This window comes from Copadichromis virginalis, linkage group LG6, assembly GCF_057382275.1.
Source record: "Copadichromis virginalis isolate Kocher_CV1m ecotype Utaka linkage group LG6, C_Virginalis_male_GT1.1, whole genome shotgun sequence".
NCBI classification, from domain to species: domain Eukaryota; kingdom Metazoa; phylum Chordata; class Actinopteri; order Cichliformes; family Cichlidae; genus Copadichromis; species Copadichromis virginalis.
The window spans coordinates 40,696,789-40,839,817 of NC_140623.1; the positions used below are offsets into that span (position 1 = coordinate 40,696,789).

The 143,029-nt window shown below is 41.9% G+C and overlaps 7 protein-coding genes across 13 annotated transcripts; 5 read left to right on the forward strand and 2 right to left on the reverse strand.

Annotated features, from left to right (window-relative positions):
• Window positions 1-1,030: 1,030 nt before the first annotated feature.
• Window positions 1,031-12,099, reverse strand: LOC146708517 (zinc finger protein Aiolos-like). Of its 2 annotated transcripts, none has more exons than XM_085460453.1 (8): window positions 11,835-12,099; window positions 10,966-11,033; window positions 10,562-10,660; window positions 6,574-6,993; window positions 4,752-4,919; window positions 4,268-4,384; window positions 3,328-3,438; window positions 1,031-2,257 (listed from the first exon to the last, which is right to left on the reverse strand). In XM_085460453.1, exons 2-8 carry the CDS (start codon window positions 11,015-11,017, stop codon window positions 1,623-1,625), a joined length of 1,602 nt encoding a protein of 533 aa, XP_085316579.1. In that variant the 5' UTR covers window positions 11,018-11,033; window positions 11,835-12,099; the 3' UTR covers window positions 1,031-1,622. The 2 variants fall into 2 exon arrangements, with proteins under 2 accessions (XP_085316579.1, XP_085316578.1); XM_085460452.1 differs by having other exon boundaries at window positions 10,966-11,115.
• Window positions 12,100-20,562: 8,463 nt separating this feature from the next.
• On the forward strand, window positions 20,563-37,569 carry LOC146708518 (insulin-like growth factor-binding protein 4). Its single transcript, XM_085460454.1, has 4 exons — window positions 20,563-21,618; window positions 29,647-29,810; window positions 31,266-31,391; window positions 32,559-37,569. Exons 1-4 carry the CDS (start codon window positions 21,261-21,263, stop codon window positions 32,691-32,693), a joined length of 783 nt encoding a protein of 260 aa, XP_085316580.1. The 5' UTR covers window positions 20,563-21,260; the 3' UTR covers window positions 32,694-37,569.
• A 3,783-nt stretch (window positions 37,570-41,352) lies between these two features.
• Window positions 41,353-55,163, forward strand: LOC146708519 (SWI/SNF-related matrix-associated actin-dependent regulator of chromatin subfamily E member 1-like). Of its 4 annotated transcripts, none has more exons than XM_085460455.1 (11): window positions 41,353-41,591; window positions 42,264-42,314; window positions 42,502-42,545; window positions 44,439-44,543; window positions 45,320-45,400; window positions 45,719-45,850; window positions 46,055-46,226; window positions 50,593-50,765; window positions 50,863-50,964; window positions 52,765-53,026; window positions 53,984-55,163. In XM_085460455.1, exons 2-11 carry the CDS (start codon window positions 42,308-42,310, stop codon window positions 54,187-54,189), a joined length of 1,284 nt encoding a protein of 427 aa, XP_085316581.1. In that variant the 5' UTR covers window positions 41,353-41,591; window positions 42,264-42,307; the 3' UTR covers window positions 54,190-55,163. The 4 variants fall into 4 exon arrangements, with proteins under 4 accessions (XP_085316581.1, XP_085316582.1, XP_085316584.1 ...); XM_085460456.1 differs by having other exon boundaries at window positions 44,439-44,537; XM_085460458.1 differs by lacking the exon at window positions 45,719-45,850.
• A 3,027-nt stretch (window positions 55,164-58,190) lies between these two features.
• On the forward strand, window positions 58,191-61,448 carry ccr7 (chemokine (C-C motif) receptor 7). The gene is made up of 3 exons (XM_085460968.1): window positions 58,191-58,296; window positions 59,726-59,775; window positions 60,002-61,448. The coding sequence occupies exons 1-3, from the start codon at window positions 58,281-58,283 to the stop codon at window positions 61,064-61,066; spliced, it is 1,131 nt and encodes a 376-aa protein (XP_085317094.1). The 5' UTR covers window positions 58,191-58,280; the 3' UTR covers window positions 61,067-61,448.
• An 11,552-nt stretch (window positions 61,449-73,000) lies between these two features.
• On the forward strand, window positions 73,001-88,741 carry LOC146708521 (tensin-4-like). The gene is made up of 12 exons (XM_085460459.1): window positions 73,001-73,052; window positions 75,221-75,474; window positions 77,643-77,979; window positions 80,092-80,489; window positions 80,816-80,947; window positions 82,827-82,919; window positions 83,403-83,480; window positions 85,315-85,377; window positions 87,065-87,236; window positions 87,344-87,412; window positions 87,524-87,553; window positions 87,932-88,741. Exons 2-12 carry the CDS (start codon window positions 75,252-75,254, stop codon window positions 88,062-88,064), a joined length of 1,728 nt encoding a protein of 575 aa, XP_085316585.1. The 5' UTR covers window positions 73,001-73,052; window positions 75,221-75,251; the 3' UTR covers window positions 88,065-88,741.
• An 80-nt stretch (window positions 88,742-88,821) lies between these two features.
• On the reverse strand, window positions 88,822-120,121 carry krt222 (keratin 222). Of its 3 annotated transcripts, none has more exons than XM_085460460.1 (10): window positions 119,635-120,121; window positions 117,132-117,335; window positions 111,073-111,155; window positions 106,570-106,723; window positions 105,128-105,424; window positions 101,370-101,495; window positions 99,454-99,674; window positions 96,481-96,701; window positions 95,424-95,526; window positions 88,822-91,674 (listed from the first exon to the last, which is right to left on the reverse strand). In XM_085460460.1, exons 1-10 carry the CDS (start codon window positions 119,638-119,640, stop codon window positions 91,461-91,463), a joined length of 1,629 nt encoding a protein of 542 aa, XP_085316586.1. In that variant the 5' UTR covers window positions 119,641-120,121; the 3' UTR covers window positions 88,822-91,460. The 3 variants fall into 3 exon arrangements, with proteins under 3 accessions (XP_085316586.1, XP_085316587.1, XP_085316588.1); XM_085460461.1 differs by lacking the exon at window positions 119,635-120,121 and adding an exon at window positions 117,558-118,376; XM_085460462.1 differs by lacking the exons at window positions 117,132-117,335; window positions 119,635-120,121 and adding an exon at window positions 112,059-112,198.
• Window positions 120,122-134,760: 14,639 nt separating this feature from the next.
• On the forward strand, window positions 134,761-139,695 carry LOC146708523 (keratin, type I cytoskeletal 19-like). Its single transcript, XM_085460463.1, has 8 exons — window positions 134,761-135,408; window positions 136,086-136,168; window positions 136,423-136,579; window positions 137,139-137,303; window positions 137,425-137,550; window positions 137,743-137,963; window positions 138,929-138,963; window positions 139,063-139,695. The coding sequence occupies exons 1-8, from the start codon at window positions 134,776-134,778 to the stop codon at window positions 139,167-139,169; spliced, it is 1,527 nt and encodes a 508-aa protein (XP_085316589.1). The 5' UTR covers window positions 134,761-134,775; the 3' UTR covers window positions 139,170-139,695.
• The last annotated feature ends 3,334 nt before the right edge of the window (window positions 139,696-143,029 follow it).

Sequence of the window (143,029 nt, forward strand, 5' to 3'; positions counted from 1 at the left end):
TTCAGTTAGAGGAGACGAGCAAAAGGGCGGCTTTGATGCATTTGTAGGTGTTTTTTTTAAGCGAACATCTACATTTGCTTAAAAGTCCTGATGTCATGTTTGCTTCTTTACGCTATGTTTTGATCGTGGCTGATTCTGCATCAATGCACCAGAATCTCTTTAATACATTTAGTGAAATGAGCAAAGGGTTTACTTCCCAAATGATCCTAAACAATACAAGGAGCTGGATTAGCTCAGACCGTCAGTTCTCTAGCTGTTCCTAACTGCAGACTCTGGTGTAGCTCTGGCATCCATCGTGAAAGAACATATAGAAATAAATGAGGACATAAACAGGAAGGCGAAAGAAAATATACAGAAATACTTTTAGAAATTATATTAAAAAAAACATTCAGAAGCAAATTAAAATAGAAATATTGGGTTGTGTTGTGCAGTCCCCAAAATAAGAAAGGCCTACATTTATTTTCAACACATTCACCACATTAATTGAGCCATTTACTTACATATGTATTTATTTTAACTTTGGCAGCTTCAGCCAGCCATACATTTCATCATTTTCAGAATCTGTCAACACGTACTGCATGGAACAAAGTGATCAGTCTCTTTTTCCCTCCTGATTTAATGGAACCTAGAAGATTTCATCTGCTGCCATACGCATTTTGAGGCCTTTAGCTTGACTTTATACTGAATTTTTATCCACCTTGTTCGATCTCCTTTACCTCTGTCCTCCATACATGTAGTGCAGTTTTGTACTTTCAAGGGTTAAATGTAATGATGGAACCTCTGTCTCACTGTACGGCCTTTTCTGCACAGTGTGAAGGGAACCGGTGCTGTATAAATCAAACAGAAGTGAGAAATGTAATTGAACACTGTGTGTTTTGTGTGACTAAAAGTCTTGTGAAAAACTGTGAAGCAACTTGTGGGGAGCGCTAAATGAGTACAATATCTGGAGTGAGAAGCAGAGTGATGTGTCCTTTGAAGCCGTGAACTACACTCAGAAAACCACAGCTGAGAAAAAAAGAGACATGTGACCTTCGAGATAATAGGATTTTTTTTTTCTGCAGTCTTGAATTGCCAAGTGTTTGTCAGAGAAGCTAAAAGTCTTTCGGCGTGGTGCAGCTTGTGTGTGACGAAGGAAGAGCTGTCTTTTATTACTTACATCTTTACACTGATAAAAAACAAAAGCATTTACACAATAAATGTAATAAGTGCTCATATTTTTGGAACAATTGAATTAACATATGGAACTGAGGATTAGGATATACACAGCGGCTACAGCAGGGACCATTAAGTACAAATATATGCATGAAAAAGGAGGTAGAAGTGCTCCTGCATTAACATTTTACAGGCCATCTTTTCAGATGACTACAGTATGACTAAAAACACCCTGAAACCCGTTACACTCGTATAACGTCTCCCTCTCCAACACACACACCCACACACACACACACACACACACACACACACACACACACACACACACACACACACACACACACACACACACACACACACACACACACACAGGCAGAAAGTGATAGCTACTTCATGAATTCATTTCTGACACTACTTATATGAGTTAATCTGCTGTTTTTCTCATGCAGTGCTGGTGTTGTGCCTGCAGTCTACTTCAACTCTAGGCGGTGCTCGCCACGGGCTATGTGGGAAGAAAACTCGTAACGGTCCCGACTGCGGTGGCCACACACGTTACACTCGAGCGGATCGCGGAAGCCGTGGCACCCCATGTGGATGGTGAACATGACATAGTCCAGGAAGATCACCCTGCAGTGGCCACAGGGGTACACGGCCCCGGGCACGGTCTCCCCGTCAGCTCGCATCACTCGCAAAGCCTCAAGAGGCGACAGGGGGATGGGCTGGGCGTGTGGGTGAGGCATGCCGTTCTGGGAATTCAGCCCCCCAAGCAGGTGGCCTAAGCTGTACATGACAGGCTGGGATATCTGGGTGTTGTCATTGTGGTAAGAGTCCATGCCAAGGGGAGGCTGGGAGGCGTGAGGGATTCCCAGGAGCGGCATGGCCATCTTGTGGCCATTGGTGAGGCCCATGGGAGTGATGTCGCCACGGGCTAACGAGATGGGGTAGGGCCTGTGGGAAGGCGGTTGGTCACCATTGGGGCCTGGGTGGATCGGTTGTTGCTGGTGATGGGCGTCTGGCCCCGGGGAGTCCGACGGAGGATCCTTGACATCAGTTCGGTGGACCAGATCCCTGTTAAAGCTCAGGTCCAGGCACACGCCGTTGTCGCCTAGACGACAAGAAAGAGCTCAGCACGAGGAGACTTTGCAAACCTCATCCAGCAGCACGGGCAGAGAAACAACACAGGAAGCAAGAAGCAGTTAAAACAGATGGAAAAGATTTAGACCCTTGCTGGGTTTCTCACTCCGCCGTGCAGTCCGAGGGCGGGAAAAAGCAAAAACCTGGAAAGCGCCAGGTCGACGGGACTAAAGCAGCTTTAAAGCCTGGCAGCATCCCGAGGCAGCAGTTAGGGACAGGGAGGAAGCATACGACGCAGATGAAGGCCTCTGTAGTGCAGCTGGTGTAATGACAGAGAGACACCTGCTCACGTTTCTCGCCTCGCGCCTTGTTTGCTCTCTGTGGTTACTTCTCTTTTTCCTCCTGTGGTTGTCATATTGAAAGATCTCACTTCATTTGTAAACCTGATGGAGATGTAGGAGGGTTTTTTTTTTTAATTGCCAAAACACTCATGCTTTTTGCGAGCAGCTCGAAGCTCGATTGCGAAACTACAACTCAGTGTTAGTCTTAACCAGAAAGGTGAGAGCAAGCTATTGAAAATCATTGTGCATGTGTGTGTATATATACGCCCATAAAGTTTGGGAAATCACTGTGGCAAGTCAGCCATTTACCGAAACTGATACTTCTGATAATTACCAGCTCAAATTATCTCAGATCGAATCAAAACACAAGCGGTTAGTAATGGAACTCAGAGGTTTCATGTGCATGACACTATTTTATTAACCGTGCAATAATTACCAATACCCACCGATGACACAATTCCTGCAGAGAATTTGGAGCAGTGGGGACCACTCTGTGGTGTGTGCAGGTATGAGGCAGGTGGTCTGCCCTGAAACCCCCTTTGGCGACAGATGAAGGCCAGCATAGACAGACAGACAAACAAGTAGCTCAGACAGACAACTTCAAATTCTGCATTGTGCAGCATAAAAGCGCAGCAAAAGGCAAAATGACAAACGATACGTATAAAAGCTGGAGCCACTAAATATTCCTTAAAGATATAAAAGCACATTTTTAAAGAGAAATCTGAGCGCTTTCATTGGCCTGAGGTGTTTATACCCTTACCTGTAAACTTCTGTGGCATTGAACTCTTCCGCTTGGCTACGTTGCTGGCGAGCCTGTCGAGCAGCAGCGCACGCTCAGTACCCATCTGAGTCCTGGATGTGTGACTGTCCTCTGCTTGGCAGCAGAAGAGCACAGAGAGAGAAAGAGAGAGAGATAAGGAAATGAAGACTCTCTTTTTGATCAGGCAGTGTCATGAGTGCACAGCTGTCCATCAGCCTTTGAAGTCACAGAGTTTTTTTAAAAAAAAGGAAGAAACTCAAAAAACACAGCAGCTGCGCAGAAGCGCAGTTACACCGGGAGGAACGAGATATTAATTTGAGAGCAGACGCTCCTTTGACCTCACTTCCTGGTTGCTTTTTTACTTCACCAGCACAGGAGAGGAGACCACAGGATGAGGATGTACTTCCTCACCACTACGGCACTATCAGGCATAAACTTACGACATTTGGTGACCACAGAAACAGAGCATTGTCTGTGTGTTGCAACCATGCTGTTGTCCTCTGAGTACATAAAGGCTTTTCTGTTTTTTTATTTGGAGGGAAGGGGGAGGTAAGGTGGTGTGCGTTTGTGTTCCTGCTTGTGTCGGGTGGCTGGGCTGAAGCATTTGCCCTACATTATTTAGCTTCCCCTTTGATGGTAGAGAGATGAGAAGTGGTCTTCTGCACGCTGAGCCTGTACGCCACAGCAGCCATAACCCGTTTAGCTGTAAGTGCGGGGTAGTAGCCATAAGCTTGTTATTTTTAATGGGGCTATAAAAACAGGATCTGTTAAGTGTGCACCTGCACGAGCGTGTGCATTTCTGCACGAGCTGCAGAAATGCATGCGTTCTTCATAACTTTAACACCTATATGTGCATGTGTGAACCGAGTGTCCCTCGGAGACATGTTGGAGTCTTCTTACAAGCGTGGTGGTGAGACAGTGTGTGCGCACCGCTGCTCACCTCTCTCGGCGGGACCTTTGCTCTGAATGTACACATGGCACCTCTCTCGGTGCTCCTCCAGCGAGCTGCGCTGCTTGTAGCTGCGACTGCAATGGTTGCACTTGAAGGGCTTCTCTACTGCGAGGCAGAGGTTTCAGTTAAACACTCAAACACATCAACGGCATGAAGCAAGCATTACTTCGTTAAGTACGCGGTTTCGTACAAAACTGATGATGGTGTGCATATTGGAGGCCGTGCAGGAGAAACACGTGAACTGAAAGTGAATGAGTAAGTTTCCAGAGGTGAATGAGTAAGCTAATCATATGTGATGTGTGTAACCATATGAGAATGCATGGCAAGGTGTTACTGGAAAAGCCATGTAGCCTCAGCAGACCTCAGATTCAAAAGGAGTGAGAAACCAACCAGCATGGTACTGTACGCAGGTGCATACAGTATCAGAGCTTATCAGTGTGAGTGCGTGTGTGTGTGTGTGGCTGCCTGGTACCAGAGTGGGTGCGCAGGTGCCCGCTCAGAGCGTCACGTCGCCGGCAGGCGTAGCTGCACATCGGGCATTTGAAAGGCTTCTCCCCGGAGTGCAGTTTGATGTGGCGAAGCAGGTTTCCCTTCTGGGTGAAGGAGGCCCCACACTGAGTGCAGTGGAATGGCCTCTCGCCTGAAAAAACACAGCGTTTGAAACAATCCTGCACATTCTCACACGACACCGGCTTCTTTAATCACACAACTTATTCTGATTTCGACCACCTGCCGCGAGGCTCCTGTAAGCAAAATAAAAAACCCCACTGTGGTATTCTTATGTTCTTGTTGGGTGGAAATTTTGCAATAGCTCAGATATTTGTTGGCTTCCATTTTTTTTGACTTTAGTTGTTTTCTTGTTCCTACGATGAATTGCAAAAAAACACAGAATCATTCACCATCTTTAAAAGGGGAAGAAAGTAACGTCCAAACCTAGAAAAGACTGTTCTCACGGACAACTCAGACCGCACAATTGCCAAGCAGATTGTGCATGACTTCCCATGTCAGAAACAAAGCCTCACGGGTGCCAAACGAAGACTAGCACTGCTCGGCTCTACTCAGTGAAATGCAGCTCTAATGTTTGTATGTTTTACAACAAAAGTCGCGATTAAATGTCACAGAGACACACGAGCCTTTCAAGTAAGCGAGTACTGCATCAGACGGTGGATCATGGTTGTTACAGGGAGTATGGTCGCCTCAGCGTCTTCACTTCTTAACCATCAGATTTCCTCGCGTCTAGCGGATTTTCCTCAATTTCTCTCCTCAGCTCGCCCACTGAGATCTAACAACAACTTGAAATTACAGTTTGTTCCACGCCCCCGCCCAAGGACACGAGGTGATCGAGCTTTTCGAGGCCACAGCAGGCGACCTGTGGAACGCTCTGCTTCACCTCTGAGGTTTTCCGATTCTGTCATCTCTTTTAAAAGTCAGCTAAAGTCACTTGAGCATTTAAGTAACGTGCTTGCCCCAGCTAAGGACATTTGCGCCTTTGAATCCATGTACTGCTCTAGACTCTGTTTTATTGGGGCAGTTGTGTGTGTTCTTAATCTATCTTCTTTTATCTGTGGGTAAAAAGTGCCATATAAATAAGTATAGCTTGCTTTCATGTTTAAGTACCCTATCTACTCCATCATAACCGTAAACCCAACACTATTTTTTTTTGCTAGAATATTCTTCTGACTAAGATTTGAGAGTTTCAGAAGCCTAAAATCACATAATCTCACAGCACAGGATTATAATAATTGTCTGTGATGACTTAAAGCTAAACTCTGCTTTGTTAGTCAGACTGATGGAAGACGGGACAAAAATAATCTTCGTGACTCATTTTGAAGACATTTAAAATGTAGCAACATGAGAATTTCTGACCTTCTTTCACGTTTTTGATATTTTTTGTGCGCCGCCGATAACTCGATATATCAGTTCTATGGATAAGCTGACAGAGTAATCCCATGAGTGGGATGAGTATTATTTTCCATACTATAACTCGGCTCTGAGCACGCTGGTTAGGTCATCACTTCAGAAAATCTGTCATTCATTTCAGGATTTTAGGGCAGAACGATAACTGCAGCTGCAGTCTGATGTGCTGACCTATCTGCTGCTGCGATCAAATCACACAGTTAGTGCATGCGTAGAATATATGAACAACAATAGAGGCTATTTCACAATCTGTCAGTTAGCACACGATTGTGTGTTCCTAATCGCTTTGACAGAGTCAATAAAAGGAGACCTCAGGGCCATCAACAGCGCGGCGATTGCACAACTGCGATCTTTGAGGTCAGCGTCCCTCTGCTTACCCGTGTGGCTGCGCTTGTGCACCAGCAGTACGTTAATGCTGATGCAGGACAAGCCGCAGATGTCACAGCTGAGCTTGCCTGTCGGTTGGATGCGAGGCGGCCCGGCTCCAGGTGCGTAAGCGCCTTCCGCGTTGGCGGCAGACGCCGCTGCGCTGGCGTCGGGGAGGGCCGCGCTGTTGTAACGCGAGTAGTCCACCAGCGACAGGTCCTGCGGCTCACTCAGGCCATCTCCCTCTTCATCCCCTTCCATGTCCCTCTCCTCATCATTCTCTTCCTCTGTCCTCTCCCCATCAAAACCTTCCTCCATCCCGTCCTCACTGCCTCCCTCTGCTTCCTCTTTAGGCACAATCTCTTGGTCTTTTTCAGCCTTGAGAAGCTGCTCGTTATCTTCCATCTCCTCAGCCTCGGACTTTATCACACCTGAGCAAAGTGGAAGGAGGGGACAACCAAAATATGCATTTGGAGAGACATTTCACAGGAATGTGTAGAGCATTTTCCAACAAAGGAGCTAGATAAGCTGTGAGCAGAATGTGGAACACAGTCACGTCTTTACTTCCACATTTGTATTTAAGGTCGATAGCAAGATATTAGTACTAGCACATCTCCAAAGTGTGGGTAGCCTAATTTGGGCCGATGCATAGTGTCACAGAGAGATTCAGAAGATGTGTGCTTGAGATAAGGCAAAGGCATTTCCTCTACACAGCGGCTAGAACCAGGGCAGGAGAGAGAGAGGGTGAGTGAGCCGGCGCCTCAGACAGACAACACTAATTCCTCATCTGCCTTTGAAGAGTCATTTCAGACTGACTGTTCATCACGTTGGTCACAAAGGCTTAAAAGCATCCAAATTTAAGGGTTAAAAGGTGTTAAAGTGCACCTAAAGTCCTCTCGGTGTCCCCTCAGCCAGCCGAGCACCAATTACATCACCTATACAAGCAAGATTTTCCCGCTTTTGGTTTTTTTTTTTCTGGTTTCTCAACCACACGCTCAGCTCAAACTACTTCTCCATGCAGGATTTAGCAATTTCATTTATTAACACCACATCTGCCTACACGCAGAGTCCTAAGGCCCAATGTACAGGACCTCTCACCTAGCCTCTTGCAAGCGTTAACCAGCCCCCCAGCTTATTCAGTTCCATCCAAAAACCACACTGTGGTCTTGGCGGTGACTGATGATGAGCTGAAGAGCAGCGCCTTGTATTGTGGAAAGCGCTCAGAGGTGCTATGGAAACTTTGCACACACAGAGCTCCGAGAGGCCCGATATAGAGTCCAGTGTCTCAAAGCAGTGAACCGCAGGCTGCGCATTAGACGCAGAGCAGGGCTTTAGGAAGTGCACCCAGTGGGGTAGATAGATGGGTGGCAGTCAGAAATAAAGAGGAGAGCTGTCTGTAACACCATGTTCTTTTTTTTTTAAGTGAGAAATTAGAGAGTTAGGGCTGAATGACAAAGTCAAAACAATTCAACATTAAAAATATCGTGTGAAACAGAGTTGTCACAGTTTCTGCCCGCTTGATGACAAGAAGAGAGCTTTTAAAATGCAGCTTTTATCACAGAAGCACGAACGTGCAGTGAGAACTAAAACCAGACCATGTCTACCACACGCTGGAGACAGCCTCTCATACCTACATACAGTGTGTGTTCAGTCAGTTTTAATCAAAGGGTCTCTACATGAAAGATTGAAACTAAATTTAATTCTGTATTATCTGTCATCGGGCTCCTAGTAGAAATTTACAAGAAGAACAAGGTTTGAGTAATGATGCAGAAACAGAAGGAGCTTTTCTGGTCACTCTGCTGTGACCAGAAAAAAGAAAGAGAGAAGAGACTGCAGAGTGTGGACACGACACTGGCTGAGAAAATGGAGACAGAGTCCCTGCTGGTTCTCATCAGTGTTCCTGTGACCAATGTTCACCATGTACAAGGAGTTAAAAAGGTCTGATTTTAGACGTCTCAGACTGAGTTTAATGACACCAAATGCTGGAGATGAGGACAGATTTAGGCTTCTGTGAAATGACTTCATCTACTTCCAGACTCAGAGTGCAAACCTTTGGTTTTTGGTGCAGCCCTCAAGTTTTCCTGTAACACTGTGATGCAGCAGGAACAGGACTCGGACCCAGGGACGTTTCTGTGCAGTTTCATCATATATGTTGTAGACATTATCGCAGACTAATAAGTCCTACCATGTCTAACACGCTGAGGTGTTGGTCTATATAACCGACTTTGCAGTGAATGTTGTTTTGATGTTACAGCTAAATAGACAAAGCAAAGGCTCGATGCCTCTCTTTCACAGGCGTTCTGCTGAATCTGTTTTTACTTCTTGCATCACTGCTTTGTTTGGGGTCTAAACCTGCCCAATAAAAACAGACCCAGTAGTCTCGTAAGAACAGGTCTGATGAGCCAGGCCAAGCTTTGGGTCAGCTATAACAGGAAGGGTCTCTGGAGGGCTCCTGTCATACTGGGCTGTCTGAACCAGCCACACCACAGGCAGATTGAGCTTTTGCTCGAAGGTTTCATCATCTCTTTCTCTCCTTTTCTGCATTCTGACTGCATTTTAGGAAGAATCCAGGATGGATGTTTCCATTTCATCCAATTACTTCTCTGGTTGGTGTCATATTAACTGCTGCCCAATAGGAACAGAAAGACTTCGGACACTCATCAACACTCATTTATTGACCGGAGCTCTGGGAGAACACGCAAACTCCACATAGCTACAGCCTCACAAGTCTGAACCCACTGTTCTTGTGAGGTGATGGTGCTAACCACTGAGGCATCATGCACCCATATACCATTGGTGTCAAGAAATGTCACCTCACTAACTGGTGAAAAACAACGTTTCCGAACATAAACCACCATCCACTGATCAGATACAGTATGAATGCATATTTGCAGGCCCCGCTCTCTTACTTTCTATATTGGCACGCGGTCAATGAAACTTTAATCAGCTAGATGACCTATCAAATCAATCAAGCACCTCTTCGTCACGTGCAACCTTGATGTAGTTCATGTCAAACCCTGGAAAATGAGAGACATGCAAATACCAGACACAGCTTGTTGCCGAGCTCTTCTCACAATGATTTGGTCCACAGAAAGCCCTCAGCTAGTACACAACAATATTTATTTGGCTTTATAGTATTCAGATAAGCATTTATGCATAAATTTGACAGCTACCGGCACGAACACTAGCTAATTAAACCCAGAAACCTCTGATGTAAAAGCAAAATAACAAATCTGCTTTTTTTGTGCAAGTTTTTGCAGAGACGAGCGTCACAACTGAAAGGTCGCGTGGGAAGTTTCATTTAAAACACAGTTAAAGATCTTTGCTGTTTCACCTGTTACACACATTCCAGTCACCTGCCACGAAACTGGCTGCGCATAAAAATGAAACTCGTCTTCACGTTTCCATCATTTTACGAGCGGGTTTGATAAAACATTTTGCGCTTGCAGCTGCGCTCCTCTTGTGAGCTCAGCGAAGCAGCAGTTCCCTGTCTTTCACTCCAAATGCCTGCTGGTTTGCTGATTCAAACGACAAAATTAAGCTGCAAATTATGCCGTTTGTTGCTTTCGGCGATAGCTAGCCTGTTAGCTCGCAGGTGCAGTGGAGGTGCATGGCCACAGCTACAAATAGGTGGATAAAAAATGATCAGGAACATAAAATAAGATACGGCCTGATTAAGATTTGCAAAGGGCCGGATTTGGCTCGATTTGGCCAAATGCTCTGGTTACAGGTGACCTTTCACATTTTAATCCCCCTCCTCTACTTTTTCTGCCACTCTAAATGGTTTCCTGTATTTCCTGTCCTCAACCAGTATAATCTATTTCATTGTATGAAAGTATTGTAGCACCATTCCTCAATTTTTTTCCTGAAACAGGCAAAAAAACCCAACAAAAGACGTGTAAAGAACAGCTGTAGCACCAATGCCACACACACACACATATATACATATATATATTTGTGTGTGTTTGAGAGTGTGAGTGTGTGTGTGGGTACACATACGTGGATCTGCGACACCTTCAGCGGACTGAATTCCATTTTCACTAAATGAGCTGTCCTCCTTCTCTTCTTCCTCCTCCTGCGACTTCACATCTGCAACATCTGAGAAAGTAACATGTTGAGTGGATGTGTTAAAACTGAGCGACGCTTTTCTTCTTAATTAAAAAAGTGTTTTCCGTAGCAACAAATGAACATTAAAACTCCAGATTAACAGTAAATATGCAGGAAGTCTTGCTCATGACCCTGACACTATGACCTGCTTTCAGCTGCAGCGTGCACAAATCCCTCCACGTACGTGGTGGAGTTTTTAGGCACGACTTCAGCCAGGATGGTGGCCGCTGTGGAGGAATGCGTGCATCCTCATCATCGAAAGTTTCACATTAAAGACAAGGAATGCCTATACTCACCCATCCCGTCTGCCTCTGAGGATGTGAATTCAGGATGCTTTTCTGTGCTCATGATGAAGGAAAACGTTCTGTGAGGGGGGGGGGGGATTTACAGTATTCGGTTAATGAGAGTCTAACCAGATTCTCCCCTTTGGCGCTTTAAAACCAGGTCTGCCAATAAAGATAGAGAAAAGGCGGGTTTGTTTCTTACATTCATTGTGTCACATTTTATCTGACCGTTTGTGAGACAATTTTAACTTTTTCAGATGCTCTCGATGCTAATAAAAGAGCCCCCCCAACCTCCCCTTTACTATTTCTACAAGGCCTGTGAAGAAATAGAAGCAAGACTTGCATCTCTTTGTTCCTGTTGGTTGGACAGTGTAAAAAAAAGAAGAGTGGGTAAAAAAGCCCACGGTTGATTGCTCGACCCTGTCTCTACATTTAGCCTTATGAGAAAGAGATGATGTTCACTGCTCATGTATTTCCTGCTGGGTTTGTACACAGGAGCAGGCGTAAAAGAGCACACACAGACACTCCAGCACAGTTTCAAAATTATTTAAGAAAAATCCAGACGTGCACTTTTTAAAGAAGCCCCCTGTCAGTTTCCACCGAGTTAACAAAGTATTTCATTATATTTTATATTGTTTCAACTATTTATTCGCATCAGCTCTAATAAATAATAAAACACCACACCGTTGATAGGGTTTTCATGATTAACTGAAGCTCTTGCGTTAAAATACATCAATAGGAAACTTTCTCACATGGTCAAAATGAAATTGAGAAGCACATGTCTACATTGCTGCTGTTAATTCCAGGAGACGTCTTTGGTTTTGTTTTTTGCTGGAAGTTAACAGTAAGTCTGAGGAGTAATGATGAGAATAAGATCTTACCTGCTTCTTGCTCAGCACCACAGAGGAGAAGTGCACTCACAGGAGGAGATTCCACACTCCGCCGCTGGACTTTCTCTGAATATGGAATATAAGCAACGTCACAGCCGTGAATTCCTTAAAGGAACAGGAACGCATTTTCAGCAAGGTGGAGCAACAAAGACCAGAGCGTGTGAATCCAGCAGAGCAGCACCGACGGCGAGACTCAGAACAAGTCTGATGATGTTTAAATCTTCAAACATTCCTTCTCTGAACCTAAACACGCACAGCCAACAACATTTATGAGCGAAACAAAGAACCGATTCGGGGTTTGATGTTACTTCAGGGCGTCCACATGGCTCCAGACTTGGCTTTTAAGGAGATCTAACTCCATCTTGTGGCCAGATGTGAAAGCTACTTCAAAGTCCAACTCGTCTGAAGCTGAAACTTCATTTACTTTTCTTTCTTTTAAGAATTCCCCTCATTTCAGGTGAATAAACAGCTGATATCTGCCCTTTATGGTCCGTACCTGCAGAAGTCAGACACTGGCTGTGGAAAATCTTACATCATGGCTCTGCATCTGTATGCTGCAGCTGCTGAGTGTCCCTCTCTTTATTCCCATCTCTGACGCAGAGTTGGAAGAGAATTAGGAAAAAAGCTTTTAAATACTTGTATCCCAATATTGTCTACAGATGAGCTTTAACAGTCGGGCTTGTTATTATAGGAGAGTTTAAGCAGTCTTAAAAGTGCATATGCAGTATCACTGAAATCAGTACCTATTTTATGATACAGCATATGATCTGAGCACAGCATTCACTTGTTTACAGTGAGTGAAGTTATATTTGTGTGATTTTTATGCCTATAGTTGCTAAATCATCTACCATCCCCCTCACGGGAAAAACAAGCGACTCTAATGCGTGTAAATAAAGGCAAATAAAAGCTCATGCTCTCTCCTGCTGATAAAAACAAGTTAAAAAATCCCTGAACACATGCGCAGCAGATCTCCAGGTGCATGTTTAGTTTGAATGCACTTGTTGCTTGAATGAGCAGCAGTTCTCTAAAACCGCCGTTCGAGTCATACTTAGGTTTTTCTTTAAAGGGGACGAGTGACGCAAACGGAGACAAAAACATGGGGGACAAAAGCGCGTGCGTGTGTGTTTATGTGTAAGAGAGGCGGAGGGGATACTGACGTATTTTCAGTGTTACGTCAACATTTTCACCGGATCCAGCTTTGACCACAACCTGTGGAGTTACCACAGGTAACAAAGGTCTTGTGGTACAGGAGCATGAAGTGACCCTCAGATATTTGTATCAGATTTAGTTTTTGGTTTCACCTTTAAAATTTACAAAATTTCAAGTGTGAGGTGAAATTTTAAGGGGGGAACAAATAATTCAGCTGAAACACTTTAAAAACTGCCAAAAACTATTTAATATAATCAAAACTTTTAAGTCTTGTGACATTTGAATGTTTTATGTTCATCCCTAAGGCGGGTCTGTTACAAAAGATTATCCACTATCTAACTCCACAGACGCCTAATTAGTAACACGCAGTAATGAAGGAGGTTGGAGCGACCATATGAGCAAAGCTGGTTTTCAGTGACGGGAGGACGTACCAGCATGTAGTGCCTTTAAAGATCCGAACGTAGTCTGAAAACTGAGGCAGAAAGAGGGTCACTGATGAAAATGTTTGTCTTTCACTGCTTCTAAAATTGCTGATGTATGCTCCTCACTTTATTTATATACTTCTTATTTATTTATTTTTTTCATCATTGTTTTTATTGCAGATTTTCCTTTAACACGACAGTGTCTCGACAGTAGACACAGAACAACAAAACAGTACAAACACAAAACGTACACAACAGCTCTTAAATAAGGCATAATACAAGATACAAAATACAAAATATAACATACAAGAGGTGGTGAGTCAGTCTTACAGCGCCCGGGTGGTGATCACGTGTGTAGTAGTCCTTTGAATAAGATAGCGGAAAGGTCCGGTCCAATATAGTCCAAAAAGGGGTGCCACATCCCATAGAACTGACCCACACTGTGGTGTATAACGTGTGTGAGGTATTCCAGAGGAATCAGTTCAAAAACTATTTTGCGCCAGCCACAGACAGTGGGAGTCCTATCGTTGATCCATTGTAAGAGGATATTTTTCCTGGCTGCAAATGTTAGAGTGTTATACAATCTTTTGTTGGCCGCCGCTTTTAGGCGGTCACTTGGAAGACCTAGAATCAGGGACAAAGGGTCCATCTCTATATCAACGTGGAAGATTTTCCCCAGTTCACCTGTAATGTCATCCCAGTATTCTTGAAGCTTATAACAGGACCAAAAACAGTGAGTTAAAGTCCCTACATCAGTTTTGCACTTAAGACACACAGGGGAAAGAGAGCGGCTGAAGAGGTGTCTGCGGTGAGGGGATACGTGTAATCTGTGTAAAATCTTAAATTGGATTGCTCTTGTCCGAGTACAAATTGAAATCCTTTTTGCAAGAGACCAAACGGTATCCCACTTATCTTCATCTATGGTTACCGACAGTTCCCTCTCCCACACACCTCTAATCCCCTGCGCATCAGTGGTAGTCAAAGCATTAAGCACATGGTAAAATGAACTCAGAGACACCGTCAGCTGTTGCCCAAACAAAACCCTCTCAACATCAGATACTTCAGGGTGCTCAGCAAGGGTTGTATTGTGAGTGATATAGTGTCGTATTTGCAAAAAACGAAAGAAATCCTGTCTAGGCAAGCCGTAACTGTTGGTAAGCTGTTCAAACGACATGAGTTCACCACCCGAGAAAAGGTCACCAAGAGACTTAATATTCTTATCAGACCATCGTTGAAAGCCGGGGTCCAAAGAACCTGGAGGGAAAGCAGGGTTATTCATTATAGGGGTAAAGGTTGATGTTATTCTCGATCTTCCCTCAAGACGGCGGACAATTCGCCACGCTTTTAGGGTGTTGATTGTTACAGGATTTGTACAAAGGGCCTTAATTCCGTTAAAATCATTACAAAATAATAGATCGCTCAGTTTGCATTGTGACAGAGCTGTCTCAATATCCGACCAGATTGAGGTTTTACCCCTAACCCAGTCGCTCACAAATCTTAAATGGGCAGAAAGCTGATACAATCTAATATTAGGTAGATCCAAGCCGCCCCTGGAGCTTGGCAGATGCAACACTGCCATCTTGAGTCTGGGTCTGCGCTTGTTCCAGATGAAAGAGGTGAGCCAACCATTTATGTCCTTCAGTACTCTCTTAGAGAACAAGACGGGGATCATTTGGATAGGATACAATAGCCTGGGCAGCACATTCATTTTGATCAGGGCAATGCGTCCTAGCCAGGAGACAGGAAGTGACGCCCACCGCTCTAGGTCCTGTTTGAGTTTGCCAAATAAGGGTGTGAAGTTGGCTTTGTACAATTGGTCAAGAGACGGGGTAATAAAGATCCCCAAATACACAAATCCATTAGGAGACCATTTAAAAGGAAAGGAAGGAACAGTAGCCGGCATTGTGAAAAGAGTACCGAGAGGCATGGCCTCTGACTTAGCCAAATTGATTCTATAGCCAGAGAAATGGCTAAACCTGTCAATCACCTCAATGAGACTGGGTACGGATGTTACAGGGTTAGTCAAAAGAATCAAGATGTCGTCCGCGTATAAGGTTATTTTATGACACAGCTGTCCAATCTCTAAACTACGTATTGTGGGCGTCGCCCTTATGACCTCAGCAAGAGGCTCTATGGCCAGAGCGAATAGAAGGGGCGATAAGGGGCAGCCCTGCATAACTCCCCTATGAGTGTTGAAGTAATCAGACCTAAGTCCATTAGTCAGGACTGCTGCCTGTGGATTATTGTAGATAACTTTGACCCATTTTATAAAATTCTCCCCTAAGCTGAATTTGCCCAGAGTATACAACAAATAAGACCACTCAATTCTGTCAAATGCTTTCTCCGCATCGAGAGAAAGCACCAGGCCGTCAATAGATTTTTGCTTGAAAGCTACAATAGCGTTCAGTAAGCGTCTAACATTGGTGGCTGAGTTTCGACCCTTTATAAAGCCTGTCTGGTCCTCCCTTATCAGCACAGGTAAAAAATTTTCTAAGCGGGTGGCCAGAATTTTAGAAAGCAGTTTCCTATCTACATTCAAGAGGGCTATAGGTCTATAGGATCCGCACAAATCAGGACACTTCCCTTTCTTTAGAATTAGGGAAATGTTGGCTTCCTTCAGTGTCTGCGGGAATTCACCCGTAATGAAGGAGTGGTTGGAGTGGTTGAACATATCAAGAAGCGGTTCCACAATAATATCCCGAAACTGTTTATAAAATTCACAACAGAAGCCATCAGGCCCTGGCGACTTTCCACTTCGCAGTGATTTAATAGCCTTAAACACTTCGGTCTTAGTTATAGGGCTGTTAAGGGCAGTCTTCTGTTCCTCTGACAAATTTGGTAAGTCGAATTGGGTGAAGAAATTATGCATCGGCTGCACCCCCTCCGGGACTTGTTGAGAAGAGTACAAGGCTTCGTAGAACTTCTTAACACAGTCATTTATCAGTTTGTTTTCATATATCTTGTGGCCACCTTCATCAGATATCGCTGCAATGGTATTCGATTCTGCGCGCTTCTTAACATAGTACGCCAGACATTTACCGGCCTTATCTCCATGCTCGTAGAACCTCTGTCTGGTGTATTTAAGTTTCTTCTCTGCATCTCTGGTAAGAAGGCAATTCAGCGCTGACCTGAGTGCGGTTATTTCTTGCCATAATGGTGGTGATGGGGAGGCAATATATGTTTTCTCCTTATCCATCAATTCGCTCTCTAAAGATTTTTGTTCCTCCATCCGTTGTCGCTTCTTTGTCGCAGAATACGAAATAATTAGGCCCCTCGCATAAGCTTTGCATGTTTCCCACAAAACAGAGGCAGTAGTAGCTGAGGGGGTGTTGATATCCAAAAACGCTTTAAATTCTGCAGAGAAGTGAGAGGTAAATTCCTCATCCTTAAGAATAATGGTATTAAGCCTCCAGTGGCGGGACCTATGAAGCGCAGCTTTAAGATCGAGATCCATGATTACCCTAGCGTGATCTGAGATGATTATACTTGTTATGTCGCACGATACTACTGAACCTAAGTCAGTTTTCGGGAGAAAAAAGTAATCAATTCTAGTTTGGGACCTATGCGGAGCCGAAAAAAATGTGTATTGCTTATCGGAGGGGTGAGTATATCTCCAAGCATCCACAAGTCCAAACTCGTCGCATAGAGCATGAAGCGCTTTGGCCTGAGGAGAAGGAGTTGCAATGCTGTGTGGAAATCTGTCCATAAGCGGATTTAACATTAAGTTGAAATCACCACCAATAATAACGGTAGAGTTAGGAAGAAATGGGGCTAATTCCAGAAACATTTTGGTAAGAAAGGTAGTTGGGTGGGCAGGTGGAAAATAAACATTCAGTAATAAGATATTTTGGCCTTGCAAAATCCCTTTGACTATCACGTAGCGGCCCTTCAGATCCTTAACGCAATCAGTTACTACAAAAGGTACATTTTTCCTAATCAACACTGCCACTCCTCTACTTCTTGTAGTGAAGGATGAAAAAAACACTTGTCCTCGGTGCTAGAGAGCGGTGAGCGCGGTCTAGTTTGATCTTCCCATTTTTAGTTGTGAGCTCGAGATAGGAGGGGAGCCATGACTCCATGAAGGCGACAACATCATTTCCCTCCGTGCCCTCGGGAAGCCCAACCAGGCGAAGGTTACATCTGCGGCTGCGGTTCTCTAAATCGTCCATGTGGTCTGCCATGTCAGTTACTTGTTTTTCGAGTCGAGCCACTTTCGCCTGCAATACACCTGCCGTGTCTTCCACGCCTGAAATCCGTATCTCGGCGTCTCCCACCCGTGTCGCCAGAGCCTGGATCCGAGACGTCTGTTCACGGATTGCGGCCAGCACAGTATCAACTTTAACATCCAATAAAGTTGTAATGCTGTCAGTTATCTTACTCAGAGCCGCAAGGATATTCGGGTCGATATCACTCCCAGTTTCCTCAGCGTCAGCGGAGATTTCTGTGTCGCTGGCGTTAGCTTCTTCAGGCTCAGCCGCCATAGGACCCACAATGTCGCTAGCTTGCACAACCGGAGCTGTCTTTTTCTTAGACCTGACGTTAGGCATTTTAGAAAAATAGTCGTCCAGACTCATTATAGAGTTACTCCCACGCACATTTGTAACGTTTCACCAGATGAACACGTATTTTAGACGGATAATCGGGGGACCTCACCGGAGCACAGCGAGACGGGTGTTCGCGCTACGACGCCATCTTGCCGTAATCCCACTTCTTATTTATTTAAATATGATGCTTTTAATGCGTCAGATGTGCCACAATTGTACGTTTTACTATTATCTGTGCATAACGAAGGGTCTCCACACAGTTTTTCCACAGTGTGCTTCAAAATCACAGGACCTATCACAGCCTCAGTGTTCTGGAGAGAGAAAAACATCTTTCTCATTTTAGTGAGGAACAACTGTTTCTGATTTCTCTTAGATCACATATCCTAAAAGCACAGGGTCGGGCTAAGGACTTCTACACTCACAGGTTTAAATATTTGATTGCAAAGAGCTCTGCTGGCAAAGACAGTATGCTTCAAATCAACATTTAAACAGCTTTTAGCTTCCTGTGGTCGTCCCTCCTCTTTGTAAAACTTGTGGACATGACTCAAACCTAAAGCAGTTTAATGTAGGTGAGAGAAAACGCACAGTTCTCCTTCCAGTTCTGCTCGTTTTCAGCTCCTTTCTCTCATTCTCCTTTAATAAGACAGCTTATTGGTTTCATCCTGCACCTTTGTGCAGTAAATATTCACTTCACTGAATCAACTTTGACTGTTTAAGCTTCATATTAGCACCAGACAAACAGAAATACCATATATCCTTATTTCTTTCACTGAAAGCACATAATAAAGGAAAGGTCAGTTTTCTCCTTTTATTTCTCCTTATGTGGCTTTAAAGTTGTGAAGATCTGCCAGGTTGTTCCATTTCGTAATTAAATCTATACCTTTCAGCTTTTATAGCCAATACTTTTGGAATTTGAGTATTGCACATGGTCTCTTTTTGATATTGAAAATATTCCAGGTGGCAAAGATTCTGCTTTTTTGGGGGGAAATCTTATGACATCTATTAGAAGCTGTTTATGTGCTTTTCATTTGTGAACTTCAACAGATCACAGCTTATTGTTAGAATGAACAGCAAGATAAAAAAATGTGATTTCCGCGAGGATATAAACTTTAACTTTTTTGTTGGGGGGAGGCGGCTTTGTTGTTCTTCTGCTTTTGTCTGCACCGTTTCTTTCAGGTTGTTTTGTTTCACACTGTTGAAAGATTCCCATCCATCGTTTCCCGTCTACGTCTGCCCTCCTTTTCCTGTCATCTCTGGCAAAATAATATTTGTTTAAAACGAGCCTAAAATACCGGAAGAAGAATTTACATGTTCCGCTTGTCTGCCGGTCTGTTGCACTGCTTTTCAAGTTACAACAAAAACACAGCTCACACACAACTCATTAGCTCAGCCAGCATCTACAAAATTGCGTCAATAACCACATTTAACCTTTGACTAACCACCCTGCACCCCCCAAAACACAAACACAGTCAAACACCTCATAAATGACACATAATAACGTTCCTATTCTTGCTGTGAGTTCAGAGACTGTTGAGCAATTCCAGAAACTGCAGCTTGATTTTTCCGTCTCTGTAAAAAAAGAACATAAAAGTAAGCGGGTGGCTCGTCTTTTAAATCGAGGCTCAGTAAAAATTTCTAACCTTACCACGGAGCCCTAAAGCAGACTTGTATTGGAGTGTGTTTAAAGTGCTTTGTGGACGTTTCAGATCAGTACCACCGATGTCTCGTAACTAACAACGCTCGCTGCAGCACCCACCTGAGCGGTGCACGGCCTTGAGAGGCTTGGCTGCTGCCCACGGCCTGCCGGTGGCAACCAGCCACCAGCGTGTAGAAAAAAGCTGAAAGAACGCACACTCACAAAGGCGTTACAATGCATGCTGGGTTTCCATGGCAAAATGGAGGCAAAGAAACACAGGGGGAGAAAAAAGAAAAGCAATAAAAGCCATGATCGAAAACCTTTTGGGCTGGGCGGAGGGCACACATGCACAGGCAAACAAGACGCAAGGAGCACGCTGATTTACAGAGTCTGATCAGAAACACACACGTGTGCAATAAACTGCAGCATTGGTAGAACATATCGTGCGATCCCACTGGTGGGAGGCGTTTTTAGGATTGGTGGGGGGAGGGCAGCAGCTGGGAATGGGCAGGGGGGGTCTGTGTTTGACTGTCCATTTGCCTTTTTATAGCTGCCCACTCTAGTTAGGAAAAAGGGAGAGAGAGAGATCTAGGAGCAGAGATAATGAGGAGGTGGGTGGGTGGGTGGGCGGGGGGGTTGACGGCACAGCCTGGACTGACCACTGGATGCAGGCACAAACACACGGCGAGACCCTGTTGAGGCTGCAGAGGTTGTTTTCTGCTGTGCATTTGGGGTTGATTAAAGCAGAGCAGCATTGACACGTTGCTTCTTTTTTCCTGGACGTAAATGGTTTTATCTTTTAAAAAAAAGGGAAAAAAAAATAAATCAATATTTGAGAGTGGCTGAGATAAGGGTGGGCTGCAGGGAGAGAGAACAGAGTGATATTCTCTGTGTGAACAAGTGAAAAGGCGATTGGGCTCTTTTTTCCCTCTCCTCTCAGGGCACTCAGGATTGAGAGAGGACAAGTAAATGAGGGAGAGTGTATATAAGTTTGTGTGCCTGAGTGCGAGAGGGAGACAGAGGGAGAGAGCTTTAGTCTGGCTTTTCTCTGCTCTGCCTTTCAGCTCCTCTCTCACTGTAGAAAGAGGCGTGTCCATGGGCCAGTATAAAGTCCAAGGAGAGCCACTCGTGTTGAGCCATTCTCAGGAGCGAGTCCTTTGCACTGCACACCAGCAAGAGGAGGAAACTGCAGCTGTTACCAAAAACACGGCCTTTCGCTGACTGGCTTTGCATTTGGACACTTGTAGACCAGATTTTTTGGTGTTTCGGCAGAGCGCGGGCGAGCATCGGGACTCGGACTCGAAGAGCAAGCCTCACCACGTGCCGGCGGATATCCTTCCCGCTCGTTCCACCTTAACAAAAAAGAAACCCCCCCAAAAACCCCAAAACTTGTTCTCATCACCCACGAGCTGAGCGCATCAAGAGCAGGCTCCAATTTCTGCGGTGTGAAATTGAATCAGAGCAACGGAGAAGCAGTACAGCAGAGGCATTGTGTGCCTGCATTTGAAACACTAACCAGCTGAAAATATCAAAGACCTTCCAGGACAAAGTGTTCCTCTCAAACCTCTTCTCAAAGTGATTATAAGCTGCACCACATTCAGAAGAGGAGGCGGCCAAAGTGACCATACACAAGGGCAAAGGATTGCGTGCAGGTGCCGGGACTGCCATGGTGCGTGGAGGTGGCGTGGCAGTAGCTCCGTCCTGCTGGGGCCTGTGGGTGTTTGGCGCCCTGTCGTTGGCGGCACTGTGCTTGTCAGACCAGGCCATTCGCTGCCCCGTTTGCTCAGAGGAGCGCCTGGCCAGCTGCCGTCTGCCTGAAGGCTGCGAGGAAACGGTGCGGGAGCCCGGCTGCGGCTGCTGCCCCACCTGTGCCCTGCCTAAAGGAGCCCACTGTGGCGTTTACTCACCCCGATGTGGCACGGGCCTCCGCTGCTACCCGCCGAGGGGCGTGGAGAGGCCGCTGCACTCACTGATGCATGGCCAGGGGATCTGCACTGATGAGAGGGAGGTGGAGGAGAACTCAGGTGAGAGTGAAACCGGGCTCTTCTTCTTCTTGTTTAGTTACGCTCAAAGCGGCAAAGGTCTTTCTCTCATTTGGTGCCAAAAGTGATCTGTCCCAAGCTGAAGCGGCGTCTCTGCAGACCAGAATGTTTTCTCTCTGTGCTCCCCGGACCTTTTTTACCTGATCCGGGCAGAGTTGGGGGGGTGACAATGTGCTGCTTGTTTACCCTAATCTCAGCTAAGCCCTGAAGCAGAGCATGCACACGCACCGGATCCTGATGGGAGAGCGCACACAGTCCCGCCGCTGTCCTGCGGCCGCTCGCTGTGAAAGGGAGCCCTGCTGAAAGATGCGGAGCACCAGGGTGTGCGTGTGCTGCACGCTGCACAAAGTTTACTGAAGGCATCCTGCAAATTTTCTTCTTGTCAGCAGAACTCGCGTATGCCATGTTTAAGTGAGGTCCTGCAGGTGAAGTGCAGGCAGTGAAATGGACTGTGGTGATGCTGGAAATGTGAGAGTCTCCGTGTGTGTGTGTCCCAGTGAATCTGTGTGTGTTTGTAATGGGAGGAGGTAATAAAAGCTGCTGTATGAAATGACTGTAATGGAGTGTGGCCAGTCTGGAGCTATTAGAGCTCTCTGCAATCAGTAATTTACGTGGTGCTCTTTCATGGATACCCCTGGTCCTCCTCCTCCTCCCGCTGCTGCTGCAAATCTCTAACTCTTCTTCTTCTGCTGCTGATGTCTCTATGACACTCTTCTGGCCCAGCTCTCCTTTTCTGTTATTGCATTCCTCTTCCAAAGTCTGTTTCCACTTTCACACAGTGGGATGTCTAATGCTGGATCTGCATATCCAGTTCCAGTTCACTGCACTAACATCAGCTTCTTCCTAACTAGACTAACTGCTTGTCTCCACAAAGGGAGTTGTCCATTGTCCATTTCCATTAAATCATTTAAGACAACTGTTATAAGGTGGCGGCTCTTTTATTTGTTCCAGATTATCTGCTGCACACATGCTCCCAGACATTTTCTGGTAATAGTAGTAGGATAGTCTTCCAAAGACCTGGACGGGCTTTAGTCGGTGTAAAACTCGCAGGACGCTCATTGTCATTGCAGCATCTGTTTCTCCTGGCCCTGGGAGCACCCCACCTCCTCTCTTGCCCGAACGAGCCCTCGAGCGCATCGCCCACCGTGTCCAGCTCCTTCGTGAGGATGAGCTCATCGGCACTGTTGCTGCCAGAGCTGAAATTAGAGCCTTCTGCTCTCTGCGCAGGGCCAGCATAGGTTAGCCCGGCACATAGCGTGACTGAACGGAATCAGAAAGAAGAGGAAAGCTGTGTTGAGCTTGATATAAAAGGAGAGCTGTTTGGGTCCACACCCGTTTATCTTGCAGAATGTTCTCCCTGAATCTCTCCGATGCTGCATTGTCCAGTTAGCTGAGCTGTAGCACACGGAGGGGACTTGGCGGGTTGGAACATTTTGGAAAAGTTTTGTTTTGGGGGTTTTCTGTAATCCGAGCGCTGGGTATCGTTTGCCTCGATGCTCTTTCTCACCCCCGAGGTCTGTCATAACAAAGCAGGGAAGCTCTGCCCGATAAATCTCACTGTAAATCAATTCTGCTGGCAGCAGCTCAGATCTACTGTATGAGAATGTTTAATGTAAACCGTGGCAGACGGGAGACGATCAGAGAGGCACCGGGGAGAGGCAAAAAAGCTCTAGATTTCCTTTGTGGTGCATTCACCGTACTTATGCATTATTAAACAAGGGGGTGCATCTCCTGAATACATGTCTGACACTGCCCCACTCCTAGCAACAGTGAACATGCCAGATAAAAATAGAAAGAGGGATTGTAAAAACCTAGAGAATTCGCAATAAAAGGACCCTGGGATGCAGGCACATCCTAACAGCGTACTGAAGTGAATTTAGGGTGTTCACGCTGGTAGTCACAGCCCTGCAGCTGCTGGCTGGTGCTGCCTCGTGTTTAGGAAAAGTAACATATTAAATCAGGCTGTGAAGAATTATGAGCTATCTGCCCGTTTCTCTCTTCCTGAACTGAATTTCCATAGCAACAACAGGCAGTATCCTGCGCCGCATGTCAAAGTCTAAGGCAGCTTTAGTGCTTCTTAATATTCCTTTCTCAGGATCCGTCTCAATCTTAATACTTAGAATAAATCATCAAGCGTGTGCTGGCATCTGTTCAGACGCTTCCCTCTCGCAGTGAAACGGATATTATTTACAAACTGATACAGATGTCAGATATGAAAAGTCTTACACCTACAGGCACAGAGGGAGTTGCATGAATGAAGCAGTCGGCGGAGCCAGACTCTGTTCGACTATGTCCAATTTACTGTGACGCACGTAGGCCTTTATGAAAGCAGCATGCTAACCTAGATTTTTTCTCCCAGCACAATTTGGGAGCTCCGAACTGGTTATTAAAGATGTGCTTTCTCAAAGTTGTCTCGGCAGATGTCATTTCATATTTGCTTTCTTTGGGTCGTGCGGTGCATTTGTACAGCTGGGGCTCTTGTGCAGCCGTAAATGCGATTAGCTAATTGCTGTTCTCTGTGGGGCAGGGACCCCCCTCCAGAGTTGGAGCCGAGAGATACACAAACAACCCAACTCTGTCCCGGCCACAACACATCCTTAATCTGAGGCGAGTGAATCCTCACGGGCTGGGATTTAAGTCTGAGCCAGAAGTTCAGTAAGAAAAATACTTTAGCTCCATCTCCCGAGAACAAATGGACATTTTACCTCCTTCAAGGAGGACATGTGACTGGCTTGGTTTGCCTGTTTGTTAGCAGAACTGCTCGAAGAGTTATGGATGGATCTGCATGAACATTTTTGCCCCAGGTGAGTCCCTGGGAGTCGATCCAGATTTGGATCCAGGAATTTTTGGAAAGATTTTCACCACTTCAAGGTAGAACAAAATTGGACATTTGGTTTTATAGCTTCATGAAAAAAAACACATATCAAACTGACACTGGGAATTATTGTCTTAAAGTTCTCAAGACAATATTACACTCTAATCTGGGCCCAGATGTTCTTCGGAATCCAGGAATTCAATAAATACACTAAATAAATCTTTAAATTTTAAATTTCAGTTGGCCTTGGTGTAGGTATGCACCGTTTGACTACATTTTCACCTCTTAACTTCCACTAGGTCACTTAGGAAGCACTGAGTTTAGGATTAAGGGCCCACATCCTGACCTGTAGATGTGAATCAAACTAAACGCCTCACCGGCAACAGTCTTGATATTAAGAGATTTTTAAAAAGTGCGATTCCTCAGCTGTAATCACCAATGTTTGATTTCATTTCCTGTCTTCGCACAGGGGAGCGAATCACTCTGAATGTAAGAATATTTAGCTTACAATCAATCTAATGGAGTAACCCAGAATAGTTTGACCTAGTTCACTATAGATGCAGGGTTCCCTCTATTCACCACAAAGCACCATTAATGCATAAACTCAGCAAGGATTACTGCTCTCTGTGACAGAATTTACTCACAAATCTGTAAGCAAATGAATCTGCAACACAAACAGCAACACGATCTGGCTCCAGAGATATCTTACTGACAGATCCACATCGGCTGAGTTTATATAACAGACATGAATTCAGATTCAGGTTCTGTCTTCATCTCGATTAAAAACAGAATTCCTTCCTGAAAACACGAGAAACTTAGAGGGGGGGGGGGGGGGGTGAGCCCCTGTTTCTGAAAAACAAGCTTCATTTTCATCGCCGAACAATGCTTTGATCCAAAAGTTTGACACAGGTTCAAGGATAATGTTTATCCTGATGATGATCCATCTGGAAAAGGTTCAGCCCTATCCTTTACCCATGTTTTTCTCTCTGATCCACACCTTTGTGTGTGTGTGTGTTTGTGTTACATCTGGCTTATAAGAGGTTTAGGCTGTAGAGTATTGGGCTGAAGGGGACCTATTATACTTTTCCTTGTTTTCTGTCATGTCTATATTGTTATAACGGAGGATTCTCACACTAAACACGGTTAAAGTTTCAAATAATGAGGTCAGCGTGTGTAAATGCAAACCATGTGGGTCAAAGCTCAGGCTTCATACTGCTCTAAACGTTCAGTTGCAGACAGTTTTTCTCGGATCGGTTTGCCGTCAGAGAGAGGGGATATCCTTACAAGGTAATCTCAGACGCAAACCTCTGGCTGTGAGAACAGAAGCTTCACGCCCCGCAGTTCAAATCTGTTGTCTGTGAGGGTCAGCCGATCAAGACATCTGCCATTAGGAGCCTAATCAGTGTGTTTGAGCCAGAAGATGAACTGAGGGCTGCATAAGTATACGATTTTGAATCATGAAAAGCTGCTTTGAACCTGTAAAGGAGCCTTATAGTTATAGTTTCTGAGTTCTGTTTCTAATTATGCACTTTTTTCTGCTAGCTCCTAAAGAGCAGCCAGTATATAATCAAGCAGGTATTTTTAATTTTACAGATTTATTGCTCCTGATTGGTTTCTAGAGACTGGGATGTCTGTTTTGACATCCGCTGAGCAGCAGCAGGCCGTGCAGTAGCAGCAGGTTTCTGCTTTTGTGATTTAGTGTTGATTTAACTTTCTTTCAACCTTTCCTTTGACAAATTACCCTATAGCACGGTCCAACATTTTCATTGGCCCCGACAGCAGCACTGGTGCTGCGTTAGATTCGAGCTGTTGATTAACAGATTCAAAGAAATCTTCTGCCTGGAAACCGAGCGTCTGATACTGATACTCTGGCAGTGTCCAGTGTTGACCAAAAAGAGCAGTCAGTTGGTAGTAAGCCTAGATGAGTTCAGTTTGCTGCCAGAATCGCTTGCAGGGAAGGGGGGGGAAAAAGCACATAAAAGTGTCACCAAACATTTGGGAAAAGAAGACTCCCCGAAGACCATTTGTTTCAAAAGACATTAGCTGTTGTCAGCGCAATATAAGCTATTCTATCAGGTGTCATTTTAAGTTTTGTGTTCAAATCAAACTAATCCTCAATGTTTGGACATAAATAAAACAATGTGTCAGAACAGGAAAGGCCTGAGCCTGATGAGCTGTGGCTCTCGCTGTAACTCGACAGAAGAGAAGAACTTCAAAAAGAACTTCACTGCTTTTCTGGATCAGAAGAAGCCAGTTGAGCAGGTTCGTGTGCCTCCTGGATGACTCTTAGGTGATTTGGTTTGGGCATGTCCAACTGGGAGGAGGTCCTGGGGCCGACCCAGAACATGTTGGAAAGATGATGTCTCTCAGCTGGCTTGGGAATGCCTCAGTATGACACCCACAAGCCTGCAAGAGCTGTTTGGGAAGAGGATGGTTTGTGCATGTCTGCTTAGACTGCTACTCCCATTAACCAGACTTGCCAGAAAAGTGTCAGAAATGGACAGATGCATTTAAGAGCATTGTTAAATACATTACTAGAATCATGAGAGCCGCTAACATGTCAATGGTGTTTCTGTACCATTCAATATAGAGAGTGATGTAGATCATTTGTGGCTAACTTAAGCATTTCTGTGATTAATTTCACACAGTTGAAAAATATATTGTCCAAGTACGGATCCAGTCAAAAGTTTGGACACAATGTTTTTTCCAAGAGCTTATTTTTTTTGCAATAATCCAATAAGCCTAAGTAAAAATCCCATTGGCTTTTTGTTTCAGCCACCAGCACAATGTGAACCTCTGGGTTGGCCTACAAAAGAACAGCAACCGTGTGGCACTCTATAAGTAGCAAATACATTTTATAGCTGCTCCTCTTCAGGGTGTGTCCACCAAAACATCTCATTTGTGAATATGCTGTCCTCCAAAGTGATCTCCATGCGCTTTCAGAAAAGTGCTTGATATGATGTTTTCAGCTTTTCAAACCTTTCTAGCCTCACCTTAAACATATTCACAGCATCTGTATCCAGTAGAGCACGAATGAATAATCTGTAAAAGGCTGCATGTCGTAATGGACGATCTGAGATCTGAGATCCAAGTTAGGAGAAGTATAAACCAGTGGGAAGCACTCTGAGCATAACCAAATATTTATTTGGGAAGAACATTTGTCTTTGGGCTTCACAGCCTTAGCCTTAAAAGCCACTAACAGTGGAATCTGTAATCTGATGACCCCTTCGTGTCACTGCTCTACAGTCTGCAGAGAGAAGGCAAATATATAAACAGACACATGTGGCCTGGACTTGTTATGATGTGGATTAAATAACGTACTGAGACGAACTTGTGTAAAGTGGGGTTTTTCTTTTCAAGCGATGAATGATGCCCCTCGGCACGTCACGCTCACTATGACGAAGACGTTGGCAGCAATGCGAAGACAAATATTTATGTAAAAGCTAGGTTGAGCAAGCAATGCAGTTTATTGTGTAAGAGCTTTTGAGTTTGTCTGCTAAATACTCCGAGTCAGAAGCTGCGTTATCGTTCTGCTAACTTATCACAATGACTAGTTGACGATGACCTAAATCTGCTGATTAACAAACAGGTGAGGGTGTCTGTTTGAACTGATTACAGTCTCAGCTTTGGTTAATTAAAATGTACCTGGTCCCTGATTCTGAGTGCGATTGTCTGCTCACTCCAGCACTTCCTTTATCTCTGCTGTGCACCTGTGACTAACAATGCGCCGCAAATGTGTCAGTGCAGGCCTGACAATGCCCTGAAGGAATGATATTTAGATGCCAAGAGCTGGCGATCCAAATCCGATGAAACCACACAGAGAAGTGGCGACTTCCTCCATGGAAAAACAGAAGTGGTAGCAAACAGGACATGCCACCCCTGACCCACTTTGGCTCGCTCTACGTGGAGTCGGAAAAAGTCTGAACCGGCAAAAGAGGAGAAAGAACAACTAGGAAACAGATGAAACCCCGATGGCTCTTGTGGAAGAAAGTGCTGATGAGCAAGGTTTAACAGCAAAGAGACTAAAAATATAAACAGCTGAGATATACTTCCACCCCAGACAAACAAAGCAACATGACCTTTCGTGAGGTTTAGAGAAACACGGTCACCGATCAAGTTGTAAAACCCTCTAATCATCCCCAGGAAGTGGCCCGGGATCCTTAAAGGGGCATTCCAGGACATGTTTAAGAGTCTGAACTACAAAGGAAAGGTTTCTGTATTTGAGCCTTTATGCACCTATGCTGCATGTTGCACAAGATTAAGGAGGCTACAAACCCTTGTTTCACTGTCTATGCCAGGAGCAGTTAGCTGGATGCCTGCCAGTGATCAGTGATATTAACCAGAGCTCAGATCTGGTTCAGTGATCAGAGAAAGACCAGTTTAAAAATTGTAAAACTACACTTTGAAGTCCTTTGATTCCAGTGCCAATTTGTAAGAAAGCCATGGATTATGAGCACAAAGTCCAAAGCGCTGCCAAGCCTTAAACGCCACAGGTGAAAGGCAAGATGCATGAGAACCGAGACTTCGCATTTTATTCTTTACTTCGCCCTTCTCGTGCCCCCAAAAGCTTGTGACAGTGCAAATACTCTCAAACAACCTCCATCTGGTGCGGACTGCGGTTGTTGTGGAGAGGTGGAGAATGACGAGGCAGGGGGGCATTTCCTCAGGAAGCAGCTGGTTGCCTGCTGGGCTCATACTGCAGGATGATGGAGATGCAAAGGTGGCACAGACTCCCCCCTTCATACAAACAGGCAGGAACAAGGCTGCGTGTCCTTGTAGTTAACCTGGCCTCGTTTTTAGCCTACATTCACCACACTGTTGGCTGACCGAGGAGGACTATTAGAACAAAACAGTTAGATGCTTCACTTCACACTTTTATCATTTAAATGACAAATTATTAGCTTTCACTGCCATTCCTGAAGTAAACTTTCACTAAAATACATTTTGGACTGTTGGTAAGACAAAATAAGGTATTTGAAGTCATCAAGGAACGCACTATTTAACTTTCTGGAGCTCCTTCTGTACAGTTAGGTTCATGCCCCCATAAAGGAACTGCCAGTAAATAAGAAGACTTCTAGAAAAGTATTTTATAAACCTGCTGTGAATAGCATTTTTTTTAAAACACATTTATTTCAAGGATTCATAAACCGCTTGTTTGAATTTGAAGATCTAAAGTTTTACTTCTTGTTGTTTAGCTATGGACAGGCAGGAAGAGATGACTCCCGAACACCCGAACAACAGCAATATCCGGTGCAGTCCACAGGACAAGCGGTGCATACAGAAGACCCTGGCCCGGCACCCTCCAAAATCCACAAACCTGAGAAGCAACAACGCCAGAGAAGACGCCAAAGCGATCCTGGTGAGAGAAATGATCCTCGGGCATTTCTTACGTTTCACAGAAAAAACAAGAAACCCAGACGATGTCCGCTGCAGCGAAATGCATGAATCCAGCAGGTGTTTTACATTACGGCTTTACAGTTCCAGAGTCACAAGCGTGTAACAGGCAGGTTATAAATTGAACAAATTAGTTATTTACAGGCTGGAACATTTGGTCTTGTGAATGAAAGTACACGTGCATATTTTCATTAGCGTGCCATTAGCTGTTCAAACCTGGATCCTAATCCGTCACAGGCACGTTATTCAGCGCATTCATTTCGCACAGACATGTGGAACATCGACGCACAGAAATAACACATTTAGAGCTCGAGTTCACATTTCTCAGGGTCAGATGCTGGGTACAAACACACCGGCTTACTTAAAAGCTGCTTTTTCATAATCAGTGTCTTCTGTGCACTCAGATATAACGCTGTGCGACTTCAACCGCAAAAAAAACGACAACATTTTAATCCTATCCCCTTCAAGGGTTTCTCCGTGAACACTTTAATCAGGTACCATCTTTAAATTGCTCCCTGTGAAAGCCTGCTCTGACGACTTCCTGCGCTGGACCCCAGACATGTTTTCTTAGTTTTCATTTTATTCTGGGAAAAGAGGAGGAAGAGGCAGGGCAGCCAGATCTGTCAGCAGGGTGGGTGGTTAGACTGTGCTGGTGTGGTCATTGCCACAGTTCGGATGAATACTCGGCACTGACAGTCTGACCCTGGGGAACAAACCAATGGTGCTCAACCCTCTGAATATTTAAGAAACACGCAGGCGTGCTCCTGATGGACCACCTTTGTGTTGGGACACCACTATTTGGATAAGTAATAGGTGGAGACCCATGATAATCTTTAACATGGGATTATTGATGCAGAATGGTAAATGGCCTGTATTTATATAGCACTTTACTAGTCCCTAAGGACCCCAAAGCGCTTTACACATCCAGTCATCCACCCATTCACCCACACATTCACACACTGGTGATGGTAAGCTACATTGTAGCCACAGCCGCCCTGGGGCGCACTGACAGAGGCCGATGTTCTACGAAGAACTCGCAAATGAGCACGTTTAAGAGGTCAGAACGGGACATCCACAGGTCGTTCAAAACGTAGGAGTCGACCTTAACAGGATAGCTGCCAAATCAGGGTTTTAGCTTTTTATGGGCTGAGTCACAAACTGCAGTTTGTGAGTAATCAAAATGTTTTTCACTGTGTTCTGAAATCGTGTTTTTGGCATTACTCATCACTTTTCATTACTGACTAGAATGGTAACTTAAGATGGGTGACGCTTTATAAAAGTAAATCTAAACTTGCTCGAGATTTTTCCATGATTTTAATGAGCAAAGAGAATAATTTTCTTCCGTTGTTTTAGTGCCTGTTTATTTGTGTGGTTGACAGCTGGTCTTTAAACGTCAAATCAAATCTTATTGCTCCTACAGGCCCCGTGTCGTGCCGAGCTCCAGAGAGCGTTGGACAGATTGGCATCGAATACTCGCACACACGATGACCTCTTCACGATCCCCATACCCAACTGTGACAAAAATGGAGATTTCCACCCTAAACAGGTCTGTACTTTCCAGCTTTCACTCAGCAGACCGCAATCTGACCATGTCAACTGGTGAACTGTGAATCTCAATCATGAAGCCGTTACCAATAAAAATGCCTATCTTTATAGTTCAAAGAGTTCCTTTCAAACTACATAAGCAATCTTCTCGCCAAGACACAAAACATGCCTGCAGCTGATGACATACAGTCTAAATCAACACAAAAGTGTCTCCAAGCAGACTGTCACGGTCATGCCAAGATCGTTATTGTTCTAAGCTCACATGGAAAGTGATTTACTCTCAGAAATCAAGACTGTGTGTAAAGCGGTTTCCCCTAAACTGTTGGACAGTAATCACTTTGTTGTTGCGATGGATGCAATTAGTTCTTGGATGAAGTTACCTGCTTTTTTTGGGGGGTTAGTTTATTTTTTTTGCCTTTGAGAGATTGGGCAAGCGTGCAGATAAGAGTGAGGGAGAATGAGAGGAGATAGGGCTGCTCTTGAGCTCTTGATAGAGCTGCACATGCAATCAAAGCAGCAGACGCAGAGTCAGTGATAAAAGGCGAGCTCTGCTAAGGCACCCGTCATCAAAAGTCTGAGCTGTGCAGATTGTGTAACACGGCTAAAGTATCTCTCTCTGCTCAGATTCGCAGGCATCTGTTTACTGTTTAACTAAAACTGCGCTGTGATAAAACGTATTGGGAAGTAAAGCACAGGTCATTGGGGACAACTGGGAATCATTTCATGGCAGGGTTGCTCTGAGATTGTTAACTCGTCTGTGTTGGTGATGGGAAAAGTGCAAACGCACACAATAAATTTAGTATTACAGTAACTGTTGAAAGCTCAAAAAAGGAATGCTTTAGCTAAATAATTCAACTGCTTTAAACACTTCTCACACTCTGTTTGGATCCACTGGGTATAATTTCTGCAATGTGTGATTGTGTTTTTAGCAAAGTAAGCAGCATTATCTCAATCTGGAGCTGCGATATTACATTTCGGTACAGTGGGAATGTCTTTAAATATCACAACGAAGGTCTTCTTTTCATTGATGAGTCTTGTTACACTCCTAGCAAGACTTGTAGAGTCCAAAAACAAAAATATGCAGGAACAGTTAGTCCAGAAAAACTCACAGTTAGTCTAGAAAAACTGTTACAGAACTAGAATAACGCCTTTGTCTTTATGCTTGCAGTGCCACCCTGCACGTGACGGCCAGCGGGGAAAATGCTGGTGTGTGGATCAGAAGACGGGCCTGAGGCTGCCGGGGCCGCTGGAACTGCGAGGGGATCTAGACTGCCACCAGTTAATTGCTAGCCTGAGGGACTGAAGACCAAGGGGGAAGCAGTGGGGGTGCAGGACCAGCTGAATTCTACTGGTGCTTATTAGTAGAACTATATGACTAAAGGACTTCATTCTTAAGCCTCACTCTACCTGAGGCCAACGGTACTTGAGCTTGTGCAACAAAAAGGAAAAAAGGAAACCATTGAATTGAGTTCTTTTGCTATCTTGTTTCTGTGTGTGCGGGTATGTGATACGAGTCTTTTGAGCACTTGTTCTGTTTTCTTTGTATCACGTGAACTTTAGGCCAATAGTCCTCAGACACATGTGCTTTAAAGTACCAGATGGCAGAAGAAAGGCACACATACACTTCCAGATAACAGTTGTGGTTGTGATCTTTGAGAAAGAGAGAATGCAGAGCGTGTCATTTTCTCTGGTTTAGTGTAGCATTCTGGGAAAAAAAGCAGTCACTCCACCCAACAATCAAACCTGAGATTAAACATTTGGTTCATTCTTTCTGGAGCACTTATTCACCTGAATTTCTGGACAATCCGGAAAGATTCTCAAAAGACTGTGCACCAGCTTCTTGTTTTTTAAGTAACTTGTGACTCTTAGTCTGCTATTCTTTCTTTTGTAAACCCCACTCATCTAATAAGCAAGTGAAATCAAACCATAAAATGCGTTTGCTTGCGTTTGATAAATACAAAGTTTACTTCAGCCACGGCATCAGAGTAGCAATAACAGATGGGACGAGAACGAGAGAAAGAAACAGGGAAGAAAAGGAATGCATCAACCCCTGTCTCGAATTACCAAAATGATAAGCCATAGCTTTTCACACCACAAAGACCAAAGTGAAAAGTGAGATTAGTCTGCAAATCTGTATCTCACAGAGCCCAGAATAGTTTTGCTTCATCACCCCGTGGTTAACTCTGCACCCCCTCCCTCTTTGAGCTCTCTCTAGCATAAAGGACTGGCAGCGTAGCTGGGTTAGAAACTCTGTGCACTGCTGATAGGATAATCTTGTTTCTCCAGCTGGTGCTAAGATGCCAGTAGGACTCGTGTTTGTATGAATATGCTCCGATGTAGGGGATTTATCTCCAAACAGACTGCATGGCAGAACTTTCGGTGGTGCTACATATTGATTGTGCCAAAATACAAAAGAAAGAAAAAAAAAAGGAAAATGTTTCTGCACTTTTTGGGTATTGTTTCAGATTGGAGTGACGAGGGGAGCAATTAGCATCAGCAAATGTGAGGATCACCTTTGTTTGAAAAAGGCTTTTCCTGCAGGTTTTCAGTGTTATTGTCAAATGATAAAAAAAAAAGAAAATCCCACGTTAGCTTTGCACTATCACTGCAGCTGCCTGGCTGAATGTTTCATTAGTCAGTTCTGTAAATATAGAAGCAGAGTGTAATAAAGTTTAATGATTAAACTCCTCGCAGCAAAGTAAACTTATAGCCAACATAAAATTGGGCTTGGATGACTGCGGCGAAGCAGTAAAGATAACGCAGCGATGATGTGGAAATAAAAATTCCTCAGCGTATCTGTTATCACGCATCTTTTGAGGATTACAATAATAATTAAAGGAGTTCATTATCAGTGCAAATGTCACGGTTTTCCATCATCGGCTGCATGGGCGACTTTGGTTGTTACTGACTCAAGAAAAGATTGTTGTTGCTGTCGTTGTTGTTGGTGTCCTGGCAGTTTGGGCCCAGGATTCACTAGAAAAGGTTCAAAAACCAAAGAACAGAACAGCATTAACATTAACCTAACAAAGCACTGGTGTGTGGCCTATAATTTTAAGATGTGTCGGAAACAAAAAGACACTTAATACAAAATTTTGGCTTTCTTTTTACTTTCTGTATGTCCACCAACTGATTTTACCTAAACAATATTTAAGTTTTAAATCACGGAGCGGTACGTTCAGCTCCAAACTGAATAATAAACGTGCCATGAAAATTCATTCATTTTTGCTTTTTACCTTCCCCACAGTGCATTGGGTTTTTACTTTATAAAAAGCAGGACAGATAAACAGAGACTGAGAAAAGAAAAATAATCTGAGCTTATCTCTCGTGCTTCCTGGGAAAGGTAGTAAAATATATAACCAGTGACAGCTGCTTTCAGCCCAGGTCCCTGTGGAAAACTGATATTCCCAATGTTAATGTGATCGTTTTCTCTTTATGCAACTCAGTCAAGAAATTGGATTTTATTGGACTTATTATGCTCATTGCCAACTCCATATCTTGATTCTTAGATTCTAGTAGAGCAGCTTCAAAACAGCTAAAATAGCTTAAAAGTAATGCTCATTTATCTTACACTGGGTCCTGGTGCTGCCTCCCTTTTTAGCTCCCTTTAAGCCAACTGTGCTGTCTGGCAAACAAACAATCAAGGGGTCTTCTGCCATAGACTGTATATTGAAGATAGATGCAATTTCTGAGTTTACGCTCATGTGGAAGAGTGCCTTAAACGTAAAGAACAGGCAGCAGAGGGCAGGCCTCTTAATTGTAAAAAGAAACCCAACTGTTTAAGTCTATGGGAAAATGGCCCTCAGCTCTCTGACTACTTCTGTATACATTATGATTTATATTCCATAAATTAAAGTTGCCATTAGTGTCCAGGATACCTTATGACTGAACCTTGTGACTAAATGAGTAAATGTGCTAGCGTGCACTGTCCAGGTTTTAAATCAGATCTGCTCCCATGTTCATGACATCTGGTTTGAAAACACTAAGACAGCGAGGTGAAGACCCTCATCACGATGGGTGTCCTCATCTTTTATATACAGTCTATACGTATAAAGCCAAGAGGGATGAGAAACAAACAAACAAACAAACAAAAAATCCCAAATAACAGAGCATTTAGAGCACTCTGCACATTGGACAGTGTACCTGTACACTCACTGATCTTATCTGAAACATTATAACAGACAAATGAAGGAAAAACATATTTTTTCTTTTCTTTCTTTCTTTTTCTTTTTCAAATGGAAAACTGTCAAAAAGGTTTATTATGATTAAACCCTGTAATGTTTAATCATAATAAACAATTTGAGCAACAATGACCAAACTCAGCATCTTTTCTTGTCTCTGTGTTAACCAAGTTTTGCTCTCATATAAAGCATGATGAAGTTTCCACACACAGGTTACAGGGTATAAAAGTAACAATAAAAATCCAAATAAATCAAGCTGCGATAATCTAATCACTGAAGCTAACGCTCAGTTTAAACATTTTTAGATACAGCGCATGTCATTGACGTGCAGTTTTAGTTGGTAGTAAAAACAGAAATGCATCCAAAGGTAGTTCAGGTAACCACAGATAGATAAGTAGAAGATGGTATGGGTGGAGAATAATTGCTGCGGCTTGAGAAAATCAAACCGAAGACTATGAGCACGTTAAAATAAAGACGCCAGTTCTCATTCAGTGAACTCACAAAGATTGTTCCAGCAAATCCTATCTTACAATTCATCGACTAATGAAGTGTTACTAAACACATTTGTCTGTTAAAACAGTCTTAATCCTTGTGAGAGATGGAAAATGGTTTTGGCTTTGACTGTGTAAAGGCCTTCTAACTACATAAATGGTGTATTTAAGCTATAGTAAGTTGCTTGTCCTCTGACTTTGCTGTACTGAACTGTAATTACATTTCTCGACAATAGACTGTTTGCATTTGATATTATCTGTTAATGTGTAGAACATATGAAGTAATGTTTGCATGCATACAAATGGACTGAGGTTGGAAACAGCTGAAGTCTTGTGTATGTTTCCAGAACAGGATTGTTATACTTAAACACTGAAGTGATCAAACAACTGAAATATAGAGTTTCAAATGAAATAATCAGCTACATTTTAAATGTTTTCCTGATGAAAATGTACACATTGTAATACAACGATTAAAATACATAGAAACTACAGTGTAGCTTGGTGTTATTAGTCGCAGCAGTGATATAAACCTGCATTCCTTCTGATGTCCAGCAGGTGGCGAGTCCCTTGGCTGCCAAAAGAAATAAGATTGTATTAACTGAGAATTTAAAAAATAAACTTTCCACTAAATTATTTTGTGACCTCAATAAACATTGTTTGGTTGATTTCAAGGTCTCAAATGCTAGTTTAACATAGAACAATGTTAACTTTTTAAAGTATTGTCACATTTAGAGTAAAACTGGACAAAAAGAAGGATGTGCTTTATGGTGTGACTATATCCTCTATTGTTTTAGTGAGGTGGTGCAGAAAAAACCCCATTTGGTGCCCACCCTAATCAGGTTTAATGTAGAGTGAAAGAAAACTAACCTGCATTACATTTGCAACCATTTTTTGTTACCTGGCTTTTCACATATCCAAGCATAAGAGATATTTCTGTTTATTAAGTCTGCAGATACAAATAAATGCATAGATTTGTCCTGTAAGGGTAACACAGATTCTTTACCTTACTATTTAGGACTAATTGTGTTTTTGTGTCTAGTCACCCACCAAAAAAACAAAAAAAATCTGCAATGGGTGACATCATTTATATACAGTCAATGTTTATAGCAGATATAGTTCCACTGATCATGGAAAACAGTCATCTGGTTGTCATAAAGTAGTGTTTTTGGTTTTTATCCCACTGGGAAACGTGATTTCTTGGAGTCCTCGCTTCCTGAGTACAAATGCAAAAAGTTCACTTGAGCATTTGTGGGATGTGTCTGACGCACAGAGGCCTCACACTTCGACCTTCAGGGCCCGAAGTACCGACTGCCAAATTCCTGGGGTCTGTCCATGCCTTGACAGGTCAGAGTTAAACTGAAGGCACAGTTGGATGTGTACAAAGGTAGCAAAACACTGTAGTATAAAAATGTCAGAGATATATTTTGGAGAATGGTGCATCAAATCTGAAATATGCTCTATTTAGTGTTATTATTATTTATCAATAAAGACTTGGTCTTATCATTTCTTACCAGTGTCCCAGTTTACAACAGTTAATTATAGTTCTTAGTCTTGAAGCGTTTTTTTCTTTTAAATATCTAAGTTGTTTGTATCCAATCTCAGATCTTTACTGACTCTTCTGTTAAACATGCTCTTGCAGTGAATCGTATGTGAAATATTTCTGTGATTGAATAACTAAATATGAGATCCATTTTTCTAGTGAATATAATTAACTCGTGTTTAAATAAATAAATAAATATAGATTCCAGTGTTTGTCCGTCTCTGGCAACCATGTGTGACTATTTCACTGTGCTTACATGGGATTTGTCAGATGTGTCAGATAAGTGAAGGACAGCATTGCCCACCTTTGAGCACCAGATCATCATAAAGTTGTTCGACATACTCAGACTCAACAAACCCAGTGAACTTCTGTCCCGGGGCCAGTAAAAAGTATACTGGGCAGCTGGATGGATAATGAGTTGACGAATGCAATGAACTGAAGCAAACTATTCTTGGCAAGCAGTTTTTCACCACAGTCAGTATTTTTACTTTAACACTGTGAGGTCATCATAGGTGGGATATTTAACCCGATAAAATGTTATATTTCAAAGCTGTTAAGTACAGATGTAAGGATGACATAGAAGGGTTAAAGAGAGTGTATGAGGCAAGGAAAATAAAGACACTGTGCTTAGAGTCAATGAAAACAGCAGGAGGGCTGCATTGGTGCAGGACTCAGAACAAATCTTTCACTTATATATGCAGTAAAAAGAATGTAGCGAGCAACACATCTGCTAATAAAACGTTTCAGCTCAGGTGGACTCAAACAGAGAGCAGCAGCGATGATGCTGTACCATAAAAGATAAAAGCACAATTGCACCTCCACTCACACATGGTGAAGCAGCCTGCAGAAGACGGAGACACTGTGGTCATAAAAGGATGGACACGGTCAGCAACGATACTCAGGCAGGCTCTGCAGGTTAAACAATGCTGAGTTAGTACTAAACAGCCCAAATATCCCCCAGCACCACCACTAGCGTGAACCGCTGATGCAAGGAAAGATGCATCCACTCCCCCGCTCATGCCAGTTACACCAAATTCTGACCATCCAAATGTCACAGCAGAAATTGAGACTCATCAAACCAGGTAACGCTTCTCCAATCTTCTCCAATTTTGGCGAGCCTGTGTGAACTGTAGCCTAGGTTTCCTGTTCTTAGCTGACAGCAGTGGCACCTGGTGTGGTGTTCTGCTGCTGTAGCCCATCTGCTTCGAGACTAAGGCTACGTTCACACTGCAGGCGAAAGTGCATCAAATCCGACTTTTTTGACCGTATGCGACCCATATCCCATCATGGTATGACAGTGTGAACGGCACAAATCCGATATTTCAAATCCTATGTGGTACTGAGCCCGATACATATCTGATGTTTTAGAAAACGACTGCTGTTTGAAAGGTCATGCCGCATTAAATCCGTCTTTTACGTCACTGACACAAGACAGACGCCAATTATCAGCGCCCGAGAAGACATCGTGAACGCTTCCTGGCCATCCAGTGTAGATGTCAGTGAAACTGTCGGGAAGACAACGTTGGAGAAACGTGAACATTTTATTTGTACTGTATAATCTGCAGATTCTGACAGAAATCTGCAGCTATCCTTTGAAGCACCGCTCCTCTAAAACAGCAATAAGGATCATTATTAGGACATTTGTTAATAACAAAATAACTTTTTAACTTAAAGCAAAATTGAGAAACGTAAAGTCTGAAACAAGTCTTTTAAGGCCATTAGTCAAACAATACTGTTTGCTCTGGGTCTAAACAGAGCGCGTTGTGTGCGTTTGCTGTCACGTTTTATTTGTAGTGTGAACAAGCAGACAAAAAAATCGGATGTGATCAAAAAATCAGAATTGAGCTTTAAGACCTGCAGTGTGAACGCAGCCTAAATGTATCTTTGGATAGGTTCTGCATATCTTGGTTTGCATACCTTGAGTTACTGTTGCCTTGCTATCAGGGCGAAGCTGTCTGGCTTTTCTCCTCTGACCTCTGGTATCAATGAGGGATTTTCAACCAGAGAACTGCTGCTGACTGGATATTTTCTCTTTTTTGGACAATTCTCTGCGAACCCTAGAGATGGTTGTGTGGGGAAATCCCAGCAGATCAGCAATTTCTGAAGTAATCAGAGCAGCCTGGCACAAACAACCATGGCAGTTTCAAAGCCGTTTAATTACATTTCTTCCCCATTCTCCTGCTCGGTTTTAGATTCAGCTGGTAGCCTTAACCTTGTCCACATGCCTAAATGCACCGAGTTGTTGCTATGTACATGCCTGATTAGATATTTATCACGATTAGTTATTTATATCACTTTAATGAGCAGCTGAAACAGTGTACTTAACTGAGTGTTACTCTGGGCTATTGTGACCAAACTAAGCAGGGTATAAGCCTCTGAATAAAACGTGACTACATAATGAGCTTTAGTGATCTGGTGAACAAAAATACATTTTTGAGAAAAAAAAAAGTATATCAAGTTGTTGCCTGGAGACCAAATGTAGAAAAGGAAATATTTAGAAGTTACGACAGAAAATATGTACAAGGAGAATTTATGTTCTCACATCTTAATCTGGCACTATATATTTCCCTCAGCCTACAGTGAAAGCTTTTTAAATTGACGCATTAATCATAAAACTCGATGCAGTTATGCAAGGAACCTCTGGAAGGTTACATCATGATAATGTGTGTTTAGCAGCTTCTAAAAATATCTCTGCCATCTAACACCAGAGTAAACTTTCACGTCTGCTTAGTTCCACTGCCTGAGTCTATTTTGGTTTATATGCCTAAGGACTGATTGTGCATTACCAGAGGAGCTTCATGGACTCATTTAAAGTGTCACATGGGATATTCTGCCTCTGGGCATCCACAATCCCACAGCTATACCTGGGAGGCCCTGCACAAATGTCCATGTAAAGCCTGCATTGTAACTGAACTTGCAGGAAGCATGTGACCTCCACCCTACCTCCAGATGCACTCTGTTGCAGGTGTGCAAGGTTAAACAAGGTCCTTGCCATGCCTCATTTGGAATCTGTTCTCTGTCTCATCTGTTCAGCTTTCTGGCCTTTTGTGACCTGGAGAGTCAAAGGAAGGTGAAGCACCAGATGAGCTCTGAATGCATATTGTGCAGGAGGCAGGTCATGCAGAAGTAAAATAACCTCTCAAGTGTACAGAGTAAACAGAAAGAAAGAGGGTCACAATGACCACAATCAATTAACAAATTCAAAACAAGAACTATTCAGGCTGAATGGGCCAAATCCCACGGGCTTTTCTTTGTTTTTTTTTAGGGAACTCACTATTAGAACTATTGACCTGGGCGGCTCTCAGACAATGTGAACAAGAATGCAAAGTATTTCAGTTCTAACAACATGGGAGCAGTGAATGGGGCAACCTTGAGTTTATCAAAAGCTCACAAGCCTGTGAAGCATCCATAATGCAGCTTATGGTATGGTGACATAAGAAATCATTCCTGATTTTCCCCTATATTGCAAGAAAAACGAGCTTACTGCCTTAAAATGGAAATAATATATGCTTTCCACAGGTGATGGCTGCAGAGCATCTGCACTGACCTGGCTGATTTTTGACATGATGCGTTTTGCAGTCAGGGGTGACAATGCAGGTCAGCTTTTCACAATCCGGGAGCAAACTGCATCATGCTACGACGTTGCACATCTGCAGCTTAAATCTAAAGCCACGCAGGGAAAATGTGAAATCCCACTCAGCAGCTCTGTTGTTGCCATATGGTCTTTTTTCCTTCTGAATGCTGGAGGAGAAACGTCTCTGCTGTCACTGCTGCAGCGGTGACAGCAGAGAGCGATGAGCATCAGCATCGAGCCGAGGCACAGCTGTAATAAGGAGAGGGTGGGGGTGCAGTTCTAGAAGATTCTGCAGGAATCATACGAGTGGACCCCATTTCACTGGTTTATTGTGGGAACTGTATTACTAAGCTAGGTGGTTAGCCTTCCCTGCCAAAGCCACAACCTGCACACAGTGGTGGGGACTAAAGGGTTTGGGGTGAGTTTTTTGCCCTTTAGTATTCATGCTTGCAGATTACGTGGGAATTTCAAATAACTGTAGACATGTCGGCTTTGCCTAACGCTGCATGCTAATAATAATCATAGGTGTCATTCTCATTCCTTTAGCTACCAGCTATTCAGCTAGTTAGACGTCAACCGGCTGGTTATTTAGAGCAAACGAACTTATGGGCCAAGCGAACTACAAGAAATGTCAGCTATCACAACGTTAGGAATTTGTCAGCCACATTTAAAGTCAGCTCACAACCGTAAATTAAACTTGAGGTTGACTTTTGGCGCAGACAGGCTAACCTAACAGCAAAAGATTTAGCTAGTTAGCGACTTGCTAGTTACGTTATAGGTCGTTTATAGGATGAGCATTGACGAGTCTAACGTCTGCGAACTACGCTCTTCACCCACCATCATCATATTCACACTTTCATAATCACATAGAGCGGTCATTGATGCTATTTACATTGTGACACAGTGAATTTGCCCCATAGATATTCCGCTTATTAAGTTAGCTTTGAGCTAACGTTGATGCTAGTGGACGTTAGCCTGCCTTGTTGCCTGAATCACCATCAGCATCTCTTTGTTTTACGCTATGTTTGAATCTCCCATTTAATCACTGGGGTATATAATGTTACCCTCCTCATAAATGTGTTTATTGCAGATCCAATGACTGGAACAGACTGATTCATCCTCCTCACTGCAGAAATGTCAAGTAAGACACTGGGAGTGTTTGAAACAGTTAATTATAGTCAGGCTCTTTGTAGGTGATGGTATCTAAATGCATCAGACCTGGTGTTTCAGTTTATCCATGCGAAGTGATATGACAAGAGTTGTGGAAGTTAGATTGGACAGGACTGATTCGCTTTTTTTTATTTTTATTAATTTCTTTCCCGAAACAGAGAGACCATCCTATGCCCCTCCACCTCCCCCTGCCCCTACAACTGTAAGTATTCTCAAATATACATCCACACCCATGGGTTTTTATTTAAAACCTTTCATTCTGTTTCAGCCCCAACTCCAGCCACCCCCTGGTTTTTTTTTATGTCACACAAAATGGAGATTTTTATTTTGTTTTCAGGTACTGGAGGAAATCACAATCATTGATCAGAAATAAATGCAGTTTAAAAAATACTGGGAAAGACTTTCAAGTGGTATGTGGGATTTATAGCAGATTTGCATGTTTTGTCAGGGCCTTGTAGTCGCTCAGGTGCAGTGACAAATATAGAGCATATTTTATTTTTTTAGACTTGGTCAAAAGAAAGCAATGCACGAAAAGTGGCACTGAAGAGTGAATGAAGAATAACTAAAACTAATAATTAATTAATAAAAAAGATTTAGTATCAGAGTACATCTTAAAGTAAAAGTACTCATTAAGTAGAATCGTATACATGATATTGATTGTATTGGATCATAATGACGGATTCACTGATATTCACACAGCGTCCTACACAAAACGTGTGTGAATCAGAAAGAGATGGCTGCATCTCTACTGAAATCCAAGGAGCCAAAGTGCAAATAGAGCTACATGAGTGTACAAACACCATCATGAACGATCATAAAATCTCATTTTAGCTTCGTTCATACATGTTGCATTCAAATAAAACATGTATTTGGCTTTCACGTGATTGCCGTAACCTGTGTAGTTTCTGTGTACTTTGTGTGGGAGAACAGGGAAAGGTGGATCTAATGCTGAGAGGTAGTCAGAAATATCAAACTTACTCTTTGCTCCACATTTAGTTAGGATCCAGCTCACGCATATGCAATAAAATGATTGCATCCAAAATATAATTGCATTGAATAAGAAAGCAACATAGAGGAACACAGCATCAGCCCCAGACATCAGTTTTAGTTTTAATACCTCATTGAATATGTTTTAAGTTTTGATGAGGAGACACTTAAGCGGGGTCCTGATTGGGTCTTTTCAGTCACACAAATAAAACCAGAATATTAGTGCTAGGCTCATATAGATTTCATGATGACATTTTTTTCCCCAAGATGTCCTCATGTGATACTTTTAGCAACAGTTCTACCAGATAAATGCAATTTAACATTTGCAGCGTTTGGCCTGTTTTATACAAAAAAATAATCTCATATAATAATAATAATAATAGGCTTACTGGCAAAAACAGTCTTAACACAGTTACTTAACTTTAAAAAATGTTTGTTTGTTTTTTTAAACAGATTTAACTCTAAATGAATTTTGCCCAGTTGCCCAACATGACTCTAATTTATGCTTCAGGAGTAAAAGATTTCTTTTGAGAGGACCTATCAGAGTCTTCTGCTCTGAATCCTTAATTTTTTATATTTTACTAGCCGTAATTTTCAGCCTGTTAGTGCTTGTTGTTAGACTAAAAAGCCACACATAGATCAAGGCAGATATGGAACGGCACCAGGCTCAACAGTGAAAGTCTGTTTCTGATTTTACTGTCGTTTGCACTACAGATACATCTCAAACAATATTATTTGAGATGTATCTGTTGTTAAAGTAGCATTAATCACTTTGGGAAGGGGATAAACTTTATTCCTACTAGGAATAAAAATAATTCAGGAGAGGCAAAATTATGGAGACCAGAGGGGAAGAAATCTCCTCCAGCAAATTACACCAAGGACCTTTAGTACAGTTTGTGCTTGATTTTGTTTAGTCACAGAATGATGTGCTGACACACCACTGCTGTATTTTCCTATAGCACCAGCATGAATTCAAGTTTCTTTATTTTTGCATTTTCCCAGCTTCTTTCATTGGTTTCTTTATTATTTTTTCGTTGTCTTGGGCTTTCCCCTCTTCTTCTTTTAGGTCATTTCTCATTCGTGTTTCTGTCTCATTTGTTTCCATCAGCAAATGCCCAACACCACCGGGTTTGTGGGGTACAACCCATACAGCCATCTGGCCTACAACAACTACAGACTGGGAGGGAGCCAAAGCAGCAACAGTCGGGTAACGGTATGAATATTAACATAGAAGAACAAAACAAATAAATAAAGGCAGTGACTGAAAGTATAAGGCAAACCAGAAAAGCTTGCTCTAGTGAAATGAAGACGCTGCAGATGAGGCCTTTGCAAGCTATAAGACTGACTTTTCTTTGTTTGGAGTAAATCAGGTTAGACATAATTTTGCTTTCCTACAGTAGAAACTCATTCCGGTACTGAGACCGAATCAGAAATGATGCATACCATCCCAAACTCCCTCTGCTGCCTCCTTCATACTGCAGACCTGCTAAGAGTCCATCTGTGTCTATTCAAATCCCACCTGCCTTTCAAAGTCTGCATTTCTGACAGCCATGTTAAGTAACCCATGCCATCATGTTGCCATGGCATTAAAGACTTTGCTGCTCGGCATGGCTCTGGCTGCTGAGCAGTAATTTAGTCGCTGCATGCAAGCTGTGGTTGGCTGCCTCTGATAATGGCATTATGTCTCGCACTGAGCAAATCTCAGCTTAAGTGAGATTTTTCTATTTGATTTTTTCCCCCCACAGTCTGCGTTGTTGCAGTGCACTCTGTGGGCTTTCTTCTTCTTGTTTATACCTCCAAACTGTCATCAATGCAATCGAGTTAAATGATAAGAAGCTCCTTTAATGGATCTTGTGTTTAAACCTGAACATAATCACCTGCTTGTAGCGTCACAAGCTTCAGCCTAGCTTAGCTATAGTGTTTCTGTGGATGCCTCGTCACTGCACAGCAGGCGTATCTCAAGGTGACTCTTTTTCCTTTCTTTACCAGAATTCCTCTGGAATAAATATCCCAAAGCCACCCAAGCCTCCCGATAAGCCACTGATGCCATATATGAGATACAGTCGCAAGGTAGGTACAGTGTTTAACTGCTCCCTTTTGCATCATCATGTGCTCAGCTGGAAGAGAGGGATGCTTTGATTTGAACATAGTTTGCATAGTAAGATGTACATTTTGTCTTGGTAGTTGTTTATCGAGGTAGGTGTGAAGCCAGATTAAGCCAGGAATTACTTAGAACTGTCTACATCACATAGTGGGATTTCTGAGCTTGGAAATGCAGCTTAAAGCACACGGCCTCCTCTGGTTTGTGACCTCTCTGCAAAGAGATAACCACCTATAGCCCCTCCAACCCAACCCAACCCCACACCCATGTCTGGTTCTCATCACCAGGTTTGGGATCAAGTAAAAGCCTCCAATCCTGATCTGAAGCTATGGGAAATTGGGAAGATAATCGGTGGCATGTGGAGGGACCTCACTGATGAGGAGAAACAGGATTATTTGAATGACTACGAAGCAGAGAAGGTTGGTTGTTTTACAAGGGGTGTTTATGGGGTTTTTCCTGATGGGTGACAGTAGATGTGTCCCCGCTAGCTGTGGGTCCCTCCAGTCATCATTCCTTCCTGAATAAACCTCTTTCCTCATCTTGTCCTAGATACAAGGGTCCACATTGTTGTGTCTGCTTGCCTTTTCTGTTTCCTTGTCATTCCTTCATCTTTTCCACTGTAGATTGAGTATAATGAGAGCATGAAGGCCTATCACAACTCGCCAGCCTACCTGGCCTATGTAAATGCAAAAAGCCGGGCCGAGGCAGCTCTGGAAGAGGAGAGTCGCCAGAGGCAGTCCAGGCTGGACAAGGATGAGCCTTACATGAGTATTCAGCCAGCAGAGGATCCAGATGGTAAGGCCCCCTGGGCTCTTTAGAGCACTGCCACAGAGTTGTAATTATTGTAGCACGACCACACAGCGTTGCGAGCGCGCACACCCAAAGAATGTGTTATCCCCCCCCTCCTCCTATAGCGCTACAACCATTAACATCTTTGGTAATGGTACCTTTGAAACGCCATTTCTGCTTTCAAGCTTCCAGCCTGGGACCAAAATTTGCCTTTGTTTTGCACACGTGTTTACATTTTGTAGGTATTTTTGGCAATGGTTAAGACATAATTGCAAAATTTACATTCTTTGCTCTGTTGTTATAAAGCCTGACTGATGCACGCACACACACACACACACACACACACACACACACACACACACACACACACACACACACACCATGTTAGACAGAAGCCAGAAGAAAACGTTTGAGTTACACCCACCTCAAGGAAATGATGCTTGTCTGGGGTCTGGCTGAGTTACAGTAGACGATAATGATGCACAGGAAAACTACAGATAAAACCGTTGCTATTTAGAAACAGAAATGTCAAAGCTGGTATCCCAGTGGGCTTTGTTCTTAACAAACTGCACGTACAGCGACGATTAAATAAGATTTAGCTCTCCGGGTGGAGAGAACAGAGATCACTCTTTATTAAAGTCTTCGTGCACTTCTACTCTAAACATCAGTTTGTTGCATTGTTTATGAACATTAAAATGGGTATTTTTGAGGTGCTGTGGTTTGACTCTACTAGAAAATAACCTGAAACAGTGTTCGACGTGGAGACCTTACCTTTTGAGAAATATCCCACACATTAGTGAGACGTCATTTGTGATCATAGAGAAGCTTAATGCTCTCACACGGCATTCGGAGTGGTAATGGTTTCCTGTTTTTGTGTCTTGAGCACCTATGTGGCAAACGACATTCATTTCTGCTCTCTGGAAAGTTTCAAAAGGTGCACACAGAGGTGCACAGCACCAGCAACCTCAGGTGATACCCAGTGAGCAAGGGCGAAGCTTGCCACAACAAAGTCAAAGCAAGTCTGCTAAATGGAAAAATGGCGAAAACACAGGTGGATTGTTGTTAACGGGTAAGAGTAAATGGATGTCTTTTTAAACATGTATATGGAGTATAAAAATACACTGTTTCCAGCAGAATTGCACTGTATTTGTTTCTGTAATAAAGTTTAGTCCCTTTAAATAAGAAATTACCACAAGCAGTAGGTTCCTCAAACATCCCTGCAATAGTCCCTGCTCTTCTCTGAAGCCTCGGTGAACTCAACAGCACCAGGTCTCCACCTGCTGCAAGGCCTGGTTTGTGGGGCCATCGTTCTCGCAGCGGATTTCCAGAGCAGAACAAGAACGACTGCTTCAAGCTGCAGTTTAAGCTGTTGAAGCTGGAGTCTGTCCGACGGCAGGGGGAGGGATTTAAGATGCTTATATTAAGAGCCTTCAATAACTTCCAATGTATAATCATACATCACGTGAAAACTGTGACTTTATCATTGTCTCACATCGTTGTAGAGCAATTCTGGCAGAGTTTCTTTACAGCTTTGCTTCAGTTCATTCAAGTTTGTGGGCGCTGGTTAATGCACAGGATCATGATCAGGTTGAGGTCTGGACTTAGACTGGGACCACCACCATGCATCTTCATTCTATTTCAGTCATTCTGTCGCAGATTTGCTGCTGGACTAGGGATTTACTTCCTGTTTAGTGGCTGAAATCGGGCCAAGCTTTAGTTTGACTCAAGAATTTTTTGCGGTCTGGTCCTGTGGCTGTAAAAAAACAAGCCCAAATCATCAGCCCCCTACCATCGTGCTGACAGTATGAGGAGTTGTGGTGGTGCTGTGCAATCTGATCAAACGTCTCCACTTTGGTCTCATTATTATTATGTCTCGTGGTTTGTTCAGATGCAACTTTAGAAACTTAAGAGAACTCTACCAAACAAGCCATACTTGTTCCGTCCTCTTCTAATTGCACTACGATTATTATGATTAGATTCAAAGATTCAAGATTCAAAGCATTTATTGTCATATGTACAGAAGACATAGCATTTCTCTGTGCAGTGAAATTCTTCCTTCTTGCTGTCATAAAGACAAATGAGGATAAAAAAAATAATGGAAGATAAATAAGTACAAAAATAAATAAGTGAAGACAAGTGAGGTTTGCAGATGTCGACGTAGATGGATGTACATGTACGTACGCTGATGATTGTTACTTTTATTATTACTACTACACACTTTAAATTTTCTCCTCCGCTCATAGTTCACAAAGTTTGTACCATAAATATGCTACTAATGCTGGATTAATTATTTATTTTTGCTAATCCGATGGTGTTGGAGCTGTGGTAGCAGATTGGTGGTCTTAACGTTGGCTGCTGAAACTATTTTTCATGCATTTTATTTTCTCTGTTGTAGACTTGATGTGGCAGTCATGTGACAACACACTATGTTTTAAACAGGGGAGTATTAAACATTAACGAGTTAAAAAACAAAGCAAAATAACAGATGTGAGATTATGTCGATTAGAGTTTCTGAATGTCGGTTTTGATTAGTTTTCGATTAATTGGCTAACTCTAGTCTGAACTTGGGGTGAAGTTGCTGGGAAGTCGACCCCTGGGAAGATCCTGAACACACCTGAATGCTCCAGACCAGCAAACTTCCAGTGGTGGTTACAGTCGATTACGATCAGTTCATCGGGTGCATGATTAGCAGAACCTGGCTACCACTTTATGCTCTTACTTTCTGTGGAAGGAGATGGTGGATTCCATAGAGTCCTGTAAAAACACTGTTTCACTCGACCAAATTTCAAGTCCTGCTAAATGTATATGTCACTCTGTGCCAAGCTGTGTGACATATTACAGTTGATTGTTAACTACCCATCAATTCATGTTCTTTTCTTGGCTGCTGATCGAACCTACCATCACAGGGGATGAGACTGTCACAGCTGACAGGCTAAAAGGCAGGTTACACCCTGACTGCATTATTAATCCATTAGTGTTAACTATTTAACTTACTTAATAATTAGTTTAACTACTTAATATTTGTGGTGCTGACTAGCAAACCTTGACTGGTCATGCACGTCATCTCAAAACCTTTCTAGGAACAAGTCTTGCCAGTCAACAGACATTAATTTTAACACATTATTCAAAAATTAATTTAATTGTGTGCTTAGTGGGAAACAGTCAAATCTGATTAAAAAACACATTTTAAATGTCAGAAAACTTTTCAAAGCGTTTTCCACCTGGAGGTCTATGTACAACTCAACAGTTTGTGGTCTAATATAAATTTCCCCACACAACCACAGTTTGTTAATTGCTGAGCACTGAATACATAATTTACTTTATCAGTCAGCGTGAGCTTGTGAAAGCTTTGTGACATTTATGGTTAATTTCCACTCATCTGGGCCCATAAATCACTCGCCGTGCTCATATAGAGGAAATGTTTTGCATACAGCGCAGTCTTGGGATAGGTTTTAATTTCTAATGAAAATCTCTTAGGTGGCTTTAACAAAGCCGTGCACATGCACTGCTGCGCTTTGACATCTTAACCTGCACTTAAACATCTTATACACACTATTACACACTCACTACAATTACAGGACTCTACACACTGTCACTTCAACAAATGCCACTTAAATGCTCATTGCACAGTTTTGCACAAACTGTATATACCAGCTTGTCTTAAATTCTCTAAATATTTAATGCATTTTTCTTCATTATTATTATTATTATTATTGCTATTTTTCTGTTATTTTCTTCTTAATATAACTGCACACTTTCTATATGTTCATGTAAAGCTGAGGAGCACGAGCCAAAGATTTTCATTATGGGTAAATGTTGCTACACTGCTTATCTGTACATGACAATAAAACTTGAAATTGAGCAAATTCAAACGACTGTTCAAGTCAAAGCTGTAATCGGTGTCAAAGATGCTTTCAGGATTTCTGTGCATTTATTGGGAATACATTCCCAAATCAGTGGTAACAGGGTAATTTAGCATGAATATTTTCTTCAGGCTGTGTTTGTAGGTTTTTACCTTAATGCACAGTCGTCCTGTACTTACAAGACAACACAGAGAAACATTTACTGATGAATGTAAATTGCAGAGTACGGCTTAAAACATCTGTCCACATACTGTGGGTTATAATTGGCTGCCTGTGCCATTCACCTACTTTGCTTAGGGATGTGTTTGGACATAATGGCATATACTTAGCTCGAACTCTGTATAAATATTGAGCCATATCCTCCGTATGTTTACGCCGTCTTCATACATGTTTGCGTGATTCTGTTTGTATTGTTTACGCTGGTTTTTTGCTGAAGCCTCTTTTGCTTTGCTTTCTGAAAGGCCCATAAACGTGTACGGCAACAACTCAGATGAGTTTCTTGTCTTCAGATTACGACGACGGGTTTTCTATAAAGCACTTGGCCGCGGCTCGTTTCCAACGAAACCACCGTCTGATCAGCGAGATCCTCAGCGAGAGCGTCGTCCCAGACGTGCGATCCGTCGTCACGACCGCTCGCATGCAGGTCCTCAAACGGCAGGTCCAGTCCCTGATGGTTCATCAGGTAGGATCAAACTGGGATGTTTAAACGCTCACTGACGGCTCTGTTTTTATCAGCTCGTTAATTCCTAACTGTGGTGCCTGCGTGTCTCGTTTCCCAGAGAAAACTGGAGGCAGAGTTGCTTCAGATTGAAGACCGCCATCAGGACAAGAAGAGAAAATTCATCGACGCCACAGAGTCGTTCACAAACGAGCTCAAAAGGGTACGGCGTCTTTTACATTGAACTCTGTCATTGCCTACTTGCACGCAAGCTTCACTTTGCGTGACGTGTGCAGCTCTGGTTATGGGCCTTTCTCCATCTGCCACGCAGGCCCAAGCTGCAGCTAACTCCATCCACATGTTCTGGCAATCATATAGCTGTCATCATTCACAATTTGTAGCCTCCATTATAACTGTTATTTTGTGCAATGGGCTGCAGTTCCCGGTGTGGACAAAAGGTGGCGCCATTTATATTTTACAGAGCTTGTTAAAGACAGAACAAGTCTTTAAGTTGACAGACCTGCTGTAGGTGCTCCCTAGACAGCTGTGACATCACATTCAGCCTGCACAAACATGTTAACACCAGAGTTATACTGGTCATGTTTTCCAGTAACTTTTTGTTTCTGTTTTGTTCTTTCTTAGTGTGTTTAGAGCGAGTGTGTTTAGTTTTCACCAGTTTAAGCTTTACAAGTATTAGAATATAAAGGAGGTATGATAACAGGAATTCAGGATACAGATTACAGTACAAACACAACACTTTGTGAATACAGTCAACATCCTGAGTGTCAAAACATCTGCACCAAAGGCTCTGTGACCTGATCCGTGTACTTTCTAACAAGCTGTAATTTTATTTATCCTGCACAGACTTGTTAAAACCACAACCATCACAGGCTTATATTTTCCAGTGAGAACGAAACAGAAATAAAACCTTTTTTTTTTTAATTCCACAAGTTATGATTGAAGAAGTTCAAAATAAACAAAACACATTTTGTGTCGGCGGCTGACGTCCTAAAAGACTGAAACCAAGGAAAGTGCCTCAAGATTGTTTTTTTTAGTTTTTAAATACAGTGTTTCAGTTTTTGTCAAAGTGTAGTGATTATCTTTATTTCATTTTGCTCAAAAGCTTTCAGGTTTAGTTAACTAACCTTTCAACTCCCATTCTGAGTCATATTTAACCTTCCTGCACTATTTACTGAATCAACCAGTCTTTTCACTTGAATTTGAAGCAACTTGTACATCTTATATGATGTTTTTGAAGAAACAAATACAATTGACTAAAGAGATTTTGCAAAGTGATGCACAAAGCTAACCACATGAGCCGGACGTTTAACACAATGGTACAGGTGTTATATTTTATGCATCGTAGCGCAAAATTCGGGCGTCGCTAATCATGTTGATGAAGCACGTTCAGGGTGCGCAGGAAGCAATGGATGGAAACCGTCTGAGGGGTAGGGGGTGGGAAGAGGAGAAAGACACAAATCAGTAATTTCAGATGCAGTTTGAATAAAGGTCATAGAGTGTGTTTTTGTGCATGGCATGAAAGAAGTAGTGTTTAATGTGAGCCTTGTATGACTTGTGCTATGATTTATTCATGAAAGCAGCCACTTTTACATTCCTCATTTACTTGAGTCATACTACAGAAACATGTGAAACATGTTTAAAACTACGATTTACTGCATGCACTGTTCTGTTTCTCTGCTGCTTCTCTGCCACACATCATAAGTACATCACACTGAAAAGAGTGGTGGGTGGAGGACAGCCACATGAGGTTGGAAAGTCCTGATTTAAATACCCCGAAGAGCGTTGTAGAGAGTGTGTAATGAATGTCAAGTACTGTTGTTTTGCCTGTGTGTGTGAGAGAGAGTTCTGGCAGCGTTGTGTGGTTTATAGAAGAGATAAAACTGTTTTGATGCGTTTGTGGTTTCCAAAAAGAAAATTAGGTTTGTCTTTACAGTTCTGAGAAAACAGTCAGAGGTTTCAAAAATAACTTATTTATTCCACATTTGCTGTTTGTTGTTTTCAGTTGTGCTGCATGAAGGTGGAGGTGGACATGGAGAAGATTTCTGCAGAGATTGCTGCAGCAGAAGAAGCAGCCCGCAAACGGATGGCAGAACGTGAGAAGGATGCAGGAGATCGAGGTGCAAGAGAGGCCCCGACCTGTGTGCTGGCAGAGGAAGACAAACACATTTGTGCAACACATGGCAACAAGCCCCAGCAAAACTCTCTGAGCGAAGGCAGCAACAAGGAAGGCGAGGAGACCGAATCCAGCACTACAGACGCACCAGGTGAGCAACGCTGGACACTAGTCATGGCTTGTGTCCAACGCAACACTCTGAGCAGCTTAATCTGTGGTTTAATAGCCCGGTTTAATAACACGTTTATATTCTGTGTTTCATATATTTAGACTTTTTCAGACTTCTCAATCTTATTTTGAAAGCTCAGTCCTGTCCAGGGCAATGAGATATGCAGCCATCTATCCCTAAACTCATGTGGCTCTGTTTTGAACTGCAGCTAGTCGTTGTTCAAGTTGGTAGGTCAGTCCAACCAACACTGAGCTGCAGGGACCACCATCACCTCCTGCAGTCCACGATGGTGTAGCTCGAGTCTATCGTCAGTATGATATATTTACATGTATCCTTTATATATTGTCACAAAGTGTACATGCTAGTAAAAGCATGGGTCTGTCTGCTTTCATGGCTTACCTCTAGTAACTGAAGCCTGAAAATAAAAGCGGTGATGTAAATGCTGTGAGAGAGGGACAGCGTCCGTCATCATGCTGCAAAGTTTACAAGTGATGTCAGAGGCTTAAAGCAAGGCAAGCATGCATTTTGTGTGTGTTCAGACAGCTGTGCCCTTTGCTCATTCAGCTGCACCGTCTCTGTGTCAAGCAAACAAAAATCTGCTTTAAGGTTGTCAAACAGGTGTTTCACATTGACTTTTTTACCTTCACGAGTTTTTAACAAGCACTGCTGACGTCAGATCTCTCAGAGTTTCCTTTGGTTCCGCCTGGGTTCACTGTCTTGGTCTATTTTAGTAGCAAACAACAGTGTAACAGTTCCTTGATCAAGTTCTGCACCAACAGCTTCGCCCTTCCCGCTGCACCACTGAAAACTGCTACCTTCATTCATGAGCCTCCCTTCAATATGAAAATATGTGAACTGTGATTGGAAATGCCATCCCTGCCCCAGAAATGCTGGTTGGAAGATCGAATTAATAATAACAAATACATTTCTTTGATTCAGGGAAGCCAAAGACCTCAGAGGAACCTGAGGCCCACCCCGGCAGCGAAGAGGGGGCGTCAGAGGACAAAGAGAGCGTCCCAGAGGGAGCCATGGAGGAGGGAACCAGCGACAGCAACACGGGTTCAGAAACCACCTCCGCTCAAACGGAAGACGCCACGACTAGCGAGCCATCAGAGGGGCCCAGCAGGGCGCGAGCAGCCCACTGAGTCCGGCAGCGGGCTGCGTGTGAACTGTCAGGCTGTTGGCCGGGCTGCTGCACTCTGACGATTACAGATATTGCACAGTGTCATCTCAGTTGTCAAAGCATATGAAGAGCATTCAGATGGGCTCGATGTTTAACAAGCCTGAGGCCGAGTTCGAACACTAAGGCTCGCAGACACACTCTGAAAAAAAGAAAAGAAAAGAAAAAAACCTGCACTGGAAGCCGACAAAGCAATGATAAAATCAATGGCTGCTAAATGTGCCACAGAAGCCCATGTGAAAGCACTATGTATTCTCTCCACAGACTGCGTTGCCATTTGGAAGAACCCATACACGCCCTCTTCAGCACATACTGAAACATATCTTTAGCACTCTCTATGGCAGAATCCTGACTGTCGCAATTCGACCGTCACACGAAACAAACATTGCTCAGTGTTATATTGAACTTTGTATTGTTGTGTCATTGTTGCTTTTCTTGTTGTTTTTGCATGTTTTTTAAAATGAGTTGTAAAGAGTGGAGCCAAGTGACCATCTCCTCGGCAGGAGAATATTTGTTTACTCTCTGTATCAGTATTACAGTGGCAGTATTGTCTCAGGAGTTCGTAGTCATTTAGTAGTAGCTATTTTTGTTATTTATTATCAGCTTTTTTTAAATTATATTTGTGTATCGGTTGTCCTGGGGCCGGCCCAGTCCATCCGTGAGTATATCACATGATCATCAATGCTGTACAATGCTCAACTACCAGTGTTCTCAAGTTTGCTTGCTGTCAATCAAATCAAAAGCAGTATGCTTAGAACATTTGTGTGTTAAGATCATTATTGTGGTTTTCAACAGAAAGCCTTTAAATGTACCGTAATTGTGTACACAGTGTAACGAGGTTTGCTTAAACATGGATTTTCATAAAAAGCTTGAAGAACATTCATAAACATGCAGTCTTAAAATGAATTTCCTTTTGCATATTTATACCAATAAAACTTTTCTACCCTGAAGGAAACCGCTCGCTTCATTTTTACCCCTCGGCCACAAAAGGTTGTTGAGGCTTTGTCGTCTCCCTGCCGGGCAGGCGCATCCACACCCGAGGTTGTCAGGGATAACTCCAGAACGAAGCATAGTAGGACTTTAGATACCATGGGGGTATCTGCTAAAAATCTCAGACAATTTTGAATCTCAATGACCGTGGCCTAAAGGTCAGAGTTCAAGTTTTCTGAAAATCTTGTTAATGCAATGACTTGAGAACAAAGCAACAAAGGTCTTGATGTTGAATCAACTTTTTGGGAAAGCAACACAGGATTTTGAAATTAATACCGTAGGTATATTTGCTAGAACAGCGGTCCCCAACCAGTCCGTGAGTGGTTTGGTGCCGGGCCATGAGAATTGAGGCTCGGGTGTGAAATTCATGGTTTTCAGGGTTTTTATCGTTAACACGGTCTTTACCCGTGTTGTAGTTGGTTCTTATTTTGAAAGAAATATTTACGCGTTACCATAGCGACCAGAGAGGAGGATGTTACTCTCAATGTTGTTGGTTGTTTCAGGAGCACGCTGCTAATAAAGTTACACAATTACACAGTGAATTCACGTTTATTATTATATTTACAAAATACCACAGTTTTTGTCTCGGTCGTATCATTTTATTTTGTTGTATTTATCCGCGACACCTTAAAGGCCGGTCCGTGGCGCAAAAAAGACCGCTGTGCTGGAAGGCTGAGGATATCACTGGCTGCTGCTGGGATTTGTTATTATGCTTCAGTGAGGGTTGCATTGACAATCCAACACAACGGGCAGCACATTGAACACATTTTATAAGTGGTCAGAAACTTGTAAATAACTCATGAAAGAACAAAGTTACGTTGAAACCAAGCACACCATTGTTTTTCTTGTGACATTACCAATAAGTTTGATGTGTCACATGGCCCTCTTCCTATTGAAAAAACAAAAGTTTTATCCAAGATGGCCGACTTCTAAATGGCCACCATGGTCACCACCCATCTTGAGGAGTTTGCCCCCTCACAGATACTAATGTGCCACAAACAGGACTTTAACATCACCAACCATTCCCATGTTATTACGGTGTATCCATATAAATGGCCCACCCTGTATATTTGGGCTTCAGCTGTATTGAGCTACTAAAACAGCCCAATTTAAAGCCTTCTCTGCTCATTTTCAGCTCCATATTTTTTATTTTCTTTTATACTCTGCTATCTCTTCAAAGTTAACAGTAATCCTTTCTCCTGTACTTAGTCTCTCCAGTATAAACGATTGGTTGACTGATTTAAGTGGCTTAAACCTGCATTCTTTCTGACGACCAGAAGGGGGAGGGGCTGCTGGGACTGTGGTGGCAAAAAAAAAAAAAAAAAAAAAAAGGACATCAGGTTATACAGAAATTTATAGAAAAAGGGAACTTCTGTTTAAGAACTTTAGTTTTGTGTATTATTAAAAAGGTAATTCTGTCATTTCCATTTGTAATTAGAGTCAGAAAGGATATGCTCATTAGATAATGGCTAATGATTTGTCAATCACAAGTAGAGCAGATTGAGTAGAGAGAAAGTGGCAGCTTGTTGTGACAGACTGATTCAGCTCCACAGATACCAAAAAACATGCAATAAAATCTTTATAACATTATTTAACAGCAGAATTCTCCATATATAAACAAAGTCAATTCTTGTCTTTCATCATGTGCAGCCACTTCTTGTGCATTAATTACCTGTATGAAGGTGTGTGTGTTTGTTTCTGATTAAGTATTTTGATGTTTTTGTTTAGCTTTTTTAAACAAACACACCAGATATTTTTGAATTCATCTGCACGCTGCTTTTAAATGCCTTACTTAAAAGCTGTACTGTTTGATGACAGTACTGTAAAACATTCATGGTGCAGAAATAAGAGCTTCGCCATGGCTCACTGCACTTGCATATAGCATTTTCTCCTTTGCACAGTACAGGTAAGGGAAGTGGGTAACATGTGAAGGAATTGTTCTGATTTCCTCTTCCTGTTTTTCATAGCAGCAGTACCCATCATCCTGTTCATCTCCGATCCTGACACAGTAGGTGCTTCGAGTAATGCCACAGATCTGGCAGGAGATTTAAATCTTTGTGCAATGATTTGTAAGGTTTCAGCCTCATAAGATTGGAAACTAATCACCATCCGATTGACAGATCTGATGGTTTCAACGTGAAAGATGATACGGTGCATTGTAACATGCCACGTTTGTACTGTGGTTAGTACTGCCTCAAGTGAAAGCAACAAACCACAATACCGCAGAGAGACAGGTGTGCAGAAAGCTAGTGCAGATCTTGAGTTAAAAAAAAGCAGCTCTGTAGGGTTTCACCTCATGTCCAGCATTAGCCCTGAATGTCACAGTAACAGCAGCAAATGTCAATGAAAGCAAAACTATCTTTCAGTATGAACACAAAACATTCAGAGAATTCATCTGTTTCATTCAGCTCTAAGCAAATGCTGATTATTATCAGGTCAATACGTGTTAGCTCTCAGATTAGTATCTGCCGACTGCAATGTGTAGCTTTGAACTTCAGCCACCCCTTAGGCACAGAATCACTCAAGTTCCTCTGAACTAACATTTGAAATTTTCACAGTGCTTTACGCATCAACACCTACGACTTCTCAGTTAGATACAAGGAGCAAAGGGCTGTGCAAAGAAATGTCAATGTTTGCTAGTAGTGTTAACAAATAATTCAACGTGATCAAAACCACCAAACCTGTGCTTTCTTTTTATTCTATAGATCATGTGTAGTGTTACATGGTAGAGTGAAGATTTTGAAGAGGTTATAATCTCTTTATAATAATAATAAAGTGTGTGAGTGTGTGTGAGAGAGAGTTAGGGAGAGAGAAACAAAGAACACCAACTGGCACACACCATTGTAGCTTGAACTCCATCTATATTTCATATGATATCACTGCGCCATTAACTGAAGTTAACTTTTGTGACATGTGGTTTCACTTCACATGTGGTGGTTACCACGTGATGTGGTATCAGGAAAAAAAATTCAGAGACCTGTCAGTGAGAATGAAGGGAAAGCACCATCAAATAGACAGATCCGCGTGTGCAGCGGCTTCACCTACAGTGAACTACCGTCAGCCAACATGACTCCTCTCAGAGGTGAGTAGAGCTTAGAAACATAGTTAAAGGACGTTTGTGTGCGCTGTGATGAATGAATGAATAAATGCAGACAAAAAACAAAAAATACCAAAAAGATTGTGTTTCTTAAATCTCACGTTTTATATTTTAAAACTAATGATAGCTGCTGTGGCAGTTTCATCTACTATTGAACACTTAACATGGACTTGCATTTTTTTAGTGTGTTAAAGCTGCTTTTTTAAATACTAGAGACTTTGATTCAGCAACTTTACAACTACCTGCTTACTGGTGGTAAAATAAAATAATAATAATTGCCTTGCATGGTTTGTTCTAGTATATGTCTGTCGCAAGGTTAGATAAATCACAAGGTTGCATTTGGTGTAATAATCTGGGCAAAGTCGAGTGTAGATTCATCCGCTGCGACAGCCCCTTGGGAAATAAAGGAGCAGCTCAAAGTATCATTTTTGAAGAAGAAGGAACGGAGTTTTCCCCGATGGCCACATGATCAAAAGCCCCGAAAACAGATTAGAAAAGATAAAAGATGTATGCCAGAAGGGGAAAAACTTCTCAAACAGTCTATGATTGTTTGGCAGTAATAAAGAGTCGTTGCAGTCAAACAGTGAAAACAGTTATTGTCAAGTCTTTTACAAGCATAAAATCCCACACATGTAGACAATGTAACAATAATAGAAGAAGAAAAACAAAGAACCAGCTGTTCTCTTATTTACAGTTGGTCACCACAGCGGATGGATCTGCTGTGACAAAAATGTGACAAAGGATTTGTGTTTCTTCCCGAGCTTTCAAATGTTAACCAGTACTATACTAATAATACTTGACAATAAAGCCAAATATCAAATTTCACTCTGGGTTAAAAGCTGACAAATAAACACGAATTTCATGCGTGTTATAAAGGAAATCACCCTAATACCACCAATTAACTAACTTATTTTGGGTTTGATAGCTTGATTAGTTCAAAAGATGTGATCTGTACCACGCACGCATCTGCTGGATTTGTGTAACTCCAATGCAAACTGTTAGTCATGTGCAGAAATACACACACACATGCACATAGTGAAATTGTTAACGAACATATTTCCTTACAGACGGACAAAAATAATACAATCCAGAATAAGTAGACCATTTTTGAGGTGTCCAGGCCCAATACAATATTAAAAACTAATAACACCCTTCTTTGAATTTTGAAGTAGAAATTTAAAGGTCATTCAGCCCTTTATGGCTTGAGGACCAATTGATTTGGAAGTTGGGTATTATCTGCATAGAAATACATGTATATGGGTTTTCTACTAAACCTCCCTCGCACAGAAGCTGAGGAAGTCCAAAACTAACGTTTGAGCATCTTGAAAAGTCATCGTTTATATGAACACTAAGCTTGTCTCCACAGATCCTATTTCTAAAATAAATAAATAAATAATCTACATTTGTTTTTCAGCTCTCCAGAACTTTCTGCCAACTGTGCTGGTATGGTTAATGACCTCTAAGGTAAGAGAAACACCTCACTGAAGCTCTTCTTCCAGCTGTAAATATGTTTGGGATAAATAGTATTTACCGAACCGCAGTCTTCCCCTGTGGTACCAAGTGCTCCCCCTCCCCCCAGGAAGTGGTGGTGTAAAAGTACAATGTACCAAAGGCAGGTGGCAGGTGTAGTTTTGTCTGATCTGCTCTGTTATTTTACTTCTTTCATGTGTTTTTTGCTCTGTTTTTGCAGCCTTGCTTGTCCGACGATGGAAATTACACAACCACTACATTCACAGATTACAGCCTTTCCAGCTGGGATTATAGTGAAATTCCTGAACTCTGTAAGAAGCACTCCAATATGCAGTTCCGCTTCGTGTTTATGCCCATCTTTTTCTCCATCATCTGCTTCCTGGGGCTGGCAGGAAACATGCTCGTCATCCTCACTTATATCTACTTCAAGCGACTCAAGACCATGACCGATGTGTACCTGCTCAACTTGTCCTTTGCAGACCTGCTCTTAGCCCTGTCCCTCCCCTTTTGGGCAGCCAACTCCATGGTAGAATGGGTGCTGGGTCTAGGGCTGTGCAAAGCCATGTACACCATTTATAAGGTCAGCTTCTACAGCAGCATGTTGCTTCTGTCCCTCATCAGTGTCGACCGCTACTTTGCCATCTCCAAAGCAATCTCTGCTCACCGCCACCGCTCCCAGGCAGTGATTATCAGCAAGTTGTCATCAGCTTTGGTCTGGGTGTTGGCCCTGATCTTCTCTGTGCCAGAAATGGTGTACACCACCATCAATAACAACACCTGCACCCCTTTCTCCAGCAACTATGACCCACTTCGCATCACCGTCCAGGCAACTCAGATTGCTTTGGGTTTTGTCCTTCCTTTCTTGTTTATGACCTTCTGCTACAGCAGCATCCTCAGGACCCTTTACTATGCTCGTAGCTTTGAACGGAATAAGGCCATCAAGGTGATTCTCGCTGTGGTCGCTGTCTTCTTGGTCTTCCAGACGCCTTATAACGTGGTCCTGTTTTGGAGCACAGTTCTTACAGCACGCGGAGTACCGACCGACTGCAAATACGAAATCAACCTCCTCTATGCCACTGACACGACCCAGAGTTTGGCCTTCCTGAGGTGCTGCCTGAACCCCTTTGTTTATGCCTTTATCGGTACAAAGTTTCGTTATGACCTCCTGAAACTACTGAAAGAGTTTGGCTGCATGAGCCAGGAGAGGTTCTTTAGGTATACCTGTGGGAGGAGGCGGAGCTCAGTGCCCACTGAAACTGAGACCACCACCACATTTTCTCCTTAAAACAGCGTCCGTGTGGAGGAGTCAGCACCTTCAGCCTAGTGTTACACACCTGCTTACAAAGAGCTATGGACAATATCAAAGCATATGTTTTTATATGTAGATAGCTTAACTGGGACTTTTGTGGAGGACTGCACAAATAAGCTGAACTAAATTTGGCTCAATCTTAATTTTATGTCGCTGCTTGAAAAAAAAGAAAGTCTGAATGACACAAATGGATTTCCAGATGTTTTTCTGCTCTCCTTGTTTTTGTATATTTGTTCTAAGGTAGAATATTTCAAGATGTTTGTGATCTTAAAGAAAAATGTCAACAGTATTAAACACCTTACCACACAGTGTTACAAAAAACAGAAAAGTGCATTTTTAGTTAAAAATAGGTTTGATATACACAGAAGTTTGATCTACATAGATTCTTTTTCTTTTTATCACCTGAGTTTATTTCTGTCTGTATCTGTTAAACAACTTTCATGATCATTTTTGCATTTGCTACAATGTATATTATTTCTGTCTGTTTGTGCTTGTTATTCAAAGCAGGGTATATCAAATCAAACTAAAGCCAGCTGTGTACCTTTTATTTGTACTTTTCTCTGCCATTTGTAAATAGCCCAGATTATCAAAACAAGATTAAATATATTAAAACAAGATTTCAGGTGCACTTATTACATCAAAAATAGCAATGGCATATTCAGAGAAATTACAATTAAAAATGTGCACTTTGTCATACTTCATATGCTAGCTGCACAGGATCTGTTGTTCTTTTTTGTCCTGTATATAGTGTTCCAACACTGGAAGCTCACATTAATCATGGTAATCCCTGCGAGCTAAAAGCTCAGGCTTCAGACGTCTCAATCTTGGCACTCACCTGCTCTCCGATATCAGTTTGCAAGGGGCAGCCAATCAGAAAAAAGATGATGTCAAAGCATGATTCAGATAGCGTATGAAGGTCTAGGATAAACACATAATGCATAGAATAAATAAAGATTATTCTGAATTTTGAATCATGTAAAGTTACTCTAGTATCTACAGTTGTAAAATAATAAAAATATTAAGTTGGAGATTAGTTTGACTATTTCTTATGCAGGGCAGATAAAAAGACAAGTCAAAACAAGAAATACTTTATCACAAGAGTTGAGAAATGAATATGTTACATAAGCCAATCAAATTAAAACAAACACACAAAAGTGATGAGATCAATAAATTTAAATATGCCAAAACAAGAAGCTTAAATCCAATCTGACTGAAGGTACTGAGGTGTGAGATGTGCCGTATCTGTCCCTGTAGCACTAGAGCAGCAACTGATTTTGGACTAAAAGTCTAGTAAGTTGTGCAGAAGGTGGCGAGAATCCATTAACTAACCACATCCCTTCGACACAGCCACAATTGCTGCAGCTGCAATGATTTACTGCTTTAATTACAAATACAAAGTATTAAGTGTCACAGTTAGAATGCAAAAATAGATAAGGGAAGGATTCTTGCCAAATTTGGAAAGGATACAATTCATCACTCGTTTACTCAAAGTTCAGTTGAGGATAGAAAATAAAAACAAAAGAAACAAAAGAAAGACAAAACAGATGAGTCGACAAAGAGTAACACGGGGCTATTCATGTACAGAGGGTTGATTAAAAAGATGCACAGCTGAAAGGAAAGAGAGACAACACTGACATTTAGGACAGCACTCACAACCACAAAGGAAGGAAAAACAAAGTCAAAATAGAGCAAGACAAAACAGAAGACTAACCTTCAAAATAAAACGGGGAAGTAACAAAAAGACCCACACCAGACGTGGTAACAGAGAGAGAGGAGAAGGCACTGACGAGACGAGACAAAGGAGGAACATAGTGGCAATTACTGAGGGAACTAAAACTACTATAACTAATAATAAAAACCAAGACATGAATCAAAACATCACATAACCGAAACTCATCAGCGGAATAACCATGAAGTATAAATTGGAATTAAAGAATCCGTAACGAGACGAAGAAATCGAAATCCACGACACTGAGTGTGATTACAAGGGTTTGTGGTTTACACAGATTTTCATCTGTTAGTGAGGTAGGTGGCTCTAACCCAGGGGTGGGCAACTCCAGGCCTCGAGGGCCGGTGTCCTGCAGGTTTTAGATCTCACCTTGGGTCAACACACCTGAATCACATGATTAGTTCGTTACCAGGCCTCTGGAGAACTTTGTTGAGGAGCTAATTTAACCATTTAAATCAGCTGTGTTGGTTCAAGGACACATCTAAAACCTGGAGTTGCCCACCCCTGGTTTAGTGCGTGACGCCACCAGGGGTGCCACTGGGGATCTGGGGCCCCATGGAAAAAACATATCACTTTGGGCCCCACCACTTTAACAAAGGAAACCACGGCAACATATAACACATTTTTATTTCAGGGAAGATTGATGAGATATATGCAAGTCATATTTTACATTTTCATATTTTTTTTATGATAATTGATAAATTAAATTTTAAATTTTACTTTTTCAGTGATTGGTGGCTTAAACCAAATACATATAAAATATATGTAAGTTTTTTGGGATGGAAGTGAATTTCAATACTCATCTATAAAATTGGGTAAAATAAATTTTTACTGCTTTAACATAAAACTTAAATAATCCTTCGATTATGAATTTTCAAACAAAATATAGTGAACTAAAATACGTCTCTGTCCTGAGAACTGGTGGAACTCAAATAGGTTTTAATTGGTTTCAGCTTCCTGAAAGCTCTCAGCACCTGCAACAGTCATAAGACAGTGTGGAAAATAAACGCAGAGTAACACACACTTCTCCAAAAACGTTCTATTTAAAGAGTGTGTAGAATGCAAATATTATTTCCCAAGAGGCCTCCTGCAGGTGAAAAAACTTCTTGATGTGAAATATCTCACCTGTTTCTTTAGATATCAGGGCCGGTTCAGTGTCAGGGGTATAAGGAGATGGGAGTGGGGCAGCTAAGCCTGAGCCACAGGTTTGATGTGTTTGGCCTGGCAGCAGGTCAGCAGGTAAAGTACAAAGAGTCTGCCTGTGCCGATTATATGTTAGCTAAAAAAACAAAAACACATGATTTTCTGTTAGAAATGAAATAAGTTCACTAATCCAAGGAAAGTCGAGCAGGTTGGGGAGGAGAGGATGTTGTCTAAGCTAACATCCATCATGGACAACACCTCCCACCCCCTGCATGAGACTGTACGAGCACTGAGCAGCTCGTTGGGGCTTTGGAGACTTGTGGGTGTTTTTGACCGTAACTCCCATCCTGCAACGTCATCCACGCCAAGCTATATGAAGGGGGATGAGTCTTAGTACACCTGGACAGAAGCGGCAGAATGCCAAACAGCCAACTGTCACACATCAGTGAAAGGGGACAAGGTGAGAGACACTGAGCGATCCAGAAACCACACACAGGCGTTAATAATCATTCCTCGGTAGATTTACCTACTGCAAAAACTGAAAGCTCTCTTAGTCATTTGAGCCTTTACAGTGAGTAAAGCTGTGCTTTTAAGACAGTCAAAAGCACCGTGCTGCAAAGGATTTATAACAAGCTATCAAATCCAGAATGATGTGGAGGTAAATATATAAATAATGCTCAACGAGTTTTGGGAACACGAAGATCAAGAAATGAATCAGCATTTTTATAACACGCTTTACAGACAACTTAAAGGCAGATTAACCCATTAATACACAGAGCACGTCCTTTAATAAGGAATGATGATACTGCAGTGGTTAGGTGTAATAAGGGTGGGCAGGAGTCAGAGTGCAGGAACATTTTGGAGCGGCCCAGAAGAAATCACCTCCTTCTGAATGTCAGCAAGACAAAAAAGATGCTGGTTGACTTCTGGATGAAAAACACTGCGACTACGCCCATCAGCATCAGGTCGAAGCAGCGGACACGCTGGAGGAGCAACAGTGACGCTGTGTACAAAAAGGGTATGAGCAGACTCCACTTGTAAGGAAGCTCAGATCCTTTAAGGTGTGCAGCGAGATGTTGGAGATCTTCTACTAGTCTGTGGTAACGATAGTGCCAGAAACACCAGCAGGATCAACAAACTAATCAGTGAGGCTGGAAGCATCACTGGAGACTCCATGGGAGTCAGGCATCACTGAACAAACTGCTCTCCATCACAGTTTTCTATAAAGCTGTATAATAAATCTTCATTCTGTGAGGTGAACACACTCGTCAAGCATCAGATCCCAAAGAGATTTTTGTATTATACCTTCATGCAGCAGTTTTTCTTACAGTTATAGTGCACATATTATTTATTAACGCAATTTTAACTTCTTTCACATAAACAGGTCGATGGATAGATGCACCAAACCAGGAGCCAAGATTTCAGGGCACATCTGTACTCGTTTCTACACCAAATCATCTGTATAGCGTCTGATATGTCATCAGTGCTTCTTCAGATTGTGTTATCACAGAAAAGCACTATAGGCAGCCCATCTGCAGACCACTCATCATATTTGAAATCATTTTTCCAAATGTGTTAGCACTCCACCATCATTAAACTTTCCTCATCTCTTTAAGTGAGCTTTGAGTTTTCATTTAGAAGAAATTATTGGATTTCACGAGCCTTTTTTTTTTTAGCTTGCTAGTTACCAAGTGTGCATGAGCCTAAATTGCCTAAAAAAAAAAAATATAGTCATTAATATTTTTTTCTGTAGTTGTACAGTGCAAAAATATATTGTACAGTTGTCGCAAAGCACACCAGTTGGGAACCACTGCCTTAAGCACGCACACAGATGTATTATGGTCGTGTAAAAGTGCTGCAGATAGCAAGTTGTAATTGTGCATTGTCAAAAATACTTACATTACTTTTTAACTCCCTCTCACCCCCAACATCTTCTGGATTAGCTTTTCTTTCTTGTGTCTGCTTCTGCACCCTTGAACTTTACACGTCTGCACCGCATGATCTCACACACACACACACACACACACAGCTTCAGCACATCCTCTACAGCCTCACGGCGCATATAATTTAATGTGCACACATACAATCAGACAACACCAAGCACCACTCGGGTCTATGTATCGCGCTCTTATGGAACCACACCTTCTTGCATATGATGGATGTGTGATTTTTCTCCTTCGTTTAAGCGTCACACACAGCGTGCAACATCAGCTACACACACACACAACCATGGGTACACTAAAGTGTGCTAGGTTAAAAGGTTAAAGATATTTAAGACCTGTCACAGCTATAGATAAGCAAGTTTCCTAATGTGTTCTCAGCCTGCTATAACTCTAAGCAAAGAGGAGTGGCAATTTTAATTCATAAAAGTGTTCAAGTTATAGATCCAGGGGATAGATTTCTAATAATTAAATGATTTATATGTAACAAAACGTTATGTATTGTCAGCTCAAATGTTGATGACCCCTCATTCTTCCACGCTTTTTTTTTTGTGGTGCACTCTCTGAACACCCTGCTCAGGTTGCTCACTTGTTCTTGGGGGCGACCTCAGCCGTGAACTAAATGAAGAAATGGACATGCTCAATACAGGAGGAACTCAGTGCAACTGACAGTCCACAAATGTAATTAATCAGTACATGAGCGATTACAGACTTGGCAACGCATGGCGTTCCCTTCAGGCCAACCGTAGGGACTTTCTTCTCACGTCCATCACTTCTACTCTTGTCTGGATTATTTCCTAGTTAGCAGCTCACTGCTGAGTGACATTTGAGACACTTAGATGTAGGGGGTGTCCAAATTCATAGGGTGCATCCTCCTGAGGACCTGGCCTTCACGGTCTACGTGGGCCAGGTAGGCTGGAAGTGTGAGGCTGTGAAATTGCATGGTCTAGCCTTAAGATTTGTGTGACCAGCTTTATATCATATAACCCCCTATTGTGGGGCGTGGTCTGCGGTGCCGCTGCAGGGGAGGCGGACGCAACTAAACAGCATCCGCAATCATGCCTTGCCAGGATAAAACACTGAACTGGGTCCTGAGTTGATGTTGTTGTTGTGGTGTATGTGGTGGGCTGCAGCCCAGCGTGTGAACAGCAACCAGAAGAATAAAATGTGTGAAATCCTCAAAAGCATGAACGTGTGGTCATCGGGTCTGTCGTGGTTTTGCTATACTCGCTTAAAAATATGTTACAGTAGATCGAGAACTCAAGAAAACCATGAATCAACATATGAAGATGCTGCTGACGTGAAGCAGAGCAAAGCTACAGAGGTTTTATTAGAGACTGAGCTAAGCATTTTCCAATTTTTCATAAATGGTAAAAGCTGAAATTTCTTCAGTATTGAACAGCCGAAATTTGACTTTCTTGTCAGAGATTCCCCCCTAAAAAACAGCGGCCGTACACAACGGTAGACTGGTGGGTAATAAGCCAGTGAAAAATGCAGAAAACAGAGATTTTTTGATGGGAAACTGGTCTTGAAGTACACTGAGAGACAGCACTGTGCAGGAAGTGGGATTTTATTGTGGTGGAAGCTAAACGGCAAAAGTAAGAGAAAAGTCATGACGATGTTTTTCAAATGTGAAGTGTAGGTTCATCTTCTTTTCCTGCTGGTTCAGTGAGTTTTGGTCGGAGTGATGAAACGTGCAGTTTAAGAATCTGTGAGATGTGAACAGCGCTTTGTGTTTCTGTTTGCAGAATCTATTTACCTGCCCTTTAATTGCTCGGTGGTTGTTAAAATAGTTTTGTGAGTTATAAGCTGAGATTCTGGCGTTTCTGGCAAAATACATTTATATTTAAACATCTTTCAGAATTTAATTAATTGATATCGGACTATTCAAATTAAAATCTATTTAAAATCGGGAAATCTATTTTTTTAAACCCACAGGATCTAACAGAGGTGGAGGATGGACTCAACCTGGGTGTCTATTGCCTTATGTAGTCTGGGAGTTGACTGAATGTCTGGCGGGTGTAGTTTTCCCTCTGTGGTTGGGTCGGGTGGGCTTTCCTTGGCTTGGCCCCAAGATGGTGCTGCAGCCATGTACCCTGGGCTAGAAGGGCCTGGGGCCCCCTGCCCTTGGTGGATTTTATGGAACAGGAGTGCCTATTAGGGTCAGTGGGGGGGCTGGCTCCAGGAATCAGGACACTTTGCCCTCTGGGCCTTTCCTCCCCATCCCTAATTGCTTCCCGCTCCATCACACCACCAAACATGCAGGGCCTTGGACACTCTCATTACCTACATTGTCATAACACATACACCTCTTCTGGGTGGGCACACTGAATGGCGTCTAGACAGGGGGTCTGTTCGTTCAGCCTCACCCCACCTGACCCCACTTCTCAATTTTAAATCGCATGTAGACATTGAGGGTTCTGTGGAGGGGTCGTGCTGACACCAGCTGCTATCTGGCAGAGGGTTGTCTGTGCCATGCCCCCCTTTTTAAATGCACTTTAGAACACCATGCATGGACACCACGTATGAACAGGCGGAGTGAAGCATGGGCTCTTTTTACAACCCTGTTCCTTGTTTGCCATCTGGGGCTGGAGGTTGAGAGGACGAACTGGTCGTCCGTTTAGGGTCTGTGATGGTGGACTCCTCTGCTGCTGCGGGGACTGAGCCGGTCGGCCTCCACCCCAGAGTGAAGCGGACCATCTCCTGGGTCTGGGGCCTAAATATAGAGTGTATATGGGGAGTGTGAGTGTGTTTACAGTGTCCATTTCTGTGTGTCTCCTTGTTTTGTGTGCGTGTGTGTTTATTCTCAGGTTTGCAAAGTTGAAACAGACTGATTCAGTCTTAGAGCAGCTGTGTCTGTGTTTTATTTCCATCTTGATGCACCTGATTGTCAGAGGTGTCAGACTTGGTGGTCCCAGCTTTTAAAGTAACCATTTCAAAGTAAGGTGATGAAGTTGATTGTATGGTTGTAATGATTTTGGTTGCGCAGCTTCTCCGACCACAGATAGATATAGACGTCTTTTGTTTATGAACTCTTTATAGCTCCCTTTCTTTCAACCAATCAGCATTTTTCACCGACACACTGCACACTGTTGTACACACTGTTGGTGATGTATAGTGGCAGAAATAATTAGTTGAACATCTGCTAAATGAGTAAATTTGCTCACAAAGAAATGGACCATCTCTAATTCTTTTATGTCGCTTTCATTTTAATAGAGAGACATAGAATATTGTCCAAAAATTCAGGAAACACAGTACATACAAGTTATAACTTGATTTGCATGTCGTTGAGTGAAGTAAGTATTTGATCCACCCCAAACAAAACCTGAAATCCTTGCTGTCAAACACAGTGGCAGCAACGGTGAGAGATTTTGGCCCACTCCTCCTTAAAGACATTCTCTAAATCTTTTAGGTTTCTTCACTGTCTGCATGATTTGAGTTTCTGCCCCCAGCACTTTCTCCCAAGGCTTCTCTGTGTCATTTAGATGTTCACAGACAAACTTAAGACAAACCTGCGCCTTCTTGAGCAGGGGAATTCAAGATTTTGGTGTTGTCTGGCGTGTTATCAGCGCTGTTCTGGGAAACTATCTTCCCACCTGCCTTCAGATGATTAATAAATTTAGTTTGGGGCTGATCCACCACCTTCCTCAGGATCATCGTCACGCAAAGAGGCGAGATATTGCGTGGGGCTCCAGACGGAGGGTGACTGACGGTAAATGATAAATTGACTGTTCTTATGCAGCACTTTTCTGCTCTACTTGAGCACTCTTTTCTACACATAAGTGCTTTCTATCCATCTACACATTCAGACTCCAATCAGTGCATCAGAGGAACATGGGGTTCAGTATCTTGTCCAAAGACTGAAGCAACGGATCTCCACCTGCTGAGCTACAGCCACCCCACGAGTGGGTGAGGAGGGTCAATTTACATTTCATCCATTTCTAAATAATCACGCACTGCTGTCACCTTCTCTTGACAGCTCTTTGGTTTTGCCCATGGTGGCAGAAAGGTTGAAATGGAGTTGAGATCAGGAGTATCTGTAATTGATTGATGGATTGATTGATTTCTGTGAGCCACATAAACACATCTGTAGAACCCACACTTCTGGCTGGGTTTTAGGGTATCAAATACTTGTTTCTCTGAATGAAAGTTATTTCTCTATACTTCTATATCTATCTGTATATGTTATCAGCCAGCAGGCCACACAGCCATGCTCTACCTCAGGTCTTTTTCCTCTGTCAGTCAGCATGTTATCCTCAGTAGCCTTTTTTCCTTTATTGCTTTTATTGACAGCTTTTTGTCTACATCAGGTGCAGGAACAGCCTGCAGAGCAAGAGAAACCACACTTCTTACTCCTCTCAAAGGGAACAAGGTGGGATTTTACATCTTTTAGAAGCTTCTCAAACGTGATCCTGAGCAGAGATCTCATTCCAACTGATTTATTTATTCAATATCACTGGTTTATTTCCCAATTCTCTCACCCCCCAAAGAGATTGGGCACTAAGAGAAATCAGTCTGTAATCCTACAAAAAAAAAAAAATCTGTGCAAAGAAAATGTTTTGTTCTTCTGCTTCTTTTATCTGGAAATGTGCAACCTAATCCCGGTCCAGATTGCAAATGCTTAAGTACTCCTTGTGATTTCAAAACTCGAACAGGTCTTGGTATCACTCATTTAAATGTCAGAAGTCTTCTTCCCAAAATTGATTTTGTGAAAATTTGGATGAAAGAGTTAGATACTGATATTCTTATATCATCAGAAACCTGGCTTACTAAATCAATTCAGTTCTTTCCCAACATCAGTCAGGATTCAGAAAACAACACAGCACAATAACTGCTGCTGTTTAAGTGGTTAATGACATCGCTGATTTAATGGACTGCAAAAAATCCTGTGCTGCTCTTTTTCTTGACTTGTTAAAGGCTTTTGATACAGTTGACCGTGCTATTTTATTACATAGACTAAACAATATTGGTCTATCTGTAAATGCTGTAAGTTGGTTTTCAAATTACTTGTCACCAAGAAAACAGTGTGTCCGGGTCTTCTTCCTCTTTTCTCCCAGTATCCAAAGGAGTTCCGCAGGGCTCCATATTAGGGCCATTGCTATTTTCTCTTTACATAAACAACCTTTGTGATAATTTCTCGAATGCAGCATTCCATCTTTATGCAGATTAAATACAATTATTTATTGTTCATCCCCTTCAGTAGCACAAATCCTGCAATTTCTGCAGTCTGCCTTTGATGTCGTTCAGTCCCATTTAACTCAAGTTGGTGTTAAATCCAGAGAAATCCAAGTTCATGTTATTCTCAAATGGCAAAGAGTTGTTAGCTACGTCTCCTAAGATTAAAACAATTCAAGGAACTGAAATTGAAATGGTCACATCTTACAAGTATCTAGGGATCATTATAGATCAGAATTTGTCATTAAACTAAGTTTCTTTTTTAGAAATCAATCCTGTTTCTCCCTCCAAGTGAGAAAACACTTGATTCATGCAACTTTTTTACCTTTATTGGATTATGATGACCTGCTTTTTATGAATGCACCTGCCCACTACCTAAAGACGTTGGATACTGTGGACCATTGTGCTTTACGTCTTATTACCGGCTATGGAAATCGTGTACATCATTGTTCTTTGTATGCTGCTGCTAAATGTCCATCTTTGCATATTCGTAGACTCTCCCATTGGTTGATCTTTATCTATAAACCTCTCCTTGGGCTGGTTCATCTTATTTATGTGTTTATATGTGTAAAAACCACAACCAATGCAGCCGTCGTTCTCACAATATCCTACAATTGATTGTCCCAGAAATCAGAACAGAATTGGGGAAAAAGGCTTTTACATACGCTGCCCCTGCTTCCTGGAATAATCTGCAGAAGGAACTGAAATGATCAGAATTGGGAGAGTTTAAGTCTGTCTTAAAGGAACGAGAGAACAACTCTTTTACTGAGTGTGATTGTTTTTAATGTACTCTTAATTTGATCTGTTATTGTATATTTTTCACATGTTGGTATGGGATATTGTATTTGTTTTAAATGTTATGTACTTATGTGGTACGTGTATTGTGACTTTTGTTACCATGATGCCAGGTCTCTCTTGGAAATGAGATTTTTAATCTCAATGAGATTTTTTACCTGGATAAATAAAGGACTAATAAAAAAATATATATTTTGTTTTTACACAGGAGAGACCGCAACATGTTCACAGCTTTAATTCTACAAACAGAGGTTTAAACACAGGGATATCTCAAGGTTTGTTTTAGTAAAGAAAGAATAAAAGGAACTATGATTGAGCAGCATCCAAAGAACACACAAAGAACGGCTTTGTAGTGAACTGAAACTGTGTTAAAAACAATAAAACATGTCCACTCATTGTGCTTCTCTTGATATTTCATGCCCCCCTCACCACCACCACACACACACACTTATTTGCCTTCAGTGAACTCTGCTCTTGTTTCTAAGGCAACTTTTCATCCAGTCAACATTTGACCTACACCCAGAGCGTCTTTGTTCAGGTTTATGAGATTAGCAAACCATTGCATTCTGTTTTCATTTACACACTAATTTTTATCTTTATCAGTGTGTACTCACAGATAAAGGGGTGTGTTTAATGCAACACACATTCTGACTGTATTCATTTAATAGTTAAAGCAGTCTTGGGTAATAGTGGAGCAATATATTATTAACTATACACCAGCTGTTATAGGGGAAGAGCAGGGCACACCTGGGACAGGTCACCAGTCTGTTGCAGGGCTACATCAAGCCCTCACATTTTGAAATGTCCATAACGTCCTTTGATCTGAACAATTTGTTAAGCTCTATATTAATGCTGGCATCTCCTCACCAAGAGTAACTCTGCATTTTATTGACAAAATTACAAAATTACAAAAAAAAAAAAAAAAAAGACTCACTGAGTTTAATAGGGTGTCTGTTTCAAAGAAACACGAGTGAAAAAAAAAATCCATCCATAAAAATTAGTGCTGGTATGACATCATCACCTGGAGCGGCAGGGAGTCGTGATCCTTGCTGCTGATAGGCTCACTGGGAAGAGGGTTGGGATTTGATTAATAAAAGCATCCAACACTTTGAGTGCAACACACTGCAGAGTCAGACGGTAAGCAGCATCACGGCAAGGATACTGATCAGAAGATAGCAAGGTAAGAGGACTTTTTTTGTTACTTGTAACAATAAACAGGATATCATCTGCAGCAAAGGTTTGCAACTAACAGCAGCAGGTCCTCATTTTAAGTTCCTTCCTGTTAATTACGAATGCAGACTTAAGTGTTTATTATAGCGCGACATGGCAGGGACACTACATGAAACCAAATAATCGCAATATTATGCTCTTATTTTCTGAGATTTAAAAAAACGTATCCAGCTGCTATATGAGCTGTAGTGTATTTCATGCACTGTTTCACAGACTAAGTTGGACCTTTGTGATGCTCAGTGTGTGTTCTTCATGAGCTGAAAATGTTGTTAATAATATGAATTTCCCTTGAAAAGAAATGGAAATTCTTTCCACAATGCACATCTCACTCCTTACAAGCTTTTCCTGTTTTAGGAAAACATTAGAGTTGCCATGGTAACAGCCACTCACCTGAGTGACTCACTGAGCACTACACCTTGTCTAAAGTTTAAAAGAGGGAGACAGATGAGCCAATCCTCCCACATATTAGTCAGTGCGCCCCAGGGCGGATGTGGCTACAATGTAGCTGCCATCACCAGTGTGTGAATGGGTGGATGACTGGATGTGTAAAGCGCTTTGGGGTCCTTAGGGACTAATACAAATACAGGCCATTTACCATATTACGCAGCCCTGCGTGAGCAGCTATTCATGCTGATGTCAGCAGTGAAACATGGCATTTACTCAGCTCGAGTCATTATTCACCACGTGCTGTTATAATAACGATTGAGAAACATGTTGCACGGCGCGGTCTGTAAGAAGTACTGACTCATACTGGGTGCTGCACTCTAGGACGCACACTGTTTATTTTTTACAGCAACAACAACTTTTTCAGATTAGCCGTCACTGTAGTCCACGCTGATGTGGACAACCCGCCACAGCTGCCCAACAAATGTTCAGGTTTAGCTTTCTGCAGAGTTCCTGAAGCTGAAAGCAACTTAGGCTTCGAAGTCATTTTAAAGGAATTTAGGACCACAGCTGAAGATAAAGCAGTCACTCCAGGTTATTTAATTTTTCTGGTTCACTGGACCTCTAGCTCTCTGAAAGCCCAACAGTTTCTGAGCATTTTTGCCCTTATTGTAGGTTTATCCTCCTAAAGTGCTGCACCTCTATGGAAATCAAAGTGTCATTACTGGAAACACAGAGAAGTGTGGCATATAGCAGGCTCTTTATTGTTTTTTTCTTAACTTCTGCTAGGCTGGGAGGTCATTTGGCTAGACCCCAAATGACAAAACCATAAAACAAAACATCCCCAACAAACTGTACTAATGTATGCAGGCTAACTTGTTGGTTCTGGATAACATGTAGAAATTTACGAGTCCACCTTGAGTTGAATCCAGATCCAGCTTGAATTCGTGCCAAGTTTACATCACTTTCTGCACAACATGAACTATGCCTGGAACCAGTTTCAGCCATGCCTTGGTTAAATCCATGTTGCTGGTTTTGCACTTCTCCAAGTCATTCCTAGAACTCTCAAAATATGACTACTGTTGGCTCCATTTTCATTTTCCACTCGTCCAATTCGGGGTCCAAGAGTGCCCGAAGCTCATCTCAGCTGACGTGCGATCAATTATTTCTCAAAGGCTACACATAAGACTTGTTTTTAGAATACTGAATTCAATACTTTAAGACTTTAGGGTCCACGAGAACCCAGGTCTTTGTTTCATAAATGCCACCGGTATCAATAGCAGGATGGAAATCGTACTCCTCCCTCTGTTCTCAAACTGAGCAGTGTCTGTTGTGTCTGTTCCCACCTATTCTGCCTTTAGCCTTCAAAAGCTTCTGAGTCTGCACCAACACTCCCTTTTCAAAGGCCTTTTCAACTCCAGATGTCCTTATACACATTCACAGGGTCCTTTTTCTCCACCGTTTCCAGTCTTTCTGTATTGCTAATGTCAGCATAGGGCAACAAGTTGCACAGCTTTTGGAACCTTCTGTTAAAAATGCAATTGCTACTTTGCTACTTTCTCCAAAAGCAACACTGAAAAACTCAGGATGGGTACCCATGTGTGGTGCACAGTATCGGGGGGGAAAAGACCTTTTGATGCGTCTGTTATACAAAAACAACAATGGCAAGGCTTTCATTTCATTCATGACAGAATAACCGATCTCTCTCCATTGTCTCTCTCTGGCCTTTGGCAGGCACGCACAGAAGACTCTGAGCTCCCCTAACATGATGCCTACAGTTAAAGGCTTGGCACACACGATACCCAGTCATGTTCTCAGAGTGGGCCAAACTATTTGCTTGGAACCGTCACAAGAGACAGTCACCCACCATGATGATCCTGATCTCGACATTTCTCTGGAAAATCTCAACCAGTTAATCTTGGAACTGGATCCCACATTTGAACCCATCCAATGCAGCAAAAGTCCCACATGTCTCAGCCCCCCTGCAGGTACAGTAAGACTGTAAACACTTCTCTTGCTCTACCCAATTCAACCTCACATCACTTTATTGCAGATGCATCAAACTCAAACGAGAGACAGTCAAAACTTGCTTGCTGTGTGGGAAACTGAACTTGAAAAATTGTGTGGTTAACGGGTACCATATAGCAACTTTATTGCTCTGAAATCAGTTACGTATAAAAGCCTAAAATTGCCAAGTGCAGTTTCACAGAAAATCTACATCTAATTGACCTCAAAGCCACTTCTACGGTTTTTTCAAGCGATATAATATTCATTTTGAAACCATGCACCAGCAGAAATATAGCAGCACCCTGCGAAGGGTGGCGCTTACTGAGGTCACAAACACTAACCTGACTAGATTAAAACGCCATATTTGATTCAGGCCTTCACGATTCTGACAGTTATATATATATATGGCAGAATATAAGGACCAGTATGCTAGGTCCTCCTTAAGTTGACAGGGAAGAGATAAAAATGGCCTGTATTTATATAGCGCTTTACTAGTCCCTAAGGACCCCAAAGCGCTTTACATATCCAGTCATCCACCCATTCACACACAGGTGATGGAGCTACATTGTAGCCACAGCCACCCTGGGGCGCACTGACAGAGGCGAGGCTGCCGGACACTGGCGCCACCGGGCCCTCTGACCACCACCAGTAGGAAACGGGTGAAGTGTCTTGCCCAAGGACACAACGACCGAGACTGTCCAAGCCGGGGCTCGAACCGGCAACCTTCCGATTACAAGGCGACCTCCCAACTCTTGAGCCACGATCGCCCCAGGGTTTAAAGAGGGTTTAAAGCTATTTCATTAGTCCAAACAGTAATAAGACAATTTCAAAGACACTTCAAACTCAGACACTTCATGCAGAGTGGTCATAAGCAAGATTAAATATTGCTTTGGTTGCATGTCTCTTAAAATCAGTTCAGCAACTTTTTCAAAGCTTTTTTCTCTGCTGCTGTGGATTCAAGCGTGTAAAAACATTGCTTGTTGGTAAAGAAGTCATCAGTTTCTCATCTCTCTTAAAATTACTCCCCTTGACCCTGTTGGAACCTGGTTACAGGCAGTGTGCTGGGAAAACTTGTCATCATGTTTCACCCATTATGTTATCACACTTTCAGCAATAAACCAAAGCAACTTAATGTTGCCTACACATTTGGTACCTACATGTTAAATCTGCTTTCTGATCATTTACCTAAATATACTATTGTAGAAAAGTTAAATTTACTTACAATTTAGAGTGATATGTGGACCAGATATAACATGTACAAAGGGCCTGTTTAGCCCTTTGTTATGCTTCAGTCTAACTCTTGAAAGCTCCCAGCTTTCAGAGGTGTGACACAGAGCACAGTAAAACCATAGCCACCCTTGTAAACAAATAGTACAGATAGCCTTGGGCTCTGGAAATTTACCCACCCTTTCTGAGATAGTTTTAATATTTTTAATCATGTTGTAATTGCACCACTTTGTCTGTCCTGGGATTATTGCCCAGACTTGTACCACACCCTGCATGTGTTACAGCTACAGACTGAAAAGGCTCAGAGAGCAGTCACGGGGTGGAACAACGGTGCCTCATTCAGTCCTGCTTTCATCAGAAAGTGTGCGCAAGAGTCAAAGCATACATACATATGTGTAAAAATAAATGGGTTTCCTGTTTCTGATCTTTTCTTCAGAGAAGTTTGGTCGTGTGTTTATGAAACTGTCACGTGTTCTGAAAAGGTGAATAAGTTTAAAGGAAATCAAGCAGCAGTGTGGAGAAATATCTCCATATTCAGGCAGATTTCGCTCTTTCTGCATGAACATTAGTCATAATTATGCAACTCTGGTTGCAGAAGCCGCTCGTCTGGCATATACAGACACCACATGCTATGGCATTTTCTTAAGGGCGTAAATTGTGCCGATCACCACCTTGATCCTGACGAATCAAGAAGTGGCTGAGGCTCCTCTAGGCGATCTAATGTTCTAGCAACAGTACAAATGTGCAACTCAAAGAACACTCTGTGCAAGCAGGTACCTGCATGACAAAAATACCTGGCAACGGTGTCCTTACATACACACCAAGCCAGTTCTGCTGATATAAACCAAACCAACACTGTTTTTTCCTCACCAGAATAAACTCCCTCCCTCCCAATACTAACATCTCACCCTTCCACCCACAGATGCCTCTTGCTCAGATGAAGATTTCTCTGAAGTTGTGCTCATTCCTAGAGGCTGTTCAACCATTTCATCACCCACAGTGGTCCCCTCGGTGTCCCCGAGTATACCCATCCCCACACACAACGGCCTCAGATGCAGTCCCCAAGGGACGCTGGTTTTCTCCAGCTCCCCAACGTCCTCTCTGCCCCCGCTGCCATTTGGCAGCGCACCCAGGCGAAACCCCTCACCGAAGAATGACTTTTGCCAAGGATCACTGCGGCTGTCACACTCCAACAGAAACAGCACCGCCTCATTGCTCTCCACCTCGACCTGCTCGGACACCAGCTACATCCTTGGCAGGTAAAACTCAGTAAGACATCCCATCATGATACAAATGTCTTCCATTCTGTCCACTTCTCTGGTCTTGAAAACTGATCCACTTTAAACATGGTGAGTATTTTGAGGCGACACGAGCAGAGAAGGCCTGATCGACTTGGATGAGCAGTGCTCACATTGTGACTAAAAGCTGTTCCATTCTGTGTGTAGGCGAGGGTCACACACACACAAACACACACACACACAGATATTATTGCTTTCCCAAGCGTCTTACTCCAAACTTTAACCATCACAGGTAAGAGCCAAACTCCAACTCCAAGTCTCAAACTTCAAGCAGGCCTGAACGAGTTTTAACACAGTTTCACAGCATTATGCTCAATCCTTTCACAAGTGTTAGGGTTCATTTCTAAACACAAAGTCGAGATTCTCCTTATTTAAAGAAAGGGAAGGGGGGGGGGGGGGGGGGGGGACATGCAGAAACTAACTGTACTTCCCAGTGAAATACACTAGTTTCACATTTTTACTGAATTTACTATGAAATCAGGACAATTTATGTCCATGTACTCCAAATTTCTGACATGAAACAATTTCTGACATGCATCTCTCCCCTGATCTAAAACAGGTCTTACAACTTATTGTGACTCATCTTTATTTATTTTTGGTTATTTCTGTCTTTTGATTTCCTGTGAGAAATGATTTCAATCACCCACTTGAGTTCTTATCACGAAACCTGCAACCCGCAGTCTACATTTTGAACAAGCACAATCACATAGTCCTCAAGTTTATCCTTACCGCTGTGCGCTTTTATAATCAATGAGTGTTTAATGTGTACTTCACGAGTGTCTGTTTGTCATGTATTTATAGAGCAACTCAAAACTGTAGCTAGAAAAAAATAGGTCAGGTTGCACTAGGCCTAAAATACTGCACAACCTTATGTTCAATTTGTTCTATACCCGCAGCACCAGTTTACATCGCAACAGTCGTCTAAAGGTGCATTATAATTAGAGGTAAAGACTCCACGACAGTCTTCCATGAGGAAGAACTTAGTGACACTTTTAATAGGAAGCCCTAGAAAAGACTTTTCATGGTTTTTCTTGGCTCAGTCTCCTGCTTTTATTTAGCAGGGCACTATACACAAGCACAGTCTGCATATATCTAAGGCAAAAGACATTTAACACACAATTCTTTGCTTTTATTTTAGCTTTTACCATTTGATAACCAGTTACCCACTGTAATTTCTTTTGTTCTGAAATAGTTTGAAATATTAAGAAAATAACTTAATCTATCAACAGAAAAGAAGAAAACTGACTTGCATTTCCAAAAACATGTATTGTGTTAAAGAGCTGTTGACTGCATTTGAACTAAGCGGCGCTGTACTTTGGTTTAAAACCACTTTGTGCCTTAATGTAGTGCCGTAAAACCTACTCGGATCGACTGGTTTTCCATTATAATTTAGTACCTCCAAATGCGCGTGATCTTTGTCATGCCAACGTGTCCAAGCGTCCCACAACTTAATTAATACGCAGCACGAACGCTACAACAAAGGTGGACAAGAATAAACCTGCTGCTCGGTCTGTGGATTTTTGTCAGACTTGGGGATCACTGAGTTGTTTTTTGTTGCCATTTCCCAGTTGTCGGGTTTCAAAAATGCCAGTTTTGATTTCCGTGAACAAAACACTCTCATGACTCGTAGAGTGATGCTACTGACCAGCCAATTGGTGGCATGCAGTCGATGACGTCACATTTTAGTACCTGCTCGGATTGCTTGGAACCCCGGCCAAGCAGGTACTAAAAAAGTACCTGGTAACAGGTGAAAACTGTGCCTAGTCAAGCCCAGTAGGTAATAATGGAAAAGAGGCTTAAGTGACTAGAACCTCAATTTAACCATGCTAATCATTAAGAAGACCTTTTCATTCACAAAGTAAGGTAAGCCTCTCGAAGAGGTTTGCTTCTGCACAGGATAATTACAAAAACACTTTTAAATTCAAAAAACAAAAAACATGTTTTTTATTAAAGTCTTTGTTCCTTTAATTATAGTTATCCTTCTACAGGGAATTAAAATTTAAAAAAAATGTCTCACTGCAAAAGAACCTTGTGTTTCCAACGTTATTTTTCCTCCTTTTTCTTTCCTCATAGTAACCTCTCCTTAACCGGTGAAGATGCTGATTTTCCAGAGTCCATGCTACCCGGCTCCTTTAGTGACGATTCCAGAATGAAGCCATGTAATAACAGGCAAAGCCTGGAGAAGCCCTTGAAGACAAAGCGAGGACATTTACAGGAAGTGAACAGCAGAAGAGCACAGAACGGCCCAGTCTCAGGGTCACTGACCGATATTCCCGTACTGTTAGTCAACGGTGCACCTCAACAGGACCTGCACAGCCCTGAACCACAGATCGAGTTACTCCAGAGGAACCCTGTGTCAAAACCAACATATTCCAGTTCTCAAGCCCGTTTTAACGGCAGCCAGCCATCGATGAAATTTGTCATGGATACGTCAAAGTTTTGGTTCCGTCCACACATCAGCAGAGCAAAAGGTGAGACCCAAGCAAGCATCACACGAAGACCTTACAGTAAAAGCACTAAATTCACAGTGGATTTGTTTGAGGAGGTCTCAAAAGTAACAATTTCATTTCACAGTCCTGCTTAAAGTACAAAATGTTGATGCAATTCAGCATGAAAGCATTCACCACAAAGTTAAACACATTCAGTGCTTTTCCATCAATGGGAATCTTCTCGAAAGCTTTGTTCAAACTCTGAAACTGTGCCATCAAGCTAAAGTGATCCATAAGTGTTTTTCTTGAGTAATAAAACACACATTGTTGCATTTTTCTGAGCATTTTTGATGTCTTATTTATTCTAGCTGAAGCTCTGGTAAAAGACAAGGAAGCAGGAACCTTTGTGGTGAGAGACAGCACCTCCTACAGAGGCAGTTTTGGTTTGGCCATGAAGGTAGATCAAACGCCCACCAGCTTTACTGCTGCTGCCTATCCAGGTAAGCTCACTAGTAAGAGCAGTGGCCTGACCTCAGTTTCAAAAGCAGAAATCAGTCAGATCCAGGAAACAGAAGATCTTAAAGCCACAAAAAACACAACTGCACACACAAAGCATGAATACAGTGTAGCGTATTGCTGTTGTTGTTACTCATATATAACACAGACGGTGTATAAAGATCTCTAATTTTACATAAATGCTCTGGTCTATACCAGAGCCCTGCAGCGCATGCCTTACCCAACTCTGCTGACGACATCAAGCGATCTGTGGCGTGCTAGCACGCAGTGCTGTCATTTTTTCCTACCACAGTATACCTTGTATAAACACAAGAGAAAACCAGCTGTTTACGGCACTGTAAGCAGTCGGTGAGGGGAAAAAAGGACCTCACTCACGAAACAATTTTGAGGCTTGCCTCGTTTGTAGATTTGTACGTTTTCATCCCTTTCAGGAATGCGGGATATGTGAGCGTTGCTCAAGCTCTGAGACCACTTCACTGACAGGCTCCATCCATCGAATTAATCCCTACATCCCGGGCAATCTAGCAACATGTTTTTCCTATTTAGCATGGTTTTCTTTAGCAGAACATTATATAATAATGCCTCTTTTATTTAAACCAGCCACAAAAATGTAAGGCTATAAAATGGAACTAAAAGCACTAATTAACTCAGTGAGACCAAACAGTTTGCCTTAGCTAAGCTAAAGTTATAAATCCTTCACATACAGACATGTAAAGGCTGTCTGTTCTGCTCGCTTACAGCACCAATCTATCCTTAACTCTGGTCTCAGTGCAGTCCCTCAGTTTACCCTTTGTCATAAATGAATCATTTTAGCTCCTCTCCCTTTAAATGAACTTTCACCTGATTGGTTGCTCCGTACAAACAGAAGGTTCAAACAGCAGGTTCAAACAGCAGGTGGATGAATATCTGCTCTCAATGTGAGCTTTCCGCTCCCAGAGATTACCGAACAAAACTTCTGCTAGTTTAAGATGAGCATCCAACACTGTAATAGTATATTTGTCATTCTTTTCTGTTATAATTTCCATGCACATGACTGACAGCATCATGTGCATGCTGATAATCACCTAGCCTCCCAAAAAAGTGAGGAACAAAAGAAGAGAGTGCATGCCCTGAAACCTCGCAGCACTGCTCGTGAGAACGGCCAATAAATTAGGCTGTAAAGCTCTGCGACTCTATTTTACCGACAGACCGGCACTAGTCAGTCCTTAGGGGGAAAAACATAGGACAGGACGACAACATCAGATCGTTGATGGCCTCATTTATGTGTTTATGGTGGCCTTGTAAGTCAGCATGAATTTTAAATTAAAGTAAATTAACTCCCTGATCACAGCAAATGACAGGAGACAACTACCTGAAAAACTCTACATTTATTAAATCTAATTTATCTGGGCTGTATGGAGGCAAAACGCACTGAATGAATGGCAGCACTTTACTTATTACAGCAGCAACATAATGTTTTTTGAAAGCTTTATGTACCCTGCGTCTCTCACATTCAGAAATCACTGCCATCCAGCGCCATTAGTAACTAATGCCTCTCTTCCATCATTGTGGTCTCAGTGCTGTGCAGAGGCAGCTCTGCTTCAGCGCCTTTTAAGAACAAGCTCACATTTCGAAAGGTTTGGGAATCCTGTGCAGCAGCGCTACTGAAGCCGGGTGAAAGAATTCGTAGGTTACATTTGCCAATCGCTGATGAACATCTTGCGGTGCCCTGCCACACAGCCACTGACGTCAACACGAGCAATTATGTGGTTCTGTGTCTTCTTTTTTGAAGAAACTGGTGGGAAAGGGTTATTCCAGTGCTTCTTTATCACATTGCCTTCATATATTGTTCATTCTCTGACATTTGTCCTTTTGTCAAAACAGGGGAAAGCAGCTCTGATCTTATCAGACACTTCCTCATTGAATCATCTGCCAAAGGCGTGCGCATTAAAGGCTCTTCTCAGGAACCCTACTTTGGTGAGTCGAGTTATCAGTTTCATACCCACCGAGAATTCACTCGTCTGTTTAAAAAGCGAGTGCTGCTCTGACTCAGAGATCTCTCGCCTCCTGGGATGTGGGTGGGCATGAGTGCCATGGATCTTACCCTTGAGCATTAGTACAAAGGGTGTGTATTCTCACACCCAAAGAACCTTTCTTATCAGTAGTGTGGGTCACTGGTTTGTAATCAGACACCCATGGCCATGTACTGATATGTCTGTCACCACAGATATGTAACGTTACAGTAACGTTGTCACTGAAATATGGAAAAACAGTCATCATAGCAGCAGAAGGATTTATACTGTAGTGAGTCTCTGTGTCATAACAAAACTCTGTAGGTTGTCTTCAGACCTGGCAAAGTGTTGAGGATAAAGTTCAAATTTTATTGTTCTTGAAATAGCCAATCAGAAAGTTGCTTATCTGTACTCAGCTGGAGCTGTGATTTGCTTTGTGTCTTTGCAGGTAGTCTCTCTGCCCTGGTGTACCAGCACACCATTTCTGCGTACGCCTTACCCTGCAGATTATGCCTCTACTGCCACGGTAACTGAGCCTTTGTTATTACTGCACACACACACCAGGAGTAGGCAACTCCAGGCCTTGAGGGCCGGTGTCCTGCAGGTTTTAGATGTATCCTTGTTCCAACACAGCTGATTCAAATGACCTCCTCAACATGTCTTGACGTTCTCCAGAGGCCTGGTAACGAACTAATCATTTGATTCAGGTGTGTTGACCCAGGGTGAGATCTAAAACCTGCAGGAGACCAGCACTTAACTTTTTTAGTGCTGAGACTTAATAAAGAATAAATAATAAAAGTAATCTTCATGTTTGAAAACTATCAGATTGCCTTAAACCTGCATCCTTTCCAAAGTTTGCAAACAATATTGGTTCATAAACATTAAAATAATGGAGTTTGACTTTTTGTTTTAAAGTGTATTTCTAAAGGGGCCTTTAACATATTTCCTTCAATATAATGAATCGACTGCAAAGGACAACTGCTGGGCCCTGAGAGTGACAGATACCTGCTGTGTGCTGCAGAAAGAGACTATGTGAGAGAGACTGAACCATCTGGAGACAAAAGCAGCTGTAGACAACCATTCATACTATATAAAGATATTTTTGAATGAAGGCTTAATTTCAGTCATATTAGCTCGAGCTGAACTTAACAGTGATCGAGTCTGAGCTTTTAGGAAAGGGTTAAAAAGAACTGCTGGGAATTAAGCTTTTTAAGCCAAGGCCTGATCGCCTCTGTGCTTTAATCTGGACCTCAGGAAAGCCAGGAGTTTGTTCTGCAGACCTCAGTGACTTTGAAGAAGTGTACTGGTTCAAAAGATCAGAAAAGGTATGAAGCCGCTAATTCCTGCAATGCCTTAAAAACAAACAATAAAATCTTAAAGACAATTCAGAAACTGACTTAGTAACTGTGCTGCAGCGTTTTAGACCAGCTGCAGTCGGGCTCAACCTGTAGTTTCAGGTAATACTGAATAAAATATTTAGTTCATTTTGTAAATCATGATCATCATCAGTCACAAAGGAGGGTTCTCCAGGATATACTTATTGGCTAATAACCTGTCAATCACAAGATGCAAGTCAATGAGTGAGCAATGTCCTCAGTCAGCTCCAAGCCACACTTCTTATGTGGTGCTGACAACCAAAATTACCCTTTCGACCAATCAAAATGATGGACACAAACCAATGAGTGGCATCACTGAGGTCATGACCATCCCTTAGATATAGTCGATTGTGTTTTTCTGTCTGTGTCAAAGATATAACGAGGTAGGAAGGTGTCCTCACTCAGACGCTTGGCCTTTCTCACAGTAGGGCTACTTTCCAAACCAAATTCTAACAACTAAAACTATTTTGGAAAGAAGTTAAAAGCCAAACTAAATGAGAATGTTTCTTCAAATTATGGATTGTCGGGTTATCTTTCTCACGTCAGAGACAAAAAGCAGGAACAGATCCTAACTGAGTGCGGCTCCAGCGACCACAAGCTGGCAACTGAAAAAAGGAAGAAACAGTAATGCAGGGAAACCAGGGGTGTTTCCAAGAGTCTGCTAATGTACTGGCAATGAGCAGAAAACTGAAACATGACACTAAAACAGATCTTTACTTGAACAAGTTCTATTGTGCTTTAATGCCACATTAAAAAAAAAAAAAAAAAGCAGAAATATTCCCAGCAGAAGAAGAACAGGGACAACTTGCTGCTCAGTATTGACAAACACGCCCCCAACATCAGGGACAGACACCACGAACACTGGAAAAAACATTAATGTTGAATCAACTGAAAGTGTCATTTCTAAGTCATTTGGTGTTACTGTTGTGCCAGTAAAGCCCCTCAAATTCAAATAAAAAACTCAAATCTTATCTGTCTACACAGACCTGAGATCAGCAGAGGAGAGAGCAAAAGAGAGAGCACCTTCAGAGGACGACAACAAAATAGGTGAGTCCATGTAACGCCCCAACAACTCTGTTTGGGCATTTTTAGATAAGTAGTATGGCCTGTACAGGACCTGGCCTGGTCCAGTGTCCAGGATTTGGGGAAGACTTCTTTGCCTTTGCCAAAATAAAGACAAACTGGACATTTTCTGTCAGATCACAATATTAAAGGTATTAAAAAGTGGACCTTTTCTAAGCAGCAAACACTGATGATAAGTTATGATTTAAGATATGATTAAATACATAATTTTGCACCAACACTCCAAAAACTAGGACGGGCTTAATTTAAAATTAAGCTAATGGAAACACAGGTTAGTGTGACCTAATATAGCGCAGCTGCAGGTTTCCTTCTGTTCGCCACAAAGCTGTACCTGTGCTTCAGCACAGCCAGGGTCAGAGTTAAACTCCAACAAATTAAACTCTAAAATAAGCAGTAACAGGAGTCTGACCAACAGAGTTATGATAGAGTTAAGAAGAGTTAAGAAACCAACAACAATTAACCCCCTTGCATTCAACCTTTTCCTGTCCTGCGGTTATAAACACTACTGTTCTGCTCTGCAGCCAAGCAGGAAATGCTGATATTACCGTGTCCCACCGACTTGTTATCTGAGGTTTGCTCACGAACATCGAAAGCCTGGTTTGAGGGTTTGCACATCGCTTTTATCTGCAGAATATAAAGTGTTGCTTTTACCTGCACCCCTGTTTTCATGTGCATTGACTTCCTGAGCAAACAGCGTGACTGACTGTCAGGCAGTTTGACTTGCCACAGCCGTGAAGCCTCTCACAGGTGGTAATAATACCTCTTCTCGGTAAAGAGCTACGGCGTTAGAGATGCTGCTGATTTCACGCCACAGCCACGTGTTGCTTCATCAGTGAGAGTTCAAAGACCGAACTTTTCTTTTAAAGTCTGAAAAACTCAGGATATTATTAAAAACACTTAGCGTCGTCCTGAAGGCTTTTCCACATTCCTCAAAGTCTCCTTTCACTAAGTGGGAGAAAAATGTTCAGGCTTTGAAACATTCCAGCTGTTTTGGCTCAAGTCCACTCAACCAGGCAGGCAGCCATCTTTGTTTCGACACAGATAAATGGAGGACAAAGTATCCCAAAATTTTATTTACTTCAGTGAAATACTGAGAGATTTCTCAACAGAAAAATAAATAAACGAAGTGAAAATATATAATCATCCAAAGCAACAAGACAAACTTTCATTTTACAGAAACTGGATCACAAGAATATTTTTATTACTTCAAAGCAAAAAGGAAGTAGGGACTGAAACACAAAATATTTTGTAAAAGTGGTGCACAGTCCTGCAGCAGGAAGGTTCCTGGGTCAAACGTCCTGGTCAGTTTCCTCCTTTGTGGAGCTTACTCCTCTTCTGCATAAAAGTTATTTGATAAATCAAAGCTTGTCATTATAGTGCAAATGAAATACAAAGAAACAAAAAACCTAAAACAACAACTGCAAAGATATCACAAAGAATCAACTAATAAAAGAAGAAGAAATAAATGATAGTACACATTGTTTTCTCGTCTCCTTTATTAACACACAAACATGGGGAGTCTGAGGACATTCCTCAGCGCTTCTTACTTTCTGACAACACTCCCTTCTGTACTTAAAGTCTCCCAGTGGCAGAATCGAAACAACCCCTCATCTCTGTGTTTAACAAGTGTGTTTGTTTGTCTTGTCAACAGCCTCCAACTTTGTCTACCTTAACGCCATCCCCACTGAGATGCTGACAGGCCCCTGTGCAGTGCAAAGGGCGGTGTCCTCAACACTCGAGAAGGCTCCGGGTTCCTTCACACCAACCATAGTCAACATGAAAGTGTCTCTGAAGGGTGTCACTCTCACAGACATCAACAGGAAGTAAGAAAACACATGAAATCAACGTGTTGCTGAGATTTTATGTGCTGCCGTGCTGTTTAGGTGTGGTCTGTGTGTGACACTGGGTCAAGACTCATCGTTTCTTGCAGGCTCTTCTTCAGGCGCCATTACCCTGCACACATGCTGAGCTACGGTGGTGAAGATCCAGACAATCGAGTGTGAGTATGCACGACATGAGCTGCGAGCGCAGACGTCAGAGATCATCTCCACTGGTGGTCATCAACGTGTTTCATTTCTAATCTGAACATTTGTCTGTCTTATACTCACAGGTGGACGAGAGGTTCAAGTTTTGGTGCAAGGTAATCTGAACTTCAAGTCTAAACAGGGGACCTGTTCTGTTCATTTACACATTTTAGCTGTATTAGTGTAGCTTTGCATCAGCAGCAGCTCAAAATAATCCTTCTTTATCTTACACTGTGTCTTGGTGCAGGAACTCAGCTCATCCTCTTTCTGAAATAAGGTGTTTCAGTCAGCTCCTCCCTTTTAAGCCAGCTTTTTTCTTATTGGCTGCCCCTCATAAATCAATTGTTTGAATAGGATGTGGGTGGGGCTTCTATGAATACTACTGAGAACAATATATTTGACAGTAAATAATGAAAAGCAGAAGAGGTCCCTTTGAAAAATATCTTCTTCTTGGGGTGCAGATTAATCTGACTCATGTTTCTTTGTGCCGACAGGTTGTTTGGCTTTGTGGCAAAGGGCATTGAAGCCGGTATGGAGAATGTTTGTCACGTATTTGCAGAATATGACACCCTGCAGCCCTGCAGCGAAGTCATCAAGGTGATTCAGGCAGCTGTATCCAAGCCATAAACATGCAAACCCAGAGACGGCGTGATACATCTTCAAGACTCCTGCTTACACTTTCTGTTTAACACTGTGCTCTTCTACAAATAACCTGTCCAGTATGGTGGTTACAGGAAGTGTCGCTACTGCTTTGGAGAAAACTGGACAAGTTTGTGTTTCTGCTGAATTGCAAGGAAAACCTGATTTAGGTTCCGGTGTTTGATCAGATAATAAAAATCATATTAAAAGATATATGAGTGATTATGGCAAAAATTAGGATATAGTGGACTGCACCTATAACATGATTGTAAATGAATGAGGCGCCATAGTTTGAATATCATCCAATCAGCTTGTAAAAGCAGTAAAACAAAGCCAACTATTTCTTTTAAGACTGCTGAGAGAACAGTTGTAGATGTGAGAAAGCGGCACGCTATGTCTTCATAAGAACAGGAGCCCTTTTCCCTGAGAGGTGAACGTGCATTATCTGATGCATTGAAATATAGTGATGTGGTAATTAAAAGTTTGAAGGTGAAAAGACTTGAAGAGAAACAAATGAACCCTGGTAGGTCAGTTCATTTCAAATTCTGCAGCTACCCCTGAATGTATTTATTACACTGCAATGCACTGTAAAAACTTTATTCTCTGTATATTCGTGGATTTTTATTTTTGTTTTTCATGATGGAAAATAAACATTTTTAACTATTCATATGTTAATAGTGTGTGTGAAAATAATAAAGAAGAAGAAGCTTTATTTTGGACGTGACAGAAAACACAACAGTCTGCACATATTTCTGTGTTTTATTTGAAATGATAAATCTTTAGATAAAAGCATAATGCTTCATTCAAATGAAGAGTGTGCTTCCTGAAGCAAAGCAAAACCAAGTACAGAACTGCATAGGTAATTTTTTTAAATATTCTCAACATATCTTAAGGGACCCAAATGCAAAGCTCAGCGGTCCGCTTCTTTTATATATATATATTTATCTTTGGTGCCAACTCAAAAGATAGCATAAAAACTTGAGTCTAAGGTGCAACAGGACGTGTTACAGGACCGAGTGGAGCACTGAGAACACTCTGCAGTGGTAACTATTTACAAACACTGCCCTCCTCTGGTTAAGACGGGGAATCTAAATTCTCACTGCTGTTTGGTTCACAGTGAGTATCACACAATAACGCCATAGCAATATATATTATTGTATTCTTTTTAAATCCCCACACAGAGGATTAACCGCAATAACAAAAGACCCTCAGAGTAAAAGAAACTCTTCTTTCAGTGCTGTGAGTGTCTGCAGTGCAAAGCAGGAAGGGACTGTATGAAAATTAGCGGACACGGAGCAAGGCTTTACTTTAAAAGCAAAGTTTAAGACACTCATCTACATATTTGATGTTATATGTACCTGAAATCGTCAGAGATGGTTATAATGTGGAAATTGAAGTAAGTTGCACTGAAATGTGACCTGTTATTGTGCATGATCTGTAGTTGCGTGAACTTGTTTGAACTATCTGCTGCTGTTTTGAAAAAGAGATGTTACAGTCTTTTATTGGGATAAATAAAGGATGTCATTTAAAAATGTATATAGATCTATTAGATTAGTTAGAATGATTTTTCCATCAACCTTTTTTTTTCTTTTTACATTTTTTAATTAATTTTTAAAAATTAATCTGTGATCTGAGCAGGACTCCGCCTTTCAGGATGACCTCTTGAATCGTGGCACATTTGTCTATTTGCAAACAAGCTTTTTTAACCCCCCGTCTCAGTGCTGGAATCCCAAACATTCTGTTTCCATCTGTTCTGTTTCTCTTTCACCTCAGAGTCATCCTCACTACAGACTCCTCTCACCTGAAACCCAAAGGTGACCTGGTCTTTCTGTTTTTGCCCCCCCACAGTCTGGACCCGTCTGATATGTCCAACAATTGTTAAATCGGTTCTATTTGATGATCTCTTATTATTTTTTAAACTCATTTTTTAAATTCATCATTAGTATTTGTTATTAATTTTGTTTTGTGGGTTTTTTATTCTTTTTATATTTTTCCTGTCGCTGTTTTATTCGCTACCTTTTGATTTCTCACCTGATCACCTGCACTTCCTGCTCAGTACTGCCTCTAACGCATCCATTTTTTTACACAGAATAACTGAAAAGCACTTTGGGGCTGCCCATAAAGAACTGGGCTGTTCATTTGGTCTTCCTTTGGGTCAACTTCTGTTTTTTTCAAGTGTGCTGCACGGTCAAAGGTTACCTGATGGGACTGGATGTCCATCTACTAACCATCCAGTGTTAACGAATATCAGCTGGTTAATAGACGTAGGTTTAGCTCTCAGATGGCCCTCCTAAAAATCTGATTAGGCCACAGGTTAAACGAATTGGTACCTAATGCAGGAGAAACATTTGAAAGCCATCACAGTGATTCTTTCGTCCATCATGTGACTTTCAGTAGAAGTTTTCCTTCTCAGATTTTTTCTTTTGCACTTTGTAAACTCTATTTTAAAAGTGCTATTTAAATTACACTTTGATTGCATTTTTATTTCAGTCAGAATAATATCAGGCGGCTTCTTTGGTCAGTGTGTACGTTTTTTTGAAAAATGGTGCGAATTGCACTTTTTAACAGATAAAATTTTCTCCCAGTGCAGAAACCTCACGGTGGAAGGATTAAAGACTAACACTGTCTTCTAAATTAAATGCTAATGATCTGATGGGAAAATAACTTTCACGTGGTCACCGATGCACATATCAAAAGGGAAAATGGAAAATTTCCCAAATTCTTCCATCAATTTTCCAATTCTGATCTATTTATTGATGTTTTTACACATGTTTTGCTCTGCTCTGAGATGCAGACTGGAGTTGAACGATTCTGCGACATTGACAAATTTTATATGTCATTCCTACAAAAAAACAAATAAAAAACAAAACTTTGTAATTTTCATACAGCCCCTCACAGAAAATCTACCAAAACATGAAAATCCACTCTTAGGTAGTTCACAGCAGCTCTTAGTGCTGTGTCTCCATCCATCCAAGTCTACCTGTGCTCTCAGCTTCCTGTACCAGGTGCTAATCAGGGTTAAATGCTGTAGTTAAGCAGAGTCATTGTTATGATGTCTTTAATCCAGTGAAACCTAACTGAAACAAAGTGTTCAAAGACAGCTTTTCTTCATCTAAAATGATGACGCAGAAATATGTTTTACATATTAAATACTTATCCTCTGTGAAGTAATGACTGTAAGTCTTTCTGACACTATAAAAATGGTCACCACAAAAGCCTGATGGTTAATGATCGTCCTGTCAAAGATGAGATCTGATGGGAGCTCATCAGCTAAAATTCAGATTAAGCACGATGGTGACGGGTGGTAACGTGCCCACCGTCGTGGCACAAATGTTATTTCTGTTACCGCAAACCAGTGTCAGCTCGGGTCCAACGGTGACCGAGTTACTGCGTGATGGTCGGGATGCTGCGGGATCTCTTCATGATGAGACGCACCTCCACGTCAGGGAGGCTGTCCTGTTTAGTTTGGGCGCACCCCTCGTCCGCCGCGGCCATGTGCAGGTCGAAGCGCAGCGACACGGACTTCTTCCTCAGCTTGGGATTCCCCCTGAAGAAGGAGCCCTCCCACTGCTTTATCACCTTATCAATCTTCTCTGTCCTGGTGAGAGACGTTGGAGATGTTGGTAATAAACGGTGAATATGCAAACTGTAAACAGATTCTGTGAAAAACGTTATCGGGCTCTTTGCGTTTCTTTTGTTTGTGCAATGACTCATCTTCTCTTTGAATTTGAAAATCTGTCTTTTCATCTAAGTGTCATTCATTCATTCATTCTCATCCTTGCTGAGACAGATAGAGCCTGCAGGGGGCAGCGACGGAGAGCGCTGATGCTAAAATGTGCTGAGCTTGAATTGCCCCAGATGTAGCCTTTGATAAGACATGATGTGAAACATAAAGAAGATACGCCCTCACTCTGTATTTTAATCATGATATAACACATCATTTTGTATCCTCATCAAACTATTTTTGAAGGCTTTTGATATTCTGGGAGACAGTCAATCAGCTTTCCATTGATTTACAGTGACCCTTCATTTTTAAAGAGACAAGTAGACCCAAGCCGTGTCAGCAAACTGCTCTGAAACTGCACAACAGAGCCTCTGGATCCTCTCATGCTAAGGGTTATTTGGGGCTTCCTTTAATTTGTCTGCACATTCATAATGATACAACTGTCTGGGAGGGAGGGAGAGAGAGAGAGACCTTGCCTCAGCCCACTACTGCACTTTAAAGTGTGTCACAGCTGAAACGGGGTCAACTAACAGAGTGGTAGAAAACTGAAACACAGAGGTTGCACATTTATGTGTGTTTGTTTTGGTTTGTTTTTGTGTCAGATGGTTTCCAAAGTGGGTTCGATAGTTTCAGTTTCATCTTTAATATTTTAACATGTCAGTTTTATTTAGTTTTGATGGTTTAAGCGTTTCTGTCGTTTTAGCTTATTAAAATATGGGTTTTACGTTCGGGGGTAGACTCAAACAATTCAGAATGCATATTAATGCAAAAGTAAAGGGAAATTATTTGACATTGGTTTAAAATAATAACAGTTGATTCTGTTCTGGACATGTTGTTTCATCACACATCCAAGTGACTTTTCAGTCTCTGCTGACTGCAGGTTTCCTTATAAACAGAACATCTGCATAATGACTGAAACCAGCAACACTGTGAGGTCAGTTTCATGATCATTAATATGTAAATTGCCATGACCACTGATCAATGGTCATATGCACCATTCACCATTCACAGCATTGTAAGATGGTGAAAGGTGTACCCTTAGGCCTCCTCCTCGATTTCCATGTAAATGTGTTCCTTGACTCCCCAGACAAACCAGCGTTCCTCCCACTGAAAACGCTACATCCAGATAAACAGATTTTTTTTTGGGACCTCCTCACCTGGATGATTGAGCATGCATCAAGACAAGTTTTCACAGGACTGCTTCCAAGTAACAGCCCATTACTGCTAATCAAATCCACTTGATTTAATCATCAGCACCTCTACAAACACAGTTGTGAGTGATGCCGTAAAAGCAGAGGCTTTGACAGTTTGATGGTCTGGAACAATGATGTGTGTGTTAACATAATGACAAAGAAAGCCCACAATGATCTCAGACAAGCAATCGTTGGTGCCCATCATTCTGGGAAAAGTTATCACACCATTTCCAAACAATGTGAAATCCTTTGCTCTACTTTCACAAGTGGAAAACATTAACGTTGTCCGTTTTCCCAGGAGTGGACGCCGCAGCGAATCCACACCGAGGTCGGACGTGCAGTGCTCAGAGAAACTGCAAAAAACACAAAAGCTCCAGTTTAGACCCCACAGGCCTCAGTTAGCAACTTGAATGTTAAGGTTCATGAGAGTTCAATTAGAAATAGACAAAACAAGTATGACTTGTTTGGATGGGTTGCCAGGAGAAAGCCTGATCTCTTTTAAAATCTGTAGATGTTCTGGATAAAGTGAAAAACAAATTTAGTGATGAGGGCTCGTCTTGATAAACAAAACAAAAACCAAACAAAAGAAACCAGCACATATAAAAAAAAAAAAAAAAAAAATTCACTACACCTAGATCCCAGATATCCCATGCCGATCATATGTTTTTAATTGCTTCAGCCTGCCCACGGTTGCTTTTGCATCTGCATCCATCTCTCGTCTGTTGTGACTGATGCAGACTCTTTTATTCGCTGGGATCTCGCTGCTGCTTTTCCCACATCAGATGGAAATAATCACTCCTGATTGAAATGTAATATTTACTCTGCTTGCAGCTTTGTGTTTGATCTACACCTTTTCTTTTTTCCTAGCAGCCCCTTGCTTCACTGTTTGACCAGCTACTCCCTAATTGTGTCCTTGGCTGTCTGGTCTTATCAGGCAGTATGGAGCAGGTTTGTCAGAGCTTTTCTGCTGGGAACAAGTGTCTGCCTGGACTAGAAATGAGCTTCTATGTAAGGTCAAACAAATTAGCCATGCACTAAAAGGCAGTGTATAAGCAGGGTGAAAGACATCAGGTGATAGTTGTCTGTAGATCGTTCACTGTGATTGATTGATGGATTGTTAATCTAAAAATGTCTTGGCAATTATCTCCTAGTATACTAGTAATTTGAAGTCTGCAGTTACAGACGAAACACCAGTTTGCTCAGTAACTGCAGACAGACGCCTCACTCAGGGAGTAGCTCTGTGCACTGCTTTGAAGTTAAGAGCCGCACACTAGTGGATATTTCAGGCTCTGGTCACCTAGGTTACGCTAATGTATCAACAGCCCGTCATATATCAATCAGTCACTTTTCCTGATGTTGGTAGCTGTCGCCAGTAGTTATCTTACCCTTCATCACTTTCAGTCACTGAATGTCATTGACTTTCTCTGCTGTTGCCACATCACTGCGATCACTTCCTTTGCTCCTGACAAAGTTGATTAGTTTAAACAGACAGTTTTATTTAGTTCTTGTTCATTTTTCCATTTTTTGTGGGAATGTCTTTCAGCTCTTCATCACACAATGTTTCGAACATTTAACCAGCATGAAACTGGAATGTGACACAACAGTCAGCTGCTTATTTGCCAATCAAATATGCACACATAAGTCAGCAGGGTGCATTCTTACTTGTTATCTTTAGAGAGGGAAGAAGGGCGAGGTTTAGTCTAATTAAAAAATAACAAGGTCAAACTATGCAAGAGGCCCTCCCAGCAATAGCACAACAAAATAATAAACACGGGTCGTCCATCTTTGATGTGGGCAAGCGCGGTCACCTGCAAAATGTAGAAAATAACAGGATCTTTGAAGCAAACAACAGCGCACTCAGGAGAAAGTGTGAGGACATGACCGATAGTTGCTGGGCCGGCAGAGCAACTGCGTCTCTTTGCATCTGCGGCTCTCTGAGGACATTATGCAAGTGTGTATGCGTGGCTGTGTCTCGGTCTGGTAATACCTGAAGCACGAACAAAGATTTCCACCCATGTCTCGTCCAACAATAACAGGTGTCACGCCCTGAAGCATGCATACCGGGCGAATACCTCCACATCAAACACAGGCCATTAAAGGAGGAGAATTCCCATGCAACCCAGTGAGGAATTACTCATGGGAACTTAGGAGAAACAAAAACATTTAGCTCACAACTCGTTCGATGTGTGAAGGTAATTCTTCTGTTCGCCTAGACGTCGCCGGGGAGTGGAGTATGATGACTGCATGCTTGTGAACTAATATAAAGACTCTAATTGAAATGTGTTAAAGCTTCAGGAGATTACATGAGTAAGATGTTTTTGCAATAGGGATTTATCTGTGTGATGTAATTAGCGGTTACTATTAGAAAATGCCTAGGTTTCACACTCAAGCAGAAGCACTGACTGCAGGCCAAGTGGGAGCAATACTTACTCAATGGTGCCGTGACCCTCCACGCTTTCTTGCACCACATTGCCTTGAAGGATCTCCTGAGTCTTCACAGTGGAGATTGGCAAGTCCTTATCTAGTTCTGGCTCTGCGAGAAGTCGTTAAAGATAAACCATAATAAGAAATGACTGCAACAAGTAGGCGTGTCACTACTTTTCCATCAATAAAGAGGAATGCACCGAAATGATGAGACGTCAGCTTTTTGGCCAAAAAATAAGATTACCGATGCGACCCAAAGACATTTACATATCATTTGTTCCCATGGAAATTACCTGAACCTCTCCTTTGAAGCTGAACATAACACCGGGCTCATGTTACACTCTATATTTGCCTGTTCTATATTTATACAGTAATCAAAATGTCCCGCAGTATATTTGCAGAGCTTTTTGTTATTTTTTCCCTGTACATTAGAGTCCATTGACATCTCTTGTAGTATTCCCCGTCTGCCTGCCTGGTGTCCTGTGTTTAAGTCCCTTTAAGGGTTTTGGCTCAATAAAAAGAAAAATGGAGGAATGGCGGCTACATGGTGGCTATCTTTCTGTCAGTATGATGTGAGATGTCCCACTCAGTGCTGCACAGCTGATTTTTCTGATGAGGCCCATACACTGTATATAAAAGATGGACATAGCCACTGTGACGTTACCTGCCGGTTTTGGTGTTAGCATTTAAGCTACTGTGTTGGTTTCTGGAGCCAGAAGTCACCATAATTAAAAAGAAATGGGTTGGAGAGCTAAATTGTAACGCTATCGAGTTCTGTTAGCTTCATCAATTTTGCAGACAAAACACTTATTCCCACATAGCAAAGTTGGTATGGCCCGGATCTGGCCCACACAATATGCTTACACATTCTTTGCACATACCGCAAAGAATGATGGCCCTTTGGTGGCCCAGATCTGGTTTGCCAGAGGTGGCTCACACATGGGTCAGCACAAGGCCTAATGTGTCACATTGGCTCATTTAATTATGACACACTGTATGAGAGACACCTTAAATCAAAGAGGGACTGGTTTGCTCCGCACAGCGAGGTAAATGTGTGTCTTACCTGTGAGTATCACCAGGCTTCGCTGTCTGTACAGTATGCTTTTCTTCAGCCCATTTTCTGTTGGGAGGAGTGAAGGTATGTCAGGGAGGGGCTCTGACTTGGGTTCGTCTGGAGTAACGGCGAGGTCACTGAAACCATTTTCAAGTCCATTCTCCTTTGGCTCCACGACTGAAGACCTCCATGGCCGCAGAACCATCGGCTGTGCAGTACGACCCATGTATCTGCAGGCACATGAAGACGTAAAGATGTGTAATATATGTACGACTCGGACGGCGGGAGGGATCTGTGGCGGCACTATATCCCTTGAAGTCTGATTGTTTCCATGTTTGACACCAAGTTGTCATATCATGAGTTCACAGTTCTTTACTTTCGCTTCTCTGTAGAATGAAGGATACAGCACCTATGGTTGTAACCAGACTGCTGGTCGTTAGCTCTCCGCTCTGCGTTCATATCCACAGTAATGTAGAAGCCACGACTGCTAATACATGTTTATGCAGGCAGGAGGTCTGTCTCCAATTAAAGCCATTATAACTTCCTGAAGTTACTACTAATTTTCAAGTCGTTTGATACTTCCATACCACCCCAACTGCTTCTTAGTCATCTGCTTTCATCATGTCATTTTAATTCCCAGGAAATTCCCATCCTTATGTGAAACGAAAAGCAGATTAGCTGAAGACTGTGGGAGGGATAAACACAGAAAAGGCAACAAAAAAAAGGTATCAATTTAAACAAGTTTGGCCAACTGGAAACACATGAACAGGTTTAATAAAAAACAACTGAATGGAATTTTATTCACAACAAGGTGCTTTATACTGTAAAGAAACCCCACCAAACAATCCTCTAAGAGCAAGCACGTGGCAAACATAAAACCAGGCCTCAAACCAGCACCTCTCTTAGAGCTGTCAAAAAGGAAATCCTCAGATGTTAATCCGTACTAAAAATTGCTTTTAGATGTTCCAAAAAATTTGATTCTGTTCATCTGGACGTAGAGTTTTCAGTGGGAGAAACGTTTCGTCACTCATCCAAGTGACTTCTTCAGTCTCAGCCGACTGCAGGTTTCCCCAATCTTACAAATTGGAGGTTCATTTTCAACTATGCACACAATTTGGAAAACACGAAGCTCATGAAGTGTAACAGTAACATCACTCAAACCCCATTTCCCGGTCTCACTCAGATGTCATCGTTCTGCACACTTCGCTCACCTGCAGGAACACCGGACATCAAAATGTAACATCCTGGTTGCCAATTAGCCTCGCTCATGTTGCGCCTGTTTAAACTCCGCTGGAAGAACAATTCAGTGGGTGAAACGAGCACAAATGAAGAACGTAACGTCACACTTGGAAGGCGGATGATGAATATGAGAATCAAAAGAACTGGAAATTATAATAAGTCGTTTAAAAAATATATAGCCATTAAAACACGGTTTGATGTTTTTACCACACGAGCGTTTCTTTGATGTTCTATAAGACATAAGCATAGAACAGCAGTGTGTATTATTTTGGGGGGAGGATTCAGTTTGAATAGAGAGAGCGTTGTTTTGAGGCCTTTGATGTGTGGAGTTTTGACAAAGCAGTCTGTATTCAGAGTTTGGAGAAACTGAGCCACAGTTTCTAGAAATTTGGGAACTATTATCAGCAGAACTACCTTTTTCTGACATTACTGTTGGTAACGTTGCGCTATCATTTTAAAAGTTTGCTTTGTGTTTTGCATACTTGTGAATGTTGGCAGATGTTAGCATGCTAACAGTGAGTTGGACAGACCATCCAAAGTGTGTGCTCAGGTTGTGAGAGCAGTTGGAGCCAAATGATGCAGCACAGTGCAATGTGTCCTACAACCTCACTGACACACGAGCATGACTTCTGTTGTTGTTATTTAACAATTCATCTGCGATATTAACACAGTGTGGTGCAAAAGACAATGGTGATGTATTCTCTGGACTGAGCAGATGATCTAAAAGCATTGTGGCGCGACCTTTCAGAATCATCTTTTGTGCTTTTTATTCGGTAAATACCCATTTCACAAACCTCAGCGGTTTTATGTGCTGAAGCTTCAGTGAGACTTGTTTTTAATGCGTGCAGATGCTCTGCTCTCTCATTTTTTCTTGTTTTATTGTGTTTTATCCCACTCAATGCCGCCCTTCTCAAATATGACTAAACAATAGAAATTTCATATGCGTCCTGCCCGTCCTTGCATCATCGTCATTAATCTAAAGAGATGAGACAAATCAAAGGCAGCACTCCACTCTGCCCGTAACCTATGTGGCATAAAGTCAAAGTGATGCCTCCTAGCTATAAAACGTCAGCAGTGCGGTTGATGCAGCAAATGTGTTGAAGCATCTCAGAAGAGTCTAGCGTCCAAATGGAAGGAGATAATTAAAGGCCCCGTCAGGTGAGCTGAATATTCCCCTATAAAACAACTTGGCGCTTGCAGAAAAAGCCAGACAAAGACGCCTCTACTGTCTGGATTCTGTCAGCTCATGTAATTAAAGACAGCTGGATTTTCAGGCTATGAATCGGAGAGTTTGTCATCTTCATTTCAGTTTAACAGAAATGTTTATGTGCCACTATGTTGTATGGGCGGACAGCAGGGCCTGAGTACGTCTCAACTTGCAATTATTGTGGATTTTGAATTTGTATTCAGGTAAATTCAACATAATCCAAAAGATAAAGGTTAAGATTTGAAAGTGTCAACTCATAAAAGCTTGACAGCTCAAGTTAAAGAAAACAAACAAGAAGTAATTTTGTTTACTTTGTGCATTACTTCTGACAATGACGCTTCTAACTTGCTCACGGCACTAAAGCGCGTGCCAAGTTTGTCAGACTCTGCTGCTTGATGCACGATCTTTTTCTTTTTCTCAAGGAAGACATTTCATTAAACTGTAAAGACAAGGAAGAACTCTAAAACCACAAAATTCCAGCTCAAACAACCCTCCTGTCTTCTTTTAAGATTCCTCGCCCTTTGTCTCGCGCTCACCTTCCCTCCTCGCGCTCCAGCAGACGGCGGTAAGTAGCAATCTCTCTCTCCAGCCTCATCTTAGTGTTGAGAAGCTGATTGTGGCGCTGACGCTGGGTGGCCAACCCGCTCCTCACCTGCTCGAGCTCGCTCTCCAGCCCAGCGATCACCTGGGAAAGATCCTGCAGCTGGCTGGAGTAGAGCCTCTGGGTGTGCTGGAGGGACGTTTCCAGGCCTTTCTCCTAGACGCCAGAGAATAAAGACCTGTTTGGATCATGACTTGATGGTCTTTGTTTTCTTAAAAAGGAATGCAGTGAATACAAAACGATATTAAATAAAACAATTTTACAAATTCACCTAAATATATCAAGACTTTTAAAACTTTCGTGTCAACAATGAATCGAAACGCTTTAGCGCTCAGAGCTCTCCAGATGGAGCGGTTAGACGACGGTAAACTCAGCGTTTTTAAATTTAAGGGGGATTCTGTGCAGCTTTTTAATTTATCATCAACCAGCAAAATTAAAGTCATGACTCTTTTCCCAGTCTTAATAATTAGGTGCTTCTAGAAAGCATTGTACATAGAAGAGGAAATGTTACGCTGCTCTGTGGGCATACGAAAGGTCACTTTGTTAACTAGTGTATCAAATTGACAAGGCTAAAAACTTAGTTAGGACTGGATCAGGTGACTAGCAGTTTAATGCTTGTTTTATGCTGTTCTTGTCTTTCTATGCTCCTCTCTTTGTCTCCTCACCTTCAAACTGTTCATAGCAGACTGCTCTTCCTCCCTAAGCCTCTGTCATGGTCCTGGGTCAGTGACCCAGCGCTTTAAGTTTATTATTATCATTTTCTAGTTTATTATTATGATGATTATTATTGTTTGAGTTCTACGTGTTATATTCGGTCTGCCTCTGAGTCTGAGTCTGTATCTCTGTCTGTCTATGGTGTCTCCCCGTCTGTTTGTGAATCTGTCTGTTCAGTTCAGCGTCTTGTCTGGTTCCCTGTGTCTGAGTTTCCTGTTTTATTGTGAAGGTCTGTGTCTTATGTGAGTGTGCTGAGTTTACGTTTCCCTGTCTCGTCAGCTGTGATTTCTCCCAGGTGTGTTCCCCTCCTGTCTCTCATCCCTTGATTACTGCCGTCTGTGTATTTAAGCCCTGTGTTTCTCTGTGTTAGTATCGTACCTTCAACTAGCTGTGTGTTCTGCTTCCGTGTTTAGTGTTTCTTTTCTAGTGTTTCAGTCCTCAGTTCCACTATTACGACCTTTATTTTCTTTTAGTGAGTTTAGTTTGTACGAGGTTTCTCCAAGCAATAAAGCTGCGCTTTAAGTCTCACTTCCGTGTCTGAGTTCTGCATTTTGGGTCCACCACTCCTGCTTGCCTGCCTGCCACACAGCCAACCATGACAGCCTCGTTCTATTGAAGGTTCTTTCCTGTTAAAAATGAGTTCTTCCTTCCCACCATTGCCAACCCACAGTTCACAGGGGTTTGTCTGATCTTTAGAGGGTTTTTTCTAATTCCGTGGGTTCATTCACATCCATAATGTAAAATTGTATTAAAGCAGCAGTTGGGAATTAAATAAACTGAACTGAAATTAAACTGAATGAGGTTTTTTTTATATTCATAACTTTTTCTTCTTTTTATTCCAGTTTTCATTCCTTAGATTTTCCATGAATTGCAGTTATGGAATCAGTTACACAATGTTTATGAAAGCAGCTCTGAAAATGAAGAAATAATAATAAAGTATCTGTGATTGAAAGATAGAAACCTTATGTATATCTTGGCACAGATGTATTAAAACTCCCTTTAGTTGCTAAATTGAAACATTACGCAAAAACAGTATTTTTTCTTGTTATTGTCGTCTTTTCACAGGCAGTCTGCCGTGTGGTGTTGAAGCAGTGTTAACAGTGTGAATGATAACTTTAGATATTTGTTTTTTCTTACCAAAGCATGTAGGGTCTCAATCTCCACTTGCAGCGAGTGCCACTGCTTCCTGGCCTCGGCTAGCTCGGCCCGTGCCTCCCTCAGGGCGGCGCCGCCGAGGCTCACCTGCGCCCACGCTGCCTCCTCCTGCACAACGAGAGGGGAGCCAGATGTTTAAAGAGGTGTGAATCCCAGCACCACCACCCTCTTCGCCAAACACTCACACAACTACCTAGTTTTCCCTTATAGAACACACTCAAGTGGTTTCAAATTTGTGTTAATGTAAAGTAGCTGATGAGATGCAATTGTTGGGTTTAATATCTGTACTATGTAAACGAAACAGAGGCCTGTTCACACAATGACACACACACACACCTCATGAGTAAGTACTTTTTCCCACTGGCACCGTCAGACAACACAGAGGCGAAGCAGTCACAGGTGGTGCCTTTGGTGATGTGTGTTTCAGTGCAAGGTAAACAGACAGCGTGTACACACAGCTGTCCACACACTGTACAGCTGTGAGGCGTTTCACACCCTTCGTCCTCGCCCCGTTAAAACGCAGCAGAGCGGTGAAGCTGTCTCAGCACTTATGACAATATTTTGACAGATAAAACAAAGTTACGCAAGATACTTCCTGTATAATTTGTTACTTCACTGACTCCATTTATCAGTTGCAACAAATTTAAAAAAAGATCTTTATTCAAGGAGACATTCATTTAGGGCAATATTAGCTGAAATCAGCAGCTCATTGATGATAACACCGGCAAACAAGACCTGACCTGACAGTGGATTTAAAAGGGACTCCTTACATATGCTTGCATATACATAGATTTTTATTTGAAAGTTGAGCATACACTTGAAACGAGCTATATATGACACCTACATCATACACATATATCATCTATATCCAACAGAAGATAAGCACTAGAAGTAAAATCCAAACAAAAACTCTTACAGAAGAGGTTGTGTTGGTGTTGTGTTATATTACATAAGAACATATCAGTGAGTTATTAATGGGGCCGTTATATGTGGAGCATGTTGACGCTGAAATCTGTTCTTGGAGTTAAATTATTATGTGTATTATATCACTGGGTTAACATTATTGTTCTGGAACAGCTCATTCATGTGTGTGCTTTATATACTGTTGACATGTGTTTGGGTAAATATTTGCATTTGATCTGCTTTCGTATGCGGTACATTTTTTAAAATTCTACAGTTTTTTGTTCTTATTCCTGTTTTTGCTTTTCTTTTCATCCTGTTATGTTTTTAATTTGTGCATAATGCTGTTCGTTGCCTGGTCAGACTCACGCTTGCATACCGTGAAACATCAGTGCACCACATTCTCCTCACTTATACAGCACTATGGAAAGTCTTTTCATCTTCATTTCCAGTAGCAAGAAAACTGCAGAATATGACATCATCTTGACATTATTACAGTTATACAAAGCTTGAATTGCATCTGCTGCGATTCCAATCCAGGCTTTTAAGAAAATCTAAATATAAACTTTTGTTTGTTCAGAGACAACTCCAATTGGCGCCTTTAAGCTTAAAGAGCTTTACTGTCATTGAACGTGATGACAGAAGTCATGCATGGATGGAGGTTTGGATTCTTTAGTCTATTTTGCACTCAGACTTTGACGTTTCATAAGGTAAACATTGTAAATGTTCCCGGGGACAACGAGGCTGCTCTGTATAATCTTACACGGTATCCAGACAGCTCCTCCTAAAATTAAACCTACATATTATTATATTATCTTTCTGTCTTGTGGAGCTCTTTATACTTTGTTTCAGCAACCAGATTACTGTCTCTGAAATAACCTATTACTGCTGCGCTTTTTATGTCATTTTTGGCACTTTGAACACCATAAAGTGATTGTCCAGTGTGCAGAAGCAAATGCTGATGTCTACTCAGCTAAAATCTCCAGAACCAGGCAGTTCACAATGTAGACACAGAGCGTAAACTCTGGTGTGTGCACTTAAGATCTAAAACAGATAATTATTCGGCAGAGCTGCAGAAATTAGGATAGATTATTTGCCAAATACATATTTGGCAAATAATCTATCCTAATTTCTAATATTTTTGCTTGCTTAGTTTAATTAGCAGGTAAAATACAAACAGAGGCTCCTAATGCTGTACAGGGAGTTGTGGTCCTGGGTAACGGACCGAGTGTCTTAAGTTTATAGATTTTGTATTTTTGTTTTATCTGAATGTCTGTGAAGGTTCTCAGTCATCCAGGTCATCGTAGTCAAAGGAGCTTGCAAAGAAAAGCGTCTGGACTTCTTTAAGTTGCTTGAAGACGTTTCACCTCTCATCCGAGAAGCTTCTTCAGTTCTAAGGTCAAATGGTGGGACTCCCCACCAGGTCAAATCTGGGACTCCCCACCATTTGACCTTAGAACTGAAGAAGCTTCTCGGATGAGAGGTGAAACATCTTCAAGCAACTTAAAGAAGTCCAGATGTTTTATCTGAATGTCTTCTGGCAATTCTTAGTCTTCCTTTGTTCCTTAGTTCCTGGTTATAATCTTTGGTTACTGTTCTTTATATATTTTTCAGTTTAGTTCCATTCTCAGTTTTTGGTAGTTTAGAGTTTAGTTTCACACTTTTGTGTAATTCCCCCGTATTGTGTTCATTTGTGTCTGTTTCCCCATTCAGTTTTATTTCACCTCCTTTTTTATTTTGATAAGTCATCTGTCCTTGTGCCTTGCATTCACTTTACTTCCCCTCGTCTCATCTTCCCCATTTGTTGTGCTTCCTACAGCTGTGTCCAATTCCCAATATCCCTCAGTGTGTGTACAAGCCCAGTCAGTCCTTTGTCGGTGCATTTGTTATTCCTTCCTGTCCTGTTTCCTGGTTGGTTTGTTTTTTCCTCCTTCTGGATTTAGTTACCTTTTGGACTTTGTTTTCCTTGAACTGTCTACACGTACTCATTAAAGGTATTCTTTGAGTTTTCCACCTGCCCGTGTGTTAGTCTGACTTCTGGAGTCCACATCCACACATAACAGGACAACAAGAAGCAGTTGTCCATGTATTGATAAATCAGTTAAAGTATATTAACTGCTCACGACCCCCACAAAACAATTCATTTTAGCTACGCAAACGTCCCTTGCCTTAATTCCTACAGATTAGAGGAAAAGAAGAACTCCTCTGAAACAAGCCAAACGCAGTCTTTGAATCTTTGAATGATTTTTTATTGCCGTGTTGTCAGCTCTTGACTGCTGCATTGTGCTGCTGTTAGTGGGTCTGATGTAAACAGCAGAATTTAATAAAACCTGCCCTGATTTAGTGCCGTGGTCGCTCTCAGCCCTTGGTGAAGGCACTTTATTGTTGCTGTCAGACCAAAGTCATGGTGCTGTGGAATAATAAACAGCTTCTGGACTGTGTTTTTCCCAGAAAAGAGGCCAGCTGAGCTAAAATAAGAGTGGAAACGTCAAAACAAAACAAAGCTGCTATTACTAGACACAGGATGAGGATGCTTAGGTTGTATTTTGGGTTGTAAATATTTAATGAAGGTGAGGGATCATTCACACAGACCACCACTACTGTGTTTAGATGAAGAGAGAAAGGAGACAAACACACAATCTGCACACAAACAGGCCATATAGCAAGGAAGGAGAGGTTTCAAGCTTTTTATCCCAGTCAACAAATACCAGCGGGGCACATGCATCACCCTGCCTGTGGGACAGCCTGGAGTTGGTCCTGAGGGTGTGTCGGACCGGCACAGATCAGGACCATTGTCCTCAGAAAAGACAAGTGAAGATTGTGTAAGAGTGGATGCGTACCTCGCTGAGGGCTCCTCTGTGTGTTCTGGATGCTGCTGCTGCTCCAGCTCCAGCATGAGGAGGCCCGACCAAGCCGGGGGCTGGATTTGAGATGGCGCCCAGGCCGAGGTGTCTCTCCCCCGGGCTGGGGAGTCTGCTCTGTTCGCACTGCGCTCTGATTCGGTCGAGGAGCTGGGTGAGCTCCATCCCTGTGCCATCCTCCTCCTCCCTTCCTCCTGCTGCTGCTGCTGCTGCCGTGGCCGTCGCTAACAGAGCATCACAGGAGCTGGCCCGCTGCAGCTGCAGAGCCCGGGCTGCCTGCAAAACAGCCAACCAGGGGGAGGGAGAGAGAAAGGGAGCAGAGAGAGAGGGGAGGGTGAAGGATGGTAAAAAATACAGGCGAGACAAAAAGAGAGATGAGAGTTGGATTAAAATAAATTCTGAATGAAAAAGGTGAGTAAAATGCAAAGGAGAAAAAAGTGGGAACACATGTGGAGAGACAAGGAGAGGAAGAGTAAGCAGGGATCAATACCACATTTATGCATATGTGTGTGCACGAAAGGATCCTGAAAGTGAGGGAGGGGAGTATTAGTCAGCAGGAATGAGAAAATGAAGATAAGGAGGGAGGAAAGAAAAGATGGAGGAGGGACGGACGAGGTCACTGTGAGCTGTTTCTCACACAAGGAAAAAAAGTGCTCATGCACACCCAGTCATTACAGGACTATTATGTCGAGGTTGGAACAGATCACTTATAATTTACGTGTTATTATAACAAGTATTCCTATAATTAGAGATCTAAATAGGACTATTACACACATTTTATATATCATAACCACTTAAGGGTCATGTAGCGTTCACGAGAGGAGCACATCTGTGGAGGTCAGAGTGAAGGGACAAACAAAGACTGTGTGGAAATTGTTTTTCATCCTGTTTTTAATGTGAGAGATCGAGACAGCAGATGCAGTTAATAGACAGTCCCTTGAAAATGTGCCTCATCATGTACCTCTTTTCCACAGCCACTGACAATAAAGGCTTCAAAGGCCTTAAGTTTGTTACATGCCGATGGCAGCTTTTTGGCACCACAATGTTTTTGCAGTGGAAACGTGTGAAAACTGGTTATAGACTTGTAGGGGCTGGTTTCTGCTCTCTTTTCCAGCCACTACAAGATGACAGTTTGAATCCAGCACCAACGAGAAAATGTCAACTCATTCCTCCAAACATGCAGGTACTGTAATTTCCTGCCTCTTCGCTTCTTCTTCCTCTACTCTGTCTCAGAATTACTGAGTTTTGCAGCCTCCAGGGACCCTGAATGTTCTCGCTGAAGTTATAGGGGTGAGCTAGTTTCTACTTTGGAACACAGTTACTACTGTGCATGCAGATGGAAAAGCACGGGAGGACAGAAAAGAGAGCAAAGTTAAAAAGACAAATGAATGAGAAGGCAAGACAGAAGAACATTTAATGACCTCAAATTCCCGGTGCATCTCCTGCAGCTCTGTCATGGAGCGGTGAACCTCTGCATGCAGTATCATGCTGCTGTGATCTGCCGTCCTCTTGGTCTCCCTGAGCAGAGCCACCTCTTCCTCCAGACGCCTGGTGTTCCTCTCTTCGGTCTCGCACCTGCGAGGGGATATTGACACATATCGACCTAGTTTTATTATTTAAACAGTAAAATGCATGAACACACCAACCGCCCGGCATCCATTCACATTGTTTTCTGGGGGAAAACTTGCATTTTTGAGGCCATTACAAAAATATGAATTCATCCTAATTTCAACCTTAACTAAATATGCCTGCTGAGCAATTTATGATTGATTAGAGGACCAGCTAACATCTAACTGGTGCAAAACCAGTCCAGGGTAGCATCTGCTTTAATCTGGTTCAGTTCAAACTGGAAGTTTAGCAGATCATGTGCAGCCAATGTTTAATAAAATGGAATAAGCTGATAAACACACCAGAATAAGATGAAAGACACCACATGAATTAAAATTAATGAATAATGATTCAAGTTAAATTCCAGGTTTTTGTTTGATTAGTTGTGATTTTTAGATAATCTTCTAATTTAAAACATTTGAAAGGTACTTTATAGATGACAAAAAGTCAAAAGCTTTTTGTGTTTTATTATAAATCACTGCTTGCAGCCTACCTGGAGTACCTTCAGGACTCACCACAGGATCACAGCTCACACTGTGGCAAGCATTTAAATTGAGGTTTGATCGCTACTGTGCATCAAATGTTTGACCTTTGTATTGAAATCTGTGTTGTAAGATTCAACCTTTGCTTTTCCAGTTAACTGCTTCAGAGAAGTGTAAACGGGTTAAAAATGTGTCATTTTTATTTCAACTTGTAAATCTGGTGAAAAACATCTTGATTAATCCTGGATTTGTGAGTGAAATGCTCATATGCACTGTTTGTGACATGCCAGGGTCCAAAGTGGCGCAGTGATAAACAATGCTCCCTCACAAGAGGAAGGATCTGGGTTTGAATCTGCCAGTAGTCTGGCAATTTTGCAGCGGAGGTATGTTCAAAGTCATGTTTTATTTATCGCTCCGGCTCGAGACCGAGCTAATTTAGCAACTGAAATGACTGAGTAGGGCAATTTGAAAGTAAACTAAGAAAACACCCCAGAAATTCTCATCATTGGTCCAGACAACATGGAGGAAGATCGCAGAGAAGGTTGATGTGACAGGCTGAGACAGAGACAGATGATCCCTAAAGAGACCAGGCAGGAAGAGGAAGAAGAGGGCGACGATGACAACACGACAAGCATTTTTGAGAAACATGTAAATAAGGTCACCCGATCCCTGGTACTACCACCTGAGGGTCGGTATAATCCACACTGAGTTTTAGCACTCAGCTTTTCCTCTTGGACAGATTATTGTAAAGCTCTTTTACAAGCTATTAATCAAAAATCGATCAATAGACTTCAAATCACTCAAAATGCAGCAGTAAGACTTTTTTCAGGAACTAATGAAAGTGTCTAAAAATATTGCACAGATTTTACTGACTCTACACTGGCTGTTCATTAGTTTTACAATTGTTTCCAAGATTTTGCTTCTTACTCTTAAAGCTCTTTGTGGCCTTGTTCCAGAATACACTGGAACCTTGTGCCAACCAGTGCATGGCCCGAGATCCTCAGGCAGGAACCAGTTAACTGCTCCCACCTCACACTTAAAGACAAAAGTAAATTCAATTCAATTTAATTCAACTTTAATTTTATAGCGTGAAATCAAATCTATCGCCACAAGGTGCGTTTGTAAGGTAAGGACCCGATGATAATAAAGAGAAAACCCAAACAATCAGATGACCTCCCGTGGTGACATACTTGGCGACAGTGGGAAGGAAAAACTCCCCTTTAAAAGAAAGAAACCTGTTAAATCCTCTGCCACAATTCATTTGGTTCGACGGAAAGAAAACTGGACAAAAGATGAAAATCAACAGGGAGCTAGTTCCACAGAAGGGCCCTGTGGCCCCTCCCTGAGCCTGGTTCTGTTGGAGGTTTCTTCCTGTTAAAAGTGAGTTTTTCCTTCCCACTGTCGTCAAAGTGCTTGCTCATAGGGGGTCATATGATTGTTGGATTTTTCTCTGTATGTATTATTGTAGGGGCTACCTTACAATATCAAGCGCCTTGAGGCGACTGTTGTTGTGATTTGGTGCTGTGTAAATAAAATTGAATTGAACTGAACTGAGAAAGGACCCAAGTGCAGGCACTGACAAATGACGTATTGCGAGTGAGCTTTAATTACAGTGGGGAAAACGAAACAAACAAAAGCTGAACATGGCAGCAACTAAACTGAAACAAAACCTAAACTGGGTGAAACTAAAGTGATACAAAGGAACAAAAGCCTGGGACTAGAAACTCGGGACATAAAACATAACAACCTGAGACATGGAGCCTGGAGCACAGAGAAATGCAACAGGTAATGCACAGAGAGGAAGACACAGGGCTTAAATACACAGGCAGGACAATGAGAGGATGGTGAACAGGTGGGAACACAGCTGGGACAAATCAGACATAATAAGACAAAGGAAGCAAAGCAGAATACACTAACATAAGACAAGGACTATCAAAGTAAAACAGGAAGCATGAGACATTCGCAGAGACGCAGACTCAGAGACACGGACTAGACACTGAGACATGACTGACATGATGCACTGTGGAACACAGGGAAGACACAGTGAGCGAAACTAGGAGATAGAACAACAAATATAGTATAAACACAAACCCAGCCATGAATAACAAATAATCAAGGAATATAACTTAATCAAACACAAAACACTGGGTCACAGACTCAATGCCATGACAAACTGTAGTTGCTTCCTTCAAGCTTTAAAGACTGAGTCACATCCTATCTACAGCTTTCAACTCAAATCAATTTACTTTTATTTATATAGCGCTAAATCACAACAACAGTTGCCTCAAGGTGTTTTATATTTCAAGGTAAAGACCCTGCAATAATACAAAGAAAACAGAGAAAACCCCAAAATTCATGTGACCCCCTATGAGCAAGCGTTTTGGCAGCAGTGGGGAGGAAAAACTCCCTTTTAAGAAACCTCCAGCAGAACTACGCTAAGGGAGGGGAGGGGTGGGTCATCTGCTGCAACCAGTTTTAAGCCTCATCTTAAAAGTAGAGATAGTGTCTCTCTCCTGAATCCAAAGTCTTATACTGTTTTCTTTGCCTTGGACAGATATTCTAAAAATTATTCAAAAAGGGGTTTTAATATGAAATCTTTATGATTTCATGTTAATCTTTATGAATATGAGATCTTTATGCCATAATTCAGAGTTCTTCAGAGTTCACTATCACAGAGACAGTATGTGAGCTTTAAACATCCTTCAAAGCATTAAGTTTGCCTGTCTGCTCTGTTATCAAACCACATACTTGAGGATATCTCTGAATCTTGCTCTAAGTCTTACAGCAATGGTTCACTGCACAACATCACAATGTAGTGGTTAAAAGTGGATAATTACAAATAAAATCAGACCACAAAACTTTCCATTACCCTAGCCACATCAAAGATCCAGTTCCTGGAATAAACTACAAAGAGCAGGAGAAAAATTCTCTGTAGGAAACATTTTCATTATTAAAAATATCAGAGCACATACAAACATATGGCTAACCCCACCCAGTCACTCGAAGGTCAAGTATTGACTAATGCAAACAGCAATTCTAAGAATAGCTAGTGAGTGTCTAACCAGGGGCTGGAGTCTCTGGTATCAGCTGGAAGTTTTTATTTCACCCCATGACTGTGAGTCATTGCGCTGCAGAAATGATAACTAAAAGAGAAAAGGACATAAAAAGACCTTGGAGTCATCCTAGTGCATCATAAACAGACAGATGGTCAGGAAACTCGTCAGGTGGAGGTATAAAAGGAAGAGACAGGTATTTCATCCACTGTCCTTTAGGGGTTAACATTCGACAGCAGGCGGGAGGTGTGTGAGGGAGGTAGAGGTGGTGCTGGTGTGTGTGTGTGTGTGTGTGTGTGTGTGTGTGTGTGTGTGTGTGTGTGTGTGTGTGTGTGTGTGTGTGGGGGGGTGTCTGTGTCACTCTGCATCAATACATAAGTGAAAGCGCCGACGCGGCACAAAGTCAGGCAGGTTGGCTCACAGGAGCGGGAACTGGCCTGAGTGCGATAAAAGGGGAGCTGGAAAAGCATTGCAGCAGGATGAAAACAGGAAGTCTTTTATTCTGAACTCAACAGCTTTGCCTCAAACACTGAAACATCTTTATTGGCTGGTGATGATTATCCCATATTAGCGCCTGTCATCTGGTAAAAACTACCAATGGTACACAAACAAAACCATGTCTTTTGCCCACTGTGGCCGATTACTTTGGACATACAATACATGCAATAGGTTTATGCAATATGAAATCATACCTAATGCTAATTAATAATCAGAAAATTGTATTGATTGAGGAAGAGGAGCACTGGAGCTTCCAGGAAAATTAAAGCCAAATACAGCTGACCTGGCCTGGATGGCAGCCGCTCTGGACTTCATGCTGTCAGACTCTAAAGCCAGCTGAGCATTCTCCATCAGTAGTTTACCGACCTGACAAAGCAAAAAACAAAAAAACAAATAAGATGTGATTAGATTTGGAGGTCAAGGCAAAATCTAACCGGTGATTCTATACATACAGTTTCCATGTTCTGGTGGCATGATCAAAGCTACAGCTCTCTAAGAAACAAATCATGAGATGAAAGTCACAAAACTTGGAAAAAGTGGGAGAGCAAGTCGCGGCAGTGGTTAGCACCGCTGACTTTTAGGAAGAAGGTTCTGGGTTTGAATCTCGTGATCTCTGGACTCTTTTGTGTGGAGTCTGGTTATTTTCCACATTATAAGGCGCACTTAAAATCCTAATTTTCTCAAAAATCGACAGTGCGTATTATAATCCGGTGCGCCTGATGTATGAATTCTGGTTGTGCTTACTGACCTTTTATGTGGTACACGGCGCTCAAAATCTGTCAACAATGTTTTAGTAGGACTTTTGTGAGCTATGAAGCCGCACTGCTTGATAGATTTTCTGAGCCTCACGGCTACTGTAGTCAGGAGCCTCGCGGAGTAATCTGGGTCCTAAACTCCTTCTACTTCTGTCCCAAGGTCAAACGAACACTGCGGCATCACTGGGAGTTAAAAACTGTCTAAATTCTTTCATCTTTAATAAAATGATCAGCGTTACTGCTTTACTGGATGTAACAATTAAGTTTAACATCCAGGCATCCATGAAAACAGAATTTATTAAATTTAACGGAGTCAGAAGTTAGCAGGAAGTTAGCTCGCTAGTTTCCACCTACAGCTCTTCTATCATTTTCAACATAAATGAAGACAAAAAACTAAACAGCAGTGACTTTTTTAGGGTTGCTGAAGTTGGGCTAGCTGGTATGTAATGATGCGCTTTGTGATCGCTAGCGACACAGCTATGTTAGCATAACAAACTGGAGGACGAACGCTAACCTTTTTTCCACTCTGTAAAAGTTAACGTGAGGGTTCCCGTTGGTTACGAACAAATGCAGTTGCATGGCAGAATGCTGTAAACGGACCAAACTTCAGGCAGGAGAACAACTGAGATAATCCATCCACAATAAGAGGTTAGTCATTAATATACTGCAGCAACATGGGAATAGAGCAGCTGCGAGAGAATTCAACATTAATGAATCAATGGTATGGAAGTACGGAGCCCTGCAAGGGACATGGGAGAGAAAAAAATTACGATGAACTTTTGCGAGATCTCGCAAAACTAACTCGGGATCTCGCAAAAGACAGATATCTCCGAAAATGTCAGAGCACTTTTGCAAATATGTGATGTCTGGAATTCAACTTTTGCGAGATCCCGAGTTACCGAGTTACCTTTGCGAGATCTCGCAAAAGTTCATCTTAATTTTTTTTTCTCCCATGTCCCTTGTGGGGCTCCGTATGGAAGTGGAGGAAGCAAGAAGAATGAGTTGAGTAAAATTTGACTCATCTGACTGTTTTGTTTCGCTTAATGCGCCTTATAATCCGGCCTGCCTGATGGTCCGGTATTCTCCTAAACCCTGTGTGGGCTTACAAGTACTCAGGCTTGCTAAACAGTCCAAAAACATGCATGTTAGGTTAAGAGGTGATTCTAAATTGGTCGTACATAAAGAATCTAAATGCATAAAATAAAGTGCAATATGACTTTGTGTGAAAATGTAAATGTGGCTTGTAATCTAAAGCACTTTGAGTGGTCAGTGAGATTAAAAAGGAGCTATAAAAATGCCCAACCCATGCTATAGACGCCTCATGCTTGTAATCCATCCTACTTTGCATGCCAAAATCCCCATATTATCAGACGCACACAGACTCTGAAGAGATACTGTTATGAATTAGGCCTATTCAGAAGAAAACAAAGCATTTGTACATCAAAGGTGATGCGATTGACTCGATTCAGCTCACGCCCTTCCTCTTTGTACTTTTTAAATATAAATTACACTAATACCTCAAAATATAGCTTGTTGAATATAAACTTGATATATTTAATTTACAGGTAAAGCTAAAATCGATCCTTTGAGTGTTATTGCTCCTCATGTCACTTCTGCACTCAGAAAGCCAATCAGTGGTCCAGTTTGCACATCCTGTTTACATACTGTTCATGGGAGAGTTCATTTAGCATACACCTTCTGCAGGGATTTATATCAAATCCCACAATTTTTTATAATTTCTAATATTATTTTAATACAGCAAAGTAAAGTATAAAACATTGGATCCTTGTATTATATCAAACACAAATAAAAATCTTAACACGCCCTCATTCTCCTTTGTTTTCTTATGAGTACAAAACTTTTGAAAGAAGACACACCCTTGCTGAAAGAAAGCCAAAGATAACATCGACTATTCCACCATTTTTTTTTTTTACCATAAGCACCATTACAAGCTTCACTCATTATATGGATAGAACATTACAATCCCAGCTTCAGACTCCCGGTGAGGATGTGAGTCAGGAGACTGACAACATCATGGAGTAATGTCTGCCCCGTCTCCTGTGATGTAACTAAATTGAGCACTTCTTAAGAAGATAAATAGAGAACTAATCCCTAACATTTATATGGAAGCACTCCCTGGATCCTCAGACAATGAAGTTGGCTGAGTTTGTCTGTGGCAGTCATGGGAACATGTGAACAACTAATTAGTGTCTGTCAGTGACACCTACTTATGCACGGTGTAAAGAAAGTGACAGTAAATCCAGGGAGCAGCTCAAAACCATCAGTTGAGTCATGGGAGATCACTGCTGTTAGTCGTCGACTCAGCGCTTCCGCATTCTTTCTGTGGCAGCCATCAATCGTGGGTCTCTGTGGCAGCGTAATGATACGGGCACAAGACATATCTTTCTATATCTGTGGCGAGCCCTCTCACAGTACGCAAAACATCTTCGATTAGTCTCGTTGATACCAAGGCTGTTACAATGATAACTAATGTTAAAGGTAAAAAACTTGGGCGTGTGGTTCGACATGGTGCTCTCTTTCAGGTCTCATGTAACAGAGACAACAAAGTCCACCTTTTATCATTTAAGAAACATAATCAGACAAGTTTTGTCAAGCGACACTGCAGAGGTTCTTGTCCATGCATTTGTGTCTTCGCGTATTTATTATTGTAATGCTCTCCTTTCTGGGCTACCAAAGAAAAGTTTTAGAGGTTTACAGATGGTTCAAAATGCAGCTGCTCGCATTTTAACTAAAACTGGGAAATCTGAGCACATTACCCCTGTACTGAGATCTCTTCATTGGCTACCTTGACAGGTTCAAGCAGATTTTAAGGTCCTGCTGCTCACCTACAAGGCTTCAAATGCACCTTCATACCTCTCTGACCTTGAAGACCCACTTGTTCACCCTGTCCTACATGTCAAAATTCCATGCCTTTTAGTTTTTAAATAATAATAATAATAATAATAATAATAATAAACTAAGTCTAAAAGCATTTTACCTACCTGAAATGATTATTAGCTAAAAAAAATGTTATGTATTATGTGAGTACAAGAAAATAATTATTAGAATATAATGTGTTAAATTGGCTTAGATGAGAGGGTCCAGCAATAGATCAGAGGAAGAGGGAAGCATTTGTTTGTGTGTTTTAGTTTGGTTTAGCTGTAGGCTTGAGAGTGTGTGTAATTGTGTAGAGGGAAAGGAATTTATGGAGACTGGGGGTCAGCCTGTCATAAAAGGAGACAGGAAGCTACAGTTGGGGGTTGCTGATGCTGATGCTTGTACCTTTAATAAAAACTCATAATTGTTATAACTTAGAAGCAGGTTTGCAGGAGACTCTCCACATGCTTATGTGTAAATGTAAGACAACAAGAGGCCAATGGCCCAGTGGATGCAGAGTCGGGGTCTCAGTGTTTGTAATATGTTAACTCTGTTTTGTATGTTGTGTAGAGGAATTTAGTGTAGCTTGGGTGAGGAGATTACTTTTATGACCGGCAGGAAGTCACGTACACAGAGACACACACACAGTGCTTTGACTGTTATGACGCACCCACACCTATATGCACGCTCACTCACGTGCACTCACACTTACACACGGGTACGCGCACACACACTCACTCACGTGCACGTGCATACACACACAAACACAGAGTTTGCAGCACACCGTGGGGGTTTTATGATGGGGTCACTTCTATAAAGCTGACTGTAACAAACAAAGGAGTGGAAGATTTGCAGAGGGACACCGGCCTTGCGCGCCTCCCCTTCTCTTGCTTAACTGAAGATGAATGAAGATGAATAAAGGTTTTGTGAAAATGACTACTGAGTCCGGTGCCGTCTCTGGATGCCTCGAGGAATAAAAAAGAACTGATTTCGTAACAGTTTCAAAACTAATAAACCAGAAGCTTTATATCTACATGACATACAAGTCTTTAGTATTTGGCTTTTAGTATTGGACAATTGCAATGATTTGTTTTATTACATAATAAAGCAAAATCACATTTAGGAGGGGCCATAGGAGTCCAGTCAATGTGGATTGGGCTCTTGTTGAGGACTGAAACTGGCTTTGGGTAGGTGGAACGTCACCTGTCTGGTGGGGAAGGAGTGTGAGGTAGTTCTAGAGGCAGAGGGATACTGGGTATGGCTAAGTATAGTTAGACTCATCTCAGTGCACAACTTGGAACCAGTTAGTTGGAGCGGTTGGACTGACACTGAGAGGTGGCAGGCAGGGGTGGGTATATTTTTATCCCCTCGGTTCAGTGCATGTAATTTGCAGTGATTATAAGCTGAACAGCATCTCAATGTACCCAGTAGGGTCCCTGAGTGGAGTCCTGGAAGATGCCCCATCTGCCCTACTCAGGGACCCCTGTGCTCACGAGGGCAATGACATTGTGACCTGGAGTTATGTGACTGGGAGGAACACCATGCTCGCACATAAGGGTGCCCATAAGTGCACAGGGTACCAGGACACCCTAGGCCTCAGGTTGATGATTGGTTTTGTAATCATATCATCAGCTCAGCTGCTTGCTGAGGAGCACTGAAACTGAGAGGAGATCGAACCCCCGCCCCCCAAAAACATGTCGGCTGCAGCCCTTATGCACAACTTTCTCTATTTTGAAGTTAGCGTTACGCTTGTTCAAGTTTTTGTTCCATGCAAACGTCAATAGCATTAAGCAACACTAGCTAACCTTGACTTGTGAGCTACTAACCCCAAAATGCTGTCTCGAGTTGCTCCTGGAAGCGAATTGACTATATTATATTATAACTACCGGTATATTATAACATTGGACTGAGTTTGGCAGATGAAATAAAAAGTAAAAATCTTGCTGTGTGTTTATGAGCTATTTGAAACTGTTAACTACATTCTATAATAACCAAATCATGTTTTATGTGTCAGTGAAATGAGTGCACACACACAGTGACAGCTAACTTTGAATATAGCAGTGCAACAGCAGCAGCCTTCCTTCTTTGGACATGCCTGTTCTCCAGTGACTTCATGTCATATGCCATGACACGATTAATCGACGAGCAGCATTGTCTAGTCGACTAGCTTTTCACTTTAGCCTTTAGTAACTCATCTGATTCCTGTGGCCTGATATTTGTGATAAATTAACTTGTAGTTGTCAAATTATTTTATCAGCCGTGAATGAACTGTTGCCACATTCATGCAGCGTAGCAAAGTTACATCTAGCTTTCACATATTTAATTAAAAATGATCAACAACAGATTAAATTTGCGGTCCTTGTATGCAGTCCTAACAGGAACTTCAGAAATAAAAGGCAGTTCATTTTACAAACTGTGTGATGGTCTTAAAAACAGGGTGCCATTAACCACCTATCCTATCCTTTAACTAAACATGTGTTCGAGGCTGTTCACAGGATGCTGCATCCAGCTGTCATCGACACTACACTACACTAGACAATAGGCTGTGTTTTTACTGCACTCATTGTTTGATTATACACACCCACTCCTCTCCTGTGGCTGCAAGATGGCCTTGAGCTGATTATTATAAAGCCTGAGTAGAAATAATACTGCAGCACCACAATTATGTCAAACAGCTGTGAAATTTACATAACTCTTTATACCATCTGACCTGGGCACGGAGCTCCTTGACGGTCTGTTCCTGTTTGGACCAGTCCTGGGAACGCGCGGTGTTCCTGACCCCCCAGCTGGCTATCTGAGCCTCCAGCCGCTGGTTTTCTTCCTGCAGCCGGTTCACCTGCTCCAAGAAGCTCTTCAAGCGAGCATTCAGGCCCCACATTGTGTGACTGGAGTCCTGCAGCGAGTCCATGGACATCTGAGAGAGAGCGAATGTTTACAGTCACACGCAGTTGCTGAGCCTGTGAAATTTTCATACAGTCAAATGACGCAGCTGGTGGTGCCTGTGATGGCCAAACCTTTCAGGCAGTACGTGACTGACAGGCGCGTGTTCACAAGAGCTTACAACTTTCTCTGCAGTGTGAAACCCACACGCTGCCAAAGGCGTTTACAAGGTAAATGTTTACCTAGTGATACTCACCTGCAGCAATGTGGCCTACCCTGAATGAAGCACAGTATATGTAAGTCACTCTGTTTGCCCGGTCACACAGTCCACCACTCCTCACAGCTTAGCTGCATTCCTCCACAGCGAGCTGGAGAGCACTTCCCACTGTGTCCCAGGTCATCGGCAGCAGGCCCCCGAGACAGAGCAGACAGGCTGGCCTGCCGGTATCAGCGTTCGCTTGTCTTCAGGGTCAGTCACGGCAGGGACGTTCCTCCCTGTCCCACCTCGGCCCCTCCCAGGCAGCATGTGGTTACCCGCTGGACACTGGACACAGTGCTTGCATCACCAACGCTCTGGGGTCCCTTTGTACTCTCTGATCCAGGATTACTGATCTGCTTTCAAACAGGCAGCAACACAAGCTGCGGAGGGAATGTTCAGGGAGACACAGTGACAGGACCTGAGTGTGTGTGTGTGTTTGTGTGAATGGTCCTGTAATGAGAAGTTACATTCACTGTAATGAATGTGAAGCCCGTGTCCCTGAACACTCGCTCACTCTTTGTGCAGACTTGCTCAATGACAGCCTTGGTTGGATGTGTTTGTGCTGTCTGGGCCAAAGGTTTTCTCTTCCAAATATTATTATGTGGTTTTTTTATATTCCCTTGGTTACAAGGACTGCAGATACGCTTTCTTAACTACTGTTTAAGCAGTTACTTGATGTCATCTGGAGTTTGTAGCTTTCTGTTGCTTTCAGCGGACAGACTCTGCGGCATCATCTTAGACTTCAATAATATCATGGAAATGGCTAATGTGTCATGATAAGAGAGGTATGTTTTTTTAAGGTGGGGTGTGGTTCAAACACTCTCTCCTCTCAATGTTTAAGAGGATAAACCCAGTAAAAACAACTGGGTGGGCCACTGTAACAGCTAGAAAAGAAAAAAAAACTAAAAACAAGGCTCGACGGAGGATTCAAAAGTGCATGTTAGAAGTGGATGGTGGGCGGGTCTAATGTCTGTAAGACAAAATCAAAATCAGCTGAACTCACATGAACTCACAAGCAGAATGACAGAGCTTCACTGCCATGAACAGATCCCTAAAGATCAAACTGAGGTGTGTTTTTCCACCCTGTTGCACATGAATTCATAACTGAAACTTGGCTTGTTTACCTGCGAATCTTTGGGTCAACTCTCTTTAAAGCCACAGCAGCCACCCAAGTTACTGCAGCTTTCAGCACTGCCTTTGGCATCAAAATTCTAAGCATAGTATTAAAGATGAACGTTGCTTTCAGCTCTGAAAAAACAACTTTGAACGTGCCCCGGGGGACAGCAATAAGGGTGACATTTAACTTACTTTAAATAAATAATTTTAAATAAATAAACACTGTAAAATTTGTATATGTACATGCATTCCTACCCCCCACCCCCACCCCCCTTGAATGTCTCCCTAATTCTGAGGTCTCAAGGATCGCAAGTTTGCAGAGACAGAGCAGGAGATGTAAGAAAAGTGCATGAAATTAAACGACCTTGTGTTTTATTTCTTGGGCTCTATTTTTGGGACTTTTAGAGAAGAGCAGGGTTTTTTCCCTTTTCTGTCACTTACTCGTATCACTTTAAGGTCTGCTACATTAAAAATGGCTCACAAAGATGAATCAATTTTTAAGAAGATGAACGTTTCACTATACCTGGACGCCTTTTTTTGTTTTCAAAGAGCCTTGTTTGCGGATTTGCAAATACTTGAGCTGTCTGGATTTGCTTGCCAGGCAAAACAAGCATGTTTTGCTAAGAGAAAGGATGTGGGGGTACTATTACACACATCTGAGCTTCTTTGTGTTGCTGCAACCTAATATTGTCTCTGTCTAGACTTTCATTCTTTATCTCTGACTTTGGCTTCACTGATGGTTGTGGGTGTTGTGGTTATCTATCAGCGTGGCCAGAAAAGACAGGAAATGGGTTCATGTACAGAGAACAAAAAATCAGATATAAAGAGTGAAAGAGCAAGAGAAGGAGAATAAGTCTGTAACAGGACATGAGCTGTGTAGATTTTAATAATTAAACGCACACACACAAAGCACACTGTCTAACTAAACAATGCCAGACTTGTATGCCAGGACACTTACTGTCATTGCACTCCCACACCCTGTCAGTAAGATGGATTGGCAGGAGAGCAGCAACGATGATAGTCAGTTGAAATCCGGGAAACAAAAAAGCAAAAAATTTCCATGATTACAAAAAAATGCTCTTAGGGCGTAGCAGGTGGCTCTGCTTTGGGTGTCTGTGACAGATGATTTTTGCTGCAAGCGTGACGGGGGAATGCCATCGAGCCTGTTTCTGGATGCCGTGTTGCTCCCTCAGACATCCAAGATGTGTTTTTTTATTGCACTGCATTTAACTGATGGGTTTAAGCAGGTGTTAACTTGTTACACAAATTTAAGGAGAAAAGGTGGAGGCGTTAGAGGTGGACACTGCCCAAAAAGAGAGTGAAAAACAAAACAAATCCACCCTGGATTATGAGTTTACCACCAAACAGTCTCACGAACATGAACTTTGCCTCTTCGCATTCCTCGACCTCTGTTTCCTTCGAGGGAGGAGGGGCGGCAACAGCTCTTTGATCCTTCTTCATGTGATCCCTCATTTTCATGAGCCTTTTGCTAAACGTGTCTGACAGAAAAAACAGAAAAAACCTGTTATAAACACACAGTACCTTTCATCCTTTGTTTCGTAATTACTGCTTAAAACCAACTCAGTGCCAACAGTTTTTGTTCATACACGGTATCACCACAACAGTCACTTCAGATCTGATTTAGAGACTATTGTGGGCTAAGTCCAAAACTACAGAAAGGATTAACTTCGCATAAACTCCACCAGACTCTGCTGTAGGGGTTATGTTCAGCTAAAGCGTGTGTCATGTGCTTTTACTTGTGGTATAAAGTACACAACAGTTATACTTTAACCTGTGTTGGCTTTTATTTATACCTCTAACCCGCTCGCTCAGGCACCATAAAGTATGTTTCTACTCAAATCACTATTATCAATCATTGTGCTGTTTAAAGCTTTACTAAGAAATGTTTTTATTTCCACAATGCCAAATGACTAATGTAAAGGACAACACAACAGGAGACCAGGTCGTCTCACCTCTGCAGAAAGTTTTGACATCTTTCAGGTAATTGTGTTTGTATTTTCCCTCTAAGCATCAGCCAGCACTTTTAGGACACTATTCGAATCCTTTTAACCTCGATGGTGGAGCGCTAGGGATATATTGCTGCATTCAGTTACTGTCCATGGGCATCATTAGCACGCACTTAGCTGCTAGTGAGTGCTAATTAACAGACTAATAAAAACTGGAATTTCACTCACTAAAACTGAAGCACAAACATGTTGAACAGACAAACTGTGCTATTCTTCAGATAATTCCACTAAAAACCTCCAAAAGTTGATTCTGTTCATCTGGACGTAGCGTTTTGTGGGAGAAACGTTTCGTCACTCATCCAGGTGACTTCTTCAGTCTCAGCTGACTGCAGGTTTCCGATCTTATAAACAGTACATTTGCATAATGACTGAAACCAGCCCACTGAAGGAACAATGGGCTGGGAGGTCAGTTCCTTAATCATAATTATGCAAATTCTCATGACGTTTGATCAACTACCACTGATCAACAGCCATGAGTACCATTCACAGAGAGTTGGGGAATGGCTGTAATCACAGCATTGTAAGATGGTGACAGATGTACCCTTAGGCCCCCTCCTCAATTCAGAGATGGTCTTTCCCATTTCACGTAAATGCCCTCCTTGACTCCGCCCTCAAACCAGCATTCCTCCCTGTCCAGGATGTTACATCCTCATCACTGAAAGAGTGTCCACTGGCCTGTAGGTGTAAATAGACTGCAGAGTCCTGGCCTGACGAGGTGGCATCCGCTTCGCCAGAGGTTGTTTGGTTTCCCCGATGTATAAATCCTGCCAATCCTCCTGGCACTTAACAGCGTACACTATGATACTCTGTTTGTGTCGGGGGACATAAGAGAGTCCACCTTGGGCTGGACCAATTTTTGGCGCAGTGTGTTTTGGGGTTTAAAAGCCACAGAGACCCGGTGTTTAGAAAAAATGGGTCTCAACTGCTCCGATACTCCTGACACATCACTACAGGTTTTCGCTTGGGCAGCGGTTGTCCTTCTCTCCTGCATCAGCTGGAGCTTTCTTTAGGCTTTGACAAAAGTCCAGCTGGGATAACCACATTTACTCAGGGCCTTCTTGATGTGCTGTTCTTCTGCCTCCTTGGCAGATGTCCCCCCATTACTGATGGGGGACATCTAGACACAGTGTAAGAAGGCTAACCTGCCACTTTTCATATCCTCTCTGGTGAATTTGATGTGTCAGTCCACCGAATTAATGTGATCTGTGAAATGTGGTACGTCCTGAGATTTGATTTTCACCCAGGTGTCATCCACATACCTGAACCAGTGACTTGGTGGTGTTCCAGGGTAGGATAGCAAAGCCCTCTTTTCCACTTCTTCCATGTACAAAATGGCCATGATGGGTGAAACTGGGGAGCCCATGGCACACCCATGTTTCTGCCTGTAGAACTGACCCTTGAAGTAGGTGGAATGAAGGCACAGTTCCAAAAGCAAACACACTTCGATGGTGAGAGAGGTCCTGTTGCTGAGGTTGGTCATCCTGTAATCTCTTACATTCAAGTTTGTCCTTTAACCAGCGCTCACATTGCCCTGAGCGCTGTCACTTAAATCAAATGAGCCACACTTCAGTATTTTTCCACCCCCTCATGGAATCTGTGACATCACAAATACCCCTGATTGATCGTTTGCTATGATCGGCCTGGAGCAGCACCATCACTGTGCCACATCAGTAATCTTTATGGTTTGGTTCGGCCTTTCAGTTCTACACGAGTAATCTGTAGATATTAAAGCATTGATAGTGGTGCCAGCTTCCTGCTTACAGTTTGGATAAGGAGCCTTCCTGTCTCAGCAAGTCATTTGCACATTGTGAAACTAATGGTTTTTGCCAGTTTGACGTGGAACAATCTGACTCAGATACCTCATGAATTCATGGGAATGCAGACTAAGAGCAGGTTTTTGTTATGTTTGATCCCAGTAATTTACAACTAACACGTTATGCAAAAAGAGCTTTTAATCATCTGTAATTGAGTGGTGTGGTTTCTTCACGCGTTCCAGCACTCACACAGTGTCAGAAGCAGAACGAGCACAAGTTAAGCCCTTCACACCTTAGACATGAACGCAGATCAAACCACTGGAAGCACTGGAAACAATGTGGTAACGACCAGAAATGCATCATGCCATACATTTCACGGCTGCTAAGCCAACAAATGTGACATGCACAAGTTCATAACAGTGAGGATGATTGAAGGGAACAGCTTGATCGTTTTGTCACGCACTGGGCAAAGTGGCTCTTCCCAACAGAGCAGGAAAGTGAGCAGAACATCTTTAATCAGTCGTTTGTCGTTAACAGATATTGTCAATGTCACAGCAGTCTCATTCTTACACATCACATTAATGAGACGTGAGGAATCAAGACATGAAACAAGCGTCTCCGAGCACAAGGAATAAATTGAGTGGAAACAACCTGAAGGGACAAAGTATTAAATTCTTTAAATATTTGTATAATATAGATTTTTAAACGGGCCTGAAAAACAATTATCTTCATCGCACTTTGTTTGACATTCATAAAGCACCCCAGGGTTACAGTGTGTTTGCTTCTCACAAAACAATTAGACTAGGTGTGCCACTGTTGGCTGTCATTTATGGTTGCGTAGAAAAAAAGGTTGGGCAAATATCTCAAACGTCTCGAACAAGTCAGAGCTGGGAGCTCAAAGGAGTTCCCGGCAGGCTGTGGGGTCAGAGAGTATGCTGGATGGCAGGTACCTGTCAAACTGCAGAGGCTTTCTCACTTCACTCAAGTTCGGCTTTGGCATGTTTATGTATGTGTTTAGTTGAGTGAACGGGGTCTAGTATACTGAGTATATTTCAGCTGTTTAGCCCGGGACACAGGGGCGCGTTTAAATATATATTTTACTCATATTTAGCCACTTCTTTTCTCCTTGTGATTTGACCACTAGAGGGAAGGATTTGACAAACTGGAAAAAGCACAAAAACACTGACAACAATGATAATGATTTTAATATCATGAGGGGGGAAACTGAATGACTGAGGCCTGAAAAATATATTTTATGTAGTTCCACTTGACTTTATCACCCACTTGAGAGACCAGTGATAAGACTTAGACTACAGTAAGATTAGCTGTAATTTACCATCAACCATTAATTTAATCTCATCTGTTTAATTTCTAACCCTCATGAAAAAACTCTTACATCTACCTTCAGTTTAAGACCTAAATATAGCTAAATCCTTCAATAAATGGTTATTTAGTGACCATTAGGACAGCCAACAAGCTGTAAACACTGCACATATTAGCTTATTATAAAAGCAGCTGTCTCCTGTGTGGACAGCAATTAGCTGTGTAAGGTTTCTGGTCTTAGAACCTGCAGTTTTATTTGTCTTTGAAAACGAGGAGTTGTGCTCATTTTATAAAACGTTCATGCTTTTTCATCAGTACTCTGTTCCTCCTACATTCTGGTTATACCCTCTGTTAATATTTAGTGTGTATTTGTTCCTTCAGTGGTCTAAAGTGCTTGGAAATAAAAGCTGGATTTCTTTAAGTTGTTTGAAGATGCTTCACCTCTCATCCAAGAAGCTTCTTCAGTTAAGAACTGATTAATTTCACAATGTGCAAATGACTTGCTGAGACAGGAAGGCTCCTTATCCAAACTGTAAGCAGGAAGTTGGCACCACTATCAATGCTTCAATATCTATAGATTACTCGTGTAGAGCTGAAAGGCCGAACCAAACCATAAAGAATACTGATGTGGCGTATATCACAGTGATGGTGACGCTGCTCCAGGCCCCTCATTGCAACCGATCAATCGGGGGTATTTGTGATGTCACAGATTCTGTGGAGGTAAAAAAAAAAAGAGAAAATACTGAAGTGTGGCTCATTTGATTTAAGCTCACATCGCAGGGGATCAGGGGTCCGTGAACTGGTCAAACTTGAATTTATGAGACTGGGGTTCAAGTCCACCGTGATGCTCTGAGTTCATGCGGACTTAGTTTTATAGTTACTTGATTTGTTTTTTTATTTAATTATGTCCACACCTTTGTTAGGTTCATGCAAAAAAAAGTTATTGATTTGAGTAAAAGTCAACAGATGTGCAGTTGCTCTGATGGTCTAATATTGTTCTAATCTTGAGGCTATCTCCTGCACCACCAAGAGCACCCTGACGGGAAACATCTGCACCTGGTATGAAACAGCACCAAGCAGGACAGAGTGGGGCGAATGCATCATTCGCTCTGAGCTTCCTGACCTTCAGCTCTGAACTGAAGAAGCTTCTAGGATGAGAGGTGAAACGTCTTCAAGCAACTTAAGGAAGTCCAGACGCTTTTCTTTCCAAGCTCTTTAGACTACGATGACCTGGATGACTGAGAACCTTCACAGACTTGTTGCTTCAGTGTTTCCCCGTGTGCTGATTTCTGTTTATTTTGGTAGTCTTATGATAACCCGTGTTTTGCATTCATGTGTGTCTTCCCTTTGTCCTTTATCACATCGTCTGTTATCCTTCCTTGCGTGAGTGTTTCTGCCAGAATTCTGTTGGTTGTTTGTTTTGGACTTTTTGTGAAGAAGGTGCCAGATGTTATCATTTCTGTCTATTTTACCCGCCTGAATCTAACCTGCCTAGAGCACCAAGACTGACATTAAAACAGCAAATAATTGCATGTCAAATTAACCTCCTAGGACTTGGCGTCCACATATGTGGGCATCAGATTTTGGGTTGTTTAGACCAAAATGCTAAATTTGCTCTACAAGGGTCTGATATCCACTAACAAGGACATTATACTGCCACTGTTCTATCGAAATTTAACATGAATGTCCTCGATCTAATTTTTCTCAGAAACAAAATAAAGGTAAAAAAACAAAAACAGGTAATTCTTTGTTTTTACATTCATCATGGCCCTAATATACGGTGGCCCCTAGAGACAAAGCATGTATAAACTCCAAAACACTTACAAATTCCAAATAGCACGCACAAACTCCTCAACACTTACAAAATCCAAAACACATGCAAACTCCAAAACACATGCAAAATCCAAAACATGTACAAAATCCAAGACACGTGCAAAATACAAAACACGTACAAAATACAAAACACGTGCAAAATCCAAAACACGTGCAAACTCCAAAACACGTACAAAATTCAAAACACGTACAAAATTCAAAACACATACAAAATCCAAAACACGTACAAAATTCAAAACACATGCAAAATCCAAAACACGTACAAAATCCAAAACACGTGCAAAATCCAAAACACGTACAAAATTCAAAACACGTGCAAACTCCAAAACACATGCAAAATCCAAAACACGTACAAAATTCAAAACACGTACAAACTCCAAAACACATACAAAATCCAAAACACGTGCAAAATCCAAAACACGTACAAAATTCAAAACACGTGCAAACTCCAAAACACATACAAAATCCAAAACACGTGCAAAATCCAAAACACGTACAAAATTCAAAACACATGCAAACTCCAAAACACATACAAAATCCAAAACACATGCAAAATCCAAAACACGTGCAAAATCCAAAACACGTGCAAAATCCAAAACACGTGCAAAATCCAAAACACGTACAAAATTCAAAACACATGCAAACTCCAAATCACAACGGAAGTGCTCCAGGACGCTAGGGGCAGTGTTGAGCTCGATTTGTAAAATAAACGGCAAGTTTGTTGCAAACACATGGGCTCTAGTCTCCGTTGCGCTTCCCAGGTTGCCTAGCAACTATGATACTAACAGCTGGAAACGTGTCATACAACTTTTTTTGACAGAAATGAAGGAGAACATATTTTTTTTCATTTGTTTGTTTGTTTCTACAAGAGCTTTGTGTGATTTGATAAGTATCTGAGGCTGAGACCACAGGACAGTAAAACATGATTTTTGGGCTTCATTTCTGTACTGAACAGTCATTTAAGATTAGCTAGTAAATAACAATTAGCTAATGTTGTTCATGAGACTAAAGTCATATCACTTTGGTAATGTAAATATAATATGGCCAATATTATGGTTATTATATTAGTCATTATTAGGTATTACAGCAGTGAACATGAACTCTTTGTCAAATACTGAGCTTCAGTACAGATTCAAGTTGCAGTTATTTACATGTCTTACCACCTTAAATCTTCACTCAAAGACAAGTATATAGGAATGACTGCCAAATTTATTTGCCACTGAAGCCGAAGGATGGCATCTGAATAAAACCTCTCTTGACATGCCTAGATGACATTAAAGCTTGGTTGGCTCTAAACTTTTTAAATTTGAATGAAAAGAAAACAGATTTGTTGGTGTTTGGACCCAGTGGCCCCTGTGAGTCCTCTTCTTTTCATTTGGAACCCCTGGAGGTTTATTTTAAACCTGTTGTTACTGCCCTTGGTTTTAAGTTGGACCAGTCCACTTTTATCATTTAAGGCGACTGGCAAGAGTGAAATCGTTTCTTTCTAGGCAGCACTTTGAAACCGTGATCCATGCTTTTATTTCTTCCCCTGTGGACTACTGTAACGCACTTTATGTGGGGGTCAGTCAGTTGTTACTCTGACATCTGCAGCTGGTTCAAAATGTATATTGACAGTGCATATATAGGTGTATCATATATAAGAGACAAATGTTGTTCCTTCAGTATGTTGGCATTACTAAATTTGGCTCAAATGCTTACATACATGTGTAAAAAGAAAATGTACAAGCTGTGAGCTGTTTCAAATCAAATCACTTTTATTGTCACATCACATGTGCAGGTACATTGGTACAGCACATGTGAGTGAAATTCTTGTGTGCGAGCTTCACAAGCAACAGAGTTGTGCAAAATACAATAATGTAAACAAGCAAAAAACAAGAATGGCTACATCTGAAACTAATAAATATATGTACAATATATAATAGCATATATATGTTTCTGATAAAATGAAGAGTAGACTGATGTATTAAATATTCCTTTATTGGGTGAGAAAATCAGACCATGTCATAACTGCTTTAAGTCACACAGAATAGATATCAGAGCTTTAAACAGGCTGACGTCTGCTAAATGGGTCAAACTGGGCAGAAAGTATACAAACACATAACATCCTTATAGAATATGATGTAACACTATAGATCAACTTAGCTCAGAATATATAAAGCATATAAACAATTACAGCAATATGATGCAACAAACACAGCAGCTACTGATCCAAAATACTCAAAGCTTCATAGAACTGAAACAAACATTTATTTTTAGTTCCATTCTGCTGCTGATACATACTTTAGGTTTCTGAACATTAAACTTGTTGCTGCCTTTCATAGTGCGTAACTTGAAGGCCCTGAGTACTTTCTCCCACACTGGAAACACTGGAATGATAAAATTATTTGAACATTACCTAATAAGACTGATTCAGGACAGACAATTAGTTATTTTAAACGTTTCTAGCAGTCCTTCACAAACAGGGAACAGTCTGTCTATTCTCTCCATCTGTCAGCTGCTGCTGGCTCTTCCTCCTCCTCTTCCTCACATACTGCTGAGATTGTCCTGGTGGATCATCAGGGGTGCAAAGCCTCACAGATGATGTAATGCAGTGGGTCCCTCAGTCTGTCCTCACTCTGGACACTTGCAGGTGTCACACATAGAAATCAAATGTGTGATAAGCTGCAGGATTCAAACACAAGTGTGACTTATAAATACATGTTCATACTTTTATTCCACAATCAGAGAGAAAGAAACAGAGAGAGAGTGCAGGACAGACAGACAGGTGACAGTCTCAGGTGTACACACTGCTACACAACAGCACAGAGAAGGAGGATTTAGTGTTTGTGTCATTACGAGTGCTAAACAAGAAGAGTTCCCAGATGGTGCAGTGGACACATGTGTGACTCCTGTGATTAAAGCATCTTTCTTTCAGCTTAAGGAGTGAACCGTCAGCTGACTGACATGACTGACTTTAATTACGCATAAAATCATCACATTCTCTGTAAGATTAAAGTCAGCTATTGAACGGCGAATATTTTGAAGTGAAGGCTTTAAAACCAAGTTAGTACAAACGTCGCTAATGTCACATAACTTTCCCGACATGTTGCCAACAGTAATGTTTTAATGTTCTTCATTATAAAAACATTTGCGCATAAATAAGTGACATAATATTCAGTACTTACTTCTGGAAGTTTACTCTTCGTCCGCTCCGCTTCCGCCGTTTTTTTTCGGCAAAATTATCCAAACCACCGCCGCGCTATGAAGTCTGGGATATGTTGGGCCATGAAGGCTACACAGACCCATCCTTAAAATTCAGGGAAATTAAGGACGCATTTGAGGGCCGCATTTCGAGCAGCCTTTGAATTGGGACAGTCTTTGTCGTGTCGCTGTGACATAATCGGCCTTAAAATGCGGCCTTTAAGGCTGCAGACCCCAAATCCGGTCATTGGTACTTCCTGGCTTGTGTAGTTACTAGGTAACAAAAGCTCAACACTGCCCCTAGCGTCCTGGAGCACTTCCGTTGTGTTTTGGATTTTGCATGTGTTTTGGAGTTTGCGCGTGTTTTGGGGTTTGCACGTGTTTTGGATTTTGCACGTGTTTTGGATTTTGCACGTGTTTTGTATTTTGCATGTGTTTTGTATTTTGCACGTGTTTTGTATTTTGTACGTGTTTTGTATTTTGCATGTGTTTTGTATTTTGCACGTGTTTTGTATTTTGTACGTGTTTTGTATTTTGCACGCGTTTTGTATTTTGTACGTGTTTTGTATTTTGCATGTGTTTTGTATTTTGTAAGTGTTTTGGAGTTTGCACGTGTTTTGTATTTTGCACGTGTTTTGTATATTGTACGTGTTTTGTATTTTGTACGTGTTTTGTATTTTGCATGTGTTTTGGAGTTTGCGCGTGTTTTGGGGTTTGCGCGTGTTTTGTATTTTGCACGTGTTTTGTATTTTGTACGTGTTTTGTATTTTGCACGTGTTTTGTATTTTGCACGTGTTTTGTATTTTGTACGTGTTTTGTATTTTGTACGTGTTTTGTATTTTGCATGTGTTTTGTATTTTGCACGTGTTTTGTATTTTGTACGTGTTTTGGATTTTGCACGCGTTTTGTATTTTGTACGTGTTTTGTATTTTGCACGTGTTTTGTATTTTGTACGTGTTTTGTATTTTGCATGTGTTTTGGATTTTGTACGTGTTTTGGAGTTTGCACGTGTTTTGTATTTTGCACGTGTTTTGTATATTGTACGTGTTTTGTATTTTGTACGTGTTTTGTATTTTGCATGTGTTTTGGATTTTGTACGTGTTTTGGAGTTTGCACGTGTTTTGGATTTTGTAAGTGCTTTGGAGTTTGCATGTGTTTTGTATTTTGTACGTGTTTTGTCTTTTGCATGTGTTTTTTATTTTGTAAGTGTTTTGGAGTTTGCACGTGTTTTGGATTTTGTAAGTGCTTTGGAGTTTGCACGTGTTTTGGATTTTGTAAGTGCTTTGGAGTTTGCACGTGTTTTGTATTTTGTACGTGTTTTGGATTTTGCATGTTTTTTGTATTTTGTACGTGTTTTGTCTTTTGCATGTGTTTTTTATTTTGTAAGTGTTTTGGAGCTTGCATGTGTTTTGGATTTTGCACGTGTTTTGTATATTGTACGTGTTTTGTATTTTGTACGTGTTTTGTATTTTGCATGTGTTTTGGATTTTGTACGTGTTTTGGAGTTTGCACGTGTTTTGGATTTTGTAAGTGCTTTGGAGTTTGCATGTGTTTTGTATTTTGTACGTGTTTTGTCTTTTGCATGTGTTTTTTATTTTGTAAGTGTTTTGGAGTTTGCACGTGTTTTGGATTTTGTAAGTGCTTTGGAGTTTGCACGTGTTTTGGATTTTGTAAGTGCTTTGGAGTTTGCACGTGTTTTGTATTTTGTACGTGTTTTGGATTTTGCATGTTTTTTGTATTTTGTACGTGTTTTGTCTTTTGCATGTGTTTTTTATTTTGTAAGTGTTTTGGAGCTTGCATGTGTTTTGGATTTTGCACGTGTTTTGGATTTTGTAAGTGTTTTGGAGTTTGTACGTGCTTTGTCTCTAGGGGCCACCGTAACTGCAGACACACACATGTCTGCTAATCCGAACTAAAGAACAAATAACTAACTTCTACAAATACTAGAAATCACTCAATGAAATAGAAATCGTGCATCTTTGATAGTTTCTACAATAGAATACAATAGATAGATGGAATAGCCTTTTATTGTCATTGTGCATGTACAACAGAATTATGGGTGATAATAACATTATGGGTGACAGCAGAAATAAATAAGAAACGGAAGAAATATATACAAAACATGAGAAAGACACACATTAAAGAACAAAGTGCTTGGAAGTAGTGCACAGAAAAGACTTAGATTGGTGGGTGGGTGGACACCGGTGGGGTGTGTCGGTGTTTGTTAACAGTCTGAATGGCCCAGGGGAAGAAGCTGTTTCTGAGTCTAGAGGTGTGGGATGTGATTGACCTGAGGCGCCAGTCAGAAGGCAGCGGGTCAAAGTGCTTGTGGACAGGGTGCGTGCGAGGGGTCACCTGTGATGGCCCAGGTTTTTCTGAGACAGGAGGTTCTGGTGATGGCCTCCAGGGGTGGCAGAGGGCAGCCAGTTATGTTTTGGGTGGTGTTAATTACTAAGTGCAGATTCCTGTTCTCAGTCGTGGCCTCTACGTACCAAACATCCAGACAGTAAGAGAGCATGCTCTCCACTGAGGAGCGGTAGAAGGCCAGCAGCAGCTTCTGCACACGGAGGAAGTGCAGCCACTGCTGGGCTTTCTTTACCAGGGAGATGGTGTTGTGGGTCCAGGTGAGATCAGCGGCGATGTGGGTGCCCAAAAACCTGAAGGTGGAGACAGATTCACCCTGTTCTACATTTGTGATGATGAGTGGAGTGGACCTGTCTGTGCCTCTTGAAGTCCATTATGACACAGCACATCAACCATTTGTCAGTTAACTGAATTAAATGTTCATAAATGCACCAACAGCACAAACAGAGTCAACTGTTCCACTTCAGTGACTCCAATTAGCTGAGGTGAGTCCAAGAAGACAGCTAACAACTATAGATGAAAACAACCTGTCAGTCAAAGCAGGCACTCCCTTCATGGCATTGAAATGGATCACTTATAATAACGGTCACCCAGTATGAAGGACTCAGGAAGGAAGTTTTGCAAACACATGATTCATCTTCTAAATTGTAGGAAAAGTTTCTTCTCTTCTGGTTTGTATGAGCGCTCATATGAACCTAAAAAGCTGCTCATCCAACTTTTAGCAAACGCAACCCAAGTGCTCACCTACAAAAGCTTGTGCAACAGCAGCAGCCTGAGAGAACAACACTCCAGAGAAAATGACTTTTTCAGAACTGGCTACATCTACCAAAGATGTATCATATTTAATTAATTAATTTCTTGGTAACACTGATGTCACACTGCGTTTGTTGGATGTGTCAGTGTTTTTTGATAGAAAAGGGGAGGTACCAGACCTAACTCCAGTTCTATGAGTGCGTTTAAGGTGCCCCCAAAGAAAGAGTGCCACCAGAGCCGATCTAGGAGAGCCGTTCCACTTCATGGTAACCTCACTGTGCAGAAGACAACTGCAGTTCAGCTGTGTGTGCAGGAGGGGGAGTGTGTAATTAATGAATTAATTAATTAAATTGTAAAATCTTTATCTATATCTGCTTCCAGACAGAAAAAAGCACCCTTTTTTTGCAAGTACAGCACAAAAAATGTCAGAATTTAAATAAAATAACACGAGGATCTCATCTGGACAACCAACTGCTCCAAGTTGGTCAAGAAGGTGCCTCTTCTTCCTGAGGACTCTGAGGAAGAACCACCAGTCCTCAGACATCCTGGTGAACTTCTACCGCTGCACCATCGAGAGCATCCTGAACAACTGTATAACAGTCTGGTACGGGAGCTGTTCTGCCTCAGCCCGAATAAACTGCACTACTGTAAATGCTATATAGACAGTCGTTCTGTACTATACAATAATTATAGTTTTACAACTGTTTATAACTTGTATAGTTTCATATTTATATCCTGATCATAGCTTGTACACTCACTACAGCCTGTACATACTTATAGTTATAGCATATTCATAACATACCTCCATGTACATTGTAACATACCCATAATAGACCCATATTTTGTATTGTATCTATATATCTATGTTATTGCTAAAGCACTTTCTGGATGGATGCGAACTGCATTTTGTTGCCTTGTACTTTTGATATGTGCAATGACAATAAAGTTGAATTCTGATTCTGATTCTTTTCTCCATAAAACACAACCTTTGTATGTTGATTGGTTGGTCCAGGATTTATGACAGGACACATTTTATTGTAAGAGATAATTACATGTTAGACATACAGCACACTGGAGACTTCCACGTGTACATAAGAAACAGCTGGTTGTAGGGAGGGAAAATGATGCAATCCAGTAACTGCTGCTTGTTTCCTGACATCAAAATGGCTCGTGGCGTGGTGACATGCCTGAGACTCACATAAAGACACTTTACTACTACTAAAACATCTATACTGCACCAACCAGGTGTTTTAAAAGTGTGATAAAAAGTAGTAGAAACTTGAGCTTCAGCTCTGTAGGCTAGAGGTGTAAATACTGGCCCAGTATCACAGATACCAAGTACCAGTAGTGATACAACAAACTTAATGAGGTGAATGCATCATTGTTGTGCTATATAAATACATTCATCTTAACAGTTAACACAGAACGGTTATTATATCCAGGCATTTACATTTTTTCACTTCCAATAAAATAATTTAACATGTTTCAAAAGGATGATTACATTATTTCAATCTTTGAATGTACTCTATTGGTAACCAGTCAGCTGAAGTAACAGCTATCGTGACCAAAAACACTTTGAAAATTACTAATGCTGTTGAGCCCACATGAGTCATAACTGAAACATGACTTTCACCACCATAAACTACCTGGGTTTTCTCTACCAGGAGCCTCGGTGTCTGTGCCGGGGATCTGGGTCTCTTTGAGCGTTTTTTTTATTTTGCAGCTTGTTGTTGCCTTTTTCAGTTTTTGATCCATTTGTACAAACTGTTTTGCAACAGCAGAGAATTCCCTTCTTACACACATATTGCAGTTTGCTGTGTGTTCACTGACAGCTGCAAAATGTTCCTGCAGGATGCTCCTCTCTGCAGCCCGCATGTGTCTTTGCACAAGGTGTCACATGACAGAACGAGGGGGAGAATCGTATGTGCATGAGAGGAGCTGTGTTTGCACAGACACGTCTACTTTGTGATGAAAGGGGAGCAACATACTGAACCTAAGGAGTGAAAAACTGAAACTGAAGTATGCCATCCACATCTATATGATGCCAGTAGCAACGTTGCATTAATACTATCTATGTTTGGATCAGTCCGCCCACTCCTACCACAGGCCCCCATTCATATGCATTCCCAAGAGAACTGTATCAGAAGTTTTCTGGTTTCACCCTGGTTGCGAGTCTATGGCCACCCCTTGGCTCCGCCTCTGTTCAGAGAATGAAACCTCTTATCCCTGGGTTTTACCACTTCTTTTGCCTCATATGGAAGTTACTTTTTAGATTAATATATATAAAATATATCATTTTGAGAGACTCCTTTTATTCTTGTGGTAAGTTTGTAGGTCTGTCACTCTGTAACACCTACTGTAAGAAGCAGTTACTAACTAACAGCCGTACAGGCGATACATTCGAGCCTAATCTTAGCTGCATTTGCATTTATGGCTTAACTACCATACAGTACTGGCAAATGTTTCAGATGTGTCCGAGCAGAATCACCATGAGTCACCCTGAGTAAATTCACAATGCGGCCCATAGAAAAAACCGCAGATGTGGCATAGACAGATGTGAGCAGACGCTAACGTCTGGTCTCTGTTAGCCACAGACCACCTTTAAAGGGAAAGAGTCTGCATTTCACCCGACCCATAGAAGGTGGACCTGCGCCTGACTTTGGGCATCCTGTCTACAGCCTGTGTCAACAGGTCAAAATGCCAACTGTGAGACACATTAGGGTGACACGTTCATCTCTGTAAGGATATTATTTTTGGTCTTTGTTATGAGCGAATTATTCTATAAAGATCATTCCCACATACTTCTACCAAAAGAGAAATTCATCTTTCATTTCCTCCTCAGATTAAGAGGCTTAATTGAAAATGACGAACGGCACGAACAATGGCCAACACCCTCTTGAACAAAATATTCAGTGGCGGCCGTTACAGCGAATACCAAAAAGACCCACCACGCCTGGTCACACCTGCAGTGACGAGCAGTATACCTGTTTGGCAGCTCCCTCCTCTCATTGCCCTATAAAACCTTCCTCCGGGCTCCGTCAGCACCACCTCTTGCGTACCACTCGTGGAGACTTAGCGATCGCCGCACCTGAGAACAGAGACCGACTCATCATGACCTCCATCCGCCACGGATTATCCGCTCTTTCCCTCTCCTCCGCGCCCAGCCTGCGAAGCTCTCGGGGTACAATGAGCGTCTATGGCGGGGCAGGTGGTAGAAACGTCCGGGTGTCTTACGCCTCCAACGGCCTCGGCTCCGGCTTTGACTTGTCACAGACGCTCTCAGGTGACAGCGGCAGCTTCTCCGTATCAGGCAACGAGAAGGTGACTATGCAGAACCTCAACGACCGGCTGGCTTCCTACCTGGAAAAGGTGCGCTCTCTGGAGACTTCCAACGCGCAGCTGGAGCGTCAAATCCGCGAGTGGTACGAGAAGCAGACCCCCACTGTCAGGGACTACAGCAAGTATGAGAAAATCATCGAAGACCTGCGCAAAAAGGTGAGCTCTCCCCTTCAGTAAATGTTTAACTAAAGAAAACAATTTCAAAACTTCAAAAAATGAAGCTGAACTCTTCTTTCCAACCCTTAAACTTTTTTTTATCTCCCACATCTGTTGTTGATAAGCTCTGAATGTTGCCGAACTAAGTTCCCTTCGTTTCTTAGTATTTTTTAACCCTTTCTGCATTAGGTGATGATGGAAATGCCGTTATTTGTTTGAAGAAAAACATAAAAATCAAACACAAATTATCGTTTCAACATATGTCGCCTGTTTTTCAAAGGAAGTCACCTGCTTCTTTTAAACACAATAAGGCTACTCTGCAACATTATCAATAACATATGGCATGCTGACACACCAGCAGCATCATTCAGTTGTCTGTCCGTGGAATGTGGATCAGATCTAAAAAAAACTACACAAAATGACAAACTGGACTTTGTTACTCAACAGGATGTAGAAACCCTGCCAAGAGTGATGCTCAGACGCACTTGATGAACAAAATAGTTCTTTGATCCTGTTAAAGCATTTACTCTGGAATGAATAAATAAAGTTATTCTGTGTAATAACCCAACCTTGCCAGCCTATATTCTGGACAATGAGTCACTAACACGCCTTTGTGGTAGTATTATATTCGGATTAGAAACCACTCACGCTATTTCTGCTTTGTTTACTTTTCCTAGATCGGCTTGGCCACACAGGACAACGCCAGGCTGATGCTGCAGATTGATAACGCCAGGCTGGCTGCAGAGGACTTCAGAATCAAGTGAGTGGGAACATTTGCCGATGTCTGTGTGGTGGAAAAATAATTAGCTGACTGGTATTTATTCAGACGTGACTTCACCCGTTCTTGCTCTCTCTTGATATTATCACTGACCCGTAACCTTCAACAACAAAAGGAAAAAGTGGTTTAACTGGCCCAGCTGGTTTTTGAGCTAACGCTACATCGTCTGTATTTGTTTTTGTTTTAACATCAATCGAGCAGCTACAGCAATATAAGCAATATTTTATCCCCAACAGGTTTGAGAATGAGCTGGCGGTGCGCATGTCGGTGGAGTCGGACATCGCCGGGCTGCGAAGGGTTCTGGATGACCTCACCATGAGCAGGTCTGATCTGGAGATGCAGGTGGAGGGTTTGAAGGAGGAGCTGGTCTACCTGAAGAAGAACCACGAGGAGGTGAGCGGCCTGCTGTCACAGACATCAGAGTGGCAGAACAAAAAACAGACATGTGATGCACTTTGAAAGTCTCAGGGCTGCACATCCAGAAAACAGAGTGCAGAACAAAAGCATGAAAGTAGTTTTTGATGAGTCAGTTCACCAGCAATTTGGCATCATTTGCCTACTCAAACAGCCGTTAATCCCGAATTTGTTTAGATCATTTTAATGTGACTTCAGAGCCTCAGGCTGATAAAAAAAGATAAGACTTTTCACATGACAGTCCAGGTCTGCTTAGATGACAAAAGTCTCATAAATGTCCACCTGCATAAAAAAACACATTCAAAGAAAAATGCTTTGGCCACAGAACAACAGTGGGATACAGTGAAAACACAGCGAGTCAGCAGCACACAGAGTCATGAACTGAATCAGTGTGAGGCTACATGAATGCAGTGTTTATAAATTTTGGTACTTTCTGTAACAGTCTGGTTTTAACTGGCTCTTCACCTTAGGACCCAAACTGTTTTTTTCCTCTCTTAGCATTTCATGCTCTTACCTGTTACTGTTGTCATGGTTTCAGGAGCTCGCAGCCCTGCGTGGACAGGTTTCTGGCAGCTCTGTGAATGTGGAGGTGGACGCCAAGCCTCAGGAAGACCTGAACAAGGTCTTGGATGAGATCAGAGCTCAGTATGAGGGCATCAATGAAAAGAACCGCCGTGAGATGGAGGCCTGGTATAAGGTCAAGGTGAGGAGAAGAGGCTGCACTTTGAACTGAATCATCTCATGACTGCACTAAAATAAATGTGATCACCCGATGGCTTGAATATCTTTGTGACCATTATTGTGTCCATTTTGATACCTTTTAGTTTGATGAGCTGAACAAGCAGGTGGCTTCCAGCACAGAGACCCTCCAGTCCTCAAAGACTGAGATCAACGATCTCAAGAGGACCCTGCAGGCCCTGCAGATCGAGCTACAGTCCCAGATCAGCCTGGTAAGGAAGGCTCTACATACCAGCAACACATTTGCAGCATTTTCCTGAACACACCACAAACCGCAGTTAGTCAACCTGCCAGTCACCATTTTTTATGCCTTATGCGACTCAAGTGGAAATACGAGTTTCAAAACAAGCAATTAGCACTCGGCACACACTCCTTTATCCTCGTGTGTTTACTCTCCCATGAAGAAATCTGCCTTGGAGGGTCAACTGTCAGAGACAGAGTCCCGCTACAGCCTGCAGCTTACCCGGCTCCAGGCTATGGTGGACGGCTTGGAGAAGGAGCTCAGCGAGGTGAGGGTGGACATCGAGAGGCAGTCCATGGAGTACCAGCTGCTGCTCGACATCAAGACCAGGCTGGAGATGGAGATTGCAGAGTACAGAAGGTTGCTGGATGGAGAGGATATACAGTAAGTTACTTATAAATAAACATCTATCACTGTAAATAACTACTTTTGCAGTAAAGCAGAGGTTTAAACTGGTGCCAGTGGCTGTATTAATGTGCTAGTGCTCTGGCATCAATGCATTTAAAGTCAGCCAAAGCTGACGAGAGGAGCAGGAGTTGCAGCTAATCCAAAAAAAATTGAATAAAAATTTTGTAATCAGTAAAGACGTGGTTTGGCGACCAGTAGAATAGTTCCTGGGTTTTTCCAATGTTAGCTGCATAGGCGAAGACCACCCTCACTAACTTCTGATGCACTCCCATTCATTTTGTTCTGTAAGCAGGCCTGAAATATAATATGAACCGCACAGTTCAAGAGTTACTCCTTGTCAGCTTTCAAAGGTTAAAGGGTTGGATGAAGAAATGGTGGTAAAAACGCTTCCTGCCAGAAGAAGGAAACATGAGTAAAACTAATGTGTCATAATCTTAAAGCTGTGGGCATTAAAAAAAAGACCCAACAACATAATTTTGTGTTATAGTTTGTTTTATTAAAGCAAACCAAAGTTTTGGGAATGCCAAGCATCCTTAAAACATTAAAATGTTTCAAAAGCACAAACAGGAAAGGCAGGTTCACTTCAGTATCCCGAGTATCCTCAGAAAGCAAGAGGATACAGCACTCTGTGGCCAAATAAAGCAAACTTTAACCCTTAATAACATCAAACCAGCTGAGCTATACAAATTCCCTCTCCATATAGATGTCATAAAAGAGGAAATTGACTGTAAAGACTTTTATTTTTTATCTTATTTTATTATATACCAGGCTGTAAACATGTTCATTTGTGCTGTAAAGCTGGAAACTTTAACGTGGGAGTTTGTGGACACTGACTCGCATTTGGAAAGTTTTAAAAGTTCCTGCACCCAAAAGTTCATCATTTAGTACTTTTTTCCTTAAACTTGTAGCAATCCAAAATTAACTTTTTTGCTTTCATGCAGGAAAACCGTTAAGGTCGTCGAGGTCAAAGAAGAACGTAAGTTTACGTCACTGCTGCTTTTATTTATCTCAGTGTTGTTGCCTGGTAAAATGACACATACTACAGGTTTAAATTATGTTCCTATTCGCTCCGCAGGTAAACCAGTCAGAACCCAGAGGAAAAAGGTGGTGATTGAGGAGATCGTTGATGGGAAAGTGGTGTCCCGCTCAGAAGATGTAGACACAGAGGTCATCAGCAAGTAGACAGACTCTCAGCAGATCTGTACCAAAAAAACAACCAATAGGTGCCCTTCCTGTCCTCAGATGTCTACTAAAGCTATTCAGGAAGAGAATTTGTAAATATTTCTCTCCTAAATCTTTTTTTTTTTTTTGGGATTGCTATTTGGGTTTTATTTTTCTCAGAAAATATTTATTCTGATTTAATGTTTCAGAAAATAACAAAGCTATTAAAATTGGAATAAAAAGTTTCTAAAAACCAGCGACACGGAGTCTACTCCTGCAGTGCCTCACTCATACATTAGGTGGCACTGTCAAGCAGATTAGTGAAAAAGCGTTTGTGCAAAGTCAATTTGAATATTAAGGTACATTTTCAATGTTGTATGAATAGAAATGGCATTTTATGTAGCAAATCTTACATTAACAGTGCTGAAGGTGTTACATGATGCTTTTAATAAGGGAGCCAATATCCTTGAAATGCTTAGACCACTGTGCTGTGCTATTCCACAGAAGGAGAGCAGACCTCGCTTCCCATAAACATTTGTGTCTCTGAGCTTTTTGTGTCCTTGTTTTCATTTCCTCAAATAAACAAACATCTGCCTTCCTTTTCGTGTCATTTTCTAACCTAAACACAAGAAACGCGCACAAAGCTTTCAGCTCTTCCTTTGTGCAAAAAGAACATGCACATGCCTCATAATTAAACTTAATGTGACACACTGCAGTTTTGGTGCTACTTTTAGGAACTGTACAAAAACAACTAGCAGGTGACAATATTTTCTTTGCTTACATAGTATTCTTAGAGCAGGTATATCTTTCATGTAACCAACGCCAGGCTAAGCGATGTAGTTATTAATTATCACACACACACACACACACACTTTGATTGTTTGGAGGCAAATGCATCAACGTATTCTTAATTATAGACCATAATTAAAATGAAAATTATGTTTTGTGGGCAATTCCTGTCTGTAAGTATTAAATATAAACATATGTCTACAGATTTACAATAAATTAATAACTAACGCCGCTAATCACTCCTACCCTTATCCATGGCATACATCGAATGAGCTACACTGTGCTGCAAACATGGTGAGTATTCAGGATCAGCTCTTAACATTTAACATTCGTACGAGATTGATGTTACTTTAGCTTTATCATATTTATCATACGATTATTAATAATCACTTAATACAGACTGTAACTGTCCCTGAGACAGTTAAAATAAAGTTGGTTATTTTGTGTTTCTGTGATAGATTCATGCTTAATTTAGTTCATTTATTTATAAGATAAGATGATAAAAGTGTAACATTAATTAAAAAACATGTCTAAAATATGTGATTACAAAATATGGGTTCGTTAAATATGTAAAGTGCTGTAAAGTTTGTATGAGGTAAAGTTTGTAATTGTCACATGACCAGAGTTTGGTTGAGAGCACAACCACGGCATTGTGGAGCTAGCATGGATACGTGGCTACAGATGCATCTACAGCCCCAGCGTTAATGTTATTCTGCATGTGGTCCAAGAGGCGCACACGGTATGGTTTCATGTATATTGTTTGTATAATGTTGCATACGTGTTCTACAGTGGTAATGAGAGGACATTTTTGTGATATCCATTATTGTGCATTTTCTCTGTTCTGCTTGCACAAGACTGTTTATGGACACTGATATGAGAGACTGAAAAGCTCAAAACATTTATGTTGTAAACTTTGTGTTTCTTCAGTTTTCACGGTGTCTGAAGACAATAAGAGAGAGAGAGAGAGAAATAAATTTCCGAAGACATCAGTATGATGCGTGGCCATTCTTTGTTGGACCCCTGTAGTTACAGTGAAAACGTACCGCCAACGTGGCTGGAAGTTCGACGTTAGAAGCAATGCATGTTCCAGAATAAGAAAAGAAGAAACGTTCTTGACAGCGCAGTGTGTGTGGTTCGAGAACACAGCGGAAAAGAGGCTTGCAAACTTAAAAAGAGGAAACACCATTATTGGCGCTTTGGACGGCAACGACCACGACTTCACCAATAGAGGGCGACATTGACCATCATAAACTACAGCTCTGCAAATCTCTGCCGCTGCACACAGCAAGAACTGTAAAATCCCTGGCGGTCTTCAAGGAAAAGATAACGGCTCTTCAGTCAGCGCCAGGTTGGGCTGTGATATATCCACAACTTCATGGAGAGGTTTGGAGTTTGGAGAGGTCTATTAAAATAATAATTTATTTTGTTTAAGAAAGGTACTGAGTTAAAGGTAACCAACCTGTCATTATAGCCAAAGTGTTCCCTTTTATTTTACAAGTGGTGTTGTTTAAAGTGTTCTAAAAATGTTTAAGAGTTCAACTTAAAAGTAGAATAACAAGGGGTGTAGTTAAGCAAATTGTTGCAAGAATCAGATTGTACTGAGAATTGTATATTTGCCAGGATCGCATGTACATATAGCAACAACTTGTTTATGCAGCAGGTTTGCTGAAACATGTACAATGTCAGTAAACACAGAAAAATCACAAGTTGAAGAATGCAGAGAACAAATTGATTCCCTTAAGGAAGAGCTAAGTAGATTGAATGAACAATTGAAATTACAGACTGATGATGTTGAAAGGGAGAAATTGGAGTTACTCATAGGTGCTATTCATGCTAAAATAGAAATCCAGCAGATAATGTTGAAAAAGCCTGCCTCTAATACTTCAAGACTAGAGCCCAGGAAATCCTCAAGGGAGCGAAAGTTAACGCCCAAAATGCTAGAACTCAAGCAACAAGAGTTCTCTCAGAAGGAGAGTAAATTTATCAAACTATATGAAAGCTGGAAAGAACAAGTTAAAGCTACACGTTCCAAACTTAAAGATGAGTGCTCTGACCAGGAATTAGCTGACATGATGGATACTGTCGAAGGGCTAGAGTCACAAGTGAAAAATACATACGAAGATATGAGATCGCAGTCAGCCCCTTCTACTGAGACTAGAAGAAAAATTGATTCCTGCACAGCAGTAACAGCGGACTTGATGAGAATACTTAAAGTACGTATGAGTGAAGTGGGGCAAGAAGAGTTTGATGCTAAGGCAGAAAATGCGAGACTTCACATGGTGCTAGACAGAGAATATGCTCAGTCAATATTTGGGACTACAATCTCCCGACCTTCTGTACGTAGCTGCCGCTCAAGCTGTCTATCGGAGCAGCAAAGCATCAATGTAAAAAAGGCAGAGTGCGCTGCACAGCTTGCCGCGAAGCAGGCTGAGATAGAGATGGAGGAGGCTATTGCTACACAAAAGCAAGAGCTTAAAAGACTAGAAAATCAGCGAGATCTTCAGGTAATAACTGCAAAGCTAAAGGCTTATTCTCAAGCAGATTCAAGTGAAGCCTGTGGAGAAGACAAAAGCGCACACAGTGCGGTAGTCAGTTGTCCTCCATTAGCTCCTGAAGAAATCATACCAGAGCAAACCTACAAGAATAATAACAATAAACAACCAAACAATAATAACAATGAGTCATTGTTAATGCAAGCCTTGCATGACACAATGGTCCTCACCAGACTTCCTGCACCTGAGCCCCCAGTCTTCTCAGGGGACCCACTTAAGTTCTTAGAGTGGAGCACTAGTTTCAAAGCTTTGATAGAGCGGCGATGCACAAATCCAGCTGACAGGTTGTTCTACCTACGCAAATACATCAGTGGAGAAGCACGGTCTGTATTGGAGGGAAGCTTTTACAGAAAGGATGACGAAGCATATGACCAAGCTTGGGAAGCTTTGAATGCTCGGTATGGCCACCCCTTTATAATTCAGCGTGCATTTAGGGAAAAACTGAACAACTGGCCAAAGATTGGTTCAAGAGAGTCGCTTAAACTGAGACAATTCAGTGATTTTCTGACAGCCTGCAGCAATGCTATGCCATACATCAAA

Coding starts and splice junctions, on each gene's coding strand:
- LOC146708517 (XM_085460453.1), bottom strand. CDS start 11,017: ATGAGCACAGAAAAGCATCCTGAATTCACATCCTCAGAGGCAGACGGG. Junction 4,920..6,573: donor GCACAAGCGCAGCCACACGG/GTAAGCAGAGGG, acceptor GTGTTTTTTCAG/GCGAGAGGCCATTCCACTGC. Junction 4,385..4,751: donor GCACCTGCGCACCCACTCTG/GTACCAGGCAGC, acceptor TCTGCCTCGCAG/TAGAGAAGCCCTTCAAGTGC.
- LOC146708518 (XM_085460454.1), top strand. CDS start 21,261: ATGGTGCGTGGAGGTGGCGTGGCAGTAGCTCCGTCCTGCTGGGGCCTG. Junction 21,619..29,646: donor GGAGGTGGAGGAGAACTCAG/GTGAGAGTGAAA, acceptor CTTGTTGTTTAG/CTATGGACAGGCAGGAAGAG. Junction 29,811..31,265: donor AAGACGCCAAAGCGATCCTG/GTGAGAGAAATG, acceptor TTGCTCCTACAG/GCCCCGTGTCGTGCCGAGCT.
- LOC146708519 (XM_085460455.1), top strand. Junction 45,851..46,054: donor ATGACTACGAAGCAGAGAAG/GTTGGTTGTTTT, acceptor TTTCCACTGTAG/ATTGAGTATAATGAGAGCAT. Junction 50,965..52,764: donor TCACAAACGAGCTCAAAAGG/GTACGGCGTCTT, acceptor TGTTGTTTTCAG/TTGTGCTGCATGAAGGTGGA.
- ccr7 (XM_085460968.1), top strand. Junction 59,776..60,001: donor TATGGTTAATGACCTCTAAG/GTAAGAGAAACA, acceptor CTGTTTTTGCAG/CCTTGCTTGTCCGACGATGG.
- LOC146708521 (XM_085460459.1), top strand. CDS start 75,252: ATGATGCCTACAGTTAAAGGCTTGGCACACACGATACCCAGTCATGTT. Junction 87,413..87,523: donor GAAGATCCAGACAATCGAGT/GTGAGTATGCAC, acceptor TTATACTCACAG/GTGGACGAGAGGTTCAAGTT. Junction 87,554..87,931: donor GGTTCAAGTTTTGGTGCAAG/GTAATCTGAACT, acceptor TTGTGCCGACAG/GTTGTTTGGCTTTGTGGCAA.
- krt222 (XM_085460460.1), bottom strand. Junction 106,724..111,072: donor GCGGCTGCCATCCAGGCCAG/GTCAGCTGTATT, acceptor ATCCCCTCGCAG/GTGCGAGACCGAAGAGAGGA. Junction 101,496..105,127: donor ACAGAGGAGCCCTCAGCGAG/GTACGCATCCAC, acceptor CTCGTTGTGCAG/GAGGAGGCAGCGTGGGCGCA.
- LOC146708523 (XM_085460463.1), top strand. CDS start 134,776: ATGACGAACGGCACGAACAATGGCCAACACCCTCTTGAACAAAATATT. Junction 137,304..137,424: donor AGGCCTGGTATAAGGTCAAG/GTGAGGAGAAGA, acceptor GATACCTTTTAG/TTTGATGAGCTGAACAAGCA. Junction 137,551..137,742: donor TACAGTCCCAGATCAGCCTG/GTAAGGAAGGCT, acceptor TCTCCCATGAAG/AAATCTGCCTTGGAGGGTCA.